The sequence below is a fragment of the Diabrotica virgifera genome, chromosome 3, assembly GCF_917563875.1.
Source record: "Diabrotica virgifera virgifera chromosome 3, PGI_DIABVI_V3a".
Classification (NCBI taxonomy): Eukaryota; Metazoa; Arthropoda; class Insecta; order Coleoptera; family Chrysomelidae; genus Diabrotica; species Diabrotica virgifera.
Window position 1 is genome coordinate 21,399,641 of NC_065445.1, and position 144,179 is coordinate 21,543,819.

The window sequence follows — 144,179 nt, forward strand, 5'->3', positions numbered from 1 at the left end:
AAAAAAATATTTTGTTTTGCGAAAAATTGCCGTTATGTAATTCCTCAAGTTCTTTGTTTATAACAATCTTATCGACATGCGGATCAACTGTTACCCAAAAAATTCGTGTTCTACGGGTCAAAATACATAAAATTTTTTTGGGTAAGTCCATCTGAATTAAGGAAGCCGTTATACCCCCTAGCGACAGGACTATATCATATTGTTGTCATTTATTTAATTATTACAATTCCAGAAAAATCGAATCACTAATGTAGCACCTTTTATTTTTTAAATACGGACAGGGAACGTAAAAGGAAGAAACTGTGTAACTAACATTGACTAGATGACGTAAGTAAAAACAATTTTCTCTATTAAATAAATAATATATCAAATTATAGTCAGTTGGAAATTTTACTTTCCCCTTCAATTGGAAATTTTACTAAATGGTGAATGAACTGGGTATGATAAGATTAGAGGGTCGCCAACTATGTTTTTTTGTCAAAGTTCTAAGATAGTTTGGGAAACACTGATATAGGGTAAATCAAAAAGTACCATTAGTATTATTACGATTTGGCTCAGTTAAATTTAACAAATGGAATGTTGAGATGGAAAATCCTGAAGTAACCCATAACAACTACTGATGTGGATGTTTCCGGACGTAGACACTGACATGCGGTAGGTACGTCATAACGTTTCCTATTCTCCTTTATTTTTAAAATTAATTTGTCTTTATCACTGTGTTTGTTTTTTATATTAACCACGGAATGATTCTTCATATTGCTGTAAAATATAATACTGCTCCAAATAAAATAAACTTTATTTTTGATAGAAAATTTTGAGCGCATGCATAATATTAAAAAAATGGTGAAAGTTCTAAAAAATCTTTATAAACTGAATTACAAAAAAAAACAAGTATTTTTAAATATAGTAATGAAACAAAGACTTACTCACAATCATTTAATTATACTTTGACGACCGGTTTCGATCTCTACATTATTCAGATCATCTTCAGGTCGGCGTTACAAGTAGTTAAATGCTACAATTAAAGAAAACCAGAGTTAGAACATTATCTGGTTGCACAAATGTTAATAGAAAGCTAAACCCGAAAACATTTTTTGAAATAAAGGTTTGCAACTGTTGACATTTCAGAAATTCGATAAATACAAATGCACACTTATGAATAACCGATACTCATAAGCATGCATAAGCAAATAGATGCTTGCAGTTTATGAATATTTGTTGAAAATTTTTTTTAAATAAAAACTAATGAAAATATTAATCAAAATTAGATATGCTTCCAAAATTCAAAAAATAATAATAATAGATAGTAATATTGCTCTGATCTACTTACATGCCGTTACAAGGGATGCGTTGCCACTTAGTTGTTAACATGTTAATACGTCCAACTTATGCTAATAGATTAGCTGGGAGAGGTATAGGGCAAACAGACATGTTAAGTAGGTCAAAACACAGTAAATTTTTGAAATTTAAATGGATCCTGAAGGTAGATGCGTGCTGTGAAACAAAGGATGTTGTGTGAGACAGGAGAAAGACAATGCTCGAGTGGATGTGTTTTAAATGTAGCTAAGTTTGAAATCACTTTATTGTAGACTCTTGTACTAATGTGATGGTCTTTGCTCGCCGATGTTTTGCGATATGGGCAGAGGTCAAAGTATGGGAAATGACAAATAGGACAGACTTTAATTAAATTAAATTAAAATATCTTGTTCCCGGTCAAAGGACTAAGGGATGTCATAAATTTAGTAAAAATTGTAGGTGCCAAACACCCTGAAATCTATGAAATGTATAGAATTATAAGAAGGCTAATTAGATGAAAAATGGTAAAAAATTGTAAAAAGAGGGTGGTTAAAAACTGTAAAAAATAAAAATTGTAAGAAGATCATAAAGAGGCAAGGTTATTTTGTTTGAGTTATTGTATGATGGAATATGTTCAGAGAGAAAGTTAATGGTAGGGTGTATGCACTTACTTGAGAATAGTTTTTAAAAATAAATAAATAAATTAACACATAACACATAGGATTTTAAAAACACACAGACATAACAGTGATTGGTAAAAATTTTTGAAGGGCTAGTGCTGATTAGTGCTACCTCCCTTCAAAAATTTTTACCAATCACTGTTATGTCTGTGTGTTTTTAAAATCCTATGTGTTATGTGTTAATTTATTTATTTATTTATTTTTAAAAACTATTCTCAAGTAAGTGCCTACACCCTACCATTAACTTTCTCTCTGAACATATTCCATCATACAATAACTCAAACAAAATAACCTTGCCTCTTTATGATCTTTTTAAAATTTTTATTTTTTACAGTTTTTAACCACTCTCTTTTTACAATTTTTTACCATTTTTCATCTAATTAGCCTTCTTATAATTCTATACATTTCATAGATTTCAGGGTGTTTGGCACCTACAATTTTTACCAAATTTATGACATCCCTTAGTCCTTTGACCAGGAACAAGACATTTTAATTTAATTCAATTAAATTCTGTCCTATTTGTCATTTCCCATACTTTGACCTCTGCCCATATCGCAAAACATCGGCGAGCAAAGACCATCACATTAGTACAAGAGTCTACAATAAAGTGATTTCAAACTTAGCTACATTTAAAACACATCCACTCGAGCATTGTCTTTCTCCTGTCTCACACAACATCCTTTGTTTCACAGCACGCATCTACCTTCAGGATGCATTTAAATTTCAAAAATTTACTGTGTTTTGACCTACGTAACATGTCTGTTTGCCCTATACCTCTCCCAGCTAATCTATTAGCATAAGTTGGACGTATTAACATGTTAACAACTAAGTGGCAACGCATCCCTTGTAACGGCATGTAAGTAGATCAGAGCAATATTACTATCTATTATTATTATTTTTTGAATTTTGGAAGCATATCTAATTTTGATTAATATTTTTATTAGTTTTTATTTAAAAAATTTTTTCAACAAATATTCATAAACTGCAAGCATCTATTTGCTTATGCATGCTTATGAGTATCGGTTATTCATAAGTGTGCATTTGTACACTCAACGAAAAAGGTACGTAATATCAATAAAAATGTTAATTCAGACAACAAACGCAATTCTTAAAATTTGTCCAATTCTTGGTTTTATTGGAACAACAAAGCGATGTTCATCAATTCATTATTTTCGTTAGTTGAGCCAATGTATTACGTTTATTGAATGGACGAACATTCATTATGTATACCATAATATCACTTTATTGATATTACGAACTCAGTTCATTGAGTCAACGAACACTATTTATTGAAACAACAACGTCGTTAATTGACCGACGAAGACCATTCGTTGTGCCAATAACAGTGTTATTTCTCCTAACGTATTTCGTTTATTTCTACAATTATTTCCGTTTATTGTTACAATTAATTCCGTTCATTGGCACAATAAATACGGTTATTCTTACAAGCAATTCTATTCATTCTTACAATCAGTTTCGTTCATTCCTACTATGAACGTATTTTATATTAATAATTACTGAATGCATTAGCCCAATGTATCATATTAATTGATTAATAATAATTTTTTAAATCGCCTTTTTTGTCCTTAACCTTTAGGACTTTACACTGTGTGATTTCTCATAATTATTATATCGCTTATACAGTGCACTGAAATAAGTGTTACACTCCCCTCCCCTTATTAACTTATTTATTTTTAGCACATAAGCAAAACGCTCAGACAGGTCGATTTTTAAAATTATCAAAGTATATTATAACATCAATGTTTCGAACTTTACACGATCCCTCTTCAGGTGACAGGCGTAATTTTGATTTTTTTTTAATGGGAAAGTACATCTTGTGACAGCTCATTTAAAAGTGTTTGAAATGGTGATTTCAAAAATGTATAACACTTTAATCATTTTTGAGAGCGCAGGGGCAAAATTTCGATCGAATTATTTTTAAACGCATTCATTTTTTTGGAATCCTGAGAAAACTAATAAGTGTTTTTGAAAAATTTAACCGCAGAATAAAAGACTACATTATTACTGAGGGCTGAAAGTCCCTTAGAATAAACAAAAAGTTTCTTTTGAATAGTATATTTGAAATAAAAAATCATACTAAATTTTCTCTTTTTCACCCCTGTGACTTATTAAAATAATCATTATAGAAGTTCTCAGGGACGTCAGACCCTCGATAATACTGTAATATTTTATTCTGTTTAAATTTTCAAAAATACTAATTATTTTTTCATTCAGGATTCGAAAATTCATTTTCAGTTCATCTTATAAATAACATCACAAGACAATATTAAAAGTAAACACTTACAAACATAAGACACTGACAAGTTTATTTTTAATTAGAATGTTCTCCCGTATTTACCTTATCAGAAAAAACTTACTTTTATTCAAATATAAAAAATAAGTAATATCTTATCCTTATCTTCCTTCTACTACGGACTACACTTGGAAACAAAATGCAATTATTATTCGGCACTTTCAAGGAAAAGCCGTTACATTTCAAATGGTCAAGCAAAACATTTATTGTCTCAACAACCACGATTATTGTCACAATTAACGCATTGATTGTGGGAATTAAAGGCAGTAGTAGATTAATTAATGCATTCGTTGGCACAACAATCAGTGTACATCTATTCAATAATCATATATTACTCTATATTAACAACATTTGTACATTGTTTTAATGAAATCTGTACGTTGTCACGATAAACCAAGGTAATTGCTTGTCATCTACGAAATCAAGAACGTGAGTTGCTGCGACAATTAACAGTATTTATTAAATATACGAAACTAAGTTATTGGCTGAATAAATTGAGTGTTATTGATTAATGTACTCTAGTTATTCTCACAATTATTATTCAATCATTGTGACAATAACCAAGTACATTCGTCAATGTCTAAAAGTTCGTTGAAACAACAAATTAAATTGTTGTGAGAACGAAATACTATTCAATAATCACTGTTAATCAATATTACGAACTAAATTTTTTTGAGTGTATGTATCGAATTTCTGAAATGTCAACAGTTGCAAACCTTTGTTTCAAAAAATGTTTTCGGGTTTAGCTTTCTATTAACATTTGTGCAACCGGACAATGTTCTAACTCTGGTTTTCTTTAATTGTAGCATTTAACTACTTGTAACGCCGACCTGAAGATGATCTGAATAATGTAGAGATCGAAACCGGTCGTCAAAGTATAATTAAATGATTGTGAGTAAGTCTTTGTTTCATTACTACATTTAATATGGACTCACATATGCAACCCATTAAATATTTAAGTATTTTTAACTAAAAATTAGTAAAACAATGTTGAAAGTACAACTGAATTAACTTACTGCCATTCCAATAAGAATACTGAATGGACTGCTTTTAACTATATGGGTACTGACATGCGGTACGTTATACCGCCAGAAACCTATTTATACATCAACGTAGCTCAAGGACTAAACCATATTAAAACTACAGCAGTTGTGAGGAGGTACAATTACACACCACTTGAAGATACACAGATGGTGTTCGAAGGAATCTTTTATAAAACAAGTCTTACAACAAAATATATTTTCGTCGAGACATGGCATACCGCATGTTAGTGGTTAAGGGTTAATAAGTGAACAAGAACCTAACCACCAGGGCCGGCGATAATAGGCCTGCAAGGGATGCACTCCAGGCGAGGGAGACGCCAAAATAAGCTTTTCTCCTTCTGTTGTTATAATATATAAAATAATATTTAAAAAAACGAAAGGCGCATATGCTAATTTTGCAGGCTGGTATCTTATACCATAGCGCCGAAACTGCTAACTACAATTTTACTCCAAGTATGGAGATGAGATCCAATAAGACACTTTTAGGGGGCACTTTTTTAACAAGAAATAGGGTGACTTCCTCCATCCAGATAAACGGTCGATTTGCGACGCAGATGAGCAAACTGGATACAAAGTACACAAGACATATATTTTATGGGCCATTCCACGAACATACGCCTGTTTTGGATTATTTCGACAACGAATATTTTACTGTGCAACATAAGAAGTACGAAAGTAAATGGCTCTAATAATTATTCCAATAAACAACAATGTAATTTGCAATTAACTTTCGTTATTCTTATTTTGCACAGTAAAATATTCGTTTTCGAGGTAATCCAAAGCAGGCGTATGTTCGTGGAATAGTGTATAGACATAGATTAGTAGTGGTGTTTTCTCGGTGTCATCCAGGTGGTCTACCTGTTGATTGAGTGATTGATTTTCAAAATGTCTTTCCCACTCATTTTTCTATATTTTATTGACTGTCGATTTGTAAGCATATTCCATATAAATATGTTTCTGTTCTTCGTAGAGATCGTGTCCCATGTCTGCTGAAATTTTTTCCCAGTAGCTTCTTTTTGTGTATTAAATTTTTCCATTTATATATTTCATTTCTGGTACCGCGTAGTCCCTGTATTATGTATTATAGTATATGTACTTCAAGTGTTAATTTATCTCTGACCGGCTGTCAAGTTTTTGACATCGTACGTGAACCATGGTGTATTTCTACGTCATCTTTAAGTAAAATCGTTACTGCTTCTATATTCTGTGACAGTCTCTGTTGTAAAGCAATTTTTTTTGTCGTTTTGTCGAATAGAGCTTGTACATTTAATTTCTCAACAGTGTCTATTTTGAATGTTTTCTTTAGTTTTATGTGGCTTCCTATTTTCGCTGTTCCGATACTGTGATTTGTTGCTGTGTTTTCTGAGCTAAGTTTTCTCATATCTCAATTTCTCGAGCTTTTATGTACGCTTTTTTATAAAACCCGCATAAAGCTGGTTAGAAAACGTTTCAAGCAGCCAAAAACAATAAAGACAAATATCTTTAGGACAGGTTTATGTTTGTCATAATTAAGATTATGACTCTATAAAGGCATTACTCCTTACATTAAATTTGCGTAGGTATATACAAAATTTGAGGTTTTATGTAAAATGCTGGAGGACATGCGAACTTATTACGTATAAAATTCGAAATTATTTTAAAGCTCTTAAATTTTTATTATGGTTAAAGATATGGTACCATACCAGAGGAATGAAGGAAAAGCATAACAACAGCAATATACAAAAAAAGGACTAAAAACCGACACACATAATTACAGAGGAATAAACGCTGCTTCTGTCTACATCAAAATTGTTAACAAAAATCTTATCACAGAAGTTAGTTAACATCGTAGGCATATCTGAAAAAGCTACATGAAAGCAATATTGGCTACAAAATGAAAAACCGAGCTTGAGTGACTTCTGCTATGTGAGTAATGCAATAATCATGGCAGAAAATCACCCCCAGCCCTTACTTTACAGATTCAGTATAATAGCACACAAGTTAAACATATTAATATTCCATGAAAAGACTTTTTCTCTAGCCTCATGATATTACAGATTAGATAAACACAAATTTAATTAAAACTACAGCTGCCTTTTTAAACCCAACGGCTAACTGAAGACACATTGACTGAAGCAAGCAACTACACCATCTACATCCAACAAGCAATCCAAGAGTGCATACAAAAACAATACCATAAGTATCATTTTTAAATCTTGTAAATATGCACGCGCCACACTTAAAAGCTGCTTTGATTGTGTCACCTATTCGTTCAACCAAGTACACTTGTATCAACAGGTTCTATACAAGTTATCTAAGACGCTGGCCAACTTTATTGGATCCGAGTAGTGTCAAAGTGTAAACTTAAAATGGCGCCGTTGTTGGAAAATCGAAAACGAGGTGTAAATACAAAAGGAAAATGGTCTCAAAGGGAGATCGTTAGATTCATGGAGCTATACGAAGCTGAGGAAGCATTATGGAATGTCCGGATAAAGGATTATCACAATAAGGATGCTAGAAGTACGGACCTTTAACGAATAAAACTGCACATAAATATTCCTGGTCTGATCTTGAAAACTATGTATTAAAAAAAAATTAATGCTATGCGAAGTACGTATAAACACGTTTGTAATGGTTCTTTCATATCCCAGTCATTTAACCATGGCAACCAACTTGGTCTAAGTACACTTGTACAAGTACACTTAGTCCAAGTTGGAATACAAGTACACTTGGATCGTGTCAACCCGCTCTAAACAAAGCCTTAAACAGTAATTGGCTTCTATGGTTTAGTTAGAATTTTATTGGTACGTAATAATCCCCAATTTTCTGTGGTATTACGAATCTTATACAGTATGTCCCTGTAAGTTGTATCCATATGGAAAACTTTTTTATTATTAATTTTACGAAAAAAAGTTATTCTTTATAAAAAGCTCTGCATGGTCCAAAACCTAAGATTTAACCATCAAATATCAAATTTGTTGAATATTTTACGAGGTATGTCAAAAAGTTTGAATTTCACTCAAGAGTAAAGTAGCTTTATTTTTCGTAATATTGGAAATTGTTATTATGAAAAGTTGTTTGGAATTAAAAACTATATTCTAATATGCAATTACATCCTCCTAATTGAAAAAAAAAGATTTTTTGAGAAATTATGGATCTCATTATTTTTTCAGTTATTTCAATTCTGATAACCCTTTTATTATTAATTTTACGAAAAAAAGTGATTCTTAATAAAAAGTTCTGGATGGTCTAAAACTTAAAATACAACCATCTTATATCAAATTTTATCAATTTTATACGAGGTATGTTAAAAAAGATAAATTTAGATCAAAAGTAAAGTACCTTTATAGTTCAGAATATTTTAATTAGAAGTATATAATTACATACTGAAATATAGTTTTTAATTCTAAATAACTTTTCATAATAACAATTTTCGATATTGTGAAAAATAAACGTATTTTACTCTTGAGCGAAATTCATATTTTTTGACATACCTCGTATAAAATTGATAAAATTTGACAAAAGATGGTTGTATTTTAGATTTTAGACCATGCAGAACTTTTTATTAAGAATCACCTTTTTTCGTAAAATTGATAATAAAAGAGTTATTTGAATTAAAATAACTGAAAATAATGTTAGTTATCCATAATTTTTCAAAAAAAAAAATTCAATTAGAAGGATGTAATTGAATACTAGACTACAGTTTTTAATTCCAAACAACTTTTCATAATATGTAGCAATTTTCAATATTGTGAAAAATAAAGCTACTTTACTCTTGAGTGAAATTCAAACTTTTTGGCATATCTCGTATAATATTCAAAAAATTTGATATTTGATGGTTAAATCTTAGGTTTTGGACCATGCAGAGCTTTTTATAAAGAATAACTTTTTTCGTAAAATTAATATTAAAAAAGTTTTCCATATGGATACAACTTACAGGGACATACTGTATATCTAAGAAATTTTATAAGGCATAAGAAACTGTTATAAGGAAAACAAATTTTGAACGGTTATACATCCGGAAATAAATGAACAAGGTTTGCTTTCATCTCTTAAATTAAATCCTTAACATTTATTTCCTCGTATGTATAATTTGAGTCTTCTTAGATATTCTTATAAAAATAAAATAAAACAAAGCCCAAAAATATTGTTCAAAGATTAACATACTCATATTAAACGTTCTTATACATCTTGAGACCCTGAAACAGGCCAGAAAATTTTAAGAACTAATTTTCAGGTACGACAAACATCATTACTTATAACTGTCTGATATAAATATATTTAGTGAAATATTTTTCAGTTACTGTACTATAAAATTTTATTTTTGTCCCCAATCTTTATCCATAACGTCTGAACCAAGAATGGTCTTGGTGATTAGTATTTTTTGTCTGCATTGTTCAGATATCCCTATCATCAATAATTGAGTAAGCTCAGATTTTTCTGAAATGAACGCTTTTTTATTAAGTTGTTTACGCCTTGCTTCAAACACAGACAAATATTTACCGAGGCAAAATCAATCACGAAAATTGACTGGTATACTACGTCTTGGGTTTCTAATAGTTTTTTTTTTATTAACATACACGGAGAGAAATTATTTTAAGAAAGATATTGTTAAAATACAAATTTTAACCAGCGTCCAAAATAATAATTTCAGACGCTCCCTCGTAAAATAACCCCTAAGTGAACCGCAGACTCTAGCGGCGTATATAAGTATTATTTTTTCTGGCGCGAAGCGTTCCTCCCTTCCCGAAAAGACTTAACCACGTTGCATCGATCACTTTCTTCTTCAATCTCGAGGAGTGAATAACTAAAAACACTTCTCATTAACGGGTCCGCGTCATCCACGTGAAAAATTTACCGCCAAAAAAATTCTACCGGCTTTACTGAGCCAAAAGTGCGTAAAATAGTGCGCGTATCTATGTGTTTATAAAACAGTTTTTCGCAAACCGTATGTAGGTTACCTCAAACAGCTACACAAGGATACCTATCTGGCCAGATAAGAAAAAACAACCAGAAGCAACCACAGCGCAGGGTGAGTTTGTTTATTTCTACCAATAACTATCTTTGAACGCCTATAAACTAAATCGAGATCAACGAATCTTTTTAGTGTAAAAAAAAGGGTGCGCGCGTCTAAACTAATATTATATATTTTGAGCCAGCGTCTGGAAATACTTTTCCGAGAATAATTTAATTAATCTCTCGAAATATTTATGTAGTATTTTTCTTCATAAGTATCTAGTGGTCCTTCGTTACTAGCCGGATAATTAGCCATTTCTAATTTGCGTAAAAAAGAAAAAATTCTTGTATTCATTTGCAAAATCTCGCCGCGCGCCATCTTATAACGGTATTTTCGTTTTCGATTCTTTCCCTACGACTTGACGGAATATTCCATCGGTCGCGGTGGTACTACGAAGAAACCACCTACGTCACAACACGTACAAATCACTTTGCTCTAACAACGCTAAAGAATTTTCCACTGACATACGGGGGTGCGTTTGATAATATTTACACATTTTTACAAAAAAAAAGACTCTTTAATATCTTAAATAATTCTTTTATTAAACATTTATTATCGATTACCAATTAAAATAAATTATCACAATGGAACAGGGACAAATTAACAAATTAACGAGGTCCAAAACTGCCAGTAAATTAGATTTAACTAGATTATGTAGTAGTGTAGAAACTGACTTAGCTTCTCTAACTAAATATATGATTAAGGAAATACTTTGTCAACTCAGAGATGCTTTTCGTACCTATAATGACGCAACTAATCTTCTCGCTGCAGAGCTAGCTACTACCGAAGACGTAGATCCGATAGTAAAAAAATATTATAAATGCATTTCTTTACTTGAGGAAAAACTCGAAAGCCTCCTAACTCCACCTACAAGTTCTACAACATCTGAAATATCTAGTGTCCCAAATCTCAATGTCCCGTCTCCTTCTAGTCAAATTACTCAAAATGCCACCACCAAACAGAGAACTGTCAAGCTCCCGGAACTTCGTATCAATAATTTTTCCGGAAAATTAAGTGAGTTTCAATTCTTCTACCAAACCTTTCTCAGCATCATTGATCAAGATGAAACCCTCACTAACATCGAAAAATTTATTTACTTAAGAAATCTACTCAGGGACGATGCTTACCGCTTAATAGAAAATATTCCATTGATTGAGACTAATTATACCATCGCCTTAGATACCCTGAAAGCTCGATATACTAATGATCGCATTCTTATTAGAGATCTAATTTCAGGCATTGTTGAAGCTAAACCCTTGAACAATCATGCCAATTCCTCCCAGTTAAGAGAATTTCATATTTCTGTTTCAAATAGCTACAAGGCTTTGCTTAATCTCAATAAGACATCCGATGAATTATTAAATTTAATCCTAATTCACATTACTTCACAGAAGCTTGACCAAGCCACATTGCGTTCAATGGAATTTGCCCCTGATGCTGACAAGGTCATAGAGTTTTCAAAGTTTCTAGCAAATATAAATATCAGAGCCAACCATTTGGAAAATCTGCAATCTTCTTCTTCGCCCAAGTCCCAAAATAATTACAAATCACAAACTTCCAAGGAAGTAAGACATTCATATCACACCACTAATAACCAACACGACAACCAACAAACGAACTCCTTCAATAATTCTAAGTCTAGACTATGCCCCTACTGTAAAGGTAACCATTCCATCTACATCTGTAGGGATTTCAAAGAACTCACACCACGAGCCAAGAGCATGTTCGTCAAACAACATGATCTCTGTTATAACTGCCTTGGTTCAAGTCATTCCGTTCCAAAATGTCTAAGTAAGACAACTTGTTCCCACTGCGGTGGCAAGCACCATAGCTATTTACATTTTGATATGAGAAAAAATTCTTCTTCTCCCCAACGTGATCCAATAAATCCAAACACGTACAATGAACTAACTAATTCAAATAATAGACCTTCTTCTTCACAAAATCAGGATAGAGACAACACGCACCCATCTCAATCTTCTATGTCACACGTGTTGTCAGCTAATACGGTCAACACACCTGTTGTCCTTCTAAGTACCATACAGGTATACCTCCTTGCCCCCAGTGGGAAAAGAATTTATGTAAAGGCGCTTCTCGATCAAGCAAGTCAAGTTACATTTGTTACACAAAATCTTATTAATCAGCTAAGCACTCCCACCTTTAACAAGCAGTTACAGATCACCGGAGTAAATCAAACTGTATCGGTTTCCAAATCAACCGCTAATCTGACTATCTATTCTTCCACAAATGATTCAAGGTTGGACATTTCCTGTTCCATTCTACCTAAAATTACAAACTGTCTGCCACAATTGCCAATTATGGCCAACAAACTAAAAATTCCACAAGAAATGGAACTAGCTGACTCTCAATTCCATATCACTTCAGACATTGATATTTTACTCGGTGCTGATTACTATGGAGATATTATGCTCGGTCAAATTATTCGTTTAGGTACTGGTCTACCAATTCTGCAGAACACTACATTCGGTTTTATCATCTCTGGCCGCATTCCTGAAAATTGTATAAAAAGCAAGCATGGTACCTCTCAATATGTAAATAATTTGGTTACATGTACGACACTGTCTTCTACTCCAGAATCGCCTGAATCTCAAACCGCTGATGAAAATCTCTCTCAGATTGTTCAAAAATTCTGGGAATCCGAAGAAGTCAACCCTCCCATTTCTGAATCTGTTGAAAATCATCCATCTGAATTACTTTTTCTGAATACTGTTAAGATTTTGCCTTCAGGTCGATATCAAGTTAATCTAAACTTAAAACACTCTGTTGATGACCTACACATGGGAAATTCCTTTATCACAGCTAAAAAACGATTCTTTCATTTGGAGAAAAAATTGCATTCAGACCCTGTCCTGTTGCAAAGCTATTCTAAAATTATTCAAGATTACCATTCTCAAGGTTTAGTCTCAGACGTTCCTCTTCAAGTAAGAAATTTTGACGGAAAATTCAATTATTTTCTGCCTCACTTTCCTATAATAAAAACAAGCTCCACCACTCCCGTGAGAATTGTCTTTGATCCCAACAACAAGTCCACATCAGGTATTTGTTTAAATCAGGTTCTAGATAAAGGCTTCACGGTGCAACCAGAACTTTTTGATATCTTAATCACTTTTCGCCACTACACGTATATACTAGCAGCTGACATTAAGCATATGTTTCTGCAAATTTCCATAAATGAACAAGAAACTTTCCTTCTCAACTTTCTATGGAGGGATAAACAGGATGACAAACTTCAGTGTTTTCGTTTCAACCGATTACCCTTTGGTTTATCCTCGTCCCCTTTCTTAGCCACTCGTGTATTAAAACACATTGCTGATACTCATGCAATTTCACATCCATCTGCGGCAAAAACCTTGCTCAACTCTACCTATATGGACGATGTACTATCTGGTGGTAACAATTTAGAAGAAATTGAGACTCTCCACTTTCAGTTAAGTTCCTTGTTGAGTAAGCACGGCTTTCAGCTCCATAAATTAAGCTCGAACCATCCAGAATTTCTTAAAAAACGTAAGTTGATTCCAACTCCAGAAATTAAGTTAAGCCTGGCTGGTTCCTCAGACAAGATATTAGGTATTATTTGGTCACCTGATCAGGATACTTTTTCATTCAAGCCTCCTGTATGCGAGGTAACATCGCCAATTACTAAGAGAAAAATTCTTAGTTATGTCTCTCGTTTATTCGACCCTTTAGGGCTTCTTTCACCAACTCTTGTATATTCAAAACTTCTGTTGCAAAGGATTTGGTCATTGTCACTAGATTGGGACACCCCCATTACCAATGATAAAATTCTTTCTGATTGGCAATCTCTTCTAACGAAATTCCAATCCATAAATCTAACAAAATTTCCTAGATGCTTAGTCCTGGATAAAAAGGTTATCTTAACTCAGCTTATTACCTTCTGTGATGCTTCTCAGGACATCTACGCTGCCTGCGTGTATCTCCGAGTCACTTATGACGACTCTACCGTCTCGGTGAGACTTGTCACATCCAAGACAAAAATCGCTCCCCTAAAAAACAAACTAACTATCCCAAGATTAGAGCTGTCCGCCATTCTATTAGGAATCCAGTTAACTCACCGCTCACAAGGTATCTTACAGAAAGATTTAAAAATTTCTGAAACTCATCTCTTCTCGGACAGTACAATAGCCCTGACCTGGGTAACTACATCTAAGTTTCTCTACAATCAGTTTGTACAGTCTCGAGTCATAAAGATACGTTCCCTCAGTGAATCTTATCAATTTCACCACGTTGAGTCGAAACAAAATCCAGCGGATCTGCCCTCCAGAGCAAAATCTATTTGTTCTAATGCTGAACTTACTGATCTGTGGCTTCATGGTCCGAAATTTCTAATTAAACCGGAAATCGATTACTCACTATTTCAGATTAAAAAATGGAATGGGGAATTACCTGAATTAAGAAAAAATCAAGTTTCCTTAAATGTCACTGTTACTGCTCAGTCAAATGACACCTTGGATGATTTATTTAATCGTTGTTCATCTTTCACAAAAATTCAAAGATCCCTAGCCTATGTTCTTAGATTTGTTTCCAATCTTAAAGCAAAATCAAATCACACTGCTATAGATACTGATGTACTTTCCGTGGAGGAAATTGAATTTTCTACTTGCCTTGTTCTCAAGTATATTCAATCCATTTCTTTCACTAAGGAGATTCATGAATTGTCCAAACGGCTGTCTGTCTCCAATAAAGCCATCAGAGCCCTGAATCCCTTTATCGATGAAAATGATAAACTGTTACGAGTAGGTGGCAGGTTACGTTTCGCTTCCATAAGCTATTCACAAAAGCATCCAATTCTCCTTCCTTCTAAGAATCGTATTATTGCTCTGATGATTGAACAGCAACACAAAAAGCTGTGCCACGCAGGCGCACAAACCACTTTATCTCATATACGATTGAAATACTGGCCCCTTGATGGTCTGCGACAAACCAAGAAAGTCATTCATAATTGCATCAATTGTTTTAGATTCATGACTCCTAATTATTTTCAACAAATGGCAGATGTTCATCCAGATCGTGTCTTATCTAGCCGACCTTTCGAAAGAGTCTCCATTGACTATGGTGGATTTTTTCTTGTCAAAGCCTCGCCTTTAAAAAATGCTAAACTCTATAAAGTATATATCGCTTTTTTCATTTGTATGACCACCAAATGTGTTCATTTAGAACTGGTCACTGGACTGTCTGCTGATGCATTTCTTCTTACCCTCAAGAGGTTTATCGCTAGAAGGTCAACTCCCAGCATCATTTGGTCAGACAACGCTACCAACTTCTACGGTGGTCGTAATCAATTAAAACAACTTCATGAATTTTTTCTAAATCAGGATAATACTCGTCAAATTCAAGACTTCTGTACCCAGAATTTTATTAAATTTAAGTTTGGCGTTCCTCGTAATCCCTCTCAATTCGGACTACATGAAGTTGGCATCAAGAGTGCTAAGTACCATTTATATAGGTTGATTGGGAATTCCCACTTTACTTTTGAGATATTCTATACAATTCTCTGTCAAGTTGAAGCTATCCTTAATTCTAGACCTATTACCAAACTCTCTAATGACGTCAATGACCTAACAGCTTTGACCCCAGGTCATTTCTTAGTAGGACAGAGCTTGACTGCACCTCCTGAGCCTACACTTTCTGATATACCTCAAAACCGTCTCACTATTTATCAACAAGTGAGCCGGATCCAACAGAATTTTTGGCAACGGTGGAAAGTGGATTACTTGAATCTTCTCCAACACCGACCAAAATGGACGGTACCTACCAATCCTGTACAAGTAGGTGATATTGTCTTATTAAAAGACGACAATACACCTCCTCTACTTTGGCCATTGGCAAAAGTGACCGAGGTACTCCCTGGTAGGGACAATCTCATTCGCACAGTCAGGGTTCATTCCGCCAACGGCGACTACTTGCGAGCTATTAGAAAGATTGCAGTATTACCATGCAATTACTAGTTCAGTAATTTTTATTTAATTTTTTGTCTTTCTAGGTTAGTCGTTTAGGTAAACTCATTAATTTTTATTGATTTTCAATCCTTTATGCGTTAGATACTAATTATAATAAATATGTTACTTAGCTAAAAAAAAAAAAAAAATTACTAGTTGTTACGAGGGTATCTCAGAATGTTTCAATTTTTATATTTCACTTTCTATATTATTAACACTACTACATAACCAGAGGCGTACTCGCTCATGGCGCCCCCCGGCAATATGTTAAAATACAAATTTTAACCAGCGTCCAAAATAATAATTTCAGACGCTCCCTCGTAAAATAACCCCTAAGTGAACCGCAGACTCTAGCGGCGTATATAAGTATTATTTTTTCTGGCGCGAAGCGTTCCTCCCTTCCCGAAAAGACTTAACCACGTTGCATCGATCACTTTCTTCTTCAATCTCGAGGAGTGAATAACTAAAAACACTTCTCATTAACGGGTCCGCGTCATCCACGTGAAAAATTTACCGCCAAAAAAATTCTACCGGCTTTACTGAGCCAAAAGTGCGTAAAATAGTGCGCGTATCTATGTGTTTATAAAACAGTTTTTCGCAAACCGTATGTAGGTTACCTCAAACAGCTACACAAGGATACCTATCTGGCCAGATAAGAAAAAACAACCAGAAGCAACCACAGCGCAGGGTGAGTTTGTTTATTTCTACCAATAACTATCTTTGAACGCCTATAAACTAAATCGAGATCAACGAATCTTTTTAGTGTAAAAAAAAGGGTGCGCGCGTCTAAACTAATATTATATATTTTGAGCCAGCGTCTGGAAATACTTTTCCGAGAATAATTTAATTAATCTCTCGAAATATTTATGTAGTATTTTTCTTCAGATATATTAGAAAAAAAAAATGTTTTTATCTGTTAAAACTGTCAAAATTACAATACAATAGTGGACTCTTGTAAAGAAGAAAATTGTTGAAAAAAGTTGATAAATCCTATCATTTTCTTCAAGTCAGTCTTCATTTTGAGTTGATTTTTGCGAAGACTCAACATCAGCCACAACTAGTTCAGAGAAATAAGGAAAAAAATAGCCTGTTGGTGACACAACCCCCTCCAGGCGGAAACCAAATTTTTTGAGTAATATGGACATCTATAATAATAACCTATATATTTCCTGCAGCGGATTTTGATGATATACATAGTTATAAACAAATGAAGATCCAAAAACGGTAAATTTTCGCTTTTTTCGCCTATTACTAAGAAAATAGGCATTTTAAACAAATTTGAGAATAAGAATCTCATAAATGGTATATAAAACTTCAATATTGCGTTTGCTTAATATGTCTATCCTTATTGGTTGCTTAGAAAATTGCAAAATAAACCATAAATTTTGAGTTTTTTTAAATATTTATAAATTACGTAAAAATTAACTTAGAACCTTCTTATTGCACGGAATGTTGAGACTTATGGTGCTTAATTCATACCCTAAATTTCGAAGAAATTGGTCAAATAGTTTAAAAGTTATTTAATTTGTTTATTCCAAATTTATTTTTTTTAACACTGTAAGTCAGAAAATGATGAAGCTACAGTAATACTTTGGATAGTTTATGGAAGAAGGAAATTTACAGTATTAATTTAATTTAAAAAAAATTACAAAAAATAATTATAAATATTGCAAAATTATTTTGAAAAACATGTGAATTAAATAAATGGGGGGGGGGCTAACTTTGTCCCTAATTGTCCTAGGACAAGTTGTTTTTCTTTCTAAATGTGTATAAAAATTCAGTCTTTCTAAATATGAAAAAATAATTTTTCTACAGGTAACGGTTAAAAAGTTATTCTAATTGTTTATAAGTAAGCAAAAAATCGACATGTTCTTTCAAAATAATTTTACACTGTTTAAAATTATTTTTGGTCATTTATTTTTAATAATGGTAATAGTATAAATGTTCTTCTTTCACAAACTGTCCGAAGTATGATTGTAGCCTCATAATTTTCTGACTTGTAGTGTTGCAAAAAAAATGAATTTGAGATAAACAAATTAAATAACTTGTAAACTATTTGACCAATTGCTTTGAAATTTGAAATATAATTTAAGTACAAGAACTATCAGCATTCCGTGTAATAAGAAGGTTCTAAGTTAATTTTTACATAAGTTATGAATATTTTTAAAAACTCGAAAATTTATGATTTATTTTGCAATTTTCTAAGCAACCAATAAGGATGGACATATTGAGCGAAAGCCATATTGAAGTATTTTATACGTTTTAGGAGTTTCTTACACTCAAATTTGTTTAAAGTGCTTAACTTTTTGGTAAGAGACGAAAAAAGCGAAAATTTAGCGTTTTTTGATCTTTATTTGTTTATAACTATGTATATCATCAAAATCGGCTGCAGGAAACATATAGGTTAATGATATAGATGTCCATACTACTCAAAAAATTTGGTTTCGGCCGGGAGGGGGATGTGTCACGAGAAAAATCTTATTTCTCTGGACTAAACATGTCACTATCGTAATATGTCATAGTAAGCGACTTTGTGTCTGTGTAATTTTACACTGTTTGTATAGCGCAAGGGTCAGAAAACGATGTTTATGGCTATCAAAGTAGATGACGTCTTTGTACGCTAACCACTTATGGTTACGGAGTGGGAAATAATCAGGAGACATTTGCTTGCCTGGCTTGCTGGATTTTATATTCAGACCGAATATCTGATGAACGTATGGGAGCCTAAAATGGCGTCGTAACACAGTGTTGATCATCAATTCGAACACGGGGGTTCAAGGAATTGTTCTCTTTCGCCATGTATTGGCTTTTGAGTACATAATAGGCAACTGATATGAAAACACATCTATCGTTGTACACAAGCAGACGAAAATACAAGTCCTATTACCATTAAGAAAGAAGTTTGATAAAGCGACGTAATATCACCAAAACTGTTTAAAAGACAAATTGAACATGAAGTAGGTATAATATTTTACTAAAGTAAATATAATTAGCATATAGTGATAATTTGATAGTTTTGCATATTATATTAACAACAAATTATTTCCGCCAAATAATTTCCGAATAAACTAAAATTTGAAATATTTATTTTTGTATTTTTTTAATTTAAAAATGTGTCTACATTGTTCTATATGTCTGACAAGATGTGAATGTCAAAGGAGCCAAGTTATTTTAGTCGTTTTTCTCTAATACTCGTATGTTGTATATAATTAATTAAAATTTATACAATAATATTCCAAGTTGCCAAGCCACTCCCGCATAGAAAAATTTATGAATCGGTTTCTGTGCGAAAAACTGTTAAAAAAATGTGAAAAAAATTTTTACTCCAAAATTATTTGTTACAATAATTTTTGATCTCATTGAGGTTATGTCAATAAGTAGCATTGATTTTGTTGTGTTTACAAAAAGAGAAGAACATATTTCTAGAAATCAGTCCCTATCGATGAAAGTGCAAACCAGAAATTAACACGTTGACGGACAGTGCGTCAAATGTATAAGCAAGTGTTGTGACACTACATGTATTTTGCACAGTAGAATAGGGAAAAATGCAACGTCTATAGACTTAGTGTCACATTACATCAATGGAAATTAGACGTCTATAGACGTTCTGTCCGTCAACGTGTAAACAAAGATGTGGTTAGACCAGTAATGGCCTACACGAAGATAATATATAATATAATGAATACGAGATATGTAAGCCTAGTGTATAAACCATTAGAAATAACGAATATGGAACTACTTTATAGAATAACAAATAAAGCGTTACGAGACAGATTAAGGATTGAACCTATAATGCAAATATATGCAAAATGCAAGAAATAAGCTGCAGGTAGATCAAGAGCAAAACTGAATGAACCCAACACAAAAATTAAATCACAAGTATTATAGAGCTTTAACAATAAGACTAAGAAAATGGTGACAATATCTGGAATGAAGAAACCTAAAACTAACGAATAATGTAAAAGATGAACAGACGTATATTATGCCTATAACAGGAAGAAGGAAAAGAAGCATTCAGATCACAATAATATTTTTTCACTTTTAGAGCAATATGTTTAACCTTTAACTACACGCACTGGCGTATTTTGTACGCCAGATATAAGAATTATACTTCAAATATATTTAAAAATTTAATTTTTGACCTTGTTTATCTCACTAAAATATCACTGGAATGTGCTTTACAATTGGTTTTAGTTTCATTATAATCGGCGTTCTGGGAAGATCGTAATTTACCGTTTATTATTTATTGTTTCCGGTGGGGGACAATATACGCCACGATTATAGTAATATAAGTACATCTTTCAATTGTTTTTTTGTCATTATGGCACAAAATATACTTTTCTTTATAAACAATACTTTTTTTCATGCAAAAAATCACATTTCTAAAAATTTTTTTAGTATTTTTATTTATCATGGAATCAGATTCAAGTTCTAAATCCCAATTGACTTACTTAGAAGGAATTCTAAGTATTCACTGATGCCGAATAAGGTTTATAATAAACAACTAAGTGTATTTTTCCAAAAAAAAAACATATCAGCAGTTTTTAAGTGTATTTTCTTGTGACGTGTAAAGTACGCCATTCGTGTAATTATGTTATAACTTGATGCGCGGGTAGTTAAAGGTTAATCTAGCCCTAGAAGACATCTTTAAAACTACAAATTGGTCAACATATGACATCAACGTGTTATCTTACCTTAGATTCGCAGGATTGGGATCTCGGAAACAAAAAAATCGTACGGCATTTGAAAAAGGAAGGTTTCTTACGTGATAATTTACCACCGCTATTGAAAAATTCCGCAACAAAAAGATTTTACGGAAATTTGAAAAAATTTTGTGAAAAAATCGCCTGTTTTTCTTCAGCTTTTCATAGTTAAAAATATTTATTTTTATTTTTTGATCAAATTGTGGTAAATTGTCACGTAACAAGCCTTCCTTTTTCAAATGCAGGACGATTTTTTTGTTTCAGGTGTCCCAATCCTGAGATTAACTGTCCGCCATCATTTTTCGAGACCTGGACTTTTGCGCCCTCTGCAATATTAGTGTCCAGGCATAAATGAAAAAAGATACATGTTTTGTACTCTCTAAGAGTTAGATATTAATATGTAAAAAGTTTTATGTTCATTTTTGATAAAGGTTCTGAGAAAAAAATTCTTGAAAAAAATGATTATTTTTGGTCTTCTAAAGTGTACTAGTACCTTAATCTAAATACAGTGCGCTGGAACCGGAATGGGACGTTTCATCGCCGCTGGTTCATCGCCGCCGTTTCGATGCCGCCGGTTCATCGCCAGTCCATTTCATCGCCGGCCGTTTCATCGCCGGCCGTTTCATCGCCGGCCGTTTCATCGCCAGTTAGTCAGTTGATCTTGTATTATGGGAAATGACATACACGACGTTAAATTCAGTTCAAAACTTATGACAAATAAATAGATAAAAAATATTATTATATTAATTTACTGTTCTATTTCTACTTCCCCTAAATTTGATACTAAACAGTATTAAATTTGTAGTGTAAAATTATATTTTATATTATAAAAGTTTAAAAGTCTATTAAAAGATTAAGTATGGCAACGGGCATGGTCATATCTCGCATTTCCTAGAATTCCTAATTAATACTAAAAATAAATAATAAATGTAACTGTCGAAAATTGGTCGAAAATTCGGAAATATATCAGTTAGCGATTAACTGACTGGCGATGAACCGGCTGCATCGAAACGGCCGGCGATGAATCGGCCGGCGATGAACTGGCGGCGATGAAGCGTCCTAGACCCCGCTGGAACAAGTGTTACCCCCCTGATTAACTTTATTATTTTTAGTACATAAGCAAAACGCTTGGACAGGTCGATTTTTAAAATAATCATATTATATTATAGAATCAATGTTTCGAACTTTACGCGATCCCCCTTCAGGTGACAATATCATCATAAGTACATCATGTGACACCTCATTTAAAATCTTTTTAATTACTGATTACAAAAATATACAGTTGAGTCCGCGAGTCTTTACTCGTGCGTCATCATTTAAAGCATACGAAATAAGTCGGAAATTTACTAAACGCAACGGCAACTGGATATTATTCCGATCACGGGTTATTATAAAATTTGACGTTATCAAATAAATAGAATGTCAAATTTAAGTTTTGCTTTAAAATTTTGGTGCATAATTACAGCTACATTTGAAGTAGCTTAATAAATTATTTTATTATCATTGATTAATAAATAAATAAACAATTTATAAAAAAATTCAATAACATATTATTTTCTTTTTGTTATTTTATTCACTTTGGCGGAAGCTTAAACACAAGCATTCAACTGTGTTAACAATGAGGTTAGCTTTGTACGTTGTCAAAATTTATCGTAAAATATATCGTAAAATAACATAAACTTATAACAAAATTTCTAACCCCAATATAAAATTAGTTGTGAAAACAACTGTTTGTATACTATAAAAAACTTCAAAATGCACAAATTCGATAAAATAACAGCAAAAAATTCAACACACTGACAGCCACAAAAGTAAACAAACCAAAACGTCAGAAATTATACTTAAAATATGTGAAGACATCCCCAATCGTCTTTCTTTGTATCTATCTCTTTTCAATACACTGAGTCTAAATCGTTCATAAAAATAACATGTGTTTTTACTTAATAACAGGCGGCAGCTGATTTGTCATTAATTTCATGCGTGGAAGAGAATGATGCTAAATAAAAAGTATGTGTTTTATCTCACCAGGTATTAATGACGCACGGGTAAAGACTCGCGGACTCAACTGTATAACGGGTCATTCCATTTCAAATCACTCAATTTTGGAGCGAAAAAAATTTTGGACCTCCGATTTTTCTGAAAATTGGTATATAGCTTCTGTGGGACGTAAAAATAAGATATTTAAGGTCAAAAAGTCTTCTTCTTCTTTTTTTCTCAAAATGTTATTTTATGCGATTTTACAATGATTTGCTGTTTATTTATACAAATTTGCATTTTCTATCGTAAACTATCAGTGGAAAACATAATATTTTATTAGAAGGGACTCAAAAATGTCATTATATGAAATTATAACAAGTTACTTTGATTCAAAACAAGCTTTTGATCAAATTTTATAGTGTAGAAAACGTTAAAATACCGTTTTTTACATTTTTCTCCATTCCCAAAATACTTCATAACTGATTTGGCTGAAAATTTGCCCACAGATAGACGAAACATAGGACTTTAAGTGGTGAGAAGGATTTGAATTATATTACAATACCAAAAAAGTTACATGCAATATTATAGTCAAAAATATAGGGGTCTACTGTAAGTACAATTAACTCGAAAATATCGACCTCACGACAAAAACTGTTAAAAAGAAATTGTAATAATTGTAAATACGATATATTTGGAACAATTTCAGTTCCTACCATTTTGTCGAAAAGTTAAAAATGGCGGAGATATTGAGCAAAACAGGTTCTCCTTTAAAATCAAGATGGCGGCTAACGTAATGGAGGAATTCATTCGTGATTTTGAATTTTGGCTACTATTGACTCCCCTAAAGATCAGAAAAATAAAATTTTGGGCAGTTCGGCATTCAAGGTCAAATGCTATCCCGACTTAACTAATATATACTTTTGAGTCTGATATTACTGCATGTAACTTTTTTAGTACTGTAATATAATTCAAATCCTTCCAACCACTTAAAGTCGTATCTTTTGGCTATCTGTGGGCAAATTTTCAGCCAAATCGATGATGATGTATTTTGGGAATGGAGGAAAATGTAAAAAACGGTATTTTAACTTTTTTTTCACTATAAAATTTGATCAAAAACTTGTTTTGATTCAAAATAACTTGTTATAATGCCAAATAATGACATTTTTGAGTCCTTTCTATTAAAATATTATGTTTTTCATTGATACTTTACGACAGAAAATGCAAATTTGCTTAAATAAACACCAAATCACTGTAAAATCGCATAAAATAACATTTTGAGAAAAAAAGAAGAAGAAGATTTTTTGACCTTAAATATCTTATTTTTACGTCCCGCAGAAGCTATATACCAATTTTCAGACAAATCGGAGATCCAAAATTTTTTGCCTGAGTGATTTGACATGGAATGTACCTAACACTTTAATTCTCTTTAAGAGCGTAGGCGCAAAATGTGGTTCGAATTATTTTTAAAGGCATTTATTTTTTTGGAATCCTGAGAAAACTAATAAGTATTTTCGAAAAATTTAAACGCAAAATGAAAGATTACATTACTACCGAGGGCTGAAAGCCTCCCTTAGAATAAACAAAAAGGTTAATTTGAATAATTTATTTGAAATTAAAAATCAGACTAAATTTTCCCTTTTTTTCACCCCTGTGTATTATTAAATTAATCATTATAAGTAGTTTTCAGGGACTTTCGACCCTCAATAATACTGTAATATTTCATTCTGCGTTTAAAAATTTCAAAAATACGTATTAGTTTCCTCAGAATTTTAAAAAAATGAATTGAAAAATAATTCGACCGAAATTTTGCGCCTACGCTTTCAAAAAGGATTAAAGTATTATACATTTTTGTACTCAGTATTTCAAAAGCTTTTAAATGAGGTGTCACATGATGTACTTTCCCATTTAAAGAAATCAAAGTTGTGAATGTCACCTGAAGAGGGATTGCGTAAAGTTCGAAACATTGATGCCATAGTATATTATGATTATTTTAAAAATCGACCTCTCCGATCGTTTTGCTTATGTGCTAAAAATAAAAGAGTTAATCAGAGGGGGTAACACTTATTCCAGCGCACTGTATAAAGCATCTAAATATAATAATGACCTATAGTATTTTTACTACAAAAACGTTATTACGTAGGTCAAAATTTTTGACGTAAGAGAACTGTCAAAACATTAGAATGTGACTTTCCATTACTGCCATGTTTATTATAAATATGGCAATAATGAAAAGTCACATTCTAATGTTTTGACAGTTCTCTTACGTCAAAAATTTTAACCTACGTAATAACGTTTTTGTAGTAAAAATAGTATACTTGATGTTTACTGTTATTAAAAAAGAGCAATGAAAATGTTTAAAGGCTTTGTTGTAACTGAACCATTTTAAATTAAAACATTTCGCACCGGTGTGTCCTGTGACAAAGAAATAGAAAAAGTACATAGTTAATTATACTAAGCCAAATAACGGTGGTAATAAAAATGTTCGTGCAAATTTATAGCTTTGTTGATATGAAAAAAGCAATTAAGATATTATGAAATGTTTCACAGTTTAAAAACGCATAATTATCAACATAATTAACGGAGGAAAAACGAGAAAAAAATTGCTGTATTTAAAATAATGAAAACTCGTATCACCGAAATGAAAATCCAATATGATAAACGATTGTTTTTAATTAAGAGTCTAGGAGCAAATATTTTACCGAGCGAATCGACACTTACTCTCCTATTCCTACTTTTTCTTTCTGTACACGGTAAATTACGTGTAGTAAAATTCTCACTGGTATACACTCATACTCGAAAAAAATTATAACCAACCACCGTTTTAACAATTCAAAATCACTTTGTTGCTGGCCTGCTGACAAAAGGGTGGCCTTTGTTGCGTGGTAGCAGGCTCTACCTTCAACAAACTACAAGGGGATTTAACGTTTGTGTAAACTTACATTGTTGCTATGGTGCATCAAGTAACGTTAAGGTACGTATCCATTAGGTAGGTGCTCCGTGTTGATACGGCATGCGCTACTCTACATATATAAACCGCCACCGATTCAACCGATTGGATCGCCGAGGGTGAGCTCCGTTCAGAGTGATCTCGATCCTCGGCGATCCAATCGGTGGCAGTTTATATGTAGAGAAGGGCATGCCATATCCACACGGAGCATGGAGCACCAACTTATGGATAGAATAGAATAGAATAGAAATATGCTTTATTGCCATGAAAAATTTTACAATTTTATCGACAAAGCTTATAAATAGTAAAAAAAAACAAAACAGTAACAATCCAATTTACTAAAATTACATAAATCGTCAAAAAGTTAAATAAAATAAATAAATAAATCGAAGTTAAAACAAAATATTCAATTGCAAAAATTTAAATAAATTGCAAATTCATAGTCTACCTAATAATTAATAAAAAAGGTTTAAAAGTTAAAAAGTTAAGCTGCTGCAAATGACACCCAAACATAGATAAAAAAATAATAAAAATACTACTTGTGCAAAGGGTACTGTAATTTCTTAGTTATTGACTAAAATAATCTTCTACTGAATAATATGGTCTTTCAGACAGGTAGGCTTTTGTCAGTTTACGGAATTTGGGAAAAGATGGTGCAGATTTTAGTTGTAGGGGGAGATGGTTGTACATTTTTTTTTGCGGAATATAATATCGATTTCTTTACTAACTCCGAGGACGGGGTCGGCAAATAGACGTCAAACGTAGAATTTCTCGTGAAGTAGTGATGATTAGGTCTTGGTGGAAAGACATGTAGATGTTTACGAATTAAGCAAACAGTTTCTAAAATATACAAAGATGGAAGGGTTAAAATTCCGTGATCTTTGAAGTAATTTCTGCAGTGTGTTGTTCTTCTGAGGCCAAACAGATACCTTATAGCTCTTTTTTGTAATTTGAAAATAACATCGAATTGGGCAGCTGTACCAGAACCCCAAAAAGGAAGACCATAACGAAGATGTGACTCGAAAAAAGAAAAATATGTTATTTTGGAAGATGCTAAATTGAGTTCATTCGAAACAGATCTTATAGCATAGCAGACTGAAGAGAGTTTCTTCCGTAACAAATCGATATGGAGGGACCATTTAAGGTTGCTGTCTAAAAAAATGCCAAGAAATTTTACAGAATCAACGGTACTGATCTGGCTGTTATTAAGAGGTAAGGGTTGAAGAGCTCCTTTATAAGACAATGCTACTGTTTTATCTACGTTAAGCGAGAGTAAATTTGAGTCAGACCAGGTTTTTATTGTAAGTAGATCAGAAGTTATAGTAGCATGAAGAGTTGCAATATTTGAGTTGCTCCAAGTGATACTGGTATCATCAGCAAAAAGGAAGATGTTTCCATCGATTTTTAAATTAGTGATGTCATTAATAAAGATAAGGAAAAGTAGAGGACCCAATACTGAATCTTGAGGTACCCCACATACAATGTTTTTGAGACTACAGTCGTTTGCTCTAACCAGTTGTTTCCTATCTTCCAAGTAAGATTGGAACCAATCTAAAGAAATGCCTCGAATTCCGTAGAAATTTAGTTTTTTTATCAAAATATTGTGATTTACACAATCAAAAGCTTTGGCATAGTCACAAAAAACGGTGGCAGTATAAAGATTATTGTTCAGTGCTTGATAAACCTCATGTAGTACAGAAAACATGGCATCAGTGGTGCATTTATTATTTAAAAAGCCGAACTGATTTTGTGATAAAATGTTGTTTTCAACTAGAAAGGACATAAGTCGGGCATTTATGAGTCTCTCAATAATTTTGGAGAGTACCGGTAGTAGTGCAATAGGTCTATAATTGCAGGTATTAGATATTTCACCACCCTTATGAAGATGAATAATGATGGCTGTCTTCAGGCACTCTGGAAATTTACCTTTCTCAAAAGAATCATTAATTAGTGAGATGACTACTTCTAACACATTTTCTGGAAGATTAGAAAAAATTTTGATCGATAGACCATCAGTACTACAGGAAGATTTGCTTTTGATACTATTAATTGTTTGGATTAGTTCAGATTTAACGACTGGTTTTATAAAGAATGAATTCGAGACCTTTCTTGAATTAGGGAGATATGAAATGGGATTTTGTTGTGGCAAAATAGTTGATGTAATATTTTTACTTACATTAACAAAGTATTCATTTAGATTTTCAGGGTCTGGAAGGGAAAATGTTTGAGCAGTGTGGGTTTTATTTCGAAGATCGTTTATTATGTACCAAGTTTCTTTTGCAACACTTTTGGAGCTTCCCAGGCGGTTCTGGTAGTAGACTTTTTTAGCTGATTTTATAAGTTTAAGATAGGTTGCCCTATACTTGGTGATATATTCAGTGATAGAGACGTTGGTAGTAAATTTCTTGATATAGAGAAGAGAACGCATATTCTTGGAAGATATTCGGATACCTTTAGTAGTCCAGGGTTTGTGATGTTTTGGCTTAATTGCAATTAAAGGAAATGCTTTATTGAAGATACAGATAAGCTTATCTAAGAATTCACTGAAATTATTATTCACGTCCATGGCGTGATGATACGTACATGATACAATGACGTCCATGATACGTACCTTTACTTGCATAAATCGTCATAATATATATTTCGATGCCATTTTGTATTCTTGTGCCGAACTATGTATTTCACATTATGTTGCTATTTGAACCGTTTTACCGATAAGAACAGTTACGTTCTTATAGGTAGTTATTCCTTGTTAAATAGGATATTATGAAATGTTTCACAGTTTAAAAACGCATAATTATCAGTAGTAATTGCACAAGAGCTCTGAAATTATTGAATTTTTCCCGAGTGAGACTTTGACAGTTTTAATTTCACGAGCCGAAGGCGAGTGAAATTATGTCAAAGTGTCACGAGAGCAAAAATTCTATATTAATTTCAAAGGTCGAGTGCAATTTGTTGCGATTATTTCATGAATAAAACTGTTCAAAACCAAAATTTTATTGTAATTTATTTATGTAAGTACCATTAAACACACAGTTTTTATAAATATTTGACGATTGAAAGTCATCACTTTTATAATTTTTAAAACATTAATTGTCATTAATGTCACTGAATGTATTTTTTGTAGCAACGAAGGGCATCTGACGTAATATACTTAACGACGGAAGATTATCAAAAATTATCGATTTAATTCAGATTTCTGAAGCTTTCTATTGGTCAGAATCTCCTATGAATGAAATAATCAATATAATTAACAAAGGGAAAACGAGGAAAAAATTACTGTATTTAAAATAATGAAAACTCGTATCAGCGGAAAGAAATTCCATATATTATGATAAACGATTGTTTATCTACTCTATGTCATATTATGTATAAGTTTTTAGTTTGTGAAAACTGTCATTATACACTGCGCGTCATAGAAAACGGGCACCCTAAAAAACGGGTCATTTTGGATGTCGCGTATCTCCTTAACCTGTTGTCCGATTTAAGTGATTTTTTGAATATCTTATAGTCTTGTTCTTTGTCAATATCCTTGTAATAATATTTTTGCTAAACAGGTAAATTTTCATTGTATACCGGGTGTACGAATCAAACTGTGTTTTTTTCTCAAAGTTCGCAACACCCTGTTGAATATTCTAGCCTTTATAAAATACAGAAATGAAATCCTTACTATAGCCTCAGGATTTCTGAACATTCTGTTTTTTGATTCATTCTCTTATGTTGGATAATACAAAAGTTATGTACTTTAACAGCTAGTCATGTTCTTCATCAGTATAGGTTGTTTGTAAATAAGTGCGACAAACTTTAAGGAGCAATTCTGGATGAAAAAATAATGACCGATTGCTTTATAAACTTAGGTCCGCAAATTCTTCGTTTACGAGATACGAGATGTTGAATTTTTTTTACAAACTGACGATTTATTTTATTGCCCTAAAACCTGTTGAGATATGCAAATGAAATTTGGTAGGTTTTAAGAGATAGTTATTGCAAATTTTTTGACGTGCAATCAATAATTTTATATTCACTATTGGCGTGCATATTACCAGTATGCACGCCAGTAATGGTGAATATCAAATTCTTAATTGTATGTCAAAAAATGTGCAATAACTACGTCTTAAAACCCACCAAATTTTATTTGCATATCTCAAACGGTTTTAAAGCAATAAATAAATCGTCAGTTTGTAAGAAAAAATTCAACATCGCGTATCTCGCAAACGAAGCATTTGCGGACATACGATTATAAAGCAAACTCTCATTATTTGTTAATGCAGAATTACCCCTTAAAGTTTGTCGCACTTGTTTAGAAATACCCTGTACTGAAAAAGAACATGGGTAATTGTTAAAGTACCTAACTTTTGTATTATCCAACATAAACTAATAAATCAAAAAACAAAATGTTGAGAAAACCTGAGGCTATAGTTGAGTTTTAATTTCAGTATTTTATAAATGCTAGGATATTCCACAGGGTGTTGCGAACTTTGAGAAAAAAACACAGTCTGATTCGTACATCCGGTATACAATGAAAATTTACCTGTTTAGCAAAAATATTATTACAGGGATATTGACAAAGAACAAGGTTATAATATATTCAAAAAATAACTTAAATCGGACAAAAGGTTTCGGAGCTACGCAACCTCAAAAATTACCCATTTTTTAGGGTGCCCGTTTTCTATGACGCGCAGTTTAGATAGCAGTGCGTAAAGGGTTTAAAGTGTGCGTGAAGTAACAATGTATTTTAAATGGGATTTACTTTTTCGCACACTTTCAATGGGTTTTTTGGTACACTTTCATATAATCAAATATCCTTAACTTTCGCGTTGTCATGGGGATGACAATATGAGCAATGACTTACAACAAAATTTTTGACAGTTTTGTGGTTTGAAAGTAGTTAGGATTTTTAAATGTCAAAGTTCTAAAAATTGTAGAATAGAAATGAATTCCAGTGATGAAGAGCTACAGTTTTTTTATTTGTTTATCGTAGATAAAATATTGTATGAAACTGTGCGTGAAGTACTTTTTGCGAACTTACGCGATGTTGTCGCTCCGTTGTCGCTCGTGCTCTAAATATCGCGTACGTTCGCAAAAAGCATACTTCACGAACTGTTTCATAAATAACTATTTTAATTAAACTTTTGGTGCTAGAATGGAACATTTTAATTAGAAAGAAATATCGTTATAGATATTATTTACTATTGGGAAAGAAAGTAATCACTCACTGTCAAGTTGTAATTCATGCAAATCGCATGACAAACTTTTCTCCAATATCAGAACAATTACTATTAGTTCAACTTCTCGGTTGCAATAAAAACTAACTTCGTTCATAGCAGCAATATCCGACAAATTAGATGAATGAGATATGCAAGCGAGAACTGGACAGTTTTCTCTTACTGGAGCGATGTGCATTTTTAACAAACGACATTCATTATTACCTATTGTTGATATTTCAACAACATTGTATCAACAACAGTATATTGTTCGATAGTTAGTTGGTTTTAGGTCAGCGAAATTTTGACTAGCTACGAGGAGAAACCAAAATAGCAAAAAAGTATGTTGACATTTCAACAGCTTTCATATAAATAGAACAGTAGTGAACAGAGGCTCTCTCAATCCAACTAAGTGTACACTAGGATTGTATTATAACGACCATTGCTCTCTTCAGTTTTCATGAAGTAAAATGGCATTTTCATGAAGTAAAAGCTTTTATTTATTCTCATAATCTAGATGTTATGTTTATTTCCGAAGCACACATGACTATTAAGAGTTATTTTAATATTCCCAAATATTCAACCTATGTAACTTCACATCCATTAGGAAAGGCCCATGGAGGTACGGCAATTATTATAAGAAATAATATTAAGCATCATGAAATAAACAAAATTAGCAGAGTTAACATTCAAGCCACATCAGTGTCGGTAGAAAATTCACAAGGCTCGATTATTTTATCTGCTGTTTACTGTCCATCGAAAAAAATAATTAAAGCTGATCATTTTACTGAATACTTTGAGATACTCGGACACCGTTTCATTGCTGCTGGAGATTACAATGCCAAACGTCACAAATGGAGCTCCAGAATCATAACCTCACGAAGGCGAGAATTATTAAAAAGTATTAATGAGAATCATTTAACTTCTCTCTCTACTGGACAGCCTACTTATTGGCGCACTGATAGACAAAAAATTCCTAATCTTATTGATTTCGCTATATTAAAAGGAATAACACACACCCATATCCAAATTTCTCCTTCTTTTGACCTATCATCGGTTCATTCCCCTTTCTTCATAGACCTACTAAGCCAAATTCACAATTGTCCTAAACTTCTAATACTGTGTAATAAAAGAACAAACTGGGATAGGTATAGAGACGAAATAAAATCATCCATTAACCTAAACTTGCCTCTTAAAAGTGACAGGGACATAGAAAATGCAGTCACTCACTTAACTACAGTTATTCAGCAAGCTGCTTGGTTGTCCACTCCAGAAATTACCTACACACACAACTCCGAGTCGTATCCTGCTCACATGAATACACTTATACTGGAAAAAAGAAAACTAAGAAAGAGGTGGCAGCTCACTAGGCACCCAGAAGATAAAACAAATTTTAATAGAGCTTGCAGATTACTCAGAAGAAACTTGATCTAACATAAAGACAATGGAATCAACAATTATTTAAAGAACCTCTCACCTTCAGATGAAACAAATTATTCTCTGTAGAAACTAACAAAAAAAACTTAAAGACAACGAACAAATGAATATGCCAATCAGGAAACCAAATGGCACATGGGCTAAAACTGACAAAGATAAAGCTTCTACTTTCGCAAATCATTTATGCGAGGTATTTCAACCGCATCAGAGGGAAGTCTCAGCTGAAGGAGAAGATATTCATGAAGTCATAAACGCACCATATCAAATGGCTCCGGCTATTAAAATTTTCAAGAAATCTGAAGTAGAAGAAGTAATTGATAATCTGGAGAATAAGAAGTCACCTGGGTATGATATAATATCTAGTTTGGTACTAAAAAATCTACCTAACGAAGGTGTAAGCTTAATTACTTATATATTTAATTCAATATTAAAAACAGGTTACTTTCCACTCCAATGGAAAGTAGCTCAAATTGTTCTAATCCCAAAACCTAATAAGGATCACGCGGAAGTATCTTCATATCGTCCAATAAGCTTGTTGCCTATTATATCCAAAGTGTTCGAGCGGCTTTTCCTGAGAAGACTAGAGCCTACATTAGACAGCAACAATGTTTTACCTAATTATCAGTTTGGCTTTAGGAAACAACATGGTACCATCGAGCAAATTCATAGGGTAGTAAAAACTATCAGAAGAAATTCGCTCGAACACAAAAATTACTGTACAGCTGCATTCCTAGATGTCTCATAGGCATTCGACAAAGTTTGGCATGTAGGTCTTATCTCCAAGATTAAATCCATATTTCCTTATCCCGTAAGTTCACTATTAAGATCCTATCTGACAGATAGATAGTTCACATGCTAAATTTTCCATGCAAATTATAATTTCTATGTTACGTAATCTTCATTTTTCATTTTTGAAGATTCTAATAAAATTTTATATAACTCTTATATTAAATCATCATACTGTACCTCTATTTACTTTGTATAACCTTTCATTCTATTTACGTTGTCTTCTATTTTTTGTACTAAATGAGAAAAAACATTAAAAATTAAAATTTCAGAAATATAACTAAAAAGTCAGCTGATATTATTTGTTAAGAATAGGCAAGGCCTCCTGAGCAAAATAATGTAACAAGAGAGCAGTCGATCGGTGTCTTAGCCACGATATTACTTGACTGTGAGCCGATCTTGCACCTCATAGCGCGCCATTAAAATATCGATATCTTGGCCAAAAATAAACTTACGAACATTTTCTAAGATCAAATTGTTCCTTTTGAGTTCTTCTATCATTATTGTTAATTAAAGTATAAATATTTACGGCTTAAATTTGCTTTAAATCCTTATAAACAAATTAATGTAACATTTTTTAAAGAAAATTATAAATTTAAACGGATATAACTTTAAAACGAATAAAGACAAAATGATTTAACTAAACATGTTTGGAAACCTATTAGTTAAGCTTTAAAATGACACATTCTAGTGCTCATTTGCGTACGCAGAAGCCGAGTTACGATCGATAAAGCTTCGAAAAATACTTATTTTACAATTTTCAATTTGCCTTGTGCATTAATTTAACAATATCTTCAGTTCTAATTGTTGGATTTAAGTTTAGTAAACATTTTTTTCTTTGTTTTTTATTAAGGAACAAATTTTATTTGAAACATTTTTTTGTATATCTTTTAGTTTATTAGCCAGAGCCTTATAAACAATTAAATTGTTTGTAACAATTTTTTGACCACTCGGATCAAAATCCCCCCTCGAAATTCGTAATCAGCAGCCAAAAATCCATAAGAAACCGTTAAGTTTGTCCATCAGAATTAAAAAGGACAGGGTGACCCCTCTGGCGCCTAGAATAATTGCTTCATTTTATATATTTTTGACACAAATAAAAAATATATATGAATCGTTAATCATAATTTCCATTGTTAATATAAACTGCCATTTGATAAAACAAGTGGCATCAGCATTTCAAATAATCCTAACAAACAGTTCGTTGTCGTCTTTTGTGATATCCGTACTGCAAAGAGAAATTTTCTGTTAATTGTGCTTCGTTTTATTCCTTCTTTCATCACCGATATAATCTGTACAATGTTGAATATATTTATTTTCTAACAATGGAGAGGGTTAATGAAGACTTTGTTGCAACAAATTTCGTTATAACAACTCTTAATTGAATGCAGGTCCGTATTTAAGTTTATTATTCGTTAAAATAATCTAAAATATTAAATAAAAATTCTATTATTGCTGAATTTACAAATTTAATTTCAAACAAGGATAGCCTACCCACAAAATTATATAGATATGGTAGATAATAGATTATAAATAACATGCTTTTTATAAATAAGGTGGCAAAAATGACTCAAAATTATGGTAGGGGAGCCCAAGCAGGGATTTTTGCAGTTATCCGAGTGCGTCACAAAATTACATGGATTGGGCGAAACCTTGTATATTTAAAAAATCTGACGATTTGGGCGGGGCATAAGAAAATGGTTGAGTTACAAAATTTTACAAAAAAGCGAATATATCGCGAAATGAACGTCAGATCGAAAAACTAAAAAATACGTGTTCAATATTTTTTAAAGATCTATCGAATGATACCAAACACGACTCCCACGGATTATAGGGGTGAGGGGTAAATTCAGAACTTTAAATAGGAACCCCGCGATAGTTTACGAAATGAACATCAGATCGAAAAACTGAAAAATACACGTGTTTAATATTTCTGAAAAACCTATCGCATGACACCGAACACGACCTCCCACAAAGGTGGTGTGGGGGATTACTTTAAAATCTTAAAAAGGAGCCCCTTTTGCATTGCAGATTTAGATTCCTTACGTAAAAATAAAAAACATTAATCGAGACATTTTTTCGAATTATGGATAGATGGCGCTATAAAAGGGAAAATTAAATTAAGTTCCCACTAAAATGAACGACCATCTCAGGCGTCAGATTGGGATTATGCTTCCTCATTTGCCCAATTTTTTCATGCATTTCTATTTTTATTTTTTAATCATAAACCTCATAATATATTGTTTGACGATTCTTGTATCCAAGGAATTCTAAATTATTTTGGTCTCCAAATATTTGTTCTACGTTTGCCAACAAATATTCAGTATATACTGACAACTTTTTCATTATTTAATTGATATTTATTTAAATAAGATAAAATCAGCAAATACAAAGCTTCGAGGTAGGAAAACATATTTGGGGGATTTTTTGGATTTTCTTTTGAATTATTTATTAGATTTTTATTAATTGGTATTTTGGTATTGATTGGATGTAACAAAAAAAAAATCATTCGCTGTCAGGAAATGCACGAGTAGAATACTATATTAAGGAAGCTCTTTCATTGACCAGTTGAAAAATTATTTCTTTTTCTTTTTTTTCTCTTTTATTCCTGACAAAGAGGAAACAGGTATTATCAGGAACTGCGACAACATTCAGTGAAACAGATCTTATCTCATTTTATAACCCTTTCAGTTCCCTATACATTAGTCCTTAAGTTTTTAAATTCGGCCAGTACTTTATTTTATTTATTTAAAAAGGAATACATTTTAAACTTTAAATTTTATTTATCTGCTTAATTAGCTGACGGAGATATATACGACGCGACCGACCGACGGTTTAAATTTAAATTTCTCTCATCACAGAAGGTAAAATTAGACGATTCTCTGATGAATATTCATTATAAGAAATAATTTGTAGCATTTGAAAACTTATTACCAGGGTTTACTGCATTCCAGAAAGGGTAGATAGCATTTCGTTGTATTTTGTGAACAATCGATATGCCAATATTATAGTTCTGTTTATTTTGGCCAATAATGGAGTATTTTCTACCGATTTTTCCCCACGTGAGTTGTAAAATGTTTACAATCTATTGTTATTCCGTTTTTGATACTTTTACTTTTAATTTACCTAATATATTTTATAACAAACATTGTACAAAATATTAAAATTTAGCATAGACCTGAGAGCGGATCTGTAGAAAGCGTATCTGCTGCAAAACCACAAGAAATTACAGAATCCTTGTGTTCATTTAAGCAAAGATAATTTAACTATTATTGCAGACGGGTGATCAGAGAGAACGAAATATAAATAAAACGTGTTAATTACTGGAGAATCAAGTGACAGACGACTGGAGAATATTTTCTCAAAATATGATCTATTTATAACACCTTAAACTTTTGTCTTGGATGGACAATAAAAGGGATTATAAAAAAAACAATATGGGTGTACTTTGTACGCACGTAAGAAGTTATACTTCTATTATATATAATTTCAAAGAAATAAATATACTTCACAGGTTATTTGTATTTTATTTAAGTATTAAACTAACTTACTTACCTATTGTTTTTAAAAAAAATTTATTAAAACGATACCAAAAATTAAAAAAAAAAGAACATGAATCGTCCGGGATTTGAATCCGGGATCTCTCGATCTCCGGTTCACACGCTATACCACTGAGCTATATTCCCTTTGTTTTGACAGGTTGCAAGATTTCTCATACATACTGACAAATTTAATAGACCAAGTGAAGTATACAAAAATACTTTAAATATACTTACTATTATTATAAAATATCTTATTCCCGAGGAAGGCAAATCCAAAGACACAAAAATTATAATAAATAATACATTTACTAAAAACACTAATATACCCTTTTAATGACTTATTTGCGCTGACAGCACTGATACATACGCATCTTGAAAGATTAGCAACGAACTACATACTGTCTGTGTGCGCATGCGCCCGGTATTTATAAAATTTCTCTCTTGATCGTAAAGAAGTATACCTTTAAAAAAAGGTAAAACATTAATATTTTTATTCTTCTTCTTCTTCTTACTGTTAGCACTACGTGTTTTCTTCTTCTTCCTGCTTTCTTAATAGGCTCGCGCCATTTCCATCTTCGGATGCCTCCTCAGATATCCAGGTTGTCACTCTATCTCTTCCCTGTCCTTCCTATACTCCTTCGGCCGTTTGGTGATCTATCCCGTGCTATCTTTACCAGTCTTCCTTCTCCCATTCTGCTCATATGGCTATACCATTCTTTTTTCTTTTTAGTGTCCATTTATATTCTCTATATTACAGCTTTGCCTGAGGTCTGTGCTACGTTGTCTATCCCATAATGATTTACCTGTGATATCTCGGACTATTAAAGCATACTCACAGACCTGGAGCACTACGTGTGTTTTCTTCAGTGGTGTAGCATGCAGTGGCGCACCCAGAATTTTCCTCTAGGGGGGTTGGCTTGGGTGGGGTTCGGGCAAATAATAAATAATCCCTAATAAAAATCTCCACAAATTATACCTGGACCAAAATCCACAGACAAAAAATCCCCGGACAAATAATCCCCACAAAAATCCCGGACAAATAATCCCCACAAATTTTTTTCGACAAAATGTCCCCACAAAAAAACCCCATGAAATATTTGCTACTGAATAGTTCTCTAAAAGTTTTCCCGTGGACGCAATCGACTCTGTTTTTCAGCATCAGTGCATAAGAGGTATAGAAATGGCCATGAAACCGCTTTTCGGTACGACAATAATGATTAGTAATTAAGATTAAGCATGAATTATTGTAATTTCGAATTCCAATACATGCCGAAAACTTCAAATTTTACATGACAAACGAGTGTGAGTTTTGGGGTAGATATGGGGAATGAGCTAAGGCTGTGGGAATCATCTTGTAATTATTCGCTTAAATCTTTTGCTCACTCTGCCTTGAATAACTAAGTTCAAAACATTGTCTATTACCTGTGTGAATCCATGAAAAATTTTTGCGCTATTAAGAATGTTTAGCTTGGTTATGAAAGCGCAGAACATAGGTTTTTGACATAGCTTTTGAAAGCTTTTGAAGCAGGTTTCTAAAATGTTGTTTGCAGTGAATTGAAACTGATGACTAAATATTTTTCGATATGTATTACTAAAAAGATTACTACCATACGCCGAAGAAATAGTTGCTGACTACCAGTGTGATTTTAGGCCCGGAAGATCGATTGTTAATCAAATATTTACTATTAGACAATTGCTTGAAAGGATTGGGGGTATAATCAACACGTGCATCAGATCTTTATAGATTTCAAACAGGCTTATGATTAAATGAATCATCCTACACTATTGAATACAGCTTTTCATTCACAGTCATTTGTTTCGAGCTTCTGTCTTGTGTCGTATAATCCGTGTATATATTAATATTATACACAGATTATATAACATAGGACAGAAGCTCGAAACAAATGACAATCGATGAAAAACCCTATACAATGGTCGAGCTGGGCGTACCCAAAAAACTAACTGCGGTAACGCAAATGTGTGTAAGCGTTGATTGAATATACGGATTAAGTATTTATATAAGGATTTAATATACGGGTAATTAAGATGTAAGTAACTTCTTTGCACACGTATTAGAAGAGGTAGGGAAATATCAAATGATTTCTGCGTAAATTCTGGACTTTATAGATAGGGAGATCCGTTGTCCCCATTGTTGTTTAACCTGGCCTTAGAATATGCCATGCTAAAAATTTATCCGAAAATCAAACCAGCCATAGCTGCTCGGGGAGAGGCCAGATGGAAGAAAGTCTGTAGGACGGCAGAACCGTCCTAGAAAAAGGTGCAGTCAGAGAAGATCTGGAGAAAATGGGAGTGAGACAATGGGAAATAGTGGCACAGGACCGACACATGGAAACCAATAGTAAACCACTCGCAAGGACACTCGAAGAGTTATAACCCATTGATGATGATAATAACTAAATATTTTTGACGTTAAATTAACAAAAAGTAACAGGTTTTTTGCATTACAATCAAGATTATCGTTTTCAGGACCAGCAGTTCTCATCACGAATAGGCAATGTTTTGAACATGTTATTCAAAACAGAGTGAGTAAAAGAATTAAGCGAATAATTACAACATGGTTTCCACAGCCTTAGCGCATTCCCATATCCTCCACACGATTTTTGAAAAAACTCGTACATGTAAAATTTGAAGTTTTCGGCATGGAATTGAAATTCGAAATTTGGTAATCGAAATTACAATTCATGCTTAATCTTAATTGCTAATCATTATTTTCGTGCCAAAAAGCGGTTTCATGGCGATTGCTATAGCTCTCACGCACTGAGGCTAAAAAACATTTGAGTTGATTGCATTCACGGGAAAATTTTTAGAGAACTATTTGGCAGCAAATATTTCTTGGGGATTTTTTGTGTGGGATTTTTTTGTGAGGACATTTTGTCCAAAAAAAATTTGCGGGGATTATTTGTCCGGGATTATTTGTCCTAGCTTCGCTTGGGCACCGAAATGTTTTTCTCTTGTCTCTGAAAGACAAGTTACATTTTCCTCTAGTCTTTATAATTTTTATATGCCCTGGGGGGGTTTAACCCCCAAATCCCCCCCTGGGTGCGCCACTGGTAGCATGAGCAGACGAGAAGACAAAGACTAACTCTCGTACCATTTTGGATCAAGGATTTCTGTCCTTCTCTGTTTTGGTCTGCGAGGAAAGCTTAATGTAGAGCATGGCCAAAATTTCCTTGATCTACTTAGGGAGCGCGTGAAAGACAGATCTTTCTCTTGGTCGTTTGCCATTGCCTTTACCTGCAACAATTAGATATCTACGACCAGTGGCGACTCGTGGCCTTAGAGACAGAGTCGGCAAGATTTTTTTCTCCTCGTATAGGTATACCATCTAATTTTTTTTTTTTGAAAAATGGCTTTGGCAGAGCCAATTAGCCAGACTTGTTTGTGATTGATTGCAGATTCATAGTCATAAATTTCTTATAAACATAAGTACATTCTACAATATTATTTTTATAGATACATTGGTACATTGTGTAGCTTTTTATTATTTTGTTTTTTTTTTAATTATTTTATTGTTTTTTTAATATATATTTTAATTCGTGCAAAACACTTTTTTTACTTCTTTTTTTTCTATTCGTTTTTTATTTTTGTTTTTATTATTTTTTCTTTTTTGTTATTTATTATTTTTTTGTTATTATTTTATTATGTTTTTTTTTATATATTATTTTTTTTTATTTTTTCAAACCACATTAACAAATTATGCCTATTATATTACGTTTATAACTTGTATTTACATAATTTAACATGTTTATAAATGAGATGAAGAATTTCCATATCATTTCCATAATCCAAGGTTTATTGGGAAAAATATTTTAAATCTTTTAATTCCTTATAAAGGTCGTTTATGTTATTTATGTTTAAATGACATTCTAATATGACATGTATTAGATCTCCGATTTTGCCACAAGTACAATTGGGAGTATCTGACAAGCCGATTCTATGCATGTAATATGGCGTAAATGCATGATTGGCTCTCAGCCGATTAATGGTCTTTATAAAATGTCTGTTATATTCTGTGTAAAACCATCTTTTTGATAATCTCCTAGGGTTACAATGAGCAAAATTACCATCTAATTAAAAGTCTTGAATAATTATAGGAGATATTTTTGTTTTTTTTTTGTTTGGTTTACTTGACATTCTCTCTTTATTGTGTCGTGTTTCGACAACACGTTTAGATTATTTTGAGACAAGAGAAATCCCGTTCATTTGAGGCAGAAGTTAGTGGTAATAAGAGAATGTATGAACATTTTGTTGTAGTGAATTGCAGTACGTACTATATAAAATTATAGGTACATATTTGTAACTTATTCCACTTTCCGAAAATATTATTTAGATCAGCATAATTTTTAAATAACTTGTAAATAAATATATTAGAAATTTTTTGGCGAAGATAACTTTTAAATTTTAAATTATCAAAGAGGTCAAAAATTTGCAAATCTTTAAAATTCGAAAAACGAGTATCTATTTGCATAATACCAGGTATCAAAAATTTCAAAATATTCTCGTTTTTTTCGAGATATGTGTCATGCCTTTGTCTTTTTTGGGGTGGTTCGAAAATATCAAACGAATCCAAAACGTCACTGCGTATATATTGAAAACTTCTACCATTACGAAAATCTCTGAGATTTTGCACCAGCTTTCTTATTTTATTTTTGGAATAAATAATGACAATTAACTGATTTTGAACAACAATGAATATCAAATGGGTTTGGGCAAACACCTTCTTAAAAATATTTAAAAGAATATTAAAAGAGTAATCATTTAATAAAGTTCTCAAACCGATTGCTTCACGGATCGAGATATCATTGCTTTCAAAATCGTCGCCTTCGATAATAAAATAAAAAACTTCCAAAAAGCTCTTCACGGAAATATGCTACAGTGAAAACTAACCGAGATTTAAAATTTCATCGCGTCTGGCAAACTGTTTGAATTTTTTTTCGAAACAAATTGTTCTAAAACAGTAGTCCGTTTAGGCGAGCTAAAATGGCAAGAAAAGACGATATTCTTTAATTTTTTACCCTGCAAAACTATATTCATTCTATCCACATGACAGTGAGTAAATAAAGCTTGTGGTGCAATAGTTTTAACTTTTGCCTGGAGACCATTCAATTCACCGGAGATCACGGCAGCGCCGTCGTAAATTTGCCTTACCAATTTATTTTTGATATCCATACATTTTAATCTGATCTCTGATATGTCCTTTAAAACACCAAAGATATATTTTGCCTTATTGCTTTTACTGACGTCGGTAAAACCTAAAAACCTCTCATAAATATTACCACGTAACGCCTATTGAACAACAATTGATAGTTGTGAATGACATCATAATCAGAAGTTTCATCTACTTCTAGCGAAAAGCAAATGGTTTTCAGAATCTCAGATTCAATAACGTTATTCAAAATTTAACTAACTGATTATATTAGTTCATTCTGTACTATTTTAGACACGCCGCTAAATATCTTCGAATCAGAAAAAAAAATTGGAAAATTTCACATCGTATTTCTTAAACAATTATATTAGTTCTCCATAATTACTTTGATTTAAAGAATGCTACCATTCATCATGTCCCGTAAATGATAATTCCTGACAACTTAAATAAATTACAGTATCAATTAAACGACGTAAAACGACCATTATTTTTTTACCTATTGGCCGATGCCAAAATTTCTGCCGATGCTTCCAAATTATACAACATCGGCAGATTTAAATGTGCCGTACCTGCCGATTTATGCCTACGGAGAGAAATATACGTTTGGTTGCTCTTCGACTCGTATTTCGTTGAGTTTTGCGTGTAAATCGTCAAGCTCGAGACGAGCTGGGGTCGGCTTGCCGAAAACAGTCAGATGAATGGCTCGGATCATTAATTTTTTGAAAAGTCTCTTATGCGCAGGGATCGCTTAACGCTCGGATTGGCCGAATCCTTTCAAAAATCATGAATAAAATTCAGTCTGTATCATCTGATAGATTTTTTTTATTACACAGATACAGATGACTTCTACTCTGATTAAATTAAATATTAAAAAAATCTATATCTATAAATGTGCGGGTCGGCACTGCCGACCCTGCCGACCCTGACCGGCCGCCACTGTCTACGACTTCTGTTTTTCTAGCTATATCCGGAATATTTGAGGAACACTGTATCAAACAACTCAAAATCTTCCTGAAGCCGTGTCAAATATTTAGTAGCCTTGTTTACCACTGTTATGTCACCATATTCTGTTCCACTGAGTTTATTGTATGACAAAGATAACGAATGTTCGATTTGAAATATATCATTAGGAACATGTGTTAATTTATTTCGAATTCTGAAAAAACTAATAAATATTTTTGAAAATTTTAAACGCAGAATAAAAGACTACATTATTACCGAGGGCCGCAAGTCCCTTAGGATAAACAGAAAGTTTCTTTGGAATGAAATATTTAAAATTAAAAATGACACTAAATTTTTTTGTCACTTCCATAACATAATAAAATAAACATCATAGAAGTTTTCAGGGACTTTCAGCCCTCGGTAATGATGCAGTTTTTCATTTTGCGTTTAAATTTTTCAAAAATATTAATCAGTTTTCTCAGGATTCGAAAAAAATAAATGCATCTAAATAACATTGGAACCAAAATTTTGCGTCAATCCCCTTAATTGGTGTTTATAATAGGGAAACAATTAACTTCATCACAAACATTATTTTGTTAATTGAATCAGCTAGGCTGAGGATGTCATAGGGCTCATACAAAGTAGCAGTTTTCGAAAAGGCATTAACGAGTACTTCCCGGGGTTTGTATTTCCCTTGTCGGATATGTGTATAATCGAAAAGTCTTTATCATAACTCGATATTCAAAGCTCTGACAAGTAATTCGTTTAATCACAACTTTGATCCAAAATCGTCACGTTTACACCACTGAAGCTATCTACAGAACACATGTTTAACGGCAATTTACCCATTTCGTGTAAATATCTGTTTAACGGATGACAAACTAGGTTAGTTATAGTCTGTTTTACTCTCGATCTGATTGAATTTCGTTAATGAATATGTCACAAGATTAACGTGTGGGGATATGTATGCGGCTCTACGTATGTGTGTGTTTGAGTGTCGATATCATGTCGTATGTAAAGATTTTGTGGAACGACACCATTAGTATTTGCTACATTTGTCACCTTTAACCAAATATAGGCCAGCCGGCTATTTATAGATCACAGAACGTTTTATGTTTCTTAACCCTTAAAATTTGTTTTATTCTATTAAAACATATGGAAGACATGATATTGGGGAAATGGAAAATGAACAATGTACAAATACAAGAATTACTATTTGCAGATGATATGGTATTGTTAGCTGACACGGAAGAGAAACTGCAACAAATAATAAACACTTATATAAAAGAACTAAGAAAAATTAACATGGAAATAAACACAGCTAAAAGTAAAACAATGGTTATGGCAACTACAAAAAAAGTGATAAAAATTAAGGTAGAAGGACAAGTTTTGGAACAAGTAAACAGCTACAACTACTTAGATACAATTATTGAAGAAGATGGTAAAATAGACAAAGAAATAAACAATAAAATAGGAAAAGCAGGGACAATTTATAATACATTAAGAAATACGTTCTTTGGAAAGAAAGAGGTACCCAAAGAAGTCAAAACACAAGTGTACCAAAAAGTGGTTCGACCATCAATCGTCTATGGGAGTGAGTCGTGGACGCTAACAAAGAACAACAAAAGAAAAATCAAAGCTACAGAGATGAGATTCTTGAGAAAAATAGAAGGGGTCACACGAAGAGACAAAATAAGAAACGACACAATAACTCAAGCTCTAAAGATAAAACCCATAGAGACAATTATAGGGGAACGACAGTTAGGATGGTTGGGCCACATCCACAGACTAAACGACACAAGAATAACGAAAAAAGTATATGAAGTCAGAGTACAAGGGAAAAATAAAGTAGGTCGCCCAAGAATGAGATGGGAAGAACAAGTTAGACAAGAAGCAGAGAAGAGAGGACTGCAATGGAGTATGGCAAAACAATTGGCTCAAAATAGAACAGCATGGAAAAGAAGTATCAAAGAAGCACCACAAGATTAAAACATATGGACAGAAAAAATGGGTCAAATAAGTAATTTATATTTATTAAAATTGTATTGTTAAAATAAAAGTTTTGTATAATTATTAAAATGTATTGAAATGTAGATATTGAACTAGTTGTAAACAGCCCAACACCGAAAGGTACGAATGGGCTTAACTGATTAAATAAAATAAAATAAAACATATGGAGAAAAAACAAGAAATGACACTTATTTCAGTTGTGTGGACTGTATTTTTGATTGCTGGTTCAAGTGGAATTTAGAAGTTTATAAAAAGTCTTACCAAAACACTGTTTCACCATTCGCGATTTTGTCATGTCACATATACCGGTTTTATAAGCAGTTTAACTATTCCGTGCACGAGTTTTTACTGTTTTTAGCGGAGTAACTGTTTTTTCCACCTACCTCTACCGAAAATATACTTTTCCGGACCTGATTGTAGGGAGCAAAGTTGTACTTTTCCTCCCTAGGGAGGAAAATATTTTTCCTCCCTATGGCGGAAAAGTAAAAGTGACGTCATGGTATTTCATTCATGAAATATAACTTATTGACGCCCTATACAATATCTATTTTGTATTACGTATCTAAGTATCTATACATTTTAACGTTTATTTATAAAACACCCTGTATTTTGCAGAATGATAAAAAACAGTAAATTTGTATTTTGATTTAACAATGTTTACATTAATAATTTGACTTGTATTTGACAGTTGACAGTTATATTGTACCTACTTGTTAGTTTTAGTTTTAATAAATTTTGTTGGTTAGTTACATAAATAAAAATGAAAAATGACTTGTTATTAATTTGAGGAAGGTGGAAAAACTATATGTATAACATGGGAGTAAAGTGCCTTTTCCTCCCTTGAATGATTACTGCCCTCCGCTACACGTCGGGCAGTAAACTTCATTCTCGGGAGGAAAAGTAGCACTTTCCTCCCTTGTTATACAAATAGCTATTTTTTATACCGGATTATTGTCTTACACCATTGCAGAGGGAGGAAAAGCGTTTGTTCAGCGATAATGGAGCCCAGAGAAAGTTCAGGAGATTAGAAGGGTAGTACAAGAGAGAGAGAGAGAGAGAGAGAGAGAGAGAGAGAGAGAAAGATTCGCGTATTTTGCCTTCAAGCAAAAAAGGCAGTGGAGAAAACTATCGCCAGCGATGGTCGGTTAGAAACAAAAACTTCTGTTATCTTCTTCTTTAAATGCCTTGTCCTTCCAGAACATTGGCGATCTATTGCCCTAAATAGTGTCGTGGTGCTCACTCTATACCAATGGCGGAGGTTCCTAAGCCAGGATGTTTTTCTGCGTCCGGGCCGCGATGTCCCTCTATATTTCCTTAAATAATTAAATATGTAGTATTTCATATTTCGGATTTCTCATCACGTGGGCAAAGTACTTTAGTTTTCTTTATTTTACGATATTCAGTAGGTACTTTTCTTTCTTTGTATAGTCACTGCATTACTGCTTGATTTGTTACTCTGTTCATCCACGATATCCTCAATATTCTACGGTAAGCCGACATCTGTCGTAATGTCTAAGCATAACTGCTGTAGCTAGGTAGGAAGAGGGGTAAAGTCAGTAGTAGGAATAATTATAAAGGTTTAAGGGATTAATGAATATCAAAAATGAATAACCATTTTCAATTAAGGAAAACTTTAAAATTGAGGATGAAAATTATTGAAACTGAACATATCGCTCTCCGACTTCGTTCGTGCCATAACCCCGAAATCGCAAATTTTTCAGGAGAGTAAAAACAAGGTTTTATGTGAAATTTTCATTTTTTCTCTCTGGAACTACAGTATCTAAGTTAACCAAATTCTGCTCTCATGTTGACTATATATGTAGCTATCTTGTAGCTATCTAATGCTAGTATTTATTTTTAGTTATTGACATTGCTTTACCCTGAAAATCACCCTTAAAATATAATAAGGCGCTATGGCTGGGGCGCTCTTATTTAAAATTCGAGGCTTAGGGCCTATGAACATGTATCAATTTATTGAGATAGACATCGTTTTCTTGAAATTTAAACGAAATAAAACTGCAAAATTGCAAAATATTGGTCAATATACCGGGTGTCCACTTATATTTTCCCCCATTTTAACTGCCTATAACTTCTAAACGGCTCAAGATAGAAATATGCGGTTTTCACTGAAATGTTTTATTTTAGTAAGAGTTTTGTCTGAATGGATGGAATTTTTTATATCGCTTTCAAATACGAAATAAAAAATGGCGGATTTTTGAAAAAAACTTTGTTGACTTTTTTGTAACGTAACACCCAGTATATCCTTTTGTAAATTGAAAGAAAGGTCATTCACCTATCCAGCGATATAAAATTTTTTAAAATCGGTTGCCAGATAACTGAGCAATTAATTTTTAAAATGAGAGATGCAATGTGAAAATCACATAACATAATATCATTTTGCTCCGTTATGTTATTTAGGTATGTGATATCCACGTTGCACCCCTCATTTTAAAAATTAATTACTCAGTGATTTGACAACGGATTTTGAAAAACTTTATATCGCTGGATATGTGAATGACCTTTATTTCAATTTACAAAAAAATATAGTGGGTGTTCCTTTAAAAAAAAGTCAACAAAGTTTTTTTTCAAAATCCGCCATTTTTTATTTCGTATTTGAAAGCGCTATCAAAAATTCAATCCATTCAGACAAAACTTTTACTAAAATAAAACATTTCAGCGAAAACCGCATATTTCTATCTTGAGCTGTTTAGAAGTTATAGGCAGTTAAAATGGGGGAAAATATAAGTGGACACCCGGTATTGTACTGTATGTAAAAACTAAATTTGTCATTTTATGTATATACAAATGAGGATATTATTCTACAAAAGCAAACACTGCAATTGTTTAAAATTATAAGACCATTCATGACTTTAAAATGAATCTTAACATGTGACCCTAAGCTTCGGGAATGACTCGCTGACTAAGCAAGTCTTCAATATTGCACTTTTTCTTTTCCTCAATATCATTTTTTTTCTTGTAGGCATGCGTCAGCAATAATTTGACAAGATTTTTGTTGCTTTGTCGCTTTTTGAAGAAAACTTTTTCATTTTATCTATGTCTTCGTATGAAGTAGCTATTAAGTAGTAGTCCGGCCTTTCGTACTTTGCAATCTAGATTTCAGTAAGCTTATGCTTCTGGCCAGCTTCATCAACATCAAAGTTGGCACCCAATTGTTTTTGGAGTGCCTTGAAATCATAAAAATCTGCATGAGACATTTCTTTCACTTAAAATGGTTTTTGCGGTCTTCTTTGCTTCTCTAATTAGAGTCACATATTGCTGAGATACATATAAATCGGTCCACATTTTAGGTATCTCTTTACCTGTTTCTCTATGACAGAATGAACTGCGTTTTCTTCGTTTTGCGTATGGCCGCAAATAAGAAATTTATGGTTAATTGCCTTAATTAGTCCTTAAGTAGACCCTTACCAGTCACGCCTTTCATGCATTCAATGTGACCAGGGCCATCAAATTCAATTTTTGACGTTATAGAAAATCACTGTCCTTTTCTACTTCGTATTGCAAGGAATTGTCGCGAACTAGGCGTAGCATCAAGGCGATTCTTGAATTGGTATTCATTGTGCTAAAAGAATAGGAAGGAAAATATTAATTACATTTATTGAATGTATTTATACATACTGCAGCACATGTATTAAGGAATGTGATAATGCAATGTGTCAAAATGAAATTCTGATTCCGAACAATGAAGGGCCAACTCCATATTAAGGGCCAACTTCCATTATATACAGCTATTAAACACCCAGTCTTATGCCAGCATAGATCAATTATAGTTATCCTACAATAACGCCTTAGCACATAATGTAACAGTATTGCAAAAATGATCTACCATCGGAAATCTATTTCTAATCAAGTTCGAATTACAGCCATAACACAGGTTAGGGCAGTCAGCAACGTTGAGTGTATCACACAAACCCACAAATCCAATTTGCATTACTGCCATGTCACAGGTTACGGCACTAGAGAAGTTTTACTTGAGTAATTTTTCTTTCTGAGTAATGTTAGGGCAATATTGAAAAATGAAAGCTACTTACCACACATCTACTCTCGACCACAGCGTGACCCAAACTGTCCTGTGGCGGGCTTGCTATCGCTGGGAACGCCAAAACAGGAAAATGTCATAACGACACAGGCGCAATATCTTGATTTAAGATAACTAAATTATATGAAATTATTGCACAATGAAGAAAACACATAAATGAACATATGAGGCCAAAAAAACAATTTTCCATTTTTTTAGGGTTATGGCACTGACGAAGTCGGGACATGTTTAACGGCAATTTACCCATTTCGTGTAAATATCAGGGCCCGGATTACGTACACTCGATACGCATCGTATCCGCCATGTTTTCCCATAAGGCGCTACAGTAAAACATGGCGGATACGATGCGTATCGAGTGTACGTAATCCGGGCCCTGTTTAACGGATGACAAACTAGGTTAGTTATAATCTGTTTTACTCTCGATCTATTTGAATTTCGATAAATAATATGTCACGTCAGTCTAAATAATTGTACAGACGTTTCATAATGACGGTGATATCTAAACATAAAAAGGGATTGGCCAATAATAGACCTCTCTACCTTTTTCATAGGGCACCAACTACAATAGCCTAATCGCCACTCTATGGAAAAGCATTAAACAAATTTGTTAAACGAATTAACACATTATTTTTCCGGTAAATCCAGCTGAGACCGTTTACACGGATGGCTTGTGTAACAACGTAACAATGGAATCTATTCGTAATTAGCACCAAAATACAACAGCAGGATGCAATTTTGTAATTACATCGGTTATATAAAAGAACAAAAAATGATTAATAATTTTTTCGTTGTTCTTTGATCATGTTTTAACAGCGTGTGTTTAAAATAAGTTAATGGCTTCACTGTGTTCGGGTTTTATTACTGGAAAATGTCATTGCTATTTTGTGACACCATCATGTTCATATTAATTATTTGAGGATTAAATGGATTTATATGCAAAAACAGTCTCACGGTTTTGTGTTTGCCGTGTTAAATACTAACATAACTTTTTGTGTACTGATTCTTTTTTGGAACACAATTATTATTGTAATTAATAATTAACTGCAAGTGAGGTGATTAGAAGATAAGGGGTGTAAGTGATAAAATTATTTAGTTGAGAAAAACATGAAAGATACTTATACATAATAAATTTTACAACGAATAAATACTACACTTATACAGGGTGTCCAGAAACTCTACCGACAATTGAAGACAGGAGATTCCTCAGATAATTTTAAGATATTTTAACCCAATTCACCTAGTCCGAAAATGCTTCCTAAGGAAGCTAGAGCTCTTTGAAGATGGCGTCTTGTAATTAGTTTTTCTTAAATAACTCCAGAACTCTTCTATTGAGAAAAACGAAAATTGGTACACATATTCATGTTCCAGAGGTAAATTGACTACATGCATTGCAAATTTCCAGTACCGGTCATAGGCGTCCGTTTTGGGTAGGGCAATAGTTAGTTTATCGCATAACTTTTTTATCTTTAATTTTTAAGCATTTTTGATTCTGGATTATTAAATTGTGAGGTATTCTACAACTAAAAGGTACTTTCGTTTAGATCGATAGGATACACTGTTTTCTAGAAAAATTTATTTGAAAATTTTTGAAAACTGGTACGCTTATTTATATTTCAGAGATAAATCGATTTCATTAATTGCGAATTTCTAGTATGGATCATATGAATCCGTTTTGAGTAGGTCAACGGTTATTTTATCGCATAACATGTTTGTCTTTAATTTTTAAGCATTTTTGACTCGATATTATTAAAATTTTCAAATCGATTTTTCTATAAAACCGTGTCTCCTACTGACTTAAACCAAGAGTACCTTTTAGTACTGGAATATCTGACAATTTAATAATCCAGTGTCAAAAATGCCCAAAATTTAAAGACAAACAAGTTATGTGACAAAACAACCGTTGCCCTACCCAAAACGGACTCCTATGATCGGTACTAGAAATTGGCAATGGATGGAGTCGTTTTATCTCTGGAAGATAAATACACGTACCAATTTTCGTTTTTCTAAATTGAAGCGTTCTGGAGGAATTTAAGAAAAACTAATTACAAGACGCCATCTTCCAAGAGCTCTAGCTCCCTTAGGAAGCATTTTCGGACTAGGTGAATTGAGCTAAATTGTCTTAAAATTATCTGAAGAGCCTCCTGTCTTCGTTTGTCGGTAGAGTTTCTGGACACCCTGTATAATAACGGACTTATTTTGTAGGTTTCAATTATCTAAAATTTCAAAAAGTAAAAGCTGTTTTAAAGTTGGTACCTATTTTCATTAAAAAAAATTTGACAAATTTTGAAAATATTTCACTTTTACCGTAACTACTATGGAAATTTTTTAAAGTAAAATAAATTCTCCAAAATAAAAATCAGATATCAGTTGTAGATAATCTGATATCAGTGATATCAGGTGTAGCTCAGTGTTTTCTTCATCCTTCGTGTGAGCTTCATCATGGCTTAGATTACGGTAAAAATCATGGTGAATTGGAGGTATAAATGTAAAAGTTGAAAACATTTTTTTCAATTTTTAAGTATAATTTTGACGGGGGCGTCTTCCGCAGAGCATCCCACCTTTTCAGTTTTCCTCCAATCAAGAGTGCTAAAGAGAAATTCTTTTAAAAGTGTGTCCTTACAAGCAATCTGCTTTTGGCAATCAGTTTTTGTGCAAGGTATCTACTTTTGCTTTTTGAAAGGGACTGCCTCAAGGAAGCGTGATTGCACCTGTTTTCTATAATATTTACAATAACAACTTGACAAATCACTTTGCTTAGATACGCTTTATTTATGCTGTGATTCGGTGGTGGCTGCACAGGCAAGAACTGGAAGAAATATCAGAGTACTATCTACATGAAAAAAATACTAAACACAAATAAAACTTAAGTCTGCGCCTATCATCTGAACAACCGTTAAGCCAGCAAAAAGCTAAACATAACATTGCGAGGAGAACTCCTGGAGAACTGTATAGAGAAATCCTTGTGGATAAAATTGGATCACACTCTCACATTTGAAGGTTACTACGAAGACGCAAAGGCAAAGATTTCCTCAAGAAATAACATGGTACGTAAGTAAACTGGAACAAGTTGGGACGCTTAGCCAAGTATGCTAAGAACATCAGTTACAACTTTGTGTTTCTCAAAGGAAGATTCAGCTCCTTTTTGGAACCGCTCAACTTACACTTACACTCATACTCCAGTTCATGACTTATACCCAGTTGTCTATTTTTATACCAGTTTTTTTTGTTTATGTTTTTAATTATACTTACATACAGGAGACATTATCTAATCAACTGCTTACTTGTAGATGGTTTCTTAATACTTTACATATAATATTTACCTGAAAAAAAAAATACAAAAGTTAATTTCTGATACAAGTTAGAATACAACTAAATATTTCAGATTAGTTTAGACAGTCTATAAATTTTCCATGTTAAAATTGGCTATACTTATACAGTGTGGACCAAAGAAAAGAGCCCACCTCGAAATTTGACAGTAGTTAGTAGATTTTAAGGAAATGCCGAAACAGGTCGATCTTGGCTCTAAGGGGATACATTTTTACGGTACATATATCTGTCATTTGTCAACCCCCTCCTTTCCACTTCCCCAATCTTTATTTTTAAATAGGGAATAGGGGTCGTGTGCTAGCTCATTTGAAAGGTTATTCAATTCTCTATTCAGTAATAAATATTAACATTGATATAATTATTTATACAGGGTGCTCAAGAGAAATTATTTTGAATTAAATTAATTGATACAAAAAGAAGAATGTATGTAATTTATTCAAGTCAAAATACATTCCACTGCTAACAGAAAACAGAAAAAAAATGTTTATTTGATAAATAAACATTGTTTGTTGCTTAAATTAAATATTCAACCTACCAATAGACAGATGGGTGGCAGCTTGAACACTGAAATTCAGCGAAAAGCAATATTTATTTATGAAAAAACATTTTTTGTTTTCTGACAGCAGTAGAATGTATTTTGAATTAAATAAATTACACACATTCTATTTTTTGCGTAAATTAATTGAATTAAAAAATGTTATTCTTGGACACCCTGTATAAATAAAATTATATTCATACTGAATATAGAATAGAGAATTGAATAACCTTTTAAATGAGCTAGCACAGTACTCCTATTCCCTATTTAAAAATAATAGGAGGGGGGGGCAATGGAAGGAATGACAGATGTGTGTACCGTAAAAATGTGTCCTCCTTTGATCAAAAATATTTAAGTAGACGCTCACCCATTGACGGAATAATAAGAGAACTACGTCTAATAGCGCAAGCATCTGCAGTTTGGGCTGTGTCACATTATAAGAATTTAAACGTGCGAGGGTTAAAACGCACGACGACATTACAATGGTGGCTCATGTAATCATATTAGACTAAGAGCCGCTATAGGTGAAATTTCTTAATCATTTTAGGCACGACGGGACCCTATAACTTAAATAGTAGAACCTAAAAGAAAACGTTTGAACACTGTGCCGTCACTTTTCAGTGGCACATGCGTCTACAGTGGCGCATCAAAATTTCCACTTATGGACGGGATACATAAATTAAAAAATACCCTCTCTCATTACCAGAATTTAATTTTTTTAAGTTCTATGTGATTAAGACATAAGATTCATCGTAATTTTAACCCACCACCCCCTTCTCCCTGCCCCCACCAACAAAAACTTTATTTTTCGATTTTATTTTTTTTTTTGGTGGGATGCAGTCAATTTTAGAATTTCAAAAAATTCAAACTCATAGCTAAGGCTTTTATAAAACACGTCTATTTTTTATAGACCTCTAGGTTGAGTGTACATAACCTCAAAAAAATTTTAAATTTTTTTTTTTTGGAAAAAAGTATATAACTTTTTTCTGGGGATAGCTGTAGATCTAGTTTTTCCTTATTCTTGTGTATTTTATTAAACACTATATTTCTATTTTTTTTAGATTTTTCTGTAACGCTGATCACCTTCAAAAATTCAAAAAACTGTTTTGTAAGGGGGTTTTGGGGGTTTAAACGTGTTTTTCTGAATATTAAATATTCTAAATGACTCAGTTATTTCAAGTTACATATAACCTATAAAAACAAAATTGATTTGATATATTATGAAGTCTATAAAATAGGGAAAATCCCCCAAAACCCCTCAAAAAACAGTTTTTCGGATTTTTGAAGGTGGGGAGCCTTATGGAAAAATCTGAAAAAAATTAAAAATATAGTGTTTGATAAAACACACAAAATTAAGAAAAAATTAGACCTGCAGCTATTCCTCAAAAAAAGTTATACGCTTTTTTGCAAAAAAAAATTTATTTTAATTTTTTGAGGTTATGTACACTCTACCTATGGGTCTATAAAAATAGGCATGTTTTATAAAAGCCTCAGTTATGCGTGTAAATTTTTTGAAATTTTAAAATTGATTGCATCCCACCAAAAAAATTAAAAACTAAAAATGAAATTTTTTGATGGTGGGGACAGGGGGAAGGGGGTGGTGGGTTAAAATTACGCTGAATCCTATGTGTTAATCACATAGAACTTAAAAAAATAAAAAAAAATTGAATTCTGTTAGTAAGGGAGGGTAACTTTTAATTTATTTATCCCGTCCATAAGTGGAAAGTTTGATGCGCCACTGTCGACGCATGTGCCACTGAAAAGTGACGGCACAGTGTTCAAACGTTTTCTTTTAGGTTCTACTACTTTAGTGATAGGGTCCCATCGTGCCTAAAATGATTAAGAAATTTCACCTATAGCGGCTCTTAGTCTATATTGGAGCCTTTCTCACTAGGCGGTGGTTGGAACGTTCGGCGAAATCGCTGTGTTTATGCCGTCCCTGGCTTACAACAAGAGATACTCCAGTGTGGGTGAAAAATAGGTCGATTTCAGGATATAATTCAGGAATTTTTGAAACCTATCAGGTGTTGTAAAGGACGATGCCAGGAATAACTTCTACTAAAATGTGACCAAAAATATTGTGAGATTTTTTGTTATTGCGATTTTCATTTGTTAAATTTGCAATTTCTAAAGATTTTTAATTTTGCAGCTTAGGATATTGATTCTAGAGAAAAACTTTTTAATAGAAAGTTGTAGTAAATTAAAAAACCTACAATTTGAGCTATGGTAAGTTTAATTTCGTTTATTGGTTATTGCAAAACAGCCTGCGAAAGTTCCAAAATGTCCGTTTTTTACAATTGCGTTATTTATTGTACAAATAATTTTCTTTATTTTTTAAAGCTTTAAAATAAAGATCTTTCAATTACACACATAAAAAAAATTGTAAGGCCGGATTAACGAATTTGTTGCTTAGATATTATAAATTGTTTATCCCAAGAGGTCAAATGTCGAAGGCTATAACTTTTTGAAAAAAAATCGTAGAGAGTTGGTGAAACATGCAATCTCCTTCTAGAGAGTTATATTTACATGTTCTGATGTAAATAAATGCGTAAAACATTTTTAAACCTCTAGTTTTTGGGTTTGAAAATAAGGGGGCAAATTTCGTTATAAACATTTAGAGCTGAAGCCGCCCTGTACATCCTGTGAGTTTCTAACTTACAGATTATTGTTGCTGAAGATGAAACGACGATTTATAAAGAAATAAAAATTTTCTACAACCAACTGAAGCCGAGATAATTGTTTCTTTTTTCTTAAATCGTAGTGCCTTTATTTATAACAATTAAAAAATTATTTTACAGTCGTTGACTAAAAAAAGACTTATATTATCTTAAAATAAAAATGATTATAAAATACATTTACATTTAATTATTAAAAATTATTTTTAAAATCGGTGCTTTTGCGAGCGGCCGAATTTTGCAAATCGCCCAGCTTGCTTCAAATCTGAGCGCTCGGAAAATTTTTACGTAGCTTGTATTAAATTTTGACCGAAAACAATTTAATAATATTACCATTATAATATACAGTCTATTTACCACTGTATTTGTTTTTCTTGATAAACTTTTATATGTGAATTCTCATTTCTGAAGAAATAATATTACAAAAATGATATATTATATGAAATATATAACTATATTTTTAATTTTTTCATTGTTTTATAAATATAATAATAATAATGGTACTTCTTATTATACAATATAAAACTTTTTCTTCTTGTAGTGACTATCCGTTTTGGATGTTGGCGACCATCATGGCAATCTGTACTTGCTCACTAAATCGGTACTGTTGCTCTAAAAATATTTGTAGTTGTTGTGTTGAACGACGTACGTAAATTTTCTAGCAATGTAATCCTTCGCCTTCCTGGTTCTCAGTTTCCAAATGGGGTTTGCCAAATTGCCATGATGGTCGGGAACACCCAAAACGGATAGTCACTACAAGAAGAAAAAGTTTTAAATTGTCTAATAAGAAGTAACATTATTATTATTATATTTATATAACAATGAAAAAATTAAAATTATAGTTATATCATTGATTAATAAATATAGGGTTATTTATATTTATTAATCAATGGTTATATATTTCATATATATGTATCATTTTTGTAATATTATTTCTTCAGAAATGAGATTTCACATATAAAAGTTTATCAAGAAAAACAAGTACAGTGGTAAAGAGACTGTATATTATAATGGTAATATAATTAAATTGTTTTCGGTCAAAATTTAATACAAGTTACGTAAAAATTTTCCGAGCGCGCGGATTTTACGCGAGCCGGGCGATTTGCAAAATTCGGCCGCTCGCAAAAGCACCGATTTTAAAAATCACTTTTAATAATTATATGTAACTATATTTTATAATAATTTTTATTTTAAGATAATATAAGTCTTTCTTTAGTTAATGACTGTAAAATAATTTCTTAATTGTTTTAAATAAAGGCTCTACGATTTAAGGAAAAAGAAACAATTATCTCGGCTTCAGTTAGTTGTAGAAAATTTTTATTTTTTTATAAATCGTCGTTTCGTCATCAGCAACATTAATATGTAAGTTAGAAACTCATAGGATGTACAGGGCCGCTTTAGCTCCAAATGTTTTTAACGAAAAGTGCCCCCTTATTTTCAAACCCAACATTTAGCTCGGCTTCAGTTGGTCGTAAAAATTTTTAGTTTTTTTTGTAAATGATCGTTTCGTCTTCAGAAACAATAATCTGTAAGTTAAAAACTTATAAGATGTACAGGGCCGCTTCAGCTCTAAATGTTTATAACAAAATTTGCCCCCTTATTTTCAAACCCAAAAATTAGAGGTTTAAAAATATTTTACGCATCTATTTACATTAGAATATGAAAATATAACTCTTTAGAAGTAGATTTGATGTTTCGCCAACTCTCTACGATTTTTTTTAAGTTATAGCCTTCGACATTTGACCTCTTGGGATAAACAATTTATAATATCTAAGCAACAAATTCGTTAATCCGGCCTTACAATATTTATTTATGTTTGGAATTGAAAGATCTTCATTTTAAAGCTTTAAAAAATAAAAAATTATTTGTACAATAAATAACGCAATTGTAAAAAACGGCCACTTTGGTCCTTTCGCGGGCTGTTTTGCAATAACCAATAAACGAAATTAAACTTACCATAGCTCAAATTGTAGGTTTTTTAATTTACTACAACTTTCTCTTCAAAAGTTTTTCTCTAGAATCAATATCCTAAGCTGCAAACTTAAAAATATTTAAAAATTGCAAATTTAACAAATGAAAATCGCAATAAAAAAAAGCTCACAATATTTTTGGTCACATTTTAGTAGAAGTTATTCCTGGCATCGTCCTTTACAACACCTGATAGGTTTCAAAAATTCCTGAATTATATCACGTTTTTTCACCCACAGCCTGGAGTAAGATGGCAGCCGTGCCGTCTTTACGCACCCAGTAGCATAGGGGACTTAATGCAACCTTTCATATGATACTGTCGTTCAGTCGCACGAAGGTAGTTTCATTGGTTGTTTGGTACATTATTTTCATTTACACTTTGTGGTTGTTTGAAGTAGGTGTATATATTTTATATTATGATGTCTTAGATTCAGATTGAAGCGAGATCTGTTTTTTTGGAACAAGATAATAGAAATATATAAAGATAGAAACTTGACGAGAAATGCTTGGAATTTTGTATGCCGTGCACTTAACAGTGAATTTCACGAATCAGGTAATAAAGAAAGAAACACATTTGGTAAGTACAGCAAAATTAATTATATGTTACTGATAACAACAGTAATTAGAACTGCTAACTTTTTAAAACTAAAAAAGTATATTATAGGTCTGGATACCGCGTATGAAAAAAAAGTTGATTAGTAGCAAGCTAAAAATTTGTTAATAGCTTAAGGGTGTCTAGTCGGACAAACTTTGATATATGGGAACACTGGAACAGGGAAAGTTTTAATTGTGGAACAGGTTAATAATTGTATTAATAATGTATTTTGTCCGACAGAACAGACTTAAACTCTCATGCAAAAATCAGACTGCTGTTTATCACCAAATGGGCGATTTAATGGGTGGAACATGTAGAATATGTCAAATGACAGGAATTATGACAGGTAATAAATAGCAGTCTGATTTTTTCATGAGAGTTTAATCTCTGTTCGAAGAGTTTAAGTCTATTCTGTCGGACAAAATAAATGTGCCGTTTTCGTGGTCTGACCGTTCCAAATTTTTAACCTGTTCCACAATTAAAACTGCCCCTGCTCCAGTGTTCCCATATATCAATGTTTATCCGACTAGACACTCTTAAGCTATTAACAAATTTTCAGTTTGCTATTAATCAACTTTTTTTTCATACGCGGGATCTAGACCTATATAATAAACTTTATTTTACATAGTTACAATTGAGGCGCTCAGAGCAACAGTGGCCTATCCCACATCCCACAATTTTACCAAAACGCTTTTATTACATTAAAGTTATCCCTTATTTAAATATTTTTAGATGCAGAACAGCTCAAGCAATGGTTGCTTGAGCCACTCTGCATCTGAAAAAACTTAAGTAATGCATAACTTTAATGTAATAAAAGCGTTTTGGTAAAATTGTGGGATGTGGGTTAGGCCACTGTTGCTCTGAGCGCCTCAATTAACGTTGAGTATAGAGGGTGTTCCATCAATATGTGTGAATATAAAAATATATAAATCGTATTTTTTTGCGTTCATAGGATGGACCCAATGAATTCGGTTCCTCTTTCTTCGACGATAAAGTAACCATAACGCTCTAATTTGATTTCGCTCCATATTATATAACTATACCTTTTATTCTACGAAACTATATTTAGTTTTATAGGGTAAACGACTCAGTGAAGACTGGAGTAGGGCGGCGGTCACGTCTTGTGTGAAATTATCTAAAACCATTATTTAAAACGAGGGGTCAACATTTAAAAATAAGTGGATGACAGAGGTCTTAAATTCTGTACATGAAAAACATATATTGTAATGTTGTTCTGAAGCTGTTTCCTTGTGGAATGTTTGTAATAAACTATCCTAAATGGGAAATAAGCCACAATTTAATTAAAAAAAAATTTATTAACGTTTCGACGCCCAAATCGGATGTCGAAACGGTAATAAAATATTTTTTTTATTTCAATTGTGGCTTATTTCCCATTTAGAATAGTTTATTACATAGATCGTATGAGCTAATTAGATGAGCTAATCCAAAATCCCATAAATAACTTAGTAGAACAACGATTATAAAAACAAATAAAGACTTTTAATTAAAAAGATAAGAAATAATAACTGACAAAATAGAAGTTGCAAATGAATTAAATACGCATTACAGTACATTAGGACAAAAGTATAGACAAAAAATACCCATTTGTAATGATACATGATACATCGTAATGATACTACATATCAGACATCGTATCATGTACCTACCTCAGCCACAAAGTGGAAATAAAAATAATATACCAAACAACACAGCAAAATATCTTCATGCGACTCAATTCTTATTGTGTAAAAAGGATAGGTGCGTCAAAACTACCGCACGAGAAAACCCTCGCACGTTCAAAATTCTTATAACGTGAAACAGCCCTTTGGCGTCGAAATATAACTACCGTCTGTGTTATTATGAAAAGGTCATCGCAGACCTTATTTCTTTACTTATTGTGAGGACGATGATAATGCAACGCTGTTCTTCTTAGCTGACACATTATTATACAGCATTCAAAAAGGACAAATGCGTTTCTTTTTTGCTGATAATATGTACCTAATTTATGAGTTATACTAATCGATTTTTTTCTTATTTTTATAGTCGTAACATAAACAGCATCGGTATTATAAAATATCTTTGTTTCCCACTCGATTTGTTTGTAATGTTATGGAATTGTCTAATAATACATTAAAATATCGAATTATAAAAACTGGAGTAAAGCGACAAAGATACAAATACGGTATGTTTTCAAATAAATGAAATGTCATGCATAAAATGAAGATAAAATGAGGTTCACGTTCAGGGTTGTAGTTTCGGCTCTTGTTAAAAAAAATCGAGTATTATATGCATCAAATAGAAATGCTAAAAAGGAAATGGCACTCATTTATTCACAGACATGAAGCCTGATATTGGACAAAAGCAATTTAGGTTGGTGAGTTTATATCCGAATCAGAAATTTGTATTTAGTCTGCTTTAAAAATAAAAATTTGCTCTTGTTTTTCTAATTAAAATCCGGACAGTCCTGGCAGTCAAATACATCATAAAGCAATATCTCTGATTGATCTAAATTCATAAAATTCTATTTAATAATAGTTTTGGAGCACAAGATCCTAATCATTCTACAGTGGTGAACACGCTAATAACCGGCAAAATAGCGCAAAAGATGGAAACGTATAAAGTTGTGAGATAAACAGAAATGAAACTAGTCGAGCTGGGAAATTTAGCGATACACACCTATCAACTTACATTGTATTGATTGTTTCCCACCTTTACACGTATCAGAGGAGTATGTCAACTAAAACTGTCACTGTGGCAGTAGTAGTTGCAAAAGTCGTCCGATACGGCTAAAGGTGGGAAATAATCAATATAATGTAAATGTATAGCTTAATGTCGGTAAATTTCCCAGCTCGACTAATTTCATTTCTTTTTATCTCACAACTTATTACGTTTTCCACCTTTTGTGCCATTTGGCCGGTTATTAGCACGCTCATCACTGTATACATATTATAATATAGTATGCTTTTATAGAAAGCCTACTTCAACGATACACCCTGTCATACGTTAGTAGTACAATTGCTACTTCTCCGAATGAACCTATTTTCTATTGGTCCTCTAAAGTTCTATTGATCCTATTCTAAAAGTCCTCCAAAGTTCTTCTAACAATCTCTAAAGGGGCCCTTAGAAAATCTTGGTATAGAAAAGATATGGTTAGTAATCGTTTTTTGAACTCATCCGTCCGGCCATCCAATGAGGTATAAGCACAACCTACTTCAAGGTATTAGTTTCAGAATTCACAGGTTGACATAATATGACCTTTTCAAAATGTTAAAAATACACCTACTTTTACAAAATTCATATCCATTAGGTCTTGTCAACAAGTATCTTTTTACTATCTCACATCAAAGACACAATTTAATTTTGATTGACGCTGAAGAGTCAGATGTTATTACTTACATATATTATTCCCGGTGGAATACCACCAGGAGCTATCACACAAAATTACCTCACAATATCTAACAATTATCGTCTTTTACCATTTTTTCCATAATTCACTTATAACATATTTAGGCTTTTTAGGGTTGTACTTCCCAGGATTGGAATAAAAACATGAAGTTATTAAGTAAATTGTTTTCAAATACTAAAATTTCATTGACTAACCAGAAAAGACCAATGTAGTTTACAAGATTCCTTGTAAGGAATGTGAGTTTTGTGAGTTTTCTTATGTCGGACAAACTGGCCGTTCATTGAAACGACGCCTTATTTCACATCGCAGTGATATCAATTGCTCCAACAATTCTTGTGCTTTATCCACACATCTTTTTTCTTCAGAGCACCCTGCTAACTTGGAAAATGCTGAGATTCTAGCTACTGAGAGCAATTCATTTAAACAATCCTTCCTGGAAATCTGTCACATTCTGAAGCAACCTGCAACTATGAACAAGCAGAACGATATTGATCATCTCAGTCAAATTTATCACTCTTTGATTTTACAATAGATTATACAATCTTATAATTTTTTTAATAATCTTTTTTGAAAAAGATTTTCGAAGTTAAAATCGAGACGTCAAATAAAATTATTTTAAAGTAAACTTGTGGCTTATTTTCAAATAAAATAGTAAATTGGTCATCTTAGCTATGGAATTGTTGTAACTCAACCCTATAACTTTTAGTTTTATTTGGACATCCTGTATTTAAATTTTATTACAACAATAATTGAATAAAGTTTAAAACTCGAACAATGTCATTTGAATTCTATTGTATTGTCTAATTTATTCAAATTCTAAAAAGATGCGTTCTCCTTTCGATATTTGCAATTAAAACCCATTTTAATACCTCTCGAACACTTGAGGTTATTGACTTTTCAAAATCGTTTCTCCGTTTTAATATTACAGGTCATTTTCAATGCATTTGCATATTAAACAAAAAATTCATTACGGCCGAATAGTTGGTAAGGGTCTTAATTAACTAGTTCTACGAATATCCTAAGGATATTGGCCTGGATAATTAATAACCTTCATTATAAATGCCATCAACTCAACTTTGCATTCATTTATTCAAAACGCTTCATTGTTCTTTTTTCTTGGCCTGTCTCACTCAGTTTAAATTAGATGTCACGCCTCCTTTTTTTCGTTGAAATGAATAATTCTAAACATTGGCAATTGTAATCGACTTCTTTTGTTAAACAATAAACAATTTGTCGAACAAGTTACTAGTACATTAGTTTTTAGCAATTACGGAACAAATAGTTGACAATGTAACAATACGTGTTTGTTTGAAAGTGATAAAAAAATGTAACAGGATGTTGATTGGTAAATAAATGTTGGCACTAACCACCCATTGGCGTATCAGAAAATTGGTTCACAATTTTTTAATATTTTCCTGGTCAAAATGAAAAATATCTAATATAAAACCTATGACATCATCATCATCATCAACCTGTATGCGTCCTCTCCTGGACTGGACATAGTTTTCCATCAACTCTTTCCATCTCTCTCTGTCTGGTGCGGCTTGCATCCAGTTATTGCATACTTCAGGTCGTCAGTTCATCTGGTTGGTGGGCGTTCTCTGCTATGTAGCACTTCTTGCTCGACAATACGTTTTGATCATCGGTTGTCTGATAATCTGACGACATATCCTGCCCAATTCCATTTTAGCGACGCGATTTTTTCGATAGTGTCTTTTATTTTTAAAAATGAATAAACATTTTAATTTTCATTGCAACACGAAACTACAGCCGCATCATTATTCCAGTTCAATCAGAGAGTGCAGCAAGCACCTCTACCGGTTTCGAAACTTATTAGTCTCTCATGAGGAGGCAAATTTATTATAATTTATTATAATCTCATTTATTTGGGTGCAAACTTAAATGAACAGTGGGACCAATCGACGGAAATTAAGATAAGGATAGAGAAGGCAAGATCAGCTTTCGTCAAAATGGAAAAAATCTTTTAACAGCCACGATAGAAAATTGGAAATAAAAGTTCGTTTACTAAAATGCTACGTATTCTCCGTTATTTTATATGGCGTGGAGTCATGGATCTTAACTGAAGCATCACTGAAGAGACTGGAAGCATTTGAGATGTGGTGCTATAGACGCATGTTGAGGATTTCCTGGATAGACAGAGTTACCAACGAAGAAGTTCTACATATAATGGGTAAAGAGCGCGAACTAGTCGTAACCATAAAACGTCGCAAACTGGAATACCTGGGCCATATATTGCGCAATGAACAACGATATGACCTACTTCGGACCATACTTCAAGGTAACGTGCATGGGAAAAGAGGTCCAGGACGAAGAAGAATATCCTGGCTGCATAACCTGTGAAAATGGTTTAATTTAACCACTACCGGACTTTTCAGGGCAGCAGTCAACAAAGTCAGAATAGCCATGTTATTGTCCAACATCCGTAACAGAGAGGCACCATAAGAAGAAGATCAGGAGGCACATATGCTGCTCTCTCTGAATCAACTAGGACAAACCCCGGCGTGCAGTCACGGATTGCAACGAACGAAATGGCAGGGATGCCCTAGAGGCGACTGATATCAAAAAACTAAGTTTTCAATCTAATAGCACATAAAACAACATCCAAAATTGTTATCTACATCCTACCAGACTGAAAACAATGGAAACCTTCTCTGGTAACACCTCCGAGGCTTCTACAATTTTCAAGGCATAACGGATGCTGAGACTAAGGAAAATGAGGGAATTTTACAATTTATAATTCACGTCCCATATGTTCAGCGCGGTAAAGTTCCAACGAGATGGGACGTGAATTATAAATTGTAAAATTCCCTCATCTTCCTTAGTCTCAGCATCCGTTATGGCTTGCAAATTGTAGAAGCCTCGGAGGTGTTACCAGAGAAGGTTTCCATTGTTTTCAGTCTGGTAGGATATAGAATAACATTTTTGGATGTTGTTTTATGTGCTATTAGACTGAAAACTTAGTTCTTTTATTTTTGTTCCACGACGTATTTCTTCTTTTGGGACTCGCTCTCTCAAAGAGACATCCAACATCTCTCTGAGTAACGCGAATCTTGTTCATTACCTTTTTTGTGAGTGTCAATGAAAACCTTTTAATTTATCAAACGCTGTCCATGCTAATCCTATGTGATGTGGGAGCTCACAAGTCTAACCATCTCTGCCAACCGAATTTCTTGTTCTAAGTACTTATATGGTACTATCTATCTTCGAGCCTTAATCTGTCTATCCTCCCTATCCTCCCCTTTTCTTTTCTACTGGTTTCTATCCAGCGCTGTGGTGATCCATCTGGATCCGGCATCCTTTTTGAGGTCATCGCTCTATCTTATCCGAAGCCTTCCTCTTTCTCTCTTGTGTTCCCATGGTCGTCAGTAGATCATCTGCTTGTTATACCTTTCATCTGCTTGTCGGATGATGTGACCTGCAAATTTTCATTTAAGTCTTGCCACCTGTTCCTTAACGTCTTTCACTTTGGTTACTCCTCTGATCCAAACGATTATTTTGCGATCTTTAAGTTTTATATAAGAACGTTTTAAAATCGTACCTACTCCTCGCTGTATACATAATTGAAGACCTTGGGACCAGAAGGGGGCAAGCCACAATTTCGTCAAAAATGAGTTAAAGTAGAAATCGCACACTTTAAGACCATATTAATGTCCCAAACCGAAAATTTCAGCAGTTTTCTCATAGATGGCGCCGCTGTAGTTAAGTCCCGTTATGTCACCATTACTTTATATTGCAACAGAAGGAGATAAGCCACAGTAGTAATCAACATGGAGGCGGAACATTCCCGTGCATGTAAACGGAAAATAGACTTTTTTGAGTTTGATTCTGAACACAGTGACCAAGATCAATTTTTTAATAAAAGCGAATATGACAAAGACTATACAGCATCCGGAAGTAGCAGCGATTAGGAAAATATAAACTCAGGAACAGTAAGTTTATTTACTGTGTGGCTTGTCCCCTTATGTTATATTTTTCGAACCTAAAAATATTAGGATTGTTCTAAAGGTTTTTTGTGGCTTATGTATTGTATGTAGGAAAATGAATAGGTTTATACCCCACAGATTTCTCGAGTTCTCTTGACAACTCCAGAAAAGAAGGCGCCTTCTAGATGGAGACACAAGGATACCCAACGACATAAAAAATTAAGCGCAAAACTAAAAAAAATCTAGTTTACGAATATGTACAGTCGGAAAAATGAAAGAATACCCATGAACGAACATATAAAACACGCTGTATTTTCCTGTCACCGTGTCACAAATAAAATTTCCCAGCGCAAGTACATATATTAATAATTATTACATGTACTTGCGCTGGCCAATTTTGTGTGTGACACGGTGACAGGAAAATACAGCGTGTTTTATATGTTCGTTCATGTGTATTCTTTCATTTTTCCTACTGTATATAAATACAAAAGGAAAGAAAATGGAACCAAAAAAATTAGGTGCACCTTGCGGTTGCAAAAAACAGTGTAGGCAGAAATTGGTGCTTGCCAACAAATTCTACCAGATACTGAGAATAATGAACCACTGGAAGACATTGAACATTTGGACGACTTTTCAGATATTGAAAATATTTAAAAACATAAGATGTAGATCCTTGAAACACACTCAGTGATCAAAAGATCTAAGGTTAATAGTTTGACGACCACTCGTACGAGAGGGTTGAAGAGGGCGAACACATTTCTAAGAACTGGTGTTTGGATCTTTGATTCTATTCGAAAAATTTTTCCCAGCCCGAAATGGTGGATGTGTGAATTGTTCGTAAGGGGATTTTTCCACATTCTCTGTTTCATCTGTTTGATTTCGTACGAGTGGTCGTCAAACCATTAACCTTAGATCTTTTGATCACTGAGTATGTTTCAAGGATCTACATCTTATGTTTTTAAACATATATTTTACTTACTTTAAGTAATTAGGGAATTAAAACTTGAGACTGTCATTGTCGGACTTGCCGTAGATTTACGCATCTTCTATGTCTAGGTCTCGAATGTTGTTTTTTGATTGGAATGTGTCTAAAGATATTCAACCTCTCATCTTTACTGATGAGGCCAGAGAGGTTGAAGAGGGCGAAACACATTTCTAAGAACTGGTGTTTGGATCTTTGATTCTATTCGAAAAAATTTCCCAGCCCGAAATGGTGGATGTGTGAATTGTTCGTAAGGGGATTTTTCCACATTCTCTGTTTCATCTGATTGAAAAAATTGACAACTGAATTATTTTATTGTTGCAGTTTATGTTCATATTTTAGAATATAATTTTTTATACAAAAGGGGATAAGCCTCATATTTTTTCAAAAAATGTTCAAAAACTCAAAAACCGTTAAATAAACGTGTGTGGTACTTTTATTGTGTATTTAATATCATATTTCCAAACGATTATGGACCTTACTACCAAGAAAAATTTAAAAATTGGATTTCAGGATTTGAAAATAAGTTTAAAATGATGTTTTCTCCAAAATATTGTTTGGTGGCATGCCCCCTTCTGGTCCCAAGGTCTTCAATTTTTGTGTCTCTTCTTCAAAAAATAGTCTTAAGCTAAGCTGTAGCATTTTGGTAGATACATTTGATTATGTTAGTGTAGCGATGGTCTATTCAATATTCTGTCAGTGCTTTTAACATTTTCTGCTGGCTGATAGTATCAAATGCTTTCTCGTAGTCCACGAATGTCTGTGCCAATGGGTTCTTGTATTCTGCAGACTTCTCTACCAGGTTCTTTATCACTAGTAAGTGGTCGTTAGTGCTGTATCCCCAAACGCTTCAGTGTTCTTTTTTATTGGCCTGTGTCACTCAGTTTAAATTAGGTGTCATGCTTTTAGTTTAAATGAATAATTCTAAACACTGGCAATTGTAATCGACCTCTTTTGTTAAAAAATAAACAATTTGTCAAACAAGTTACTACATAGTATAGTATCGATATCTAACCCTTTACCCACTATAAATTAATATCAAGAACGAAGCAGCATCAAACAAATATAAAGTATATTACATTGACTGACACTTTCCAAATACAAAACTAAGATTAAGTAGTTTGAAAATTTACTGAAGTTGTAAAACCGTCTAAACTTAATAGGATTTTACACGTTTTGCATCTCAGCCGAAGTGTGTCCCCTTAAATCTATTTAAGTTATGACTTCTGTTTGAAGTTTACGGCAGACATTCAAGTGCAATGTTAATATACCATTGCACTACGTGCGGAGTTATTAACGAACTAAATATAAAACTCAATTTCATACAACCGAATAGTTCGCAAAGATTGTAATTAACAAGTTCCGTGAATATCCCGAGGATATTGTAGCATATAATTAAAATCTTCCGCAATGAGCTTTACCGAAAGCATTTCATTCCATTGCGAATTGTTGCTTTTATTTACTTATTTGTTTTTCGTGGTGTTGAGTTGCGTGTAATAACCTTACTGTCTACGAAAAGAATTAAATGAAATTAAAATAAATGTAAAAACAACAAACTGTCTGTCAATAATATATTGTCTGTGACTCTACTGAACTAAACCACAACACTAATCTGTCATTATGTGTAGGGCTTACAATACCGGGATTCCGGGATCCCGGACGATATTTTCCGGTATTCGATACCGGTATTTATAATAAAAATACCGGTATTTCGGTATTAGCTTAATTTATAAAAATGGAATTGATGCACAATAAACTTTCTTTTTTTTTAACATCCAATGTTTATTGCAATCTGTCCCATTACAAGCAATAAGCAATACATATAGTTATTGAAAAATAACATAGATGGAGGCAGCCCAGTGGGGAGCACCCAGTAAGACATATAAGATTATAATTTTAAAATAAGACAACAATTACTTGGAACATAATACATAGATAAAATTTTGTATATTGGACAGTTCAGACAACAAATATGATTATGAAAAGTCTAAGAAACATGAATAAAAAATACGAAAGAAGTTTAAAAAATCACTGAAGCTAAAACAAGATTATTTCACTGCACTATGACACTGCACTCTGTTGTTGCTCTGATGTTCAGATTTACTAGAGGTCCAAAGGATCAGGTCTTTTTAACCTTCTTTCATGAGAATGTTGAGCAGGTCCGTGGACTTTCTTCTAAGATATTTTTTGCTATTACAAGACATTATTTTTGAAGATAAACTACCAATATCAAATATCATTGTAAAAAATATTTATTAAACACATTCATTACACATACAAGTCAAGTATATCGCAAGTATTTAAGGCGAACGGTGATACATATCAGCTTCTAAAACCAAATTATTAAATCTCGTGTACCTAGACAAATATATAAAATGAGTTCTTAAAATTAAGTTCAAAAATTCTTAAATATTTAAAATTAGAATACTTTATTTTATAAATAAGATTTATTAATCAGGATTGTTTTTACATTTTCAGATCTATTTTTCATTTTTTTTTTTGTGTATTGTGGTGAAAAAAATTAGGCTCACTTATTTTCTGAATTATTAATAATAATTGAAAATATATAGCGGTCTAAATACAGAGTAATCCATATAAAATATTTGTCACAGTAAGTTAATCTTTGTATTAATATATTTTAAAGTTAAATTAATTTACAAATAGCAAATTTCATGAGTAAAAAGACTATCCTATTATATGCAAAATTTATCCTAGAACCAAATATATAGTTTTTCTATTTGCACATTTTTTGTATCTATCTATTCCTACTCTCTAGGAATGTTATAAACAACATCTACTCTTTTCAAAACAAAATTTAATAGGTTTCATATTATATTTAATAACAAGTCGATATAACAACTGAGGATAGTATAAATATAACGCGTATATTTTTTATTCATAATACCGGTTTTAATACCGGGATCCCGGTATTTGAAATTTTAAATACCAAATACCGGTATTGAGATTTTGGCTCGGTATTGTAAGCCATAATTATGTGGTTCTACCATATGGTCAGACAAGCGACAATTTATTAGATCTGATGTTTTAAAACTGCAAAGGCATTTTACCTGAATAGGGATATATTTCGTTTCTTAAAACTTAACAGGCCCTTCTATGCATATGGTTTGTATATTAAATGTGAATTTTAAATGGGACATATTATTTCATTTTGAAAAAGTTATTAAAAATTAAAAATTAAAATTAGCATTTAAAAAGTAGTAATTGAAACGTGTCGCCACATTTGTTTATTTTTGTAATGTCTAGCTCACCGATTCTATTAAATAACCTAGAGATCAAACTCACCATTATCTTATTAAGATAAAATTGAAACCGGCTAGATGGCGCTTTGAAGAAAAAAAAAATAAGGGGGCAAGAGTTTCAAAATTACCAGTGGGTAACGGCGGTTAAGATTTAATTACGATCCAGAGATCACCACCATCTATTTATGTACCTACATTTCGGCCTCTTGATCTCTTCAGAACAGCCTGTAGTGTGCTCTAAATCGGAATACAATCTTTCTGCCGTGTATGCCAATTATAATGAAATAATTAACAAATAGACGCAGTAGCTACATCTAATAAAAGATAGGGAAAACCCAAGAGACTTCCATTCCACATAAATGAAATGAAAATCTAAAAAAAACATAAAATCCTTAAGGTGATACAGTAGCGATCAACATGTAGCCAAAACGCGTTCCAAGATTGCGGCTGTAATTTTGATTATTTTTTTGAGATATTTGGCACACGTATTCGTAATATAATAAAGAATGGCGGTACAGAGTGCAATTTGAAAAATATATTAATATGTGGAAATTACTCTGTAATTAAATACAATATTAAAAAAACGAGCCTGTACCGCCATTAAGAAGAACAAAAAAATACACTTTCTTCAAATAAACTTTTTTATCCGATGCCTAGATTTTGTGGCATTTTGGAACTACTAATGAAATAAAAAAATTTAGCAGTTCCAAAATGACACAAAATCTAGGCATCGGATAAAAAAGTTTATTTGAAGAAAGTGTATTTTTTGTTCTTCTTAATGGCGGTACAAGCTCATTTTTTTAATATTGTATTTAATTGCAGAGTAATTTCCACATATTAATATATTTTTCAAATTGGGCTCTCTACCGCCATTCTTTATTATATTACGAATACGTGTGCCAAATATCTCGAAAAATATTCAAAATTACAGCCGCAATCTTGGAACGCGTTTTCGCTACCTGTTGATCGCTACGGTTTCCTCTTAATAAAAGGTATATTAGTTAAAATCCCTATACAGGGCTACATCACAACATAACTAGTTTTCAATCGGTTGACCGATCATCATCAGTGTTTGCCTAAAATGTGTATAACCTAATAAAATAATGCAAAGTATTTAAAATTTTGACTACGATTTTAAAAGTTATAGGTTATACTCACTTGAATCTAACATGCTAACGACCAAAGTAAAAAATATTTGAGTAAAAATCTAAAATCTCTTTGGGTAGTAAAATCTAAAAGATTTCTTAAGTTGGAAACAAATTCTCGCTTACATCTATACTCTATCCTTCTATAATTTGTAAGGAAAAAGGGCAATAAATGCATGGACATGGGCAATCTACAATATGCATTCCACAATTTTATATCATTTATTTGAAATGGAAGTCTCTTGGGTTTCGCCTATCTTTTATTAGATGTTGCTACTGCATCCATTTGTTGATTATAATTGGTATACACGTCAGAAACATTTGGTTCCGATTCAGAGCACACTATGTAACAAAAATGAACTTCTGTTGGAGTGATATACTCCAACAGAGGTAATGAAAAAAAATGTTTACTACTTATCACTCAATAGTTGTGTCTATATTGAAAATAGAAATGAAGGGGCTTCAGCAGTGAAGCCGAAGTCGGAAAAAAAATACTACTTTGCAGTAGTACTGAAGAAAGGGGAATTAGAAGGGATAGAAGTAGAAGTGGGAAGAGACAGAGGCAAACTGAATAGAGTTGGCTAGCAAGAGATGCAAGAAAACCACTTGACACTCAAGGATGGATACGGCTCGTTTGCATGCCTGTCGAAGAACAGTAGCTCTATATAGATAGTAATGATGACTAAAAGATGAAATAATAAAATAAGAATAATGTACTGAAACTGAATGAAGATGGATAATTGCTAAAGACGAAAAAGATAAATAAATCTAACAAATCATGGGCGCCATGAAAATGATCTTCGATCATTCTCCCAGGTATCTTATACTGCTGTCAAATATTAAATATATCAAACCTGTAATAACAAACATAAAGGAATAATAAAATTCATGATATACAAAATAAATAAATATTTATTAAAATAACTACTAGATTTTTAACAATCTCTGAGTTAGACAAGCATATAATCATGTAACTCTAAAATGACATAAGTTATACAAGAAGCTATATATATTTTAAAGATAACAACAATAATGTTATCTGTTACAAACTTAAATACCTCTTACATATATATAGGGTACAACTCACATGAGTCTTCTACCAAATGGTTATAGTACGCCTGCTACGTATAACTAAAGGAAACTGACAAAGATGAAAATACTACAAATAGATAGGCCCAAGCCTCACTAAGGGAAAATACAATAATGAAGTACGCAAGTTAAATATACAAGGAATGAAATAGAAATGAAGTTGAGATAAATACCGACGATGACATAAATTAACCGAACAAATGGAATAAAGCAAATAACAATAAAATATTTGGGAAACAAGCAAGTAATATTACAAAATAAATTTACCCGAATTACATAAACCAATATCAAAGCAGTAATAAAGTATTAAAAACCTAATTTTCTAGGCTTATTAACTTGTGCACAAGTAACTTACCATAGATCGTAAATAAGTTTGGGAACCTAATACACTAATATTGAAATATGTTATAATAAAAACCAAAGTTAAGCTAAATTGAAAAGAAATATTACATTAACCAAATGTCTGAAATATAAACACTATAGTTACTCAAATCCACACAAACTTAAATGTTCCCAAACAAATCCAAATGACTCCTAAAAGTCCGCTACTGCATCCCAAAATGAGCACCTGGACGGTACGAAATGGTACCTCCTGTAGGTCCAGGTGTAGAATGAAAAGGAGCCGGAATGCCCCCAAATAGCTTGTTCCCAAAATTACTACCCATGATGACTTGTGGTTGGAAATTGTCCTACCTCTCCGATGGTACTGGGAGATCTAAGTTTTCAAGGGAGTGGCTAAAAAGACAAAATTTCCGTTTACTTCAGTTGCTTAGTGTGTGAAAAAAAAGGATCCAAGGAAAGATAGAAGAAAAACCAAGAAAGTGTTTTTTTGTATAGATAGTAATAAAAACTCATTAGTGTTAGGCACAAGAAATTACTGAATACTTAACCTTGACAAACTTTATGTGAGAATTTCTAATTACAGCCACGTGGATTTGGGATTTAAATACAGAATAAATATGATTTCTTTAACATAATTAGAGGATATTGCTTAATGGAATAATTCAAAACTAAAAGATACAGATACAGAGATACATAGCTAAAAATTAGGGTTAGGATTTTCTCTGAAAGATTTTGGAATAATTAAAGATAACTACTAATTTTAGTGAATAAATTTACACATAAGATTTAATCGGAAAAAGTATATATTTCACCATGAAAGAGTGACAACAGATTGTTATAAAAAAAATTAATATGAAAATTGTAGTTACCATGAGACTCGATGATGTTGTATAGAAAACCCCATTGGAAGAATAATTATTTCTCCCAAATAATCCTCAATGGGTTGGAATGGAATTCACATTTTTTCTTTTTTTAAACTAGGTATTAACCGGTACTTGATCGAAATTTAGTCCCATGCCACTCTGAACAATTCCCAACTAAAAGTGAAAGCTCAGCTGAGTTTCTTTCCGACTGTCACAAGGACGACCTCAGAACACGAAATACTATTGCTCGATAGGTGGCGTACATAGTACGTTCCATCACCGAAGTGTGACGTCACGTCAGAAGTCCTTTACGAGAAATTAGAGAATTTAAATGAGAGACCGAGGGAAAATAATTATAATAATAATTAAAGAGCTAATTTCGTAACGTGACCGTTACAACTAGAGGCTGTTCAATGTAACGTGGTCGTTGCGTTTGTTGCTCCAGGTAACAAAAATTCAGCCGAAGACAGAATAAAAGAAAAACATTACAAATGATAAGATAATTAGCCTTAATTGCTACTCGTTAATTTCGTTAATAAAATATATTTATAACCTACGTGTCTAACATTAGGTTCGGATTGGTGTGACGATATCTGGTACATGAATGAATACTACCGACGATCGCGTGGATTTAGGAATTACATTTATTAATATGAAACGGACATATAAGGAGAGGAAATCTCGCTCAGCTCGCCAGCGGAAAAGACATGTAGGGAAATACGATCAACGCTCGTAAAAGGATAGGTAAAAGGAATACCGTCGAATTCGTTCAACACACCAAAACTAAGGCGCAAAATAGTCGGGATAACTCACCTCTTATACCTCGTTGTTGTTTATTATTCTTCGATCAACGCTCCAAGAATAATCAGATGATAGTGGTTTCTGAATCGTAATTAAATTTTAACTGCCTTTACCTATCTTCGTTTCTACTCACGTATTGAGTACCTACTAGGAATCAAAGTTGATCTTTACCTACAGTCCCTGGCCATATTATTATGACCACCTATGAATTTCTACAAAAATCAACTATTCCACTAGGTACGTTTTGTTTAAAATATGATTTTTAAATTTAATTTTGTTATGCAATGTTAATGTTATGCATTGACTATAATATATTTAATAATAAACAGCAATAAAATATTTGAAAATATTACATATTTATATTTTTTTAATATTTTGTTCAACTTCTGACCATAATCAGATGGAAAATATTTGGAGCTTTTAAAACGAGAAATTTCCGATGAAAAGGTCACTAACGAAATTGTTTTGGTTAAAGGACTGATATATCGTTGAAACCACAATGATAAATTGAAGCAAAAAAGTTTAACTGCATTCAAAATATGCCAAGACGGGTTCTAGCGGTAATCAAAGTTAGAGGGGACTCAGCAAAATATTGAAAAAATAAAAATATGTGATACTTTTTAAATATTTTATTGGTGTTTATTATTAAATATAATACATTTAATAATAAACAGCAATAAACCATTTGAAAAGATCACATATTTGTATTTTTTTAATATTTTGCTGAGCCCCCTCTAACTTTGATTACCGCTAGTACCCGACTTGGCATACTTTGAATGCAGTTAAATTTTTTTTGCTTCAATTTGTCATTGTGGTTTCAACGATATATTAGTCTTTTAATCAAAAAAAATTTGTTAGTGACCTTTTCATCGGAAATTTTTCGTTTTAAAAGCTCCCAAATATTTTCCATCTGATTAAGGTCAGAAGTTGAACAAAATATTAAAAAAATATAAATATGTAATATTTTCAAATATTTTATTGCTGTTTATTATTAAATATATTATAGTTAATGAATAACATTAACATTGCTTAACAAAATTAAATTTAAAAACCATATTCTAAACAAAACGTACTTAGTGGAATAGTTGATTTTTGTAAAAATTCATAGGCGGTCATAATAATATGGCCAGGGACTGTAGATAAATTGACGTTTTGTGGAATGCATATTGTAGATTTCCCATGCTTATGCATTTATCGCCCTTTTTTCCTGCAAATTATAGTGTAAGTGAGAATTTGTTCCCAACTTTTAGATTTTTATTTCATTTATTTTAAATGGAAGTCTCTTAGGTAAATAAATAAATCAACTATTTCTGATTTGTAGGATATCTATTTTATTACCAAAAATAGCATTACATTTTTGTGGCAACAAAAATGTGTCAGTCCACTAATGGTCTCCTATTTACGAGTACTGTAACCACTACTGTGTGTAAACATGTTGAGTGGAAATACATTTGAGCCAAGTGTAGGCCAAATGTATAATATCAAACTATGTTTAAACAACATCAGCCTAGTTCAAATTACAGAGAGTAGTTAAAATCTATCGGATAAAATTGTTAAAAGCAAACTAGAATTAGGATATGGCTATGGTATACAGCGTGCGGCATAATAGCCCGATCAAAGAACAATCTGACCCAAAAAAATAAAGGAAGGATGACAATTTGGGAATATGCAGTTGAAATTGTCTATTATTATATAAGAAAAAGTTTACAATTCTAAATCCCCTCCATTTTATAAAAATGGTGGGGAATACCCCCTCTCGAAGGTGAAAAATATACATTCAAAATAAGAACGGAATTGGATAAAATGACTAATTCTAAACTACTTTTCTATAGAGTTTTTTCGCTAAGTCAATACTTTTCGAGTTATTTGCGAGTCAATATGTTCATTTTTAACAAAAAAAAAAAAAAACATGTTTTTGGACAGTTTTTCGGAGATAACTCAAAAAGTAAGTATTTTATCGAGCAAAAATATAGCTTATAAAAAATTGAAAAAAATGGTGTATGGATGAGGTAGACCCAGTACAAACAGAGTTGTAGTTAATAACAAGTAGGTTCTTCTTCGTCAAATTCCAAATCGAATATTTCAATGTGAAATAACCCAAAAGCATTTTTCGGGGAAAAGTCATTTCAACTTTTTTAAAGTGTTTAAAAAAAGGTTTATTTTTGTTTTTTAAAGAAACTTCTAACATTAAAAGTAAGTGAATTACGCCCAAAATATTGTTGTTCCTTTTATTTTATGGTAAAAAAATCGCGAAAATCACCCCTTAATTATCATCAAAAATAAATTATATCATTACCACTTGACAAGTTACTTTGCATATGTATTATTAAGTTAGTTCCATAAAAAATTCCATTTTTTTTTTTCATTAAAAACAATGTTTTATTTTAAACTCAATTTTTTTCAAAAATGAGCACTTTGAACCAATGAAACTTATAGATAATATTAAACAATACATAAGTAAAGTTACCTGTGAAGCGATAATGATTAAAATTTTATTTGGGAAGCTAATTAGGCTGTGATTTTCGCGATTTTTTTAGCAAAAAATAAAAAAGACCAGCAATATTTTGAGCGTAACTCACTTACTTTTAATGTTAGAAGTTTATTTTTAAAAATAAAAATAAACCTTTTTTAAACACATTAAAAAAGTTGTCATGAATTTTCCCCGAAAAGAGCTCCGTTTTTGGGTTATTTCACATTGAAATATTCGATTGTAATTTGACGAAGAATAACCTACTTTTCATTAGCTACAACACTGTGCTTCTACTGGGTCTACAGACAGACCTGATGCATACACCATTTTTAGTTTTTTATAAGCTACATTTTGGCTAAGAATATTATTTTTGCTAAAATACTTACTTTTTAAGTTATCTGCAAAAAACCGTCTAAAAACATGTTTTTTTTTTGTTAAAAATGAACATATTCACTCGCAAATAACTCTAAAATTATTAACTTAGTGAAAAAACTATAGATTAAAGGTTACATAGAATTAGTCATTTTATACAATTTCGGACTTATGTTGAACGTATATTTTTTCACCCCCGAGAAAATATTTTTCACCCCGTATTTCCCAATTTTTGTAAAATGGGGGAGATTTAGAATTCTAAACTTTTTCTTATTATAATAATAGACAATTTCAACTACCTATTCCCAAATTTTCATCCTTTTTTTATTTTTTTGGAGGTTTTCGTAAAATTTTGTGTTCCCTGATCAGGCTATAAGTGCGAGGAATTAAAATTATTGATTTGTCGTAAAAGATAGGAAAGACGCTATTTAGCTTAAAGTTGGAGCTTATTTAGTGCCAAACTTTGAAAATATTTTCAAACGTACAGGGCCACCCATATTGACAGGGTGGACCAAACTTCCTTTTTATAAAACACCCAATATATTTTTATGTTTGTGGATTTTTAATAATTTCAAAAATACTGTATGACTTGTACACACTTTTAAATATAGGTCAAATTGGGAACATGTATATAAAATTATATGATCTCAAATTTTGATAGTGTATAAAATTATTTATTACAATCAGTTTTTTTTAACTCCGCCTGCCCGCTGTTGGGTGGACTGAGTAGCTCAGCAACGGGTTGCCGGTCCCAAGTCCGGATAAAGGAGGAGGGTTCGAGGGTGATGCTAGCGACCTACCACGGTAAAAACGAAAATGCTCATAGAACCGATCACTAAGCCTCGGATACCGGACAGAAACAATTTTTCAAGACGACTCTATCAAAGAATAGGCCTACGAAAAATTAGAGATACTAATAGAAATGAACACCCACAAAATAGATTTCCTATTGATATACAGCGGAAAAGACAAGTGGGACTATGCTAGCTCAGGAGTGGGCCTTATAATCCACATATAATTAGAAAAGAGTATAGAAGATATCGAATATATCAACCATAGAATCCTGATAACGACTTTAAATATGGAAAACAATAAACTTAACATCATATCAGTCTACGCACCAGATGTAAGTAAACCCGAGGGGAAGACCGAAGACTTCTACAATAAACTACAGAATGTCATGGACAAGATAGAGAAGAACGAAAAAAATATTATTCTTGGAGACTTCAATGCAAGAATAGGAAACGACAGCATAGATAATATCAAACAATGATACAATGAACCGAAATGAAGAATACCTTGTTGAATTCTGTACCCAAAATTTGTTGAGAATAAACAATACGTTTTTTCTACACAAACCCCAACACGAATGCACGTGGAAAAACACGTAAGGCCAACAAACAACAATAGAGTATAATAATTACAAATAGAGAAATCATACCTAAACAAATACTAGACGTAAGAGCAATAATATCACCCAATATCGGATCAGACCATAAAATGGTGCTTGGAAAATTTTTGCTGAAAATACCACAAAACAAGAAAAAACCACACAAGTACTTTGATAAACTAAACATAGAGTCTAGAACCAAAACACAAAATGGCTGTATAAAAGACGTTTAGAACAAAGATTTAAGATAAACCCAGTAGCAGCAGGTGAAGGAGTAAATGAGACATGGGCAAAAATAGTATATAATATATTACAAGCCGCAAAGGAAAGCACAGGAGCCAGAAAAATTAACCTGAATGCAACAAAAATATCAAAGCAATGGTTCAGTACTGAAATAAGAGGTCTAGTGTATGAGAAGAGGAAAGCATACCTACAATACTGCACTAGCAAAACACCAAACAATTACTAACAATACAGAGATACAAGAAATTACATCAATTCTAAGATAAGAAATATAAAAACAAAATATTGGAGACGCTTTACCAAAGAAATGGAATACGATTTGTATGGGGCGCAAAGAAAAGTTTGGAAAATATTAAAAAGTAGGAAAAAACCCATTAACAAATACAGAAGTTTAATTAAAATAGAAGCAGAACAATGGACTGCCTATATAGAAGAACTATCTAAGGAAGATACTATAATACCTGAAGAAGATGAAGAAACATGAAATGAAGACGAATCCAATATAGACACAGAACTAGAAATCACAAAAAAAGAAATAAGGAATAACATACGTAAATTAAAAAACAGACCTCAAATTAAGCCTCAGGACCCGATGGGATACCAAACGAACTCCTAAAATACGGAGGAGAAACCTTAATCGAAAACATAGAGATCCTCTTTCAAGAAATAATATGTAGCCAGGCAGCGTGTACCAGACCAGTGGAGGACGAGTATAACAATACCTATACACAAGAGAGGAAACAGCAAAGACCCTAGGAACTACCGTACCATCACCTTGCTGAGCACAACTCTTAAACTTTTAACAAAAATACTTGCCAATAAAATAAATGAAGAATACATAAGTAGTGAGGAATAACAAGGATTTCGGAAAAATATAAAAAAACAAGAACACCACATTCTTTTGAATATAATATTTTATAGCCAACCGTCACTAAAGCCATTCATTCAATAGGTCCACAATAAACGCCATATTCATAACCAGACAAATTGCTGAGAAAGCACTGGAATATAATAAACCTGCATTTATGTGCTTTACAGATCTGACCAAGGCCTTCGATTGTATAGGATTGGAAGATGTGCTAAGATTGCTAAAGGAGAAAGATCAGCCCAACAAGATGATAAGGATAATTAAAGACATTGATACGAAGAACAAAAACAAGAATAACAGTCGAGAAAGAACTAACATCGGAAGTAGAAATCAATTCGGAATTCGGGCAAGGGTATAGCTTGAGCCCATTGTTTTTTAATTTAGTAATGGACAAAATCATAGAAAACATTAAAGGTACTGCAAAAGGATATAGGGTAGCAGAAAACAAATAAAAATCATTTGTTATGCTGACGACGCAATCTTAATCTCCGATAACGAGGATAACATACAGCGAATGGGACAAACTTTTAATACAGTGGCGAAGAACTACAACATGAAAACATCAACATCTAAGACAAAATCCCTGGTAATGTCAAGGGAACCCATAAGATGCAAATTAGTCATTAACAACGAACTAATTGAACAAGTCTCGAGATTCCAATATCTAAGAGTCGAAATATGTAGTTATGGAGATGTTAAAGAGAGCGTCCGAAAGCAAGCAAATAAAACCAATTACGTGTCAGAATGTCTGAGGAATGTCATCTGGAGAAACAAAGAATGAGGCTGGAAAGGAAAATACGCATATACAAATCATGTGCAAGACCGATCATGACGTACGCGATAGAAACAAGATGTGACACAGCAGAAACCAAGAGGATACTGAGAACCTCAGAAAGGAGAACGTTGAGGTCAATAACTGGGAAAACACTGAGAGACAGAATACCGAACAACAGAATAAGAGATCTCTGTAACATACAAGATATAGTACGGTGGGGAAGACAGAGACGACGAGAGTGGAATCAGCATGTGACGAGAATGGACAGCGAGAGAATAGCCCGTATAGCCAGGGATTTGAAGCCAACAGGCAAGAGACCAATAAGAAGGCCCTTTCAAAGGTGGCGAGATAGCTGGCAGTCAACATCACAGCTACGAATACAAGCTTAAAATCGGTTAAGAACAGGCCAAGAAGCCTTATATAAGAAGAAGAAGAAGAAGAAGAAGAAGAAGAAGAAGAAGAAGAAGAAGAAGAAGAAGAAGACAATCAGTTTCAAACCGTTTCTATAGGTATGCTTTCCATATTCGTATTTTACTCTCTTTGTCCTAGATACATGTTTCCGTCAGAATCAGTTAAATTATCTTTTTGTCTTCATATTAGTCCACCCATGAGTTCTTTTACTTTCCTTTGTATATTGTAGCTATCGTGTTTTGATCGTAAAATCTCAATTTCTTCGCACCTTTCCATTGCTTAGGTATTTTACTTTCGCTTCTCCAATTTTCCTTATTCTTATATTTATCGCTATCCGGGCATATTATGTCTGGGACTCTTTTCTTATAGAGCGCCTACCACTTTTCTCGCAAAACCCTATCATATGCTTTTTCAAAATAAATGAATGCCATATGAACGTTTGTTTCTTCAACTTCCGTATTTTACAGATTACATTATTTGTAATTAGACTGATTTTAATTAACTAGGACAATAAATAACAAAATACAACATACATGATTTCAACATATTTTAATAAAAAAATTAATTGAATAATTTAAAGTTGATTCCTGAATTCCTTGCAAAACACTATCACTATAGGTACGCCAATGAAAGGAAGGTCGAAAAACCTCAACTTTCGATAATTGAGTTATAAAATATAAAAGTCGTAATATTGTCGAGACGTTATGCAAAAAAGTTGGTGAATATATAAAAGTGACGTTTGCTCTCGAACCTTTTCGAGATGATTTAAGGTGATTTTAACGGTTTGACAGAAGGTCGCGAGCGATAGAGGAAGGCAGTTTCAACAAATCGAAAAGAAATTTTTAATCTTTGCTTTTCTGTTGCTTTTATCACCATCAAAAATTCGTCTTAGCTGACAACGGCTTTTTACTGGTTTTATTGCTTTTTCTGCTTCAGTTTTGACTAATTTATTTGATAAATATAACTGTTTCGTTTCGTGCAGTGCGACTATCTAACCTTTTCAAAACTATATGGAAGTGTGGAAGAGTCTGTGGAAAATTTGAAAAAACTAATATATATGTACTTCTTCTAGGAGAGTATACGATACTCGTTTCTCTTTATTAACTGGCTTCCTAGGTCTGGATCCCGCGTATGAAAAAAAAAGTTGATTAATAGCAAGCTGAAAATTTGTTAATAGCTTAAGGGTGTCTAGTCGGACAAACTTTGATATATGGGAACACTGGAACAGGGTAAGTTTTAATTGTGGAGCATGTTAAAAATTTGGAACTGTCAGACCACGAAAAGAGCACATGTATTTTGTCCGACAGAACAGACTTAAACTCTCCGAACAGATATTAAATTCTCATGCAAAAATCAGACTGCTATTTATCACCAAATGGGTATTTTAATGAGTGGAACATGTAGAATATGTCAAATGACAGGAATTATGACATGTGATAAATAGCAGTCTGATTTTTGCATGAGAGTTTAATCTCTGTTCAGAGAGTTTAAGTCTGTTCTGTCGGACAAAATACTTGTGCTGTTTTCGTGGTCTGACCGTTTCAAATTTTTAAACTGTTCCACAATTAAAACTGCCCCTGTTACAGTGTTCCCATATATCAAAGTTTATCCGACTAGACACCCTTAAGCTATTAACAAATTTTCAGCTTGCTATTAATCAACTTTTTTTTCATACGCGGGATCCAGACGTATCCCTAAGATGATAAGGTGATCCTAAGGAGATATGATAAGGTGAGATATACGTATGCTTTATAAATTACCAGAAAGCATTTGACAGAGTAAAACATGACAAATTAATAACTGTAATGGAAGAAATTAGAATTGTCAACAAAGATCTGAGAATTATCACAAACATTTATTACAGTCAAACGGCCAAAATCAAAATAGAAGACCAGTTAACTGACAAAATTGAAATAGAACGATAGGGCTGTATTTTATCTCCACTATTATTCAATATTTATTCTGAATGGGTATTTAACCCTCGAGTAGTCGCGCCGTTAGATACAATCTCACATTTTATCCTTTTTCGCGATAACTTGATAAATTTTGCAATTTTGAAAAAATTTCGTAGTAAGTGCCTCGAGGAAGGGTGTAGTAATTCGTAGGTAGTTTTTTCTTCTTCTTCTATTTTTGTGGAACTTATGGCTTTGAGGAGAGCCAATCAGCTTTAATCATTGTTAGAAATGATATTTCTAACATAGCAAGTAAATAAAAATACTATAAAATAAAAATTTGTTGTAAATTCGTACTTAAATTAGTATTGTGAGATGAAATATAACACGCGACTGTTCACGTTACAGAAGTGAGCGCGACTACTCCCGGGTTAAGGAAGCTTCAAACGGTTGTGCGAAAGGAATATGTAGTAATAAACGGTGAATGGTTGAATAGCACTAGATATGCAGATAACGCCATAGTTTTTACCAATAATCTAAATGATTTTCAGATATTAACGAATCTCTTAACAGATATCAGCAGCAGATAAGATATATGACATATTTATGGTCATGCCATGTAGGCATACTGACAACGTACACTTCAGATGGTAGGGTTTTTTGACCTTACCATGATCAAATATTCGTAATCTCAATCTGTAATGTAATTTTTTGTATGAAAGTACTTTGTGCTCGTATTTGATGTCTTTAACTTTTCCGACTACAAACCAACAGCACCATTGAACAATTTTTTCAAACAGACAGACAAGGTTTCTTTCTATTATTAAAAACTGTATAAGAAATAGAAGCCTCTCATCATTCTCTTTGCCTTATCCCTATGCGGGGTCGGCTTCCCTAATTGCATTTCTCCACACAATTCTGTCTTGGGTCATATCAATGTTAATCCCCTTTACCAACATGTCCTGCCTTATCGTCTCCCCCCAGGTCTTCTTTGGTCTTCCTCTCCTACTCCTTCCAGGAATCTGCACTTCAGCTATTCTTCGTATTGGGTGATTAACGTCTCGACGTTGAACATGACCGAACCATCTTAACCTATGCTCTCTCATTTTGGCATCAATTGGTGCCACACCTAGACTTCCCCTAATATACTCATTTCTAATTTTATCCTTCTTTGTCACTCCACTCATCCATCTAAGCATTCTCATTTCCGCCACATGCATTCGTTGTTCCTCTTTCTTTTTCACTGCCCAACATTCAGTTCCGTACATCATAGCCGGTCTTATGGCTGTTTTATAGAATTTTCCCTTCAGCTTCATTGGAATTTTTCTGTCACACAACACACCACTCGCTTCTTTCCACTTCATCCATCCAGCCCTAATTCTACTGCATGCATCTCCATCTATTTCTCCATTACTCTGTAATACCGATCCTAGGTACTTAAAACTATTGCTTTTCACAATCATTTCACCATCCAAAGATACCATTTTATTTGTAGTAGCTCCATCTTTAAATGAACATTCCAAATACTCTGTTTTTGTCCTACTAAGTTTTAAACCTTTTTCCTCCAGAGCTTGTCTCCACTGTTCCAGTTTTTGTTCTAAGTCTCTTTCACTATTTCCTACTAACACGACATCATCAGCATACATTAAGCACCATGCAATGTTACCCTGTAGTTTCGCTGTTATCTGGTCCAAAACTAATGAGAATAAATACGGACTAAGCACAGAGCCTTGGTGCAATCCTACTTTCACATGAAATTTATCAGTCTCTCCCACACCTGTCCTAACACTAGTCGTTACTCCCTCATACATATCCCTCACAATCTTTACATATTCACCAGGGACTCCTTTCTTATTGAGTGCCCACCACAGAATCTCTCGAGGAACTCTATCATATGCTTTCTCAAGATCAATAAATACCATATGAGCGTTTGTTTCTTTACTCCTGTATTTTTCCATCAACTGCCTTATAATGAAAATTGCATCTGTTGTTGATCTACCCTGCATAAAGCCAAATTGATTCTCGGATATTTCGGTCTCTTCACGTATCCGTCTGTCAATTACTCTTTCCCATATTTTCATGGTGTGGCTAAACAGTTTTATAGCCCTGTAGTTTGTACATTGTTGTATATCTCCCTTGTTTTTGTAAACAGGTACCAGTATACTGCTTCTCCATTCGTCTGGCATTTGTCCGACTTCCATAATTCTATTAAATAGACCTGCTAGCCACCTTGTTCCTGTCTCTCCCAATGCTCTCCATACTTCCCCAGGAATATCATCTGGTCCTACCGCTTTTCCTTTCTTTATTTTTTGAAGCGCTTGAGCCGCTTCCTCGTTGGTTATTTTGGTGACCATTGCTGCTACTGTCTCCGTTGACTCTACAGGCTGTCTGTCAAATTCTTCATTTAATAAGCTGTCAAAGTACTTTCTCCATCTCTTTTTGACTTCCCTTTCGTGAACTAGTATTTTATTATTTTCATCTCGGATACATCTAATCTGATTAAAATCTTTTGCTTTCCTTGCTCTCTGTTTGGCTATTTTATATATCTTCGTTTCGCCTTCCCTGGTATCAAGTTGATCATATAGGTTTGAATACGCTTCTGCTTTGGCTTTTGCTACTGCTACTTTCGCTTCCTTTTTCGCCACCATATAGTTTTGAAGATCTGTGTCGGATCTGGTTTCTTGCCACTTTTTATATAATTTTCTCTTCTCTTTTATTTTTCCTTGTACTTCGTTTGACCACCACCAAGTCTCTTTATCCTCAAACTTTTTTCCTGACGTTTTCCCAAGTATTTCAATAGCAGTCTCTCTAATACTACTGGCCATTTTTCTCCAAATTGTATTAGGGCTTCCTTTCATGTTCCAACATATTTTTTCTACTATTCTTCTCCTGAATAGACCTTCTTTCTCATCTTTCAGCAGCCACCATTTGATTTTTTGTGGTCCTCTCCGATATTTTTGTTTAGTTTCGCTTTTTACTTCGATGTCCAGAACAAGCAGCTTATGTTGTTGGCTTACTGTCTCACTCACTATTACCTTGCAGTCCTTGCATTCACGTATGTCTTCTTTCCTTATCATGAAGTAGTCTATTTGGGATTGATGTTGTCCACTTTTGTAGGTAATAAGTTGAGTTTCTCTTTTTATAAAGAATGTGTTAACAATCGCCATATCCAATGCTGTTGCTAATTCAAGCATGTCATCTCCAGCTTCATTTCTAGTTCCAAAGCCTAATCCCCCATGTATTGTTTCATATCCTGTCTTGGTTTGGCCCACATGTGCATTGAAATCACCTCCTATTATAACTTTCTCCTCTGCTGGAATATCACTCAGTACGTCTCCTAATTGATCATAGAAAGCTCTTCTTTCATTCTCACCCAGACCTGTTTGGGGAGCATACACACAAACAACATTCAATACCTCTTTATCAATTACAAATTTCACTGACATCATTCTATCACTCGTTCTTACAACTTCTACTACGTTACCTTTCATTTCACTATCAGCAATTATACCAACTCCATTTCTAGTGTTACTACTCCCTACATACCACAATTTGTATCCTTCACCTAGTTCTTTCGCCCTTTGTCCTTTCCACCTAGTTTCTTGAATACAAGCAATTTGAACTCTTCTTCGTTTGAGCGCATCCACTAACTCCAGACTCTTACCTGTAAGACTACCAAGATTCCAAGACCCTATCCTGATTTTTCTAACCTGCAATGGTGTTCCCCCTGAGATAGTCCTCACCCGGAGATCCGAACGGAGGCTCATTTTACTTCCGGAACATTTTACCTCAGGAGATGCCATCATTTCAGTATAAGTTTTTACTGCGTTTGGAGAAGGTCTTTTCATTATTATGGCCTGAAAAGATTTTTGGATATTTGATGCCTGAATGCCTTTTCTATCAGCACCATACCCTGCCCTGCACGTTTAGCCAATACACCACCAATGCAACCAAAGTGCAGTATTACCCCACACCCGCCTGCATTTTTCTGTATAGGCCAGGATCCCTACTGTAAGGACTGCCCTATAAGCCAATGTATTGTTGCCCGTATCCCGCCGCTAGGAGGCACGTACTTTGGTTATTTCGGGATACCGAAGCCTCTAAGCTCTGAAAATTGCGTTATAAGCCGAAAGCACTTAGCTAGGAATTATATATTTTACACACTTTAAAAGTACACTTCTGCCTGTTTATCTGTCATAAATAACAAATTTCGAAAAAAATTTCGCTATTTCACGTTGCGTTGAATCCCGTCTTGAGTTCTTATTATTGTGTTTCTGATTCTCTATTAACATGTTTAACACGTTGACGGACAGGGCGTCAAATGTATAAGCAAGTGTTGTGACTTTATTTTGCAATGTAGAATAGGGAAATTAGTGAATTTCTTTTAGCACTTACAGTTTATTAGTCTAGGCGCCAAATAGAGGTTACCGTGTCCTTTTCAATTCTGATGGACAAACTCAACGATTTCTTATGGATTTTTGGCTGCTGATTACGAATTTCGAGGGTGGATTTCGATCCGAGTGGTCAAAAAATTGTTATAAACAATTTAATTGTTTATAAATTTGACTGCATAATCTTCACTGATGATGCATAAGGATGCTGAAATAGTTACTATATGGAGATGGTGGTCCAACTCTGAATCGAATATAAACAAAACCTGCCTTGAACCCTTTTTTATCTGTTTATAAATTGTTTATAAGGCTCTGGCTCATAAACTAAAAGAGATAAAAAATGTTTCAAATAAAATTTGTTCCTTAATAAAAAACAAAGAAAAAACGTTAACTAAACTTAAATCCAACAGTTAAAACTCAAGATATTGTAAAATTAGTGCACAATGCAAATTGAAAATTGCAAAATGAGTATTTTTCGAAGCTTTTTTAAAGGTCGATTAATAGGCTTCCAAACAAAGTTTATTAAATTACTTTATCTTCATTTGTTTTAAAGTTATACCCGTTTGAAGTTATAATTTTCTTAAAAAAATTGTACATTAATTTGTTTATAAGGGTTTCAAGCAAATTTGAGCTATAAACATTTACACTTTAATTAACAATAATGATACAACAACTCAAAAGGAACATTTTGAGCTTAAGAAAATGTTCGTGACTTTATTTTTGGCCAAGATATCGATACTTTAATAGCGCAAGCTCTGAGTGCAAGCTCGACTCATAATAGCGTAAAGTTGTTTTGAAGCTATTTCATTGTGACATTAATTATTCTAAATGGAAAATAAGCCACAATAATTTAACTACAAAATTATTTTATTAACGTTTTGACGTCCAAATAGGACGTCGTTGTAAAAATAAAAAATATTAATAAATTAAACAAAAATGTTGTTGCTTATTAAAAAATTCTTCTAATAAATTAATTTATTCTGACTGAATTCTGCCATATTCATTTTAAAGTAGTTTAAACTGATATTGCCAACATTTATAAGTTGCGTTCATGGGACGACTTTACTGAAAGATAGTTCATTCGATTACATGAAACCAACCCTAACCCAAATTTTTCGCTAAAGATTTAACTATCTTTTAGTAAAGTCGGCCCAGGAACGCAACTCATAAATATTGGCAATAATATCATTTTAAAGTCTTTTGAGTCAGATTAAATTAAATTATTAGAAGAATGTTTTTCTAAGCAACAACATTTTTGTTTAATTTACTAATATTTTGTATTTTGACAACGCCGTCTGATTTGTACGTGGAAACGGTAATAAAATCATTTTTTAGTTAAATTGTGGCTTATTTCCCATTTAAAACAATTAATGCCACAAGGAAATAGCTTCAGAACAACTTTACGCTGTGAGCCGATATTGAGCCTCAGAGCTTGTGCTATTAAAATATCGATATCTTGGCTAAAAATAAAGTTACGAACATTTTCGTAAACTCAAAATGTTCCTTTTGAGTCCTTCTATCATTATTGTTAATTAACGTATAAATGTTTATAGCTCAAATTTGCTTGAAACCCTTATAAACAAATTAATGGACAATTTTTTTAAGAAAATTATAACTTTAAACGGGTATAACTTTAAAACAAATGATAAAGTAATTTAATAAAAATGAATAACCATTTTTGATTTACATTTACTCTGTGTGGAGTATGAAGGGAACCATTCTCGTTGGAACTTTACCGCGCTGAGCAGATGGGACGTGAATTGTAAATTGTAGAATTCCCTCATCTTCCTTAGTCTCAGCATCCGTATGGCTTGCAAATTGTAGAAGCCTCGGAGGTGTAACCAGAGAAGGTTCCCATTGTTTTCATTCTGGTGGGATGTAGAATAGCATTATGTTGTTTTATGTGCCATTATAGTGAAAACTTAGTCTAATTTAACAAACTTTGTTTGGAAGCCTATTAATAAAGCTTTAAAATTAGACTTTACAAGGCTCATTTACGTGCGTAGAATCGGAGTTACGATACATAGAGCTTCGAAAAATTCTTATTTTGCAATTTTCAATTTGCATTGTGCACTAATTTTACAATATCTTGAGTTCTAACTGTTGGATTTAAGTTTAGTTAACGTTTTTTCTTCGTTTTTTATTAAGGAATAAATTTTATTTGAAACATTTTTTTATCTCTTTTAGTTTATGAGCCAGAGCCTTATAAACGATTTATAAATAATTAAATTGTTTATAACAATTTTTTGACCACTCGGATCGAAATCCACCCTTAAAATTCGTAATCAGCAGCCAAAAATCCATAAGAAACCGTTGAGTTTGTCCATCAGAATTGAAAAGGACACGGTGACCCCTCTGGCGCCTAGACTATATAGAAACAATGAATTTTTTAACATTTTTTGTAAACATGTGTAAGACACCCATGGACGTCGTGTCACATATGCATCTGTAGATCTATCGATTTTTTGTCATAACTCGTTATTTTAAAAATGTCGTCTATAGACGTTGTGTCACATTACATCAATGACAATTAGACGTTCTGTCCATCAAGGTGTTAATAAATATTATGTGTGTTTTTTATATTTTTTCTATGGATGATATACAATATGCAACTTCTCTCACTACTTACATACATTCAAAACGAACAATTTCTCAGGCAGTGAGAAAAGTCGGCCATTGCAGTGAGAAATATTTTTTCTCACGGGTTCTCCGCCGGTTTCAATACATAGGATCGCCGTTTCCATGGTAGGTAACATGCACAATACAAACACAATTAATGTTGTCAAATAAAATGTGTTGAAGAAAAACTTACCAGGAATAATAACCTTTCAAAACTGTTCTTTTGAAAATAACTGTTGATTAGAATTTTAAATAAATAACGTATATAAATTTTAAGAATATTAAATACCTACAGGTATATTTATTTTATTTCAATTTATGCATATAATATACTTAAAAGCACCTAAATTATTTAATTTTGAAATTTGAACTCTTGACAAAACCGCATCCATAGAAAAAGTAAAGTGTACAACACATGAGAAAATGACATATTTCTCTATCGCTGTGCCTCGGCTCATGCCAACAAACTTCTGCGTTCGTGAGAAATATGTCTTTTTTCTCACTTGTTGCACAATATAGGTACTATACCAGTGACAATAATAATTCCACTACATCTAAAAAAAATAGTAAACTAAAAAGCTCTGCCCACTTTCACCTTTATCGAAAAATCGGACGGGGTCGAGTTCGCTCCCAATGGTAAGAATTTTACCTGAACTAAAAAAGGTAGAGTCCGAATTGGCTCCCATAGATAAAATTTATTTTACCTAAACATGTCGAAAATATCAACCAGCGTTGTCACTTCTTTTAAATTTTCTCTTTTTGTTAGAAACAGGTACATACCTTCCTAGAAATATCTATGGGAAAGGAGGAAGACCTAACCCTTCGGTCCTAACTTAACTTTCGGGTATTAGAGTGTAGAGCGCAAACCGGCCGATTTCAGGTAAGAGCGCAAAACGGTCGAGCGCATACCGGCCGACACCGATAATTTGTGTTAAAATTGCCACATATGCCAATGTTGAACTAAAACAAACTCTAAAAGTATTTGTCTAAAAGTATAATTTTCCTATAAAAAGTCTATATCACTATGTAAATTTCCTAAGCAGTATAAATATTACACGATTTGGCAACAATGTCTAATGTTTCCGCGATTATATGAGAGCCTACCCGCATTCATGCGGGAGCCAATTCGTACCCTTCTAAAATACACCTGAACGAAGCGGAGCGAACTCGACTTCACCCGAAAAATCTATTATTAATTTCTTTTGAAACTTTTCATTCAAACGTTTTTCTGTTATGATGAAACACAAGTTAAGTAATAACTCTCATTTCTTGTTTAAAATTTAAACAAAAACACGTTTTCCAATAAGGTTTTCTCTGATAATACCGAACCGTTAAGGAGACAAGAAAAAATGTGCAATCTTTCGTCAAGAATCGCCGTTTAATTAAATTATTCTTAAACTAGTGTCAACCTACAACTTTGGCTGCCAAGTTAAGCCTTTTTTAACACTCTAAACGAACGCTGACGTGGCAAGAGCGAGCACCTTCACTAAACGTCATAACAGGCAAGAAGAGAAACTGTCAACACTTTTCCTTGCGAAACTTTTAAATTAAGTTTAGGTTGATATCTGAGTGACACTCGCCTCCGTATTTAACAATTAAAACATCGCTTCGAAGCAACGCGAGGTGTGGTCCCGCTATTAATTAATACGAAGCATCTCTCGGGACAAAGCTTGACATCCCCCCCGACCCTCAAAGCATGTTGCAACGTAAAAACTGGGCGACGTAACTTGGAAACTGTTCTAGGGCTCATTTTAAAAAAGTTTATGATGAATAATAAATGGTATATTATATCTATGGGATATTTTAGTATTATGAAACACGGTAAAGTGCTTTAATAATAATATTATATTGTGTATACAGGGCGTTTCATTGGGAAAGTAATATACGTTAACCATAGATAGAAAGAGGACACGTAGGCGGTCTCAAAAATACCATACTTAATGGGTCTTACTCCATTAATAACAAAGATACTGGGTGTTTTATTTATTTAGCCATTTTTTAATTGGTTCATAACTTTTTAACCACACTGTATATTTATTTTATATTTGTCACGCAAATATCATTTAAGGTGTACAATAAATTAATTTATTTACAACTGTAAAAAATATTGGAAATATTTTCCGATCCAAAAACAACACCCTGTACATTAATTTTTTTTAATGGATTCTTCAGTTGAAAAGAGGATGAAAAACTAAATTTAGTGCTATACTTTTAATTTTCGGCAAAATGATTTTTCTGGTCAAATTTTGAATTTGAATTCGGAAATTATGTGAATTGCCAGAGCTCTAAGTAGAAAAAAAATTGAAATACAGCTTACAACTTGTCAACCGCACTGTATATTGATTTTATATTTAACACGCGAATATTCTTTTAGGTGTCCAATCAATTAATTTCTCTACAATTATAAAAAAATCCAGGTCCTGATTAAAAAATATTGTATAAATATTCCGACCCAAATAATACCCTGTATAGTAATTTTTTTTAAATGGATTTTGCATTTGAGATGAGGATGAAAAACTAAATTTAGTGGTATACTTTGAATTTTCGACAAAATTATTTTTCGGGTAAAATTTTGAATTTGAATTCTGAAATTATGTGCATTGCGAAGCTCAAAGTAAAATAAATTAAAATATGACTTAATTTTAATTAATACTATTTTTTTATTTAGAAATAACCTCATTAATTAATACCATTATTTAATCTTAATTGGTAAAATATTAACATTTGCACACATAACAATAATTTTTGATGGTGGTAATTTTGAATAAGTACTTTAGTCTTGAATAGTTATTATGCTGCGAATTTTCGCTGTTTTGTTATAATTTTTAGATACTTTGTTGATAAAAGTGATGTATTCTTTATTGCCCCTTTATTATTTATTCACTATTTAAAGATGAATATTTGCCATAAACTATTTGTCCCACGTAATTAAAAAACACTGAGATGTTAACATTTTATCAATTTAGATTAAATAATGGTATTAATTAAAATTAAGACGCATTTTAATTATTTCTGCTTAGAGCTCTCGAAATTGACATAATTTCAGAATTCAAATTCAAAATTTTACCAGAAAAATCATTTTGTCGAAAATTCAAAGTATACCACTAAATTTAGTTTTTCATCCTTCACCCTTCGGAACATTTATACAATATTTTTTAATCCGGACCTGGATTTTTTATAATTGTAAATAAATTAATTGATTGGACACCGAAAAGAATATTCGCGTCTTAAATATAAAATCAATATACAGTGCGGTTGACAAGTTGTAAGCTGCATTTCAATTTTTTTTCTACTAGAGCTCTCGCAGATCACATAATTTCAGAATTCAAATTCAAAATTTGACCAGAAAAATCATTTTGCTGAAAATTCAAAGTATACCACTAAATTTAGTTTTTCATCCTCTTTTCAACTGAAAAATCCATTTTAAAAAAATTTAATGTACAGGGTGTTGTTTTTGGGTCGAAAAATTTTTCCAATATTTTTTAATCCGGACCTGGATTTTTTACAATTGTAAATTAATTAATTTATTGTACACCTTAAATGACATTTGTACGCCCAATATAAAATAAATATACAGTGTGGTGAAAAAGTTATGAACCAATTAAGAAAATGGCAAAATAGATAAAACACCCAGTACCTTTGTTATTAATGCAGTAAGACCCATTAAGTATAGTATTTTTGAGACCGCCTAAGTGTCCCCTTTCTACAGTTAATGTATGTTACTTTCCCAATGAAACACCCTATATAAGTACAAACGATACTTACAGTTGGGTCCATGATTCTTTACCCGTGCGTCATCATTTAAAGCATACAAAAATAAGTCGAAAATCTATTCCACGCAACAGCAAGTGACAGAAAGTGGCTACTACTCCGATCACGGATTATATTAAAAAATAATGTGTGTGTACTTTGTACGCACGTAAGAAGTTATACTTTTATTGTATGATTTTACCGAAATTGATATAATGTAAAATTAATTTCGACTCAATTATCCCCGTATCAATATTCCCCGTTAGAGGGAGTTCTATCCATACTGCGATATAAATTATTTTAATTTATATCTACAATCTACGGTCGGAATGGTAAAAATCTGTCTTCCTTAGAGCCTCCTTGACAACAGGTAGACCTAGAAATAGTGCTATCGGTGATGGAGGAAGACAGATTTTAATCAAAACGAAACCGTAGATTTTCTTATTTTGATATAATGTACTCTAAACAGTTTATTTATATTTTATTTAAATATTAAAATAATTTTAATACTTACTACTTTCCAAAAATTTTTATTAAAACAATACCAAAAGTTAAAAAAATAAAAGAATAAAACACACACAAACACATTGAAAAATGCCACAAAAATGATTTCTGAACAATAATTATTGGCAAAAATTTTAACTAAATACACATTTTCTGAAAACAAAATTATATAACAAATATACTTACAATCATAAAATGTATAAAAAACATAAAAAAATAAAAACTTGCATTGGGGATCGAACCCGCGAATGTTAGGTTGCTTAGATTTGTAATTGAAGCCTCTACTCATTTATCCAATTACACATAACTGTCATGTTGGAAGATCAGCCTACTGAACGTTTTACTGTTTGACAGTTCTGAATTTAATCAAATTACTTTGATTTTTGTGGAATTAAAATATTAAAATACAACAAAACATACAGTAAGAAAACAACGTATTAGATGAAGATTGCTAGAAATTTTGTTGGTAATCAAATAATGTAAATCAAAGCATTACCTACTAGATAGGTACATACACTGTACAAATAGGTAATTTAGGTGGTACCTATGTAATTTTTTATTACAATACTGAAACATTTACAATTACGTACCTGTAGCTTCTAAAAACTATTTAAAAAGTCACTAAAATTATAAACTTGCCATTTTATGTGCCCTCACAACAATAAAAACTAATATACACAACGTGTGTTTACCCATAACCAATGACGTATTAATAAAATAACCGACATATTGAACAATTATAGACAGGTCATTGTAATTACCCAATATTACCCCGTTTAACGTTTCAGCTGCGCTCAGGACCAAGACTTTTGTTGAATTCCCGCACATGTAAATTTACTCCCAACGCGCCTAATGAAGTATAACTTCAAAAATTTGACGTTATCAAATAAATAAAATGTAAAATGTTAGTTTTGCTTTAAAATTTTGGTGCAGAATTACAGCTATAATGTAAAGCAGCTTAATAAATTCTTGTAATATCATTAGTGTAATTAAATATTTGTTATAATATAAATATTTGACAATAAATATTATCTTTTTGTTATTTATTTCACTTTTAACACAAATTGTACTTACAATCTGAAAACGTCCCAAGAGTCTTTTTTGTACCTACCTGTTTTCGATGTACTGAGTCTAGAGCATTCAAATATTCCTCTCAGGGTCCTTCGTTCAAATATAAGCAGGAGGTTTTCATCTGCCTTGGAGATGGTCCATGTCTCCGATCCATATGTTAACACTGGTTGTATGAGGGTTTTATTAATTTATGGTTATTTTTGTTTTTTGACTTAAGTTTCTGCATTTAATATGTCTACTCAGACCAAAATAGCATTTGTTTGCTAGGATTATCCTTCGTTTGATTTCTTCCGTCATGACGTTCTCCTTGGTGATCAGGGAGCCCAAGTATGTGAATTTGTCCACCACTTCAAAGGTAGAGTTATCAACCGTGAATTGGTGACCGATGTTTCTGGCTCTCTTGTTGGGTGTTGATGCCATCATCTTAGTTTTTTCCTCGTTTACTTGCAGGCCCATATTTTTTGAAGCATTTAAGAAGGTGGTATACATTTCTTCTAGCTTGGGTGTTGTGCGGGCAACTAGGTCCACGAATGCATGGAATTATTTGGAAGTAATCAAAATGTATTACAGGAAATGTGATTTATTTTTTTGACTTTGGCAGACTGCAACTCCAATTTACATTTATTTTGATATTTAGCTCTCCAACAATTTCCTAAACCTATAGCCTATAGCTCAATTATTATCAGTTTTTGGACTAAGGTAAATTCAGTCAAATGCGCCTATTTTCTTCTTTTGATGTGCCTAGCGTGAATGTTAGCTGTCATGGCAATATTATTCTATTTGCAGCAGCGCAGAAAAGCTGCACACACGTTGTGTTGAACCAGCTTCTGAGGTTCTTCAGTCAGGATGGTCTTTTTCTTCCCGGACCTCGCTTTCGAAATATTTTTCCTTGAAGGATGGCTTGTAGGCGAGCATATGTGGATCCATTTTGTATGTGTCCGACTCCAAAGTATTGAAAATTTTGAGATTTTTCGTGATTAGTAGGTACCTCTCGGCTCTTCTTCATTCACCTCCTCATTTGTGACTCGGTCAGTCCACGGGATTTTAATTATTCTCCGAAATAGTCACATCTCAAATTCTTCCAATTTTCTGTGCATATCTTCGTTCAAGATCCATGATTCAACTACCTAAAAAAGGATAGAGAAGACGTATCATCGCAACATTATTACTTTTTTACCAAGAGAAAGGTCGAGGCTCTTGAAGAAAGGCCTATTTTTTACTGAAGCCTGAACACTAAAAAAAAAAAATAAGAACACCACATTTTGTTGAATATAATATTTTATCCCCAACCGTCAATAAAGTCATTCATTATTGTACTCATTTGCCCTCATTTGCAACAGTAAAGTAACACTTTATTGTACTGAAAGGAGAAGTTTACTTTCCCTGTCGCAATTAATCGAGATTGAATGTAAGTGGTCGATGGCAGTAATCGATTATTTATTTGAGTTAACTTACAATTTATTTACTTTATTTATTAAAAAAATTTACGACATTGAAAATTAAATTTATGTCAAAAAATGAAATTATGTAGTCCTTTGTAATCATATTCATATAAAATAAATCAAAACTTTACCAATTTAGTAATTATTATTCAATATTAAACTATCAAACTATTCAAACTATCGATTAAAAATCGAAAGCGGTCATCATGCAAAAGTCATCTGTCATCACTGTCATGAAATTTTTATTAGGTCTACAATTTAAAAAAATCTTAAATTGTAAATTGTAAGTAAAAGTGTTAAAACCAATATTGAATTGATAGCGATAAAATTTTGTATGCACCACGTCAGTAAAGACTCTTTATCGAACTCGTCGGTTATTCGCCTCGCTCGCTACAATCGCTCTGCTCATAATATCAGACTCGGTCGATAAATAATAACTTTACTGACTTCACATGCGTGCCTTAAACGTGTACTTTTAACAAATAACTATTTTCTACAACCGTGTTAAAAATGCAATTTTTAGCACTCCATACGAGCGTTAAAAATGCTACTTTAAGGCACTAGTGCTTTAAAAATTTTATGGCACTGCAGTTCGTATTGACCGTATAGGCAATTTTCATGTAATGTCAAAAAAATATAAAAATGGAATGTCAGTCAAGTTCAAGTAAAATTTTTGTAGATATTGTCCTGTAATTACGTTTGTAGAAAAAATATTGTATGATATACGTGTTAAAAAGTACATTTATAAGGCACTCATGTGAATTGCAGAACTCGCTTCGCTTATTCTGCAAACTTTCACATGCGTGTCTTAAACGTGTACTTTTAACACTTACATCATAAATAACTATTATTGAATTTTTTCAACCAATTTCCATATTTCTCCAACTTTTTCTCACTTTATTTTTCTCCAACCGTGACAATGTTAACACTTCTAAATAAATATACAAAATCGAATTACCAATACTATTGGAAATCTGTTACCTCCTTCGATTTAATTCGTTTGGTACTTTTTATCGAACAACTTAATTCAGTGTACTGTGAAATTAATCTGGTTTCAATGCAATTTGATAGTTCATTAATGAAATTGTTGTTTCCAAATTGTGTGGTGTAACGTCAAATCAAATGAACTGAGACTTCCATTGTCGCTGCTGTAGAAGTGTTCGGTTACAAACCGAAGTATTCCATGAAATTATAACAATGTGAAGGGGGAGGGGTTCTTTAAGCAAATATTTATAAACGATGCTGAAAATTTTATGTACTTAGTATATTACGAATTGTTAGGTAAATTAGTTGAGCTATTTTTGTGAAATACTTTGTAATACAAAAGTATATTATCATCTAAGCTCCTGGTTTTTTGTTTTCTTATTCACGATATTAGAATTATCTGACGTTGGCAATCACAATTGCGAAGGTTTCTCGATCTTCTACAACATGGAATGATTGTCCTGCATTTGCTATCTGAGTCCGTTCACGAATGTTTTTTAACCTAGACACTTTTTTTGTATCTACATTTCTACTACTTTTAGTGCAGCCGATATGTGAAACAATTTTGTGCATTTAATGATAGAAGTATATCATTTGGACCACATATACTGCACATATAAAGGTTTAAATTTAGATGGGAGGCCATGTCTGCGATCAAAAGTCCACCCCCTTCACTCCACAAGCTGGAGTTCCCCAGGGTTCAGTCCTAGCGCCGCTGTTGTACATCATCTACAACAGCGACATCACTAACCAAAATATCCCAGGTACTCGGCTGTTTCTCTATGCAGACGACACGACTCTGCTCTCAACTACCTCTCGATACAACCCAAGACTCCTCTTCAGAAGAGCCCAGGCTCTGTTGGACGGCGTCGGCGAATGGTGTTGTAAGTGGAGAGTCACGCTCAACGCGAACAAAACAACAACAATTGTGTTTCGCGCCCCTTCTGTGTCAAATAGAATCATTCGCAATGAAGACGACCAATATCCTCTGAGTTTGTTGGGAGAAAGGCTTGTTGTTAGCCCGACTGTGAACTACTTGGGAGTACTGTTTACCAGGACTCTCAACTGGGACGCAGATCTAAAGGCAACTTTAGATAGGGTAAGGAACAGGGCCAGACTTCTCAACGCTCTCTCGGGAAAAATTGGCAAGACACACAAGAAGACTCTCATTCACACTTACAAGACCTTTATTCGACCCGTCATGGAGTACAAATCATGTATCTACTCTCTTTGCTCAAGACAAAAACAAGAGAGGTTGTTGAGGACAGAGCGCAGAGTCTTGCGTAGATGTAACTATGAGCACTGGCGATATCCCTCAAACGAAATCCATAACATCTCGAACATCCCCAAAATCACCGAGAGAATAAACTCTCTGAACAGGAACTTCACAATCAAAGTAATCAACGGCCCCCCTTCCGACACACAAGAATCTCTCAAATGTTCCTGTTCATCTTCCGGCCACGTACTCTACCGAAAGCCCAAACGCAAAAAGATTCACGTACCGTCCGCTCTAATGCAAACATGCATTGACGAACTCCCGGTAGAGTACGAAAACATCCTTGAGGCTACCCCGTTAGCCTACCGTACCCACCTCTAACATTTCCTCTTCCTTACCCCGAACAGGGAGAAGTTGGTTTTTTGCGGTTTCCCAACTTCATTGCACAATTATACCTGTTCGTCCCAAGAAAATAGCCGCAACTATTTTCTCCACTCGAACGCTCACTGTCCACGCTGCGCTCAAAGCCACCTCCTGACCGCCGACGAGGGACGCAGGTTCGCCTGTCGTTGTACAATGGTTTCTAGGGAGACTGGTCGAGAGCAAAGCACGGACAGTACACGTAAATGTCTATGGAACCAACAACAATCCATCAAACTTTCTTCTCTGTTGACTTCTTAGCCTTCTGGACACCACCGTCCGGCATAACCAAGGACCCAAGAACACCAGGACACGGCGCTTGCCCCAGTGTGTTTTTCGGACTGTTTGCTTTTGCTGCCAACTCCAAACATTCACCACAAACCCTGAAGAGGACAAAATCCTAAACGGGGAAGCACATTGTACGCATTTCTTCTGATCATTATCCAGACAAGCAAATCAAACAATGTAGTAGTAGTGGGAGGCCATCTCAGATTTTGCCTTTTACAAAAATGGCGGGGATTCAAAATGGCGACTATACATATGTGACTAATAGCACGATGACTTTTGAACGAGACTTCAGATTTCAACCAAATTTGGAATATAGGTTTTTTTATGTATAGGATTGAAGTCTTAAACTAGAAGAATCGGTTTACCAGAAGTTGTCTTTTTCCTGGTTTTTATGTAAAAATATGCTGTTTTTTTTTTTCAATTATTTCACCCTGTATAAATCAATTTTTAAAAAAGTTAATACCGCCATTGAAAAGAGCATAAAAATATTTTTTTGGGAAAAACTTTTAACTTTTTAGTTATGTTAATTATCATTTAATAAATGCAAAACGTATCTTCACATGCACCTACCTATATGCGGCAGATTCGAAGCATATAATTCGGACCACATATACTACACATATAAAGGTTCAAATTTAGATACGAGGCCATCTCAGTTTTTGTTCCTTTTACAAAAACGGCGGGCATTCAAAATGGCGACTATACATTTGTGACTAATAGCACGATAACTTTTAAACGAGACGTCATATTTGAACCAAATTTGGTATATAGGTTGTTTTTTATGAATAATATCGAGGTCTTGAATCGGGAGAATCGGTTTAAAAGAATTTGTATTTTTACTGTTTTTTTATGTAAAAATTTGTTGTTTCTTTTTCAATTCTTTCACCCTGTATATATAAATTTTTCAAAAAGGTAATACCACTATTGGAAAGAGTGTAGATATATTTTTTAGGAAATATTTATAACTTTTCAGTTGTGTTAATTACCATTTAACAAACGCATAACGTATGTTCACATGTACCTATGGTCGGCAGATTCATTTTGAATGCCCGCCATTTTTGTAAAAGACAAAGTCTGAGATAGCCTCATATCTAAATTTGAATCTTTGTATGTGTAGTATGTGTGGTCCAAATTATATGCTTCTACCATTAAACGCACAATAATTCTTATATTATTATTTGCACGAATCTGCCGCACATAGGTACCTACATGTGAAGATACGTTATGCATTTATTAAATGGTAATTAATGTAACTAAAGAGTTCAAAATATTTTCTAAAAAATATTTTTACGCTCTTTTCAACGCCGGTATTACCTTTTTGAAAAATTAGCATATACAGGATGAAAGAATTGAAAGAGAAACAACATATTTTTACATAAAAAAAAACAGTAAAAACACAAATTCTGGTATACCGATTCTTCCGCTTCAACAGCTCGATATTATTCATCAAAAAAAAGAACCTATATATCAAATTTGGTTGAAATCTGTTATCTCGTTCAAAAGTTATCGTGCTATTAGTCACATATGTATATTCGCCATTTTGAATGCCCGCCATTTTTGTAAAATTAACAAAAACTAATATGGCCTCGTATCTAAATTTGAACCTCTATATGTGTAGTATATGTGGTCTAAATTATATGCTTCTACCATTAAATGCAGAATAATTCTTATAATATTTGCACGAATCTGCCGCATATAGGTACATGTGAAGATACGTTTTGCATTTATTAAATGGTAATTAACGTAACTAAAAATTTCAAAATATTTCCTAAAAAATATTTTTACGCTCTTTTTAATGGCTGTATTAACTTTTTGAAAAATTAATACATACAGGGTGAAAGAATTGAAAAAAAAAACAACATATTTTTACATAAAAACCAGGAAAACACAACTTTTGCTAAACCTATACTTCCGGTTCAAGACCTCGATCTCATACATCAAAAAAAAAACCTATAAACCAAATTTGGTTGAAATCTGACGTTTCGTTCAAAAGTTATCGTGCTATTAGTCACATATGTATAGTCGCCATTTTGAATCCCCGCCATTGTTGTAAAAGGCCTAATCTGAGATGGCCTCTCATCTAAATTTTAACGTTTATATGTGTAGTATATGTTGTCCAAATTATATGCTTCTACCATTAAATGCACAACAATTCTTATATTATTTGCACGAATCTGTCGCACATAGGTTCATAGGTACATGTGAAGATACGTTATGCATTTATTAATTGGTAATTAATATAACTAAAGAGTTCAAATTATTTCTTAAAAAATATATTTACGCTCTTTTAAATGTCGGTATTACTTTTTGAAAAATTAATATATACAGAGTGAAAGAATTGAAAAAATAAACAACATATTTTTACATAAAAAAATCGGGAAAAACACAACTTCTGATAAACTGATTCTTTCGTTTCAAGACCTCGATCTTTTGCGTCAAAAAAAGAACCTATGTACCAAATTTGGTTAAATTCGGACTTTTCGTTCAAAAGTTATCGTGCTATTAGTCACATATGTATAGTCGCCAATTTGAATCCCCGCCATTTTTGTAAAAGGCAAAATCTGAGATGGCCTCTCATCTAAATTTGAACGTTTATATGTGTAGTATATGGTGTCCAAATTATATGCTTCTATCATTAAATGCACAATTCTTATAATATTTGCACGAATCTGCCGAACTATTTCTATTTTGCCTTTAAGAAACATTTGTAGTATTCTATATCGATTTCCTCTCAATATGTCCTAAAGACATTTCAGTGTTTAACAGTCATTAGTAATTCTCTATCTTTGTTTATCCTCCTTAGTACTCTCTCTTCAGTTTTCTTGCTGTCCAAGGTATCTTCAGCATCAGTCTATCAGTTAACATAATTAATCGGACGATAATGAAATCTAAAGAATCTTGGAATCCCAAAAAAATTAACATATATGCTAACAGTAAGTCTAAAATACACCACAGCAATGATCAGATGAAAGTAAACAAAGGCGTAAACAAAGTTAACCACCCTTGTTGGAGCTATATATAAAAAATTTACTTATCCTAAAAGCATAATTTCGGCTTACATCGATTTACATAAAAATTTGGGATTAGGATCATCTCACCCTGTACTTCATATTCTATATCATGCTTAAGGGCGTTGATTATTTTTAGGGGTATAAACTACCCCTTATTGTCAAAAATTATATAAAAACATTGTAAACTTTAATATGGGTAAAATTTGGATTTGGCTGGTTAAATAATTATTGTTTTATACTTTAGGATATAATATCATACTATTTTAACACTTAAAAACCACCCTTAATAACATTAGAGTTTTTATAAGTAGAAATTTTAATAGATCTATACAGAAAAAAAGTAGAATTAAGGAATTACAAAAACATTTATTTACACAAAAATACGAATTTACAAATATGTTCAAATACAAATACAAATAGTTTTTTGTCATCTTCCAGTATACGAACCGGTTGTGTGGTATGATACATACGTTGAAAATTATCCGTAAGAGGACTATCCGAATTTTTCGAAAAAGAAAATGGTTTTATAAACATAGCTCCTTCATTTTTGGAGATAAAAAGTTTTTTCAAAAACGACTTTGTACGATTTTAGAAGAGTTATAAGACTGTGTAAACTAAATTCCGTAAGATCCCTTAGTTTTTAATTAGGGTGGGTTTAAATGGCTCGAATAAGGAGGTGTTTGCTCGTAAATAGAGGTTTTAAACAGCTATATCTCGCTAACAGTTCACTGTAATGAAAATCTATGCACAAGAGAACTTTAGTTATTAAAAAAGCTACAATTTAGTAATCAATCATTTTTTTCCTATCTCCAGTATTTTCGAAGATATTTTGAAGTAAAAGGTGAATCATGGGAAATTCCAAAAAATTAATTTTTTTTAAACTCCAATTTTTCTAAAATTAGGCCTTTTAAATAGGTCAAACTTCTTGAGTGTATTAATAGTATAAATATAAAAGGAATTACAGAAAGGTGCAGACCAATTTTTAATTAGGAGGGTACTTAGAGGGTTGTCTTCACTGATTTTTTCATAGGAAAAAGCAGGTACCGACCTTTTTTTGATCATAAGTCGCTTAATTTTCACGGTAGAAGTTTTATATTATTATTTTTTGAAAGGTCTAACTTTATACTTGAAAAAATATTATTTAAGTTTTCCTCAAAAAATGCAAAGTTTTTCCCTTATTTGGCTTTGAATATTTCAAATTATGCATTTTACGAAAAAAGCTAACTTTTAACATGCTGTATCTTGGTCCGTATTAATCTTAAAGATATTACAGAAAAATAATTTGGTTTGTGTTACTAAAAGATACAATTTTGATATCTGTAAGTTTTTTGATTAAATGCATATTTTTCGAGGTATTCTCAAAAAACCTTCTAAAAAAGTCGATTTTTTCGTCGAAAAGCTGTTACTTTCAAGCGCGAATAACTCGAAAAATATTAGTTTTACGAAGAAAATGTAAAAAACATTTTTTCTTAGAATTACGTTTTACATCGATTTACATGAATAAAATGTAATAAAAAATGCCCGCCCCGAGATGGGGTGGCAACCACCCCCAAGGTTTTAGCGTACAGCGACATGATATAGAAAATTATCCTTGGACTATTCCCTACCTTCTGTGAAAATTTCAAGCAAATCCGTGCTGGATGAAAAAATTGCGAGCCAAAATGCTTCATTTCCTCGACTATTGTTTTCTATACTTCCACAAAATTTATTACAACTATGTGACTACAGCTGTTTCGGCAGCGTGCCTTTCTCAAGTTTTTCGGCACTCTTCCGAAACAGCTGTAGTCACATAGTTGTAATAAATTTTGCGGAAGTATAGAAAAAAAAAACGTTTTCAGTGTTTTATTGTTATATAAAATGAACTTCCATCAAGTAACGGTCGAATCCATCAATTATTCGAACTATGTACGTTGAAACTGTATCAACCTTTAGCTATTTGGGCGTAAAAATATTGAGAACGGGAAAAGACAGAACAGAGGAACTCATTCTGAAGACAAGAAAACATATGGAATAAATAGAAATATGCTGAACAGCAAGAGTCTAATTAAGATAACAAAGATGAACCTATATAAAACTTTCATACGACCTGTTACATAGTATATGGTATGAAAAAAACGACGATTAAAAAGAAAGAACAAGGAAAACAAACGGCGAGATTGAGGAAGAATTAAGGTAGAAAATATAGTCAGATAAGGTAAGTATCTTCGCTTAGAATGGATAGGAGACAGGCCCACACTCAGATATTCTGAGAAGAATAACTAACTGGACCATAGTCCCCTACACCTGGACTATGGCCCAGGTGTACAGGAACACCTAGAAGCAGAGATGGCTGGATGATGTAGAAGAAGACATAAGAGCAATGGATTTTAAAGACTGGAAAGTTCAGAGCAAGCACAGGAGGAAATGGAAAAGAGTGATCTGATGACAGAAGCAAAGAGACACACAAAATGACATAGAGAAATGGTCCCCTCACCCAATAAGATTTTGAACGTCGCCATGGCGTTAGTTATAATCCCTAAGAATTGTAATGCATAGTGAATGAATATACTGTATTAATTAATGTCCCTAATGACAACGTGGTTAATAGACCTGGATCCAGCGTACCAAAAAATAGTTGATTAATAGCAAGCTGAAAATTTGTTAATAGATTAACGGTGTCTAATCGGACAAACTTTGATATATGAGAACCCTGGAACAGGAGAAGTTTTAATTGTGGAACAGGTTAAAAATTTGGAACGTCAGACTACGAAAAGGTTCCATGTATTTTGTCGGACAGAACTTCCAATTGATTTGTTACCATTTCAATAACTCTCATGCAAAAATCAGACTGGTGTTTTTCACTAACTGGGCATTTTAATGAGTGGAACACGAAGAACATGTCAAATGACAGGAATCATGTTGGTTAGTAATAGCAGTCTGATTTTTACATGAGAGTTTAATGAAAGGGTAACGCATCAATTGGATGTTTTGTCCGGCAGAATACATGGGACGTTTTCGTAATCTGACATTCCAAATTTTTAAACTGTTTCACAATTAAAACTTCCCCTGCTCCAGTGTTCCCGTACATCAAAGATTGTCCGACTAGACACCGTTAAGCTATTAACAAATTTTCAGCTTGCTATTAATTAACTTTTTTTGGTACGCGGAATCCAGGTCTATAATTACACTCATTTTTTTTTAGAATGAGAAATATATTTTATCAATTAATGATGTTGGTTTCTGTTTTTCTTCCTGTTTCATTTTTAATGTGCCCATTTTCATATTTCAATTCAATTCAATTTTCCCGTCAACATTTCACTCTTCTCAAATTTATTGATGTTCGAAACACTTTGTCAATTTGAACTATTGAAGCAGTGCAATTTTTCAATAAAGAAATCGATCACTTTCTTGACACAAGTAACCTCAAAAGGCAGTTAATATTTCATCGAGTCGAGAAGGAGGCAACGTTCTTTCGCTGCGTTCAAATTTTTGATTTCGAAATGAATAAATCAGATATGGCACGTCCCTCAGCGTGCATGCATGTGTATACATACTTGTACTTTGTGGATGTACATAGTCCTTGGTCCCACCATTAACAAAAATTATTGCCTCCCTCGTGAGATTTTTTTATTCGGTTATTCATTTTGAGTCGGAGAATTTTTCTATTTCGAAAAATTTTTGGAAGGGGTTTTGTAAATATAGAGTTTTCTAAACTTTGATGAGTCTGACCACTGGTGTACTCTTAAAAACTTCTCGGACAATATTACCAGTTAATTGTAAATATTTGTATCAAATATTCCTGAAAAAACAGGTATCAGGGTATAAATGTATGACTCTAGTTGTCAGATGCATCAAGGTGTAGAAAGCTCTGTATTTACGAACTAAAATTTTTCGAAATAGAAAAGTTGTCTGACTCAAGTGACTCAACATGTATAAGTCTCATGTGGGAGGTAATATAATTTTTTAAATGGTGAGTCCAGGACATAACAGTTCCTGTTCAAATTAAGAGACTCATTAATATTGATTTATATTAATGTTAGTTTTAAATTTGGTTAATTTCTAATCATAAAACAAAACGATTAATCTCTTATTGGAATTTTTTAAGAGGGATATACGTAAATATTTTTCTGTTGAGCAAATTTCTTTTATTTCTGCTGTATTAGATAATTCCCACAAAGACTAATAAAAGCAGTAAAAGCACTCTACAAAAATAACACAGTAGCTATTAAAATGGTCAATCGAATATGCAGTCCATTTAAGACGACAAAGGGACTACTTCAGGGCTGCTCCACATCCCCTACCCTATTCAAAATAATCCTGGTAAAGACCCTGAAACCATGGAAAAGAAAGTGCGAAGGAATGGGTATACCAGTAAGGAATGAGTATCTATATACCCTAAGTTTTGCTGACGGCCAAATAGTGATCGCACAAGATGAAGATGACCTCAGTTTTATGATGAGGAAACTGGAACATGAATATACAAAGAATGGAATGGAAATAAACGTAAAGAAAACTGAATACCTAACAACGGAGAATACAGAAATAAAACAACTGGAAATAGACGAAGGTAAACAAATCAGAGGAACAGATAAGTACAAGTATTTAGGTTTTATAATATCAAACAAAGGAACAACTGAGGAAGATATAAAAAATAGCCTAGGACAAACAAGAGACTGCATACGAAAATTGAACCCGATACTGTGGGATAAGAACATCAGCATAAAAACAAAAAGAAGAATATATAATACCATGACAAGAAGTATCCTCACTTATGGGTGTGAAAATTGGACAATAAATAAGAAAACCAAAAATAAAATAAGAGCAACAGAGATGGAATTCCTAAGGAGAAGCTGCAGAGTAACAAGGAGAGATAGAATAAATAACATAGAGATTAAGAGAAGAATGGGAGTGAACTCAGACATAATAGACTACATCGAACAGAAGAGATTAACCTGGTACGGACATGTCGCATCAGAAGAATAGTTTAATAAATCAAAATTTTTTCGATCCTAACTTTTCTACAGTAACGGGTAGTATATCTAATGCTCTATCTCTGAAGAAACCCGTAGTAATTTTAGTTCGATAATTATTGCCTAGATGGCGAAAGAATCACTATTCTTCGGAACAGGTTCATCGGCGTTTTCCGAAGAAAACAGTAATAAAACGCAGTTATCGTGATATCATTGTGGCACTCCGCTGTATTTCCGATCAAAAGTGTAATAAGTGTAGTTATTACTTAGTACATATTGTAAACTTTAGTTTCGTATTCTCCCGTGTTACTTATAAGTACATATTGTAAACTTTAGTTTCGTGTTCTCCCGGTAAAAGTGTAACATTTTGAGTTGCTACTCTTATTATCGGAATATTTGCCAATATTTCCACTTTACATCCGACGAAAAGTGTAATATTTGTAATTATTGCTGTTTAGTTTGGAAGAGCATATACTTTTGTTTCGTGTTTTCCGAGCAAGAGCGTAATATTTCGAGTTGTTACTCTGATCATCGGAATATCTTTCAGTTTTATCACTTCACTTCCGCCGAAAAGTGTGGTATTTTCAGATAATACTATTTTCTTCGGTAAGTTCTGACAAATATATTTATTGTGTGTATTAGAATAATGTAATAATAGTCTCGTTCACGGGAAAATCCGGGACTAATCGAGATTGTACCGCGAATAAGGCTATTATTTGTATCTGTAGATGTAATTTTTGAGGCTTTAGGATCAATGTATGATTTGTTTTTAGAACATTCATCGGACGGGCCTCAAAATATTACACACAAGAATAAAAGACTAAAAAATCACTAGAATTTCACTAGATTCAAAAAAATAAATCTCTATACACTAACATAACAAATATTATTATAGCTTTCCAATATTTTCAGGGGATTTTCCTAATATTTGATTTATTCAGGTTCAAAAGTAAAATACCTTAAATAATTATGCCGAAGTAATCATTCCAAAATAATATTTACAAAAAGTTTTAGTCATCTGATTCAAATAGATACGACAACCGTCAACCCTGTGATCTTTTTAGTCAGCTAATGGATTATGTGTATGTTATGATATGATATTTGATTAGGTATCAAAGTACGATTAATTACAAATTTCTGGGGATTTTTCTTTCAATGCACAGCAATTATTAAACACTACAGGGACGTATCAAATGAATTACAAACTTATTAAAAATACATACTACTGAAAATAAATTTTTTTTGTAATATTCCAAGTATTGCCAAGTGTTCTATGATTAATTATGATGAAATATCCAAGAATAATTTAGTAGGCGATATTTTCAATTTATACTGTTTTTACATGCTGCTAAAAACCGTTTTATAATAAAAATCATTATTCAAATATGTTGTATCTTTAAATTCTTTGATATAAATTGTAACTATTTTTCGAAGAAAACTGTTACATATCAATTTTTTTTAAAATGATTCATTATCTCAAAACCGTTTTGTTTCATAAAGATATTTAGGCATATTAAGAAATAATAATTTATTTACTATTTTTAATGCTATTTGCAAATATATAAATTCACTTACGGGGTCTTCTATTCGCATTTTAAAAATGACAAAAATTGTTTTTGCTCTCCTGAAAAATTTTGTTATTTTTACTTATTACACTTTTCTTAGGAACGTGCGATGTCAGAAGAGCAGACCAAAATCGGTGGATAAACCGAATAACAGAGTGGAGCCCGATAGGAAAAAGGAAGAGAGGCAGACCCCGAAGATCCTTCAGAGATGAAGTAGACGAAGCAGTGGAGAGAAGAAATCTACAGGAAGGGGACTGGCAAGACAGAAAGAGCTGGAGAGAACGGTTGAGTGAAGGAATACAGTGAAAACTGTGGAAATCCTTAGTATATATACATAGATAATACCATATATAGAGAGAGAGAGAGAGAAAATTTATTGTTTCTAAAAATGAGTTAACATTTATAAAACACGCGGTATAGTACAAACACAGTACAAGATACATTAAATACTAACTATAAAACTTCCATAATAAAAAAAAATAAAAAAAGCCATCAATTAGCGCAACTGTCCTCAAAAAATTCCTCGATACTATAGTAACACTTAGATAATAAAAACTTCTTGATTGCTCTTCGGAATACAAAAATATTGCTTGAGGATCTTATGTTGAGTGGTAGGTGATTAAACACTTTCTTTCCAGTGTAAATAAATGATTTTTTAATTAGTGTAGAAGAGGGAATTGGAAGTGGAATAACGTAAGTTAGACGAGTGTTATAAAGGGAATCTGTCCGAATATCCTCTTTATGTTTCTTAAAAATTAAGCATGCTAATTCAACGATATATATGCAGGGAAGTGTCAAGATACCATGTTTCCGGAACAGAGGCCTGCATGATGTACCAAACTTGACCCTGCATAAATATCTAAGTGCTCTCTTTTGTAGCATAAAGATTCTACTGAAATGATGAAGAGAACAGCTACCCCAAAAGGCAATACCGTATCTCAAATTAGATTCAATCAGGGCCACATAAACACTTTTTGCAATCTTGAAATCCAAATGGTGTGCAACTGATTTGACAGCAAAGCAACCCGATGATATCTTTTTGCTTAAATATACAGTGTGTTGCTCAAACTTAAGTTTATTGTCAATATAGAGACCTAAAAATTTGTTAACAGTATCAGAACAAATGCCTTCATTACCCAGAGTAATATTGTTTAGATCATTCTTAAAAGAAATTAATTTGGTTTTTGAAAAATTAAATGTCAAATGATTAGCTTTGCACCACTCTAAGATTTTTAGCATATCACTACTAATAATCTTGTTCAGTACCTTAGAGTCCTTGTTTTGCCATAAAATTGTGGTATCGTCTGCAAATATAGTAAACTGGCCATTAATATCGAGGTTAATTATGTCATTAAAATAGATCAAGAAAAAGATAGGAACCAAGACAGAGCCTTGAGGTACGCCACAATTAATAAAGATATTACTAGAATAGCGCTCATTGATTGATACAGACTGGCATCTGTCTTCCAAGTATGAACTGAACCACTTTAGAGTAGTGCCTCTAAAACCATATCTTTCCAGTTTATTTAAAAGTATTTTGTGATTGACACAGTCAAAGGCTTTAGATAGATCACAGAAAACTGCAGCAGCAACGTAATCGTTATTTAAGTCTAAGTATAGCTTTTCCATGAATTCGAAGATGGCATCATATGTACTTTTTAATGACTGGAAACCGAATTGGCAAGAAGAAAGTAAATAGTGTTTTTGTAAGAACGTCATCATTCGGATTTTGACCAATTTTTCTACAATCTTTGAAAGCGATGGTAACAAAGAGATAGGACGATAATTAGCAGGTAAATCGTGGTCACCACCTTTATATAAAGGAATAACCTTAGCACATTTTAAACAATCGCTAAAGTGACCTGTTGAAAAAGATGTGTTAATTGCGTCCGCTAAAATTTTCAGAACATGATCAGGAAGATGGGATAATACTTTAGATGGGATATCATCCCAACCTGCAGCCATAGGAGTTTTAATGCTTTGTATAATATTTTTTATTTCATCCGAATTAGTGGGAAGAAAATAAAAAGAATTTGTAATGTTTACTCCATTTAAAAAATGCATTGGATTAGAAGAAGAATCAATTTTTCCAGCGAGTTCTGGACCTACTGAGCAGTAATATTCATTCAGCTCACCAGAGTCCAAGACTACATCAGTAGTTTGGGGAACTTTAGCTCTAATATTATTAACTATACGCCAAGATTCCTTTTGTTTATTATTGGCATTATCCATTCTAGATTTAAAAGATATACATTTTGCTAATTTAGTAACCTTCCTATATATGGACCTATATTTATAGAAATATATCAAAAATTTATCATTGCATATTATATGTTTTTTAATGTAGTTTAACGATCTTAAGTTTTTGCAAGAAATTCTAATTCCTTTAGTAACCCAAGTTTTCTTATTTTTCTTTTTAAGAATTCTTTTTTGAAATGCCAAATTGAAAATCTTCATGAGAGTGTGATGAAATTGATGTCAGAGATATGTCAAAAATATAGTCAGAGATAAGTCAGTAATAAAATGTCCATTAGTAAAAAACGTCCTATTGTGACGATTTGGAAGTGTGGAAGAAGGTCTGCAGTCACCCCCAGAGGGCAACGAATTTTAAAGACATTGGCTATAAAACAGAACAACCACCCATAGCGATATAAGTAATAAATTGGAAGATACAGGGTGTTCAGTATCACTGGCCACTGTACGTTAAAATTTGCAGAGTATGTGGTTCAAAGCTCGGAATCGTGTTAAGAAACCAAACTAACACCAAAACTCCGCAAAAACGCTTAGAGGGTTCGGTATTACGTTAAGGATTATAAATCACAAATTTTGAGAGAACATTCGCTATTTCACGTAGAGTTGATTTCAGTCTTTAGTTTTTATCTTTTTCTATTACATTTTTCTACTTCGCAAAGCTCGCCTTAACACGCTCCGTTGGAATCCTTCTTAACGTTGTTCGTTCACTGCGTTCAAATTTTTGATTCCGAAATGAATAAATCAGATATGGCACGTCCCTCAGCGTGCATGTATGTGTATACTTGTACTTTGTGACAGATTCACGCTCTACTGATATACTTTACGCTCTGGCGGTGTAGAACAGCCGAACTATATGGGAAACAACGAACGGTCGATATAAATGTGTATGGGAAATAAACATCTACCAAAGTTAATTAAATATATCTATTCATATCTGTCTAAACCGAGTTAGGAATAGATGGAAATTTAGGACGATGCATTGGTGGAACGACTTAATGTACAGGATTGTTCTCGCTACGAATATTGCTTAGTCACTGAAAACCATGGCAGTACCAATATTAAATATTATCGTATAAAATATTGTTTTCAATCTAATAGCACATAAAGTAACATTAAAAATATTACTCTACCTACATCCCAACAGATTGAAAACGTATGGTGTACAGTGAATTCTTGACGAATTTTTGAGAACTCCTAAATAGAGATGTCGTTTGGTCTTCGTCTTTATTTGCTCTGAGGCCGGTGCCTGGTGTTTGGGAAGTCTTTATTTAAAAACATGTCTTGTAGGTACACACGAACACTAAAGACTGTTTTATATATTTACAATCTTGGCAATGTTGTCAAAGGTGGAGTTATGTATCTATTATTAAGTGACAATAGTAGCGCGTCATCAATATAACTTCGGGAGATCATTCTCTTTTTCGAAAGTTCTGCGAAAGTTTGGCAAAAATGGGAATATTTGACATTATCTAAGATCAACAATTGTGACAATTTACTCATAGGCGCGCTAAATGGAAGCAATAGACAACAATTTTATTAGGTATTAGTAAATAAATATTTACAGAAATAAACCAAAATAGGTGAACATTTTATTAAACGCGTAAGAAAAATTGAAATTTTAAGCTACTGATGACATTTCTAGAATAAAAATCCTCCTAAAACCCAATATACTCGCATTATAATTCTAAATATTTTTACGTAAAATATACTAACCTATAAAACTCACAATTGAAAATAATCTATTTTTTCAAATAGTTCAACAACTTAATTCTATTACTGGCTGCGCAACTTGAGAGAATGGTACGTATGTACATCAAATGAACTTTTCAGAGCAACCGTCTCTAAAGTTCGAATAGCTATGATGACTGCCGACCTCCGTCGCGGAGATGACACTTAAAGAAGAAGAATTCTATTAAACAAAAATATAATAGACATATTAATTATAAATAAACACTACTTCCCTATGAATTAACACTAACGAATTCTTAAAATAATACATTACATCACTGAACAGATATCGATACAGATAACAGAACAGATAAGAGAATCGTGCTATTACCATAGATATAATAACTAGTAGATTAGGCAAGGTATGGCCTGTTCTGTGCATCGAGGTGTAACGCCAATATTAACGATTGAGTGGTCCACCCATTTTTATCTGTCACATGCGGTGGATCGCTTGGTTAAAAGAGATAGATAGACTACCGATCGACTGCTTCTGCGTTACGCCTTTTTGTTCAGTATGCCTTGTCTACCCGTAATATGTCTATGGCTATTACACTTAGAATTCTGACGCAGATTTCTCAAAATGACAGTGACTATTTCTCTATATTGCCTAATCAGTAGAGTCCGGATTTCTAAGCATAATGCTTACGGTAAATAATACAAGCAAGACTATTTTCTTTTTAAATATGAACGAAATATGCAAAATTAAGTCATTTTGACAGCCCTTTTTTATGCTTTTTTGCTTTTTTTTAATTATTACGCTTTTTTTAAATTATTGTGCTTATCTGGTACATTTTTATATACTATTATCATTTTTTGCATTTGCGAACAGAAGAAATTTAATTTTGATCTATGTAGTGCAATTTTGGACTCTGATCTCCCTTTAAATAAATTGCAAAATGAAAGTTTTAAATAATTTTTGGAAAGGTACCTACTATTGAAGACATGTGCCGGATGAAAATACTCTGCGAAAAAATATGTTAATTGCATTTAAAATAAAACCAGAAAAAAAGTAAAAACACTAGTGGGAAACAATTACATCTGGTTTGCTGTGGACGAGGCTACATATATTTGTGAAAGATACGTCGCTAATTACTTCATAGGCGTACTTCACGAAGCAATCTTGATGAAGGGTTATTTAGTGTGCTCAAAAGAACTAGAAGCAATAAATAACAATACAGTTCCAAGATTCGTAAATGACGCTTTAGCAAATTTTTGTCTTCCCGAGGCTATGCCCACCAACAAAATAGTATTAATGCTTTTCGACTCATCAAATATCAATATGATCAAAACGGCATCAAATCTTAAAGTGTTTTATCCAAATTTAAATCACTGTACGTGTCTAGAACACGGCCTGAATCGCGTTGCTGAGATTATACGGCTGCAATTTCCACTTGTTAATGAGTTGATAAAAAATGGAAAAAAAATTCAATAAAGCTCCTTTAAGGGTGCAACTTTTTAGAGACAGATTCCCTATTATTCCATTACGACCGAAACCAGTGTTAACTCGGTGGGGTAAATGGTTAGATGCAGCTCTATACTACGCCGAATATTTCGAAAATTTTAAAAACTTCGTATTGGAACTTAAAGAGACTGCTAGGAAATCGATTATATAGCAACTTTTGTTCTGTGAGTGAAACAATAAAATATTTGGAGAAACAGCAAATGCCATTAGTTGAGTCGATCCAAAAAATAAACAGTTTTGAAAAAAAAGATGGAAGGTATCCCTGGAAAAACTGGTCAGATAGTATTAACAAAATTTAAAGATGTATTAACAAAAAACTAAGGATTTCAAAAGATGAAGAAAATGTTTTCAGTTTTAAATTGAGAATACGTTGAAGATATAAACATGGATCCGGCAGTAGTGGCAAAGTAAAACTATGCACCGATAACCAATGTGGACGTTGAAAGAAGCTTTTAGATATACAAAAATGTTTTGATTGATAGGTGCCGAAACTTTACGATAGAACTTTTAAATGAGTAATTAGTTATTTCATGCTTTAAACAAAGATGATATATTTTCCTTCATCTAAAACGTGTCGATAAAAATTAAGTTAAAGCATTTTTGTTTGTTATCTATTTTATTATTAAATTTATAATAGGTCTTTACTAGTTCTTAAGCTAAGCCTAGAGATAATTATATATATTTTCTTAAAAAAAAAGGTTTGTCAAAATTTATATGCTTATTTTCATGCTTTTTTTATAATAAAATGCTTTTTTTCGTAAAATTGTTATGCTTTTTAAGCGCTTTTTTGCGTTTCTGTATGCTTTTAAATCCGAACTCTACTAATCATTTATTAGTTGTTATAGGTTCGATTTCTTCTTTCTTCTTAGAAATAAAAAATTTTAGTAGCTCCAATGTGACACAAAATCTGGGCATGTAATAAAAAATTTATTTGAAGATAGTGTATTTTTTTGTTCTTCTTAATGGCGGTACAGGCTCGTTTTTTTAATATCGTATTTAATTATAGAGTAATTTCCACATACTAACATATTTCTCAAATTGGGCTCTGTACCACCATTCTTTACTATATTACGAATATGTGTGCCAATATCTCGAAAAAAATATTCAAAATTAAAGCCGCAATCTTGGAACGCGTTTTCCGTTTTGATGACGCGCTACTGTAGCCTCTTAAATTAAAAATATTTATGAATAATTTTAAATGTGCGAATAAAGTTATTCGAACAGCAATGAATAGTGATTCATACCATCTGCAGACAGCTGAATTAACAATTATTATTAAATTAATTTTTATAAGTCTTAAGAACTTTGAGAAAAAAATATATATATATATATCCCGTTCACAGCGTAATACGCCTTTGGGTTCCCGTTCGCCAAGCCTGTCTATTCTGCCAGTCTTCTTCAGATAGATTTCTTGCTGACATTGCTTTTGAGATTCCTTGGATCCATGTTGTTGGTGGTCGTCCTCGTTTTCTTTTCTCTGGTGGTACCCATTCTAATATCTTTTTGGGTAGTCTTTCTTCCCCCATACGTCTAACATGTCCGTACCATATTAGTTGTTGTTTTTCGATGTCTTCTATAATTGATCTTTGTACTTTCATTTGTCTCCTGATGTCCTCATTTTTCACATGTTCTAATCTAGACTTTCCCGCTGCTCTCCTCCAAAAATCCATTTCAACTGCCAATAGGTTACCTTTAAGTTTTTGTGATAACTGCCACACTTCTGAGCCATAGACGATTACTGGTTTTAATATGGTATTATATATTCGTTTTTTCGTTTCCGGTCTTATATTTTTTTGCCATAATACTGAATTCAACGCACCTATAACTTGTTTTCCTTTGGTTATTCTGTCTTTTATGGCTTCATCACTTCGTCCTGTCTTTGTCAGTTTTACCCCCAAATATGTACATTGGTCACATTTCTTAATAGTTTCATTTTCTAAGTCGAGGTCATCTGGATTATTTTCTCGATATTTCGAGAAAAAAATAAAGTTAAATAAAATTAAGTTGCCTCCGAATGTTCATCCGGGTCGCAAAAATGTCTCTTGACTACAAAACGCGACCGTAATAATAATTTAATTTATATCCAATTTGTGTATATCCAGTTTTCCAATAGAAGAGACCTTCTAAAGTCGCTGCTATCTCCCTCTTTCTTGGATTTATTAGTCTGCTATAAAATTGAATAAAGAGAGCTGGATAATTAGTAAGTTGAGTGAGCTCGGCAAGACCTTTTCGGGACGCGCGTATAATTAGAACATGGTCTATAAATTAAGCAAAGAAGCTGCGGAATTACAATCGGAACATGTACAGAATTCTGTCAGTCTGATAGCAGACGGGGAGAACAAGGAGCAGGATTGTAATTAGGCGGTGTTAGATGACAACTTCAGGTAGCTAAGACTGAAATTTAATATTATATTACAAAAATACAAAGTTATACTCAACAAAATTTACTACTTATAAGTAAAAGCATCTATCTAAGATGCTTTGATTATAAAAAACACACATGTACTAGTATTGGATCTATAATGATATCAGTCTGGTAGAAGCAATAGCTTTAAACTTTTGTTTTGAATGTCAAACTCTGGGGAACTCCTCAAAAAACTGATGGAAACCAGGTGAAATCCGTTTAATAGTGTGATACCAAACCTAGCTCCAAGCTTATGCAGATGATAAGGATAAACTTGCCGGATTATTAGGTACTTGGAAGACGCCTATATATAGCTCTGGTATGCCATGTTTATGTTAGGAAGACGGGACAAAGAGTTTCCAGAGATAAAAGCAAGTTCAGGCTCATGTTAAGGGGAAGATCAAAACCAGGATGAGAGTGTCTAATCGAAGCTATTTTAGTCTACTGTATTTTTTCTTAAGTCCATAGTTGTTAGTAGGATCCGTCGTGATCCGTCGTGATCCAAGCGTGATCCGTCCAGTAGTAAGTGGTAATGAAAGGGGGACATTGACTTTGTTCAACAAGGATAAAAAAACGATAAAGGTAAAAGAAAAAAATCTATCCGCAAGATAGATAGGTGAAGTCTGGAGAGTAAACGAAAAACCAGAAACTGCAGCTGCTGTTTGAAAAATCACACTTGGTGACTGGTATAGAGAAAGGGATGAGATCACGTACAAATAACAGAGAAAAGAAAAAGTATTAAGAAATGTTTCTTTGTGGCCTGACAGGAAGAAACGGAACAAGTTATTAAACATAATATGTGAAAAATATCTGAGTTACTTAGCCAGACATGTGGCGGCGGATTTTGGATTGAGGCTAACAGATACTGCTTTAAATACCAGTATGATAGCCAGCACAGAGATTACAGATGCTGTAGAAAGAATAGCGTATATGGAGAGACACAAGGCCAAACATGTGACGAAAATTTATCAAGCAAGGTAGATTCAGCTATTTTAGTAATAAAAAGGTGAGAATAGACCTCGGAGAGCAGGTAAGGGAAATAATTTCTTGGTCAAACCTTTTTGCTGAGATTCAGCTAAACTGTTTAATTCAAATCTAATGTCATTATGTGAAACTGATTTAGATGGAGCTGTTTTAAAGTAATAATTAAATTTGGCTGTGATGCTTCGAGCTCTCATCGAGAAACTCATCTCACCGAATAGCTACATTATGATAGGATATGTTGACCTGCTTTTATGTAATCTACTGCAAGTAGATTCCTTGGGCCCAACAACGAGAACGACGCCACCTTTTACTGACAATGGAAGAGTTGTGGCAAAATTTAAAAATTTTCTGATTATATGCACGTGTGCTGACCCTTTTTTCCTTTTCAGGTCTGCACTTGACAGTTTCAAAAATGTTAAAAATAATAAGCATATTATATTATAAAAGATAATTTTCTTGCACATACTACATGCTAAATTTGTCTTTCGAGAGGTTGGCTCTCGTACTATTGGTATTAACTTGTATAATATCAAACTAGTTGTTTTTCTATTTATATTTCGAATTGTTGTGACTATGCTAAAATATTCTATTAAGTGCATTATTTAAAGTTTTAGAAAATATTCCTTCCTCAGCAAGTTCAACAATACTCAGTTTCATTTTTTAAATTTTATTTTTAGATTTCGTAAAATCCTCAGCCGATTTTATTTGAAACCTTTCTGATTTATGACATGTAATGTAATGTGTGACATAGTTAAAATATCTTTGCTTTTCTCTCGATTATTAGCACATTTATAAAAATTTTATTTGAAATTATTTCATTTATTTGTTGTTCTGCCAATTTAGCCTTGTTTATTTTATGTTTGTCGGGTAATAATTCAGTATTGTTAACGGTTACAATAATTTTCCCTTGAAAAATAATAAAGAGAGTTACAACAAACCAGAGTTACACGGCACACTACACTAAGGTGGCTATAATGTATTGCTGCAGAAAGAAATGGTCAATCAAATGAACGTATAAAAAATATTTAAACACTTAAAATATTAAAAAAAAAATGAGTTACTTACTCATTTTCTCTCATCTCCGTTTACAATAAAAAACACCATACAGCCAATCACTCTGGTCTGTCATATAGGTATATCACTTTCCTTACTTAGTAACATTCTGTCACTTCTTTCTTTTTAGATTCTTAGACTTTACTTAACAATAGGATACTGCACACCTACATCCATTATGATCCATTCAGTCAAACTTCTTTCAGACTATAACATTTAAGTTTTAATGCATTCACTATTCTTTTTCTTTCATCTATCTTTTCATTTCCAATCATATCAGGTAACTTCCAATATCCATTTATCCCAATTTAAAATAATTTTTTCACATTTTACATTTGTTTGATTTCAGTTGCAATCTCATACGTTCATAAAGTTCTGCACTTAAATATATTTCATTTAGTTCAGTCTGTTCACTCCACTATCACCAATAGAAATCAATCTATTTCATATACTTATTCAATTTAGATTCTTCTTTACATACTGACACCAACCCACAATTTGACTTATATTGGTAGCTCTCATTCTAATTATTTTATTCACTAATCTACGTTGGTCGCCTATCAAGATACATTACTTCCAAGCCATTCAGTCCTTCCAAAACTACATAAAGATGAATTAGACTTTATGTCACATAGTTTAATTTTATTATATTATTACATACTTTTATTCATTCCACAATATTATATAAATATCTGTGGCAAAAAGTTTATCTAATGCCATCCCCTCTTTGTGAACACACACACACACAATATTATATACAATCATTTCCTTCACACATATATCTACCTCACTAACAGTAATCTTTAGTTATTTAATTTTGTCAATAATTATTTTCCAACTTTTAGCAGACATAATTATTCATTGCAATAGTATACTAATAAATTTAACACAATAAATAGCCACCTTTTGTAATATACTGTTTTCTCGCAATATTCTACCGTTTACCTTCAATCTGTTGCCTGCTTGCCTTGTTAGGCAAACAACAGTACATCACATAAAAATACTCTTAAATTCTGGTTTTTTGGTTTGTTTAGCTTTGTTTTTCCACGCAAGTCTAATTATCTTTTATTATGTAGTGTATTTCCTTGTTTCAACAAAACTCATCTTTCATCTCGTCATTTCACATTCGATGACGTCACAACGTAAACCATGAAATATATCTGCATTAAATTTAATGAATCTATAAGTTATTCTGGAATAGAGAGTTGCTAGTTTAAACTTTACAGTAGATTTTATTATTCAAATAATTTAAATTATTTTTGCACACAAACCTTTGCATTTTATTAAAAAATCCAAAATCAAATGAAACTTTAAGCAAAAATTGGCTTTATCTTGTCATGTCATGTCACTCTTGTCAAATTGTATATTCACTTCCTAATTTCTCAGTTGGTCTGTGCCCATTGAATTGGCAAGTACCTAGCATCTTCGAGCAGGGAACCATGGCACCCTTTTAGCATGTGTTCCACTTTATCTATCAACATCGACTTGTAGTCATAAAATTTTAATATATTATATTATGTAAACCATATACGATGAGGTTAACACTATTTACAGTGTGCTAGTTTCAAACTACTCCTCAGGATGTAAGTATTCCCACATTTTTCATTTTAATAGTCACAATTTTAACCTTTTGCTTTAAACTAACGTGGAAATACTTCATTCTAGGCACTGAAGATGTTCTGTATAGAACGAAAACGTTTTGCAATCCATGACATTTTATAGTTTTAAATAAACGATTTTATACCAGAATACATCTCGAAGTTTTTACTTCTGTATTGTTTTTTTTAAATATTTAATTTCAGTAAAGTAATGGTTAATAACCAAATAAATTTATTTGGACCCAATCCCAAAGGCGTAGGTACGGCCCTGATGATCAGTCCTATTCTAAAGCCCGTGAATTTATTAATGATGCGGTAAGCCTATTTCTCAATGTTTAATTTCGTCCTTTATGCCAACTGTTCCACCTACTTAATGTCGGCGCGAGGAACCCTTAAGAAATGAGAATCACAATTCGGTATTAAGATTAATTGAAGAGTGTATTTGCGTGAAAAAATTTGCATCCTCGCTCTTCGGCAAGATTTTCATTAGATAATGAGAAGTCGCGGTGGTGGGGGCAGGAGGTATGCGGGAGGGCGAGGGCACAGCGCAAAGATGTAAACAACTAGGTTGTCTGGTTTGGTTCGGATGGGATTTCGGGAATGTGAGTTTAGATCCCAGCAAGGAATTTATCATTAGTGTTAATTATTCAGGTAATAATAGAATGGCTTGGTTTGAAGACACTACTGTACTGCTTCGTATTAATCTATTACGATAGAACAGATTTGTACTCAAAATAAAACATTTTTTTCATTTAAAAAATAAATTGAAAACATGATTAAAAAATCGCATTTTTAAATGATTATAAGATGTAGTGTTCACTTTTTTTCAACCCAAAATTTTAGACATTTGCACATCTACGCAATTCTTTGAGATTTATTGTTTAGTCTAGTGAAAAATGGTATACTTAAACCCGATAACTAGATTTTAAGTGTCTGTAGACAGTTTTTATACCTAATAGTGACTACCTTCAAAAACGTCTGGGTAATTATCTCGAACTGCAAATAATGCTTTCTTCGAGTACCCCTTGATTTTGCTTTTCAATTATTAGATAGTCAAAGCTATAAATAATAGGCAGACGCCACGATTTGAGGCATTTTTTAGCTTATCGTCGAGATGGCTGATGACGTTAATTTGAAGTTTTTGTAGTAAAATACCCGCACGTTGGTAAGCCTCAAACGATTCTTCTCGATCATAAAGTCGTTCAAACGTTAAACGAAGTCGTTCAAACAGTCATAAAGATTTTTTGTTAAACGGTTTTTTTGTCAAGCCTAATTTCAAAGAAAGCCCTTAGAAAATTGTTAAACTACGGTATAGCTTTCTGCCGCAAACTCCTTCTAGGATCCTTGCCAAAAGGATCTGTTTCTACCTGTTAATCTGTTTGAAACACCGAAAAGTTTAGTGCCCCGACATTTTTTTTTTTTTTGAGAGTTCGTCAACTCTTAATTTATTGGGGAATTCCATAATTAATGACTCCTTTACTGTTTGCAATAGAAATTCGTATATATAATTAAATAAAAAAAAATATATTAGAATTCAATTAAATAACAATTCAATTTATAAAATTATACTGATATTGAATTAAAGAACATAATTCATTGTATGTACTGTTGTAGAATTGTTTTTTTTAAGAAATTAAAAAAAAAATTATAGTTCATCATTTAATAAAAAAAAATTAAATTTATATCAAAGACCATAAGATCATAGATTTTCATCCCAATCTGATTTAGTTATTAAACAGTGTTTCGGGAAAGTGAAAACGATTAGTGATAATGATTCGACGAAATGAATTGGTACACTAACAAACAATTCGGGATTATAAAGTGGACATATCGTTTGGCGAGAACAATAATGTTTTTAAAATGTTTCCGGGAAGGTTTTATGATGGTAAACACATTGTTTTAGTTTTTAGAAGTAAAAGTAGGATGTAGGAAAAATCGAATTAAGATATTTCTTAAAATTTGACAAATTGGAACGTTATATAGAAAAATATTTGGTTCTTAAGAAATGGGTATGAAAGAGAAAGAGAGGCTTGTTTTTGATTGGGTGGAAAAGATCGGTAGAAGGGATAAGAAAGTTGGAGTCTGAATTTGCGAGAGAAAAGAGGGTCACTGTAGAATGGATATCTGGTGAGACCAGTCGAGTTTTCAAAAGTGAGAAATCAGTGTAAAGTGGTGTGATCGGCCTTTGCGAGCAGAATCAAGTTGAAACAAAATTGTCGACCGGTTGAAAAGTTAATTTTGCTGGTCCGAGGGAGATTCCTTTGTTTTGTCTAGAACGAGTAGCTGATTTATATCTATTTGCACAAGATATCGAACAAGGAGGAAATTGAGTAAGAGAATTCGAGCAAGTTCCTGTGTATTGTTTTGGAAGCAGTTTGGACGAGAGGGACCTTTTCGCAACATCCAGAGAGTACGTTGGGAGAATCAAGAACCACGCAATCCAGAAAAAGAGGAAGTGAAGAAACAAAAAGGTTAGTCAAATAATTTGTCGGAATGGAGAGAATTTGTTTATATCAGAACCATATTTGCTTATTTGTTTATTGAAAATTACTATAACGCAGTTAGTCATTACAAATTTAAAAATTCAATTCAAATGAATAAAAGTAAATTTTATTAAATTTAATATGAGAAAATAATAATTTATTTAAATAATTTTTTTTTGTTAAAACAAAGATATATCAGAATTAAAGTTTGATTTATTAAGTAAGAAATTGTTGCAACAAAGTTACACTTAGTATTTTTTAAATCATATGTACACGGCTTATTTGGTAAATGAATAATATGTTACAATTATATGATATTGAATGTTTTTAATTTCCCTGTTCCATCCTGGAAGAAGTAAGCAACTAGAAATACTTCTTCTTTAAGTGCCATATCCACGGCGGAGGTCGGCAATCATCATAGCTATTCGTATTTTAGAGATGGCTGCTCTGAAAAAGTTCATTTGATGTACATCCGTACCACTCTCTCAGGTTGCGCAGCCACGATATTCTGCGTCTTCCTATGTTTCTCTTTCCTTGAATCTTTCCCTGCATAATCAATTGGAGCGAGTTGTATCTCTCTCCACGTGTAATATGTCCGAGATATTTCAATTTTCTTGTTTTGATGGTATTTAGGATTTCCATTTCTTTATTCATCCTTCTCAGAACCTCTTTGTTTGTAACGTATTCTGTCCACGATGTTTTCAGAATTCTTCTGTACACCCACAGCTCGAATGATTCTAGTTTTTTCATTGATGCAGCATTCAAGGTCCAAGCTTCCATTCCATAAAACAGAGTCGAGAAAACGTAGCACCTAGCCAACCTAACTCTTAGCTCCAACTTCAAATCTCTTGTGCAGAACGCTTCCCTCATTTTGTTAAAATTTGCTCTAGCCTTTTCTATCCTGATTTTGATTTCCTGTAAGTAATCCCCTGTGGAGTTGATCATTGTTCCAAGGTATGCATATTGATTGACTCGTTCGATATTGGATCCGTTTATGACGAGATTTTCGTTATTTCTTTGAGTTTTCGATATTCTCATAAACTTTGTCTTCTTGACATTCATTGTTAGCCCGTATTCTTCTCCAAACTCTGCTATTCTGGTCACTAGTCTCTGAAGATTCCCAATATTTTCAGCTAAGATGACAGTGTCATCCGCATATCTAATGTTGTTAATGGGAACTCCATTTACCTTTATTCCAGCTGTTTCACCCTCAAGGGCTTTTTTCAAGATCTCTTCCGAGTAGGCATTAAAAAGAACCAGCGACAACACGCATTCCTGTCTCACTCCACGTCTGATTTCAATTTCCTCTGACAGCTGATCGTTAACACGTACTTTTGCTCGTTGCTTATAGTATAAATTCAATATAATCCTGAGGTCATTGTAGTCCATCTTCTTTGATTTCAGGACATGAATTAATTGTTCATGTCGTACTTTGTCAAATGCTTTATTATAGTCAATAAAAAAAGCATATATATCTTGATTGACGTCCAGGCACCTTTGTATAAATATGTTAAGTGAAAAAAGAGCTTCACGAGTTCCCAGGCCTTTGCGAAACCCAAATTGCGTATCATTAATGTCTATGTCTAGTTTATGATATATTCGGTTATGGATAACTTTCAGTAGCAACTTTAGCACATGGGACATCAAACTAATGGTGCGGTAGTCGCCGCATTCTCTTGCGGTTTTCTTTTTAGGGAGGCAAATAAAGATCGACGTCAACCATTCTTTGGGTAATGTGCCTGAGCTATAAATGTTGTTCAAGAGTACCACTAAAACATCAATATGCTGCTCATCTATAATTTTTAAAAGGTCGATAGGAAGCATGTCAGGGCCTGGGCTTTTTCTGTTCTTCATTGTTTTTAACGCATGTATTATTTCTTCCGTTGTAATATATGGACCTATTTCTCCTGAAGTAAGTTCTATGTGTTCCAGGTACCCTCTTTCATCAGCGGTTCAGCGATGTATTCTGCCCAACGTTGTACTTTCTCATCGGTCTCTGTTATAGCGACCCCGTGTCTATCCAGAAGTGCACCAGTTAGATTTTGCTTTCTTCGTCCAGCCATTTCTTTGACTTTCTTATGTAGGTTAAATAGATCGTATCTTTTTTGGAGATCCTCGATCTCTTTGCATTTCTCTTCAAAGTGTTTTGCTTTTGCCTGCTTTATCATCTTCCTTACCTCGTGGTTAATCTCCCTGTATTTATTGTCATTTTTGTTCTTATATTGTCTCCGTTGTCTCCTATGAAGGTTGTCATCGCTACCTGAATAATATATTGTAGCTTCTGCTGTTGAGAAGCAGCCTGAGTTAGGCCACCTGGCTTCACTGATACCCAGTATATCAATATTCAACCTGTTCATCTCTTGAATTGTATTGTGCATCTTACCAGGCTGAAACATGCTCTGAATATTCCAGGTTCCAATTTTAGTATTGGACAGTCTTATTCTCTCGTCTCCGCTTTTGTGACAAGGAATTCGCTGATTAACGACCTGAGAGGCTTTGTCTTTTCCTCCCCTGCCGGATCTTGGCTTCCGAGGGCCATAATCAGTATCACTGTTGTTGGTTTCTACCACCATGATGATTGTACTAGGGATATCCATAGGGATCTTTAATGTAGTGGTTTCCCCTTGCCTTCTACATCCTTATGCCGTTTACCATTAATTGGTTCTTCCGCCTTCGGGGCCGATTTCTCAACCTCAGGGCAAAAGGGTGCCCTACCACTTTCTAACTCATCCGCCCAAAGCCGTTGGCCAGTAAGTGGGGGATTTCTTTGAAATACTAGAAGCCACAAATCATAGGTTTTGTATCAAATACAAAGTTAGCACTGAGAACAAAATTTATTGGAATATTTAAATTGAATTTAGTTTTGTTTTACATAGGCAGTGATTAAAGTAATTGAATAATTAATTAAATTAAGAATTTGCTAATCAATCTAAATAAAGAGATAAAGTAGAGCATAACAGTACGCATTTTTTTTTAATTATTGGTATGCAAATTTTTTATATTACGAGTAGGTTATGTGTTATTTTTATTAAACCAAAAATAAAGTCTATTTATGTCAGTGAGATTTCAGCTGGAAACTTATTTTGCGAAGCTCTTAGAGCAGCTGAAGATAGAGACCAATGGAAAATAATTGTTAGGATTATTGGAAGAAATCATGATCCTCGGTAATAGGGAAACCACAAGAAAGAGATATCAGGGTGAGAAACCCGTAAGAAATGAGAATGACAATTCGGTATTAAGATTGATAATTGAAGAGTTTATTTGCGTAAAAAAATTTGCATCCTCGCTCTTCGGCAAGATTTTCGTTAGATAATGAGAAGTCGCGGTGGTGGAGGCAGGAGGTATGCGGGAGGGCGAGGGCACAGCGCAAGATGTAAACAACTAGGTTGTTTGGTTTGGTTCGGATGGGATTTCGGGAATGTGAGTTTAGATCCCAGCAAGGAATTTATCATTAGTGTTAATTATTCAGGTAATAATAGAACGACTTGGTTTGAAGACACTACTGTACTGCTTCGTATTAATCTATTGCAATCGAACAGATGTGTACTCAAAATAAATGGCAAACTATTTTTATTTAAAAAATAAACTGAAAAAATTATTAAAAAAATGGAATATTTTTGAAGATTATAAGGTAACCATAGTTACACTTAAAATAAAACAAATAAGTTATCTACTATTTTCGGTGGGAATTAACCACAATTTTAATTCAAATGCCTTAATTTTGTTTTTTTAATTTTCCCTTCGGAAAACGGTATTGTTAGAATTAATCTACTACTTATTTTTTGGCCAAAACCTGACCCATCGTCCATTATATAACTCACAAAAACAAGGATGCTGTAAGAATTACATCCATGGAAAAGGTGGAGCTGATGTTCGACGAAGAAGTCAGAAAGTGTTTCAAGTCAGGCGCCTCTAAACTACGGATTAAGAAAATTGTAAAAAAGGAAAAGACTTCATTGAAGCCAAATGCTCAATGATTAAATGTCTCAGAATAGAAGAGGTAGAATCCTGAAAAGAAATGGCCACGGTCTGAAAATAGTACTCTACCCGCTGACGTAGAAATAGAAAGGGGCTTTTCTTCGTGGAGGCATTGTCCTTGATAAAAGTGTTGGTAAAAAAGAAATGAAAAAAAAAGAACAAAACATCTAGGCTGTTCGCTTGGACAATATATATGCTGCAGATGAAAATTAGGTTAAGATAGAGGTTGAGTGTACTACTCCGATTATGGATCAGTAAACCCAAGGCCAATAAGTGTAAAAGAAAAACACCGAATAAAACAATTACATATTAACCCTCCGTTAGTCGCTAGAATAAACGGAGCATCAAGAGTCGCTACGGTGTCAGAGACCGACAATTTAAAAAAAATAGTTATTGCTATAAAATTCGTACAAATATTTTATATTGTGTATAGGAATGACTGAAAAATATTTTTGAAAATGTTTTATTGAAAAACAACAGATATAAAATGAAAAACCGCTTTCATTTTCACTTCCCTCATCGTCAAAATAATTTTCATCGTCGCTAGGAACCATTTCCCATAATTCCATTTCAACGTTTTTGTTCGGATTCAAAGGACGTCTATAAATAAGACTTGACCAAAACTTACCGATAAAATGCAATAATAAGATGCTAAATCTTTACCTGAACTGCAAGTTATGCCAAATAAGTAACAACCACACCGTTAGTCGCTACGGAGTCTTGCACCGAAAATAGCTATAAAACTCGCACAACTGTACCCAAGTAGGTAAGAATGTACACTAACACGAGGTTAGTTGATAGGAAGAGGTACAGAAAGTGGCGATAGAAAAAAACAGTTATTTTGTAAATCCCGAATAAATAATTCTGTCGTCGGTGTGTGACACCGATAGCGACTAACGGAGGGTTAAATACAGCATCCAGAGACTTGTAACTTTTTGCAATTGTGTTCAGGATGATGTCAGGAAAAAAGTCTATAATAGAAAATGGGTGGAAATGCATAATTGTATTTTAAAGAGCATAAAATACATCCAAAAGTGCATAAACATGCCAAAATAAGTGTATTAAGGGCCAGATTTTGGTACTTGCGGATTTTTTAGATCGCTGAACACGACTGCGCCATCAGAACCTACCCCACGGATCACGACACTAAATTGATGCAAACAGATTACTCGGATATTTTTGAAGTCGTTGAGCACGAATATGGCAACAGAACCAACCCCCAGAGCATCTGGTGCCGTGACCACTACTAAGGCTCGTGATCTTCTGAAGTTTCGAGGGGTTTCGGCATTAAATTGATGCAAACATGTTATTCGAGAGGGTTTGTGGGTTTGCTGAACACTAATACGCTATCAAAATCGATACCCGGTACATCTGGTGCCCATGGTCTCTGTTAAGATGCTAAGGCATATCATCTTCGGGAGTTTCGAAGGTTTTCGGCACTGAATGTATGTAAATAGATTACTATGTGGTTTTTGGGGTCGTTGAATGCGAATACACCATGAGCACCGACCCACGGACCACCAATATCCAAGATCACTGCTACGGTACGTTATCTTCTGGAGTCTGGATGGTTTTTGGAAACCAGGGGTTCCCAACCACCGAGTAGCAAAATCTAGCCCGTAACAATTGTTTTGATACGTTTCTGCACTTGTAGACGCATTTTATGCACTTTAAAATGCAACTATGCATTTCCATCCATTTTTATATTGTAGACTTTTCTCCTGACATCATCCTGAACAAAATGCAAAAAGTTGCACGTTTTTAGGTAAGATATTTTTAGGTAAGATAGGTAAGGTATTTTAAAATAGATTTATTTTTTGCTAAATGCACTAGTCTAAGAAGAAATAAGAAATATATTGTTTAAATGAAAAGAGTGGTTTAGTTTCAACACTTTTTTTAGTAGAGAAGGAAGGTATGCTAAATGTGCAGTCACTTGAGCGTTTTGGTCACCTATTGGGTTGTGAAGAGTAGGTTCTAAAACAAAAAAAAATTAAGTAAAGTTTACCATTTTAGCGGGGACATTGCATTTTTTAATTTAATTTTCCATTTCCAACAATCGTTTTTTCCGATAATAGCGCCATTGATCCATAATTCGAAAAAATATTTCAAATAAAAGTTACTTATTTTTACGTAAGGAATCCGAATTTGCAATAAAAAAAAATGGGGGTTTCTATTTAAAATTTCAAAGTAACTCCCCACCTCACCTCCGTGGAGGGTTATGTTTGGTGCCATTGAATAAGTGTATTTTTCAGTTTTTCGATCTGATGTTCATTTCGCGAAATATCGCCCGATTCGTATTTGGAATATTAAATTTACCCCCCACCTCTCTCCGAGGGAACTCGTGTTTGGTATCATTCAATAGATTTTTGAAAAATATTGAGTACGTATTTTTTAGTTTTTCGATCTGTCATTCAGTTCGCGAAATATTCGCTTTTTTCTTGTGAAACTTTGGGACTCACCCATTTCCATACGCCCCGCTCAAATCGTCAGATTTTTTAAATATACACTGTTTTGCATGTACTTAACTTACCGTATCTTAATCTGATTATTTCATTCATAGGAGATTCTGACCAATAGAAAGCTACAGAAATCTGAATTAAATCGATAATTTTTGATAATCTCCCGTCGTTAAGTATTGATGTGATCTTGATTATTGATATGAGATAATATTCTTATATGTCATTTAATTTAATCAATGCATTTATAATAATCTAATTAATTTACCAGATCACATATCAATATGTTTTCAATCTCAGGCTTTTTATAAAATTAATTACTTACTTACGTGGCTTCTAAGTATTTCTCAATGGTTCCTAATCGGGATAGGAAAGAAAAGAGAAAAATAATACACACATATGGGTTACAATTATAATCAAAATATTGTTTATTTTATTTAAATGGCAATCACTGCTTAATATTTGCTATATCTTATTATTCTTAAACATAATATTTACACATGGGAATCTTATTTCCTTTTTGGTTTCCAATTGAAAGTTTTTATTAACATTTAACTATTAGGATTTATTAGCAACAATTCTATTTAAGTTTGATGAAGCTTTTCTGATATTATTGATTATGTTCTTCAATTTTAAATGTGGTATTTAATACGAAAAACCCATACATTCATGTCCAAACAAATGAGACTGACCTTTTTCTGGTGAACTGCGAATGTCTTCACACAAGACCCGTTTCCTGCTATCCTTGGCTGCGATCAAAACCTCGTCCTGGCTTCCAGTAATGTCCTCCTTTGAAAACTAGCTCGTATAGCTCCCGTTCCTGCTTCTGTCGTGATGCCGTGTTTCTACCTTTTTCGAAACTGCAATCAGCTACCGGGACACTCTTGGCTCAAGGAGGTTCTTTTATTCTCAACCTGGCCTACCTCTCGTTCCACGATAGATACTCCACACTCACGGAACTACACCGGCTTTCTCACTCTCCGTACACTACCGTCTACTACTGGACTTCACTTCTCGACAGCTCAAAACATTCTGATCTATATTTGTCATTCATTCCCCTACTTTCTAAATATCCCTTCCAGATTCACAAATCAACCTTCCACCACCAACTCTCATTCGCAGTATTCCTCAAAACCAATTTTTAATCTTTCTAAATATGCTTAATGGATTTAAAAAAAAATAGTTAATTCCCATTCTAAAATTACTTTCTACTATTTACAAAATTTAATGACCTATTATCTACTTCAACTGAGTCTTATTTAGCTTAGGCTAATGATCGAACCTTCCGCGAACAACGATAATGACCTGTTATCTATTTCAACTGAGTCTTATTTAGCATAGGCTAATGATCGAACCTTCCGCGAACAACGATAATGGTACGCGCCATTCACTTTGTTTATTCTCGGCGCATTGTCCCGAGTTTCGTAAGCTTCTTCTAATCACTTCTTAAAATTAAATATAACAATTTGTTGTATACAGGTTGTTCTAAATTTATATGCCCGTGGTTGAGAAAATTGAAAATATTTTATATTAAATTGAATTTTGTTTATAATTATCAAATTTTAATTTTAATATCAAATAGAAATATAACAAATCCCCGCCTTGTATTCGATAAAATTTATCTGCATTTTTAAATAAATTTTCTCGAGGCAAAACCAACTCCCTGTATATTTCCTTACTTTAATCTACGTCTTATACCCTAACTTACTATCTACTTCATGTAATTCTGTCTTTTATTCGTGATATTTGTATACATCGTGAATATTATAAATTCCTCGGATCTTTTCCGAGTTCCTGTGCCTCAACTCATAACTATTTATCCCATTTTCATTATTCACGATGTACGGGCCTTCGAAAACAGGCATCAACTTTGCGCAAATGCCCCCAGGAAGATTTGATACTCGTAATGCCCTCACGAGTACTTTTTCACCCTTTTGGAAAGTCACTGGTCTTCTTTTTCTATTTTGTTCCTGTCTTTGGATATATTTTTCGTTGCTTCGCCGTAATCTTCTCTGTACGGTTTCAATCACCTGTTGATATTCTTTTGGCTCTTGGTCTTCCCATGGCCTTATCGGCAGTACACCCTTCATGATGTATTCTGGGGTCTCTTTTGTTACTGTGCTCGGAATTGTATTTAGATACCTTTCTATTTCCGCCATTTTCCTGTCCCAGTGGCGATGTTGACCATCTGTTGCAATGCGAAGAAATTTCGTCACTTCCTGTATGAATCGTTCCGAAGGATTACTCTGTGGATGCCTGATGCTGACAAAATTTGTCTCTATTCCTCGTTCTCGAAGTTGTCCCTTGAAACGATCATTTCGGAAATACGTTGCATTGTCCAGTAGAATCTTTTTTGGTGTTCCTACTATGGCTATAAAATTGTCGATTTTTCTTAATATTTCTTCCCCCTTTGTGGTGCGGCAACTATATAATTTTACGTATTTTGAAAACACATCCACCATTACCAGAATATGTTTGTTCCTTTTAGTGGTCATAATTAGATCGCTTAACATATCTATTGCTACAATGTCTAGTTTGTTTCGGGCTTCAATATTTTTGGCAACATTTTCGTTTTTGAAATTCCGACTCTTATATTTTTGACATACATCGCACTTCTGGGTAATTTCCTTTGCAATGCGGTAATCCTGTCGGCTGATGTAATTTTCCCTAAAAACGAGCCAAACTTTTCTGCTACCGATATGCCCATTGTCCTCATGTAATTTCTTTATTATCTTTTCGGCCAATGTCTATTCGGCAATATAGTTCCTTTCCGTCTATTCTCTTAAAATATATGTTATTTTCTACTTCCGCTCTTCTTTTTTCTCTTTCCTCTAGGTCTTCCTGGTTTGTCCTTATCTCATTTAACGAATATATCCCTTCTTCTTGTATTAATCTATTTAGTCCCACCTGTAGAGTAATTGTTTCCTTTTTTCCGGTGTCCTCATCCCGTGTTAGAACGTCGGCTATTATGTTGTCTTTCCCTTTTATATATCGGAACTCAAAATCATACTCCTGTAATAATAGAATGCCTCTATGTATTCTATTATTTACTAATCTATTCTTCATGATGTGTACTAAAGCTGCATGGTCTGTTTCGATTGTGAATTTTGCTCCCAATAAGTAAAACCTCAATTTGTTTACGCAATATAGTACACTGGCAAACTCCAATTCTGTAACACTATATTTTCTCTCATGTGTTTTAGTCACTCGAGATATAAAACATATCGGCACTTCTTGGTCGTTTTGTATTTGAGACAGAACTCCTGCAAATTTTTGTATGGACGCATCAGTTCGGAGTATAAAAGGTAAATTGTAAATGGGGTGGTATATTTTCGTTCCTTTTGCGAATTCTCGTTTTAATGTTTCGAAAGCTTCCTCCTGTTCTTCTTTCCAATTCCATTTTATTCCTTTTTTAAGCAATTTTATCAGAGGGATTTCCTTTTGGCTCAAATCGGGAATCAGCTTTTTAAAATAATTTATCGTGCCAAGAAAACCTCTCAATGTTTTCAAATTCGTTGGTCTTGGGTATTCATCTATGAGCTTGACTCTGTCTTCGGCTAATCTTACTGTTTTGGTGTCCAATTGAAAACCCAAATAAATGACTTCTTTTTGAAAAAATTGACATTTTTCAATGTTTAATTTCAATCCCGCTGTGTCCAATTCTTTCAGAATTATTTCTATGTGTTCCAGATGACTCTGAGTATCTTGTGAAAAAATTAATAAATCATCGATATAATGAACTATGAAATCTTCATGGCGATTCAAAATGGTATGTAGAGCTCGGACGAGTGCAGCACAAGCACTCTGCAATCCAAATGGCACTACCTTAAACCGGTAGACAATACCATCAATAGAAAAAGCGGTGTAGTTTCTACACTTTTCAGCTAACGGTATCAACCAAAAACTGTGTTTTAAGTCAATTTTCGAAAATATGTGTGACCCGGTGATTCTTCCAAAAATGGCCTCGATGTTTAGAGGTGATTCATATTGTGATACAGTGTGCTGGTTGATATTCCTGGCATCTAAACATAATCTCAATTCTCCATTGCTTTTCTCTACTATCACAATCGGGTTAACATACGGTGAATCACATCTTTCGATGATTTGATCTTCCAACATTTTATTTATTTCTTCTTTCACCTCTTGTCGATACTTGTATGGAATCGGGTAAGTCTTTGATCGAAAATTTCCCAAGTTTTTCACCTCAAATGAATGTTCGTACTTTTTAGCCACTCTGTTTTCCTCATTGATCAAATTTTCGTAGTTTCTTAACATCAACCGCAATTCTTTTTCTTTCCCTTCTCCACATATTAATTTTCTGTCTTCTTTCTCAGATTCTTCACACATGTTTACCGTGCATTCTGCATCCTCGTTTGCATATACCTCCTCTTCAAATACCACTGTTTCACTCAAATTCTTTTCACTTTCATTTTTTAGCTTTATTTCTTCTTCTCCTGAGCTCGTCTCTTCTTTTGAGGAATCCCAGGTTTCCTTTGTTTCTGATACTCTCAAATTTTCTTCTTCTGGGCTCAACTCTTCTTTTGAGGAGCCACAGGTTTCATTTTCTTTTATCTTTTTCTGACCTTTTCTCCTTTTTTTCTTTGTCCTTGCTTCGCTGCCAAATTCATTTCCACTGTTTGTTCTTTACCTGATTCGTCCGTATTTTGTTTCTCATGTTCCTTGTCCTGTTCTTTTTCTTTTTCTTCTGTTAGTTTCATCGTATTATTTTTAAAATCTATCACTACATGTTTTTCTGCCAATTCGTCAACTCCTACTATCATGTCATGTGACATGTTTGGCATTATTACACATTGTAGTGCATACATATTCTTACCCAGTCGTACCATTACTCGTATGCCTTCATTTATAGTTGCCAATGTCCGTTTGTTTGCGCCCACTAAATTTACCCTAGGTATTTTGTAAATTAAATTTGTTAAGTTAACTTCTTCTATTAGTTTTCTGTTGACCAATGTTATTTCAGATCCAGTGTCTATCATAATTTTAATTGGTTTCTCGTTGATAAATCCATCCACAAATTTTAAATTAACTCCATTTTTCTTTTCGTTGTTTCCTGCCAATTTAATAAACTCCTTGGGGTGACAAAAGATTCCTGTTTGATTTTTGGTTTTTAGTGAGCGCCGTCGTGAAAAGACGCCGGTTGCTCATAGTTGTTTATATTTTCGTCATAATGTCTCTCTCCGTCATATTCATCTGTCTGGGTATTATTTACTTCTCTTCTATTTTCTCTTGGTCTGTCGGATCTGTTTCGGTTTTCTCGATATCCCTGTTCATTTTGTCTACCATTATTTCTGTTTTCTTGATTTGAGCGTGTGTAAAATATCTTCTTGGTCTGAATGTTCCTCTTGATTTGAATGTTCTTTTTGTTTTTTATTGTCTTTGCTTTGGCTTCTTGTCACAGACATTTGTTTTCAAGAAGTACTGTCCCCGCCAAATATGAAATTTTACTAGTATGTTACCAAGACGACTTTTTCTCACCCAAATATTATAAATTGTCAATAAATATATCAAATGTAAATATCGTAAAAATAAAATATTAAATCAGTTATGTAAAATTTGTACCTAAAGAGATCTAAAATTTTATGTTATCAAATGTAAGTATCTCACTTTTTACCACAGGCATATAAATTTTCAAATACCGGCTTTACTCTTTCTATCCTTCAAATTTGCCACTAGAAATACTTTTCAATGTTTTCCACGTTGGACGACAGTTTATGTGATCTTGATTATTGATATGAGATAATATTCTTATATGTCATTTAATTTAATCAATGCATTTATAATAATCTAATTAATTTACCAGATCACATATTAATATGTTTTCAATCTCAGGCTTTTTATAAAATTAATTACTTACTTACGTGGCTTCTAAGTATTTCTCAATGGTTCCTAATCGGGATAGGAAAGAAAAGAGAAAAATAATACACACATATGGGTTACAATTATAATCAAAATATTGTTTATTTTATTTAAATGGCAATCACTGCTTAATATTTGCTATATCTTATTATTCTTAAACATAACATTTACACATGGGAATCTTATTTCCTTTTTGGTTTCCAATTGAAAGTTTTTATTAACATTTAACTATTAGGATTTATTAGCAACAATTCTATTTAAGTTTGATGAAGCTTTTCTGATATTATTGATTATGTTCTTCAATTTTAAATGTGGTATTTAATACGAAAAACCCATACATTCATGTCCAAACAAATGAGACTGACCTTTTTCTGGTGAACTGAGAATGTCTTCACACAAGACCCGTTTCCTGCTATCCTTGGCTGCGATCAAAACCTCGTCCTGGCTTCCAGTAATGTTCTCCTTTGAAAACTAGCTCGTATAGCTCCCGTTCCTTCTTCTGTCGTGATGCCGTGTTTCTACCTTTTTCGAAACTGCAATCAGCTACCGGGACACTCTTGGCTCAAGGAGGTTCTTTTACTCTCAACCTGGCCTACCTCTCGTTCCACGATAGATACTCCACACTCACGGAACTACACCGGCTTTCTCACTCTCCGTACACTACCGTCTACTACTGGACTTCACTTCTCGACAGCTCAAAACATTCTGATCTATATTTGTCATTCATTCCCCTACTTTCTAAATATCCCTTCCAGATTCACAAATCAACTTTCCACCACCAACTCTCATTCGCAGTATTCCTCAAAACCAATTTTTAATCTTTCTAAATATGCTTAATGGATTTCAAAAAAAAATAGTTAATTCCCATTCTAAAATTACTTTCTACTATTTACAAAATTTAATGACCTATTATCTACTTCAACTGAGTCTTATTTAGCTTAGGCTAATGATCGAACCTTCCGCGAACAACGATAATGACCTGTTATCTATTTCAACTGAGTCTTATTTAGCATAGGCTAATGATCGAACCTTCCGCGAACAACGATAATGGTACGCGCCATTCACTTTGTTTATTCTCGGCGCATTGTCCCGAGTTTCGTAAGCTTCTTCTAATCACTTCTTAAAATTAAATATAACAATTTGTTGTATACAGGTTGTTCTAAATTTATATGCCCGTGGTTGAGAAAATTGAAAATATTTTATATTAAATTGAATTTTGTTTATAATTATCAAATTTTAATTTTCATATCAAATAGAAATATAACAGTATATTACGTCAGATGCCCTTCGTTGCTACGAAAAAATACATTCAGTGACATTAATGACAATTAATGTTTTAAAAATTATAAAAGTGATGACTTTCAATCGTCAAATATTTATAAAAACTGTGTGTTTAATGGTACTTACATAAATAAATTACAATAAAATTTTGGTTTTGAACAGTTTTATTCATGAAATAATCGCAGCAAATTGCACCCGACCTCTGAAATTAATATAGAATTTTTGCTCTCGTGACACTTTGACATAATTTCACTCGCCTTCGGCTCGTGAAATTAAAACTGTCAAAGTGTCACTCGGGAAAAATTCAATAATTTCAGAGCTCTTGTGCAATTACTACTGATGACTATTTCACTCATCTTAAAATTTTCACATAATCTGACCAATCACAAACCAAAGACAGCTTGTGTTATCGCGAAAACACCAACTGTCTTTCAATTCTGATTGGTCTATCAGCTTCGTGTTTTCAACGACGTAACCATGGATACCGATCGCAAAGCAAAGTTTGACGTTTGCCAAAAAAATTATTGTAGCTGTATACGTCAAAATGAGTCGTTTCGGTGGTACAGTGGAACCCCGATAAGTCGGCCCCCGATAACCCGGAATCCGGCTAACCCGGACCGATTTTCATCAGACAAACATTTCAACAATAAAAATGTATGTATTATGTTAAACATTTTATCTGTAGCCGCTTCTGGAATGTCTTAAAAATATCGAATTTCATTGATAAAATATCCCACCGATCTTCGCTTCGACCATAATATAATATTTGAGAGATTCACACGACTGAAATGGGTATTTGTGTAATTTGAACTGTTCGATAGTAAAAATAACTCATGGCACGCGGCGGCAGAGCGACGTGTATATTATCTCAGGCTATCAAAAACAACAGTCACCTGTTATTCCTTTATTTATTTCCAACTGTCTTAGCATTGTTTAAAGATTATTTAAAAAATTCTTTTTCAAACAATGGTCTTTTAAACAATGAAAGAGCCACTGTTCTTAAATAACATAACATCGTTCCGATGGCAGACGAAATTGATACAACCGAAACTGACTGAGTTTTTTTACCTAGAAATGAACAATACTCTATAATGTCTATCTATACTACATTCTATATAACTATAGGTAAGTTAGATGTGTACTGTGCATATATATTTCATGTTATTTCAATTATAACGGACTTTATCTATAAGTATACCGTATTTTATTAATTTTTACCATACTCTCCGGCTTACCCGGATTTTCGGTAACCCGGATCGGCCGCGGTCCCGATTAATCCGAGTTATCGAGGTTCCACTGTACTTCAAACGAAGTTATAAACCAAAACATTGAAGAAAATATACCGAGTAACACAAGAAAATCTAAATCTTATATATGGAGACAATTTATGATGTTCTGTGTGGATCGCAACTACAAATTAGATGCGGAAAATAACAACAAAAGACTAGCATTCATTCCAAAAAAACTGAGCCTTCAACATGCGAAAAATTGATGGTAGTGATTACAAGGAGAGTGTTATTAAAACCATATGGAACACTACTGCAAAATTGGTACAAGAAAAATATTTCTGTGAGTATCAGAGACATATTGATCCCTTCAAAGATATAACCTTCAAGGAAGCAAGAGAGGCTCGTGATAGTAAGAGAAAATTGTTGCAAACTGTACCCGATAAAAGGAAAATGAGTTCTGTCGCTATGACTTCGGATGAATATAAAAATATGTGCTTACAATGGGACGAAGACACGCTAGAGGGACTCCAAAAGAAGTTTTTTCATATAGCTGCCGTAGAATTAGCTTGGAGAGGTAACGAAGCAAGTTTTTTCATGTTACATTTTTTCAAGGAAGAGACTAACAACAAAGGCTGTTTAACAAACAGAATTGCAAATAACCCGATATTCTCCAAAACCCGCCAAGATGGTGATAAAAACTGTGCAGATAATAAATGGCTTACTCAAAATTTGAAGAATCCTGAAATGTGTCCTGTGAGATTATACTGGAAACTTATATGGAAAAGGGAAACTATTACCAATGATAGACTTTTTCTGACTGTGAATGGCAAGTGGAATAAATATAACAGTAATTGGTACAAGAATTGTCCTATTGGTATTAATACAATATCCAAATGGACAAAAATGTCTGAGGAAAAGATAGGATTAGACACTAAAAAAGTGAAAATAACGAATCACTCTAATCGTGCCACTTCAGTTAGTCAGTTACTACAATCTGGCGTTAGTGAACAACAAGCTATGAAAATTACTGAACATGGAAGTTCGAACTCGATGAAACCGTATTTACATCTTAGTGCCGAACATCATCAGAACATAGTGAATACTTTTAGGAATACTTCAAGTACATCAAGTAATAATAGCAACAATACATTGTATCCACCTAATAACGGTCATACTATTCAAAATTTTTACAATTGCACCGTTTATAATAACTATAGTCGAGAATAATGTATTTTTTCGTGTACAAATTATTTATTGTTATAGGTTAAAAAATAATTATAACAAATTATTTATAGTTATAATAAATATTTCATGAATATGACTAATTGTGAATTATTCAAAAAATGGGTAGATTTGGGTTACCTAGATCAAATGTATTATTATTAAATTCCTTCCTCTCATTCTACTGAATTTTTGACCTATCACTTTGTTCGTGAAATAGTCTAATAAAATACCACTCGTGATTTAATTTATCTTATAAGTCTGTCTTTTATTTCTAAACTCAACTGAGTTGCTTAAAGAAAACACCACTCGTCCTACGGACTCGTGGTGTTTTCAAGCAACTCAGTTTCGTTTAGAAGTAAATCGACAGACTTATCGCGAAAATTGAATAACTAGTGGTATTATTATTGACAATTTCGAGTTTTTCCAAGGATAATTTTTTTTCGGTCCCCCTTAACGAACTCCCCTGCATTAAGAGCCAATATATAGTAGAGGTACATTTTCATGGTACAAGGTTTCTCCCCATGTAATAATCTGACGAGCTCGAGTAACTGCAATTATCCCTGCTTGGGCTCCCCAGCCATTTGCAGCTCTATCTCAAACTCAAATGTTTATTGGAAGTTGCCAGAAAGAATGCCCTCTATATAATTTTATATTCCACAGAGAAAACAATAGAAATAAAATGAAATTTTAAAAGTAACAAGGTCAATTTTACTCGAAAAATGTCACCTTTTTACCTTTTCTGCGAAAATTGAGTTGGGGGATTATTAAGCTGGTAATTAATTTTTGGGGTTCACGTTGTATGGAAGGCCCTATTAAAAAATTAATAAAGACACCAGGTTAATAGCTCATAAAGTTTCCTTTAAAAACTTCAAAGTAAAATAAATTGAAGTTCTTAAAGATGTACACCGCAAAGAAGTGAAGGGAAGAATAATGCATGGAGATTAAGGGCTTTTGGGGAGAGAAATATATTTGGGAATGGCGGCTTGCCATTTATTTTTATTAACTTAATGTTACAGTGTAAATTATACATTCGATGTTTGCGTTTAGAAACAACTTATTGCAATAAATAAAACATTTACAAGAAGATATACAGGGTGTAACAAAAATACATGTCATAAATTTAATCACACATTCTGGGACCAAAAATAGTTCGATTGAACCTTACCTTAGTACAAATGTGCAGATAAAAAAGTTACAGCCCTTTGAAGGTACAAAATGAAAATTGATTTTTTACAATATATCGAAAACTATTAGAGATTTTTATTGAAAATAGGCATGTGGGATTCTTATAGCAGTAGCATCTTAAGAAAAAATTATAGTGAAATTTGGACACCCCATAAAAATTTTATGGGGGTTTGTTCATTTAAACCCCCCCCCCCCAAACTCTGTACGTTCCAATTTAATTATTTTTGCAGTACCATTAGTTAAACACACTGTTTTTAAGATTGTTTTGCCTCTCAGGACTTTTTCGAAAAGTTAGTTTTTATCAAGATATTTTGAATATTTGTGAAATCCACCACATATTTGTATATGGTTAAATACGATTATGGAGAATTGGTAATTTATGAAAATTGAGTTATGATTTACATTTTTAGGTATATTTTGAACCATATTAAAAAAGAAGCCACATCTCGATAAAAGGTGCCTTCTCGAAAAAATACAAAGAGACAAACAAGTTTTAAAAGCACCGTGTTTAACTAATGGTACCGCAGTCATATTTTAATTGGAACGTACACAAACATTTTGGGGGGTTTAACCCGCGAGTAGTCGAGCCGTTAGATAGAATCTCACATTTTATCCTTTTTCGCGATAACTTGATGAAAAATTTTGCAATTTTGAAAAAGTTTCGTAAGTGCCTCGAGGAAGGGTGTAGTAATGCGTAGGATTTTTTTTCTTCTTCTTCTTTTTGTGGAATTTATGGCTTTGGGGAGAGCCAATTAGCTTTAATAATTGTTAGAAATAATATTTCTAACATAACAAGTAAATAAAAATACTATAAAATAAAAATTTGTTGTAAATTCGTATTTAAATTCGTATTTTGAGATAGATTCTAACACGCGACCATTCACGTTAGGGATCGTTCAAGTATTACGTAACGCAGGTTGGGGGGGGGGGGGGTTAAAAATCTTTAAAAATTGCGTTACGTAATAGTTAAACGCCCATTACAGTGCGTTACGTAGGGGGGGGTCAAAAATCTTCAAAAATCGCGTTACGTAATACTTGAACACTCCCTTACAGAAGTGAGCGCGACTACTCCCGGGTTAAAAGAACAAAACCCCCATAAAATTTTTATGTAAATATATTAAAAAATAAGACTTAAATCGATAAAAACTGTCTTATCGAAAAAATACTAACAGGCAAAAAGTTTTAAAAATATTCAATTTAACTAATGGTACCAAAATAATAATTTAATTGAGACGTACACAAAAGTTTGAGGGGGTTTAATGGAACAAAACCCCCATAAAATTTTTATGGGGTTCAAAAATTTCACTATAATTTTTCTTTAAGATGTTCCTGCCATAAGAATGCCACATGTCCATTTCCAATAAAAAATCTCCGATATATTCACAAAAATCGATTTTCATTTTGTAACTTCAAAGGGCTGTAACTTTTTTTATGTGCATATTTGTACTAAGGTAAGTTAGGTTCATTCGAACTATTTTTGGTCGCATAATAGGTAAATAAATTTATGACCTGTATTTTTGTTACACCCTGTATATAGTATATTTCACGAATTTGCCACTATTGTGGATTAGGGATTTGATTTAAACGGTCTGCTATGTTGAGAAAATTAATAGTAAATCCTCTCAATATTTGAAGTAGGTAGCTAATATTTCTAAATCGTATGGTGCATTATCCAAAACTGTAATAGATAATTCATGTAAGCGATATTATCAAACGATTTTGATTTAAATCAACTCTCCAACAATAAAGTCATGTCTTCCACCAGCAGCCACAGCCAGCAACCAGCAGCAACATAATATGTCTCTTTCCCTCAGTCTCAGTACGGTTTATGTATTTCATACTAATATGTTTTGCATAGTCTAGATATTTACACGAAGCAGTCTCCCCCATTTGGGCTCCATCCTTGTGGATAGTTTCGCTAAAACCCAAGTTTTTCATTAGCTTTCTGAAAACCTCATCTTTAAGCCTCCTTGTCGCGAAGCTTTGTGTAATATTTTCTTTATAGTTATTTTGTATTATCTATCCGGCCTACAATTAGGACTAAATTACACTTATTATTATACCGGGTGCCCATTTATATTTTCCCCCATTTTAACTGCCTATAACTTCTAAACGGCTCAATATAGAAATATGCGGTTTTTGCTGAAATCTTTTATTTTAGTAAAAGTTTTGTCTAAATGGATTGAATTTTTTATATCGCTTTCAAGTATAAATATAAAAATGGCGGATTTTTGAAAAAACGTTGTTGACTTTTTTTTTTAATGGAACACCCAGTATATTTTTTCTGTAAATTGAAAGAAATGTCATTCACCTATCCAGCGATATAAAGTTTTTTAAAAACGGTTGTCAAATCACGGAGTAATTAATTTTTAAAATGAGAGGTGCAACGTGGATATCACATACGTAAATACCATAACGAAGCAAATTGATATTATGTTATGTGATTTCCACATTGCATCTCTCATTTTAAAAATTAATTTCTCAGTCATTTGACAACTGATTTTAAAATTTTTTATATCGCTGGATAGGTAAATGACCGTTTTTTTTTATCAAGTTACAAAAAATGTACTGGATGTTTTAATAAAAAAAGTCAACAACGTTTTTTTTTCTAATCCGTAATTTTTTATTTAAAAGCGATATAAAAAATGGTCATTTACTTAAAACTTGAAAAAACGGCCATTTACCTATCCAGCGATATAAAATTTATTAAAATCGGTTGTCAAATGAATGAGCAATTAATTTTTAAAATGAGAGATGCAATGTGGAAATCACATAACTTGCTTAGTTATTATGTTATTTAGGTATGTGATATCCACGTTGCACCTCTCATTTTAAAAATTAATTACTCAGTGATTTGACAACCGATTTTAAAAAACTTTATATCGCTGGATAGGTGAATGATCTTTCTTTAAATTTACAAAAAATATGCTGGGTCTTCCATTAAAAAAAAGTCAACGTTTTTTTCAAAAATCCGCCATTTTTATTTTCGTATTTAAAAGCGATATAAAAAATTCAATCCATTGAGACAAATCTTTTACTAAAATAAAACATTTCAGCGAAAACCGCATATTTCTATCTTGAGCCGTTTAGAGGTTATAGGCAGTTAAAATGGGGGAAAATATAAGTGGACACCCGGTACTAAATTACACTTATACAGTGCTAGTCAAAAGTCCGTACCCCCCTCGTATCTTTTGAACGGTTAAACCTATAATAGTGAAATTTGGAGCAAGGAAATAAATGGACGTAAGCTTCTTAACTAGTCATGACATGTGACGTAATTATGACAGATGACATTACAGCGCCACAGTGACCGATAATTTTAAATGGGACCTTATGGCAAGTGATACCTCGTTTAAAAGGTATTGAAGATACCTATTCAGTCATACTAATTTCGTTTGAGTTTAAGCTAATTTTGATGAATAAATGAAATAAATATAAAATTGTAGTTTCGCATTTAATTAATAAAAATTCAGAATTCCGCATATTATTACTTGTAAAAAACGTTGACGTTGACGTAAAAACTGCTAGAGAATTGAAAAACGTCAACTTTTTTGATAAAAAAACCATGGGCGGACATTTGAATTTTTATTAATTAAATGCGAAACTACAATATTATATTTATTTAATTTATTCACCAAAATCAAAATCAACTAAAACCAAAAAAAAATAGTATGACTGAATAGGTATTTTGAATACCTTTGAAACGAGGTATCACTTGCCATAAGGTCCCATTTAAAATTATCGGTCACAGTGGCCCTGTAACGTCATCTGTCACTATTACGTCACCTGTCATGACTATTTAAAAAGGTTACGTCAGTTTATTTTTTCCCTCCAAATTTCACTATTATAAGTATAACCGTTCAAAAGATACGAGGGGGGTACGGACTTTAGACTAGCACTGTATAACTGATATTAAGGTATTAAAAACGCGATAATATCCCTAACGCCATCTGTCGAAGATCTACGAAAACTGATTTTTTTCTCGACTACTTCGCAATAGTGTATTTGATTTGTAAAACCGCCATCCTCAGATAAAATTTATTTTGCTTCTTCTATCTGTGTAGACGTGACTCTGTTTTTTCAATGTGCGCCCAGGAAGTCGTCGTTCCATCGTTTTCGTGGTCTTCCCAATGATCGTATTCCTATTGGGCAACCGTCTCTCGCTATCCTGACTACTATATTTGTTGTCATTCGGCTTATGTGGTCATTCCATTCTATTCTTCTGTTTCTTACCCAGTTATTATTGTTATCCACCTTGCATCTCTGTCGTATATCTGTACTTCTAGCTATTCCCCATAGTACATTGCCATCGATTTTTCGAAGGGGTTTCATCTCTGCTGTT

General features: G+C 33.0%; 1 protein-coding gene across 1 annotated transcript; it reads left to right on the forward strand.

Annotated features, from left to right (window-relative positions):
* Positions 1-10,913: 10,913 nt before the first annotated feature.
* On the forward strand, positions 10,914-117,470 carry LOC126881745 (uncharacterized). The gene is made up of 3 exons (XM_050646216.1): positions 10,914-11,343; positions 12,925-14,983; positions 117,257-117,470. The coding sequence occupies exons 1-3, from the start codon at positions 10,914-10,916 to the stop codon at positions 117,468-117,470; spliced, it is 2,703 nt and encodes a 900-aa protein (XP_050502173.1).
* Positions 117,471-144,179: the final 26,709 nt, after the last annotated feature.

What these genes read in the sequence shown, in the direction of transcription:
- LOC126881745 (XM_050646216.1), top strand. Translation starts at nt 10,914, where the DNA reads ATGGAACAGGGACAAATTAACAAATTAACGAGGTCCAAAACTGCCAGT. An exon ending in TAATTTTTCCGGAAAATTAA is followed by an intron (nt 11,344 to 12,924) that starts GTGAGTTTCAAT and finishes CTTCTACTCCAG; the next exon opens with AATCGCCTGAATCTCAAACC. An exon ending in TCTACTTGCCTTGTTCTCAA is followed by an intron (nt 14,984 to 117,256) that starts GTATATTCAATC and finishes GTGGCCTGACAG; the next exon opens with GAAGAAACGGAACAAGTTAT.